This window comes from Trachinotus anak, unplaced genomic scaffold (assembly GCF_046630095.1).
Source record: "Trachinotus anak isolate AG129_WGS33_773 ecotype Australia unplaced genomic scaffold, CSIRO_AGI_Tana_v1 ptg000010l, whole genome shotgun sequence".
NCBI classification, from domain to species: domain Eukaryota; kingdom Metazoa; phylum Chordata; class Actinopteri; order Carangiformes; family Carangidae; genus Trachinotus; species Trachinotus anak.
In genome coordinates, this window is record NW_027273861.1 from 16996931 (window position 1) to 17141109 (window position 144179).

General features: G+C 39.4%; 4 protein-coding genes across 13 annotated transcripts; 2 read left to right on the forward strand and 2 right to left on the reverse strand.

The window, feature by feature from the left end:
- Nucleotides 1-3200: 3200 nt before the first annotated feature.
- Nucleotides 3201-84431, forward strand: LOC139627238 (ankyrin repeat domain-containing protein 13C). Of its 3 annotated transcripts, none has more exons than XM_071487997.1 (13): nt 3201-3310; nt 58742-58783; nt 64920-65024; nt 70595-70680; nt 72236-72281; nt 74134-74200; nt 75505-75649; nt 75875-76006; nt 77098-77259; nt 81035-81114; nt 81421-81519; nt 81907-82007; nt 82183-82460. In XM_071487997.1, the coding sequence occupies exons 2-13, from the start codon at nt 58768-58770 to the stop codon at nt 82311-82313; spliced, it is 1170 nt and encodes a 389-aa protein (XP_071344098.1). In that variant the 5' UTR covers nt 3201-3310; nt 58742-58767; the 3' UTR covers nt 82314-82460. The 3 variants fall into 3 exon arrangements, with proteins under 3 accessions (XP_071344098.1, XP_071344096.1, XP_071344097.1); XM_071487995.1 differs by lacking the exon at nt 3201-3310 and adding an exon at nt 56098-56750 and having other exon boundaries at nt 82183-84431; XM_071487996.1 differs by lacking the exons at nt 3201-3310; nt 81035-81114; nt 81421-81519; nt 81907-82007; nt 82183-82460 and adding exons at nt 56232-56750; nt 77979-78124.
- On the reverse strand, nt 42457-53772 carry LOC139627241 (cystathionine gamma-lyase-like). The gene is made up of 12 exons (XM_071488002.1): nt 53507-53772; nt 50680-50761; nt 50320-50415; nt 50016-50125; nt 49550-49684; nt 49362-49419; nt 48948-49025; nt 48288-48440; nt 46799-46920; nt 46186-46238; nt 45754-45892; nt 42457-42626 (listed from the first exon to the last, which is right to left on the reverse strand). Exons 1-12 carry the CDS (start codon nt 53690-53692, stop codon nt 42609-42611), a joined length of 1230 nt encoding a protein of 409 aa, XP_071344103.1. The 5' UTR covers nt 53693-53772; the 3' UTR covers nt 42457-42608.
- Nucleotides 84432-85530: 1099 nt separating the features above from the next.
- Nucleotides 85531-94869, reverse strand: LOC139627239 (serine/arginine-rich splicing factor 11-like). Of its 4 annotated transcripts, XM_071487999.1 has the most exons (13): nt 94531-94869; nt 92472-92605; nt 89986-90105; nt 89615-89724; nt 88853-88942; nt 88714-88760; nt 88479-88612; nt 87910-87991; nt 87688-87801; nt 87033-87122; nt 86732-86803; nt 86463-86640; nt 85531-86341 (listed from the first exon to the last, which is right to left on the reverse strand). In XM_071487999.1, exons 4-13 carry the CDS (start codon nt 89696-89698, stop codon nt 86135-86137), a joined length of 1098 nt encoding a protein of 365 aa, XP_071344100.1. In that variant the 5' UTR covers nt 89699-89724; nt 89986-90105; nt 92472-92605; nt 94531-94869; the 3' UTR covers nt 85531-86134. The 4 variants fall into 4 exon arrangements, with proteins under 4 accessions (XP_071344100.1, XP_071344099.1, XP_071344102.1 ...); XM_071487998.1 differs by lacking the exon at nt 89986-90105; XM_071488001.1 differs by lacking the exons at nt 89986-90105; nt 92472-92605; nt 94531-94869 and adding an exon at nt 91488-91506.
- A 1058-nt stretch (nt 94870-95927) lies between these two features.
- Nucleotides 95928-127328, forward strand: xxylt1 (xyloside xylosyltransferase 1). Of its 5 annotated transcripts, none has more exons than XM_071488005.1 (6): nt 95928-96267; nt 96379-96454; nt 97112-97755; nt 104898-105045; nt 113207-113339; nt 124068-127328. In XM_071488005.1, exons 3-6 carry the CDS (start codon nt 97216-97218, stop codon nt 124462-124464), a joined length of 1218 nt encoding a protein of 405 aa, XP_071344106.1. In that variant the 5' UTR covers nt 95928-96267; nt 96379-96454; nt 97112-97215; the 3' UTR covers nt 124465-127328. The 5 variants fall into 5 exon arrangements, with proteins under 5 accessions (XP_071344106.1, XP_071344108.1, XP_071344107.1 ...); XM_071488007.1 differs by having other exon boundaries at nt 95928-96118; nt 96379-96486; XM_071488006.1 differs by having other exon boundaries at nt 95928-96118.
- The last annotated feature ends 16851 nt before the right edge of the window (nt 127329-144179 follow it).

A 144179-nucleotide genomic window follows, 5' to 3' on the forward strand; every position in this document is an offset into this window, starting at 1 on the left:
TGCTTTGAGCTAAAAGGTAATGTCAGACTGCTAACATGCTAACAATGATTATAATTAAAAGCTAATGCAAAATAGGTTTAGTGTTTACCATGTTCACCAATTCATTATATCAGTATTGGAAAAATTATTATTTGTAACCTGATGATGGAATCCAGGAAAAGTCAGGGGATCACCACAGTTATTATAAGACATCCTCAAGGGGGACATGAATGTCTGAACCAAATTTCATGGCAAACCATCCAACAGCTGTTGAGACATTTTGCTCAAAACCATAAATGCTGATCTTGGTGGTCAGGGTGTTACCCAACCTATTAGGATTAATCCTCTGGGTGACAACTATGTCTGTACCTAAGTCGTACAATTATGTTGTACAAAGTTGAAATATTCCACAGCATAAGAGAATTTTTGACCCACTAGTGGCGCTACCGGTACGTGAAAATCAGGGGATTGCCAAACTTAGTAGGATTCATGCCCAGAGCATGAAGTGGTGGACTGACAAACTGACACGCCATAAACATACTGGGTATTGCAAGGTATAAACTTGACAAGGAAAATTCATGTTCATGTGCATGAGATCACGCCTTAAACATAAGTGTTGTTAACTGTTTGTGTGGATGACTACACACCCACTGTATATTAATGATCAGCCCTTCAATAACCACTCACTTATCTTTGAGTGATGCATGGATTTAACACTATTTGTGGTCAATAGCCCTCACTGAACTGTATTTGCATTTTCATGATGGTGCAGTTCTTGAATGAATACAAACACGAATGCATGCAACATGTTCAAGGATCTGTAAAAGTTGAGGCCAGTGAACACACAGTGCTGTTAACACATGGGATGAGGTGGTCATTCAAATTCAGTAACAATTCAGTAACAAAAAGAATGGAAACAACCGTGTGGTAACAGCTCCCTGTTGACTATTACACACAAATGCAGTAAAAGAAAGCAACATAATAGCCTAATCATGACTGAATTTCATTAGAGCCAAATTCTCCACGGCAACATTGTAATAAAGACAGCAAAAGAATTGTAAGACTAATATCACTCAGTGCTGCATTACAGCTTCAACTATTTTGTCTGGGTGAGATTGTTTTGCCATCTTGGACCCTACAACTCACCTCCCACAACAAAAGCACTCAATCTGTCTCCACTTTTTAATCTTCTGGCTGTACAAATTGGATCTCCAAAAGTCACAAGAATGTGTTTTTCCATGTAGCTGGGTGCAGCGATGTGCCTCGTGAATGGCTCTGCAAACAATGTGATGAGCTTTGCATCCTCTAGTCTGCTTGGCGCTGCCTGAGCACTTATGGGCCAAACCCATCTACATATATCTTTATAATGGCACTCTGCCCTGCATCCTCACTGGTTGCTACCCTGCCCCCAAGTTTCAGCTTCAGTCTCTGTCTTTTCTTACCACAGGACAAGAATAGAAATGAAGTAATGCAAAAATGACTGCTATATATTGCTTCTTTAAAGTGGCAGCTAAATGCCCTCCGTGAGTGTTACACTGTTATACATTATTTTATTAGATTATTGTTACTGATGCACTAATGTGAAAGTAGCAGTTTACTGTTGTGGCTGGTTGATATGGAACTAATGTTAGATGCTTCATATATTGTTGGGTGGTTGCATCCTTAACAAGGCATCATATGCCATGAACTGATGTTATGCTTTATATGTAAAATCTTAATCTCAACAGCAGCTGTCACACAGTAGTGAAGGGGAACTGCAAAGTTGCACAGAATGGAAGAAATCAAGTCAATTTATTTACATGTAACAAAATGTATGACAAAAAATATGAAAAGAAAAAGATGAGGAGAAAAGGGAAATAATTCAATTCAATTCAATTTTATTTTCTATAGCACCAAATCATAATATACATTATCTCAAGGCACTTTACAGGGTAAGGTCGAGACCTTACTTTGTTACAGAGAAAAACCCAACAGTTCCCACAAAGAGCAAGCGCTTGGCGACAGGGGGGAGGAAAAACTCCCTTTTAACAGGAAGAAACCTCCAACAGAACCGGGCTCAGGGTGGGCGGCCGCCTGCCTCGACCGGTTGGGTTTAGGAGGAGAAAGGGGGGGGGGGGGGGGGGGGAGACCAGGAACAGCTGTGTAGGTAATGGTGTTATCGATAATAATGACAGAGAACACTGGTTAATAGTAATGATGAGTAGTGGTGGATCTGGATCCTGCTGCTCCAGAGGCAGAGATACCTGCAGAATGAGGACAGAGAGAGAGAGAGAGAGAGAGAGAGGAGATGCACAAACTACGGGGGTCAGGAAAAAAATACAAAGTTAATGGCATAAAGTAGTTGAGGGGGGGGGCAGTGCATCATGGAAATCCCCCAGCAGTCTAGCTCTATAGCAGCATAACTAAGGGATGGGTCAGGACATACCCGAGCCAGCCCTAACTATAAGCTTTATCAAAGAGGACAGTTTTAAGCCTGATCTTAAAGGTAGAGAGGGTGTCTCCCCCCCCCCCCCCCATCCCATACTAGAAATAGAGAGCAAAGAGAAAAAACAAGCTCTTTAACATCAGGAGGAAAGCAGTTGTTGTGATGTGCAAAGTAAAAAAAAAATGGGGTTATTGTCAGGAATGACTGTAATATGTGTCTGCATGTGTCTGCTGGCATGTGTTGGTGAGAGGAGGGCAGTGATAATATGAAAGCCGAGCATGCTACCTCACCACAAGGAAGAAAAAAGCCAATGAACAAATAAAATAAAAACCTTGCACTATCATTAGTAGCCTCACCACGACCACCGTCTCTCTACGATGATATCTGATAACAGAGCTGCTACTGGAGGTGGGCAGCTATGCCAGAGATTAATGAGGGAGACAGCGCCCCCCTGGATGTCGGTGCTCAGCAGCCCGCAGCAGTCTGGGGGGGGGGGGGGGCAGGTGAGGTTACCTTGGTTGGCACCTTCATGAGCACCTGAGGCCACGACGCTGGAGAAACCGAAATAAAAAAACGACCTGATACAAATAAAAACCATGAACTGTCAGCAGCAACGTTACTCAAATGAAACCAGACAGTTGGGTCGGCTGGGTTTCGATTTCCAGCGGTTTTTTTTTTTTTTTTTTTTTTTAATGAGAACAGATTCCGTGCTTTTGTTTGCCGTGAGTCAGCTGCAGTAGTTAACGATGGTAACCAGCGACGGAGCGAGGTGAAGTACAAGAGATTTAAAAAACTGCCTGGACCTGAGCCTGGTTCCACAAGAAGAGGAGGAAGACATGTGGACACTGCCAAGGTATATCTGAACTGAGCACTTGGCCTCCGTGATAGATGAGGACTTCAGATATAGTAAGTAAACACCCCCCCCCCCCCCCCCATCTATGACTTTCCTGGTGATAGAATTGCCCTGTGCCTGTCTCCATACTGTGCAAGTGTTATGTGCTGAGTCATGTATCTCAGTGATATGTGCATTGTTTCCATCTAAATTTGAACATAATTAAAAAAATTAAAGTGCAACATGGAATTAGTCTTGTGCAAAAGTAGTAAAAAAAAAAATAAACATTGTAGTGCAGCTTTACATTTCTGAGAGCCTAAGAGCTTGGTGCTAGTGAAAAATCTATTCCTCAAAATCAGTCTTTATTCCTCTGCACTCATATCATTTCATAGCACTATTCATATCGAACTTATAAGATATCTTAAGAGGAGTTAATGTCCTCAGAAATAATGTAAATCTGGCCATTGTATATATATATTTTTTTTTTATTGTGTACTAGATAGAAAGTACAAGAGAGAAAACTTCAGTTGGTCTTCAGTTTATTTAATTTTGAGACCATATCAGATTTAATGGAAGTTTGGCCTGCAGTTGTTGCTTGGGACCAAAGCGATAGAAAAACAGACCAATGGAGAGACTGTGATCGCCACAAATCAATACATAACTGGTGATGTGGCTAAATATTTGTAGGAAAATCATCAGTCTTGGAGGACACGACACTGATGAAGTGTTAATACACCAGAAACTTATACTTAAATTGAAGCAAAATTAAGTAGTCACATCACAGAGCAGCTGATTTATCGTCTGTGGTTTGTTCATTTTTGAAATGGACTATTGAGTTGTTTTGTTTTTTTTTCTCAGTAATGACAGCTCTGTTTGTTTTACATAATATATCGATCACCCTACATCCATAATTCAGTTTTCTTCAAGATGTAATGGGTTTTTCAATATTACTAATACAGTCTCACCAGAAGAAAAAGGTCCTTACTGAGCTGGAATTGCAACAGCACCACTCTTCGTTTTCCCAATGGGGGTTGTGGTTAATAAATTTAATAGTAAATCACATTGTCTCAACAGTAAATGCAATTCTGTTCTTCCTATATATGTTTAAAGCTGGAAGTGCAACAGCATGAGGTTCATTGTTTGTGTTAAAGCAAAAAACAAACAAAAAAAAAAAAAAAACAGCTGCTGCAAGAATGAAGGTAATGTCCTTGAAAACCCTGGAGCAGTGTTTCAGTTCAGGTAATACAGTTAGAGGAACAAGGAGGAACTAAACTGTAGGAGCTAAATCAGGTTGAGACAGAAGCTAGAATGTTTCTCCAATGACCATCCTGCCTATTATGGTGCAGCAATTATTTGAAATTATGTGGGAAATTGTGTTACAGTGACTCTTACTGATTATCATTATCAGCCAGCTGCTGGTGTAAAAGGACTCGCTTTAAGAGGGAGGATTGTAGTTTGAAGACACTAAACAGACACTCACATTCAGTCACAGGATTCATCAACATCAAAACCTCATAAAAAAGTCTCTCCTGGAAAACCTCTGAGCTGAAACATAGTGTCTTATAGATCTTGCCTCTATTCAATTATCCTCCCGTTGAAAAAAATGACAAAGGGGAGGCAAGGAGCAGGGTCATGCACTCTGTGGCTCAGATGTAGGTGTTGTTGGAGGTCAGTGCTTCTTATCAATATCCAGTGATGTGACTGGTCAGGTCTGACTCTGTGTGTGTGTACGTGTGAGGTCCGCACGTGAGTAGATAGATGCTTGTGTTTAGTTTGGTCTGGTTAGTGTCCAAGTGTCATGTCGAATGTGCCATAAGGATTGACTTATGGGCCTCTGAAGGCCGTAACCATTCTTTGTACTGTAAAGTATGAGCCTCATGACATTGCACATTTTTCTTCCCTTTTTTTTTCTTTTGAAGTACAATCTTTTATTACTAGTGTGCCAATATTTGAGGCCCACTAATGGACATGACGATATTATGAATAAAACATGGTGTGGTACTCTAGCATATTTTGGTCCCTTTCATAGCACCCAAATGACATGTTGGGTAGCCAGTGGGAAAATAAAAAATGTACATGGATGTAGAATTTAGTGTACAATGTGCTAATGTCCTTGGCACTAGGGTTAGGGATATAATATGAAGGGATGGAAAATTATGAAAAGCTAGGATTTGAACAGAAATATATTACAGGCCTTGGTTTTGCGATTCATTCATGATATAGACAAGGTCTGACAAAATCTGAGATAGTGCTGCTACAACCTAATCTGATTTGTAATGGAATCACCCTTCTGTCAATTAATCCCATTGAAAGACTAAAACCAAGAATGAATTGATCCTACTAATAAGTATTGTCTGTGTAACCAAAGGCTGACACATTTTATCCCTTTGTGCCATAGAGCTTAATTTATTCTCGTGAAGTATTTGAAAAACGCATAAGTGAGCCACGCTGTTGTACAGGCTGACAAACTTGTTAGCACACAGTTTCTTATTTACATATCCAGAAGATACAGAGCAACATTATTGCTCATTTGGAGTTTGTATCCACCTGATGAATATAAATGCAGTATTCACAGGTTGTTTTCTGTGTGTGTACAGTGGGTTTCTCGAGCATTTTTTGCTGAAAACAGATGCCCGGCTCAGTCAAAAGCAATGCTATGAGAGCAATGAGAGTGAGCCAAGCAGTAAAGTTGTTGGCCGGACAGCTGAACAGTGATCGCTACAAAGCCCCATAAAGCAGTGAGGCGCGATCACTATGAGCGACGGCTTGCATTACTATTACAGTATCATGAAAATTTAAAGATTTACATCTTTTGTAAGATCAAATGTTCTTGGGGGGCAGAGCTTGATTTCTGGTTGTGCATGAAGGAGTTAGGGCGCAGATATGGAGCCTACACATGTAGCCACTGAAGATACAGCGTGTGCCATGGCAGCTACACAGATACCACATGGGGACCCCAAGAACTGTGCTTGGTCCACATGAGTTGCTAGTGTTTTTGGTTGAGATTGTTGATGATGAAGAAACATGAAGTGAGTTGAAACAGGCTCTGTTTCTAAGAGCAGTTTTCATGTATAGAGATGCAAACAAAACACCAGGGAGAAAGTCATTTAAAAGGTCTCGTTTCACCTGCACGGAGCGTCACCTGGACCTGTGCAGATGTCTCTTAGACTTAATGTACACAGAGGGCATCTGGCAGTTTCTTGAGCTGCCATCACACATGCTTGTGGTAACCATATTACCAACGTCGTTAGTGGAATAGACATATTGCAAATTACTATTATACAATCTCATGGGAGGCGGCGGTCCAATTATGGGGAAATCCAGGAGACAGAAAATATGTGTAATGAGTTTCAGTTTAATATAGTTTAAATGAATAATCATTTGTATCGTAAAGCAAATGAAAGAATGCAAACATATAATGTAGAACATATAAAAACATATAAAACCTATAATTAACACATGATATGGCCCAGATCACATACAGCTCACTTGTAGTTGTAGTGGTACAATAAACAGGAGAAATCTCACACTATAAATTGAAACCTACACCAGAGGTTTCTAACCCTTTTTTGTCAATGATAAATCCAGCTTGAGAAGCACAGACCAGTTGAGGAGGTCTAAGTGTTGTGAGATAGACAAACAAATTGTTTGAAGTTTGTTATACATAGACTATTTTTTTGCCTTTATTGTGTGACTGAAATTCCTCTTTGGGAACATAATAACACAATTTCTCTTCTTAAATCCACAATCATTCATTTGTTTTACTATTTGTAGATCTGTATGATCCAGTGTGTGTTTAATGGTAGGGGAACTTCGGGGGGGGGGGGGGGGGGGGGTAAAACTTTAAGCATTTTAATTAACATAACAATTTACTGAACAACCGGAGGAATAAATCCAAAGTGCAAAAAAAAAAATGTCTCTGACGGCTTTGCAGAGTTTATGCAGCTTTATGTAGAGTGAAACCTCATTAAAGGCCACTATAAGCAAATTAAGTTACAAGCCGTGTGTGTATGTGTCAGTCCATAGATATAGATGCAAATACCAGGATTCTTTTTTTCTTTTCGCCTGTTGTTGAGCTCATTCCTTTCGCTTTATTTGTATTGTTAATTAAGACACTCCAGAATGAGACACTCCAGTGTAATTTAGCTAAAGCCTCCCTAACCTCACCCTAATTCACTCCTTACTGAAAAGCAGTGTCAATGAAAACTGAGAGAGAATGGCAGAGTGGAACAGGAAATTAATAGCTGGCAGCATGAGGCGAGTCGTCATTATGGCTTTGTCAGATCAATCACTAAATGTGGCTCAGAAGTATTTTGCTTCACATATCACATCTACATTTTTTTTTACATTTCTAACCTGTGTATATCTAAAGTGTGTTGGCCATTTTTACACTGCTCTACTTAACACGTTCCAGGTGTTGGCCAGTGAGAAGCTTGATTAGCAGGGCGTAAATTAAGTAGCATCTGTAAATTAAACAGTTGATGCTAATGCAATTCTCTTGAGATACTCAGTTAATAGGAGAGGGAAGCATAAGATGAGCCATCTCGCAGCGATACACAGTTTGTGTCATAAGACCTGGAATATCCTGTAAATAGAGCCTTCAATTTCGCTATAGCTGGGATGGTTTGTGGTTTATGGATTAATGGCTCTTGTCTTTGTGTATTTTTAGGCAGTTCATCTAAAGCTTTTTCTATACATTTTCTTCTATTGCCAAGCACTAAAATCGCTCTTACTCTTACAAACTTAGCTAACGATTAGATGCATGGAGCATGAAGATCTATTTATGTTCTTTGAAATGGTGAACTGAAAAAGTCCAGGGGTAAACATGGCAGGGTGTCATCTGGAAGTTTTCAATTTTCTCTAGCACCTCAAATGAAGAAATATGAAAATGTTTTTCTTTTTTATATCAGATCTAGAGATGCAACAATAGCAGTATGATCAGCAATTATTTTCAGTCATTTCTCAACACGCACACACTCATATTTCAGATTACTGTTGCAACCTTTTTCACCACTTCCTAATGACTATCAGTCTTTTTTAATCTTCCCCACAGTGAATGTGATGTGAAGCCTGATGTCTACCCACTGTGACTTACTGGCAGGACGCTCTCTCTTTGTTCTGATGAAATAATGTAGCTAATTAAGCCAATATCAAGAATCACATAATCATCAATCTGAGCTCCTTCAGGGGGGGAACAGTCTGTTTAGTGTGGGACAGCAAATGACAAGACTCCAGAGTGAAATATAGTAACTTTATTGGAAAGCAGGAGTAATTAGAGCAGACTTTACTCTGTTAACATAAGTTTCAACAGATGAATACTTGTGCTTACAGTACATAAATACAGTGTACATCTAAAACATTTATTAGCAGTTTTTAAGAAGGATTAACTCAACATTAATACCAACCAGAGTCACTCCTGTGCCTTTCTCTGTGTGTTTATGCAATTGAGACAGTAAGCCGCCAGGGATGCTGTTTTTTCAGGTCAAGACTCAAGGGAAAGGACACCTCTATTTTATTCTACCGTCACAAGGTTTTTTGCTGAAGCAGCCTAAATATAAGTTAAATTGGACAGCCACAGCTAAATCTATGTTTGGCATTGATCCATCTGACCCATTGAAAGTATCCTACAAAAAACTTAAAAAGTTACAAAAACTGTGGGACACAGCCTCTGTGATTCCACTGTCAGAAAGAGGGTTTCAGACGTTGTTAAGTAACCCAACAAGCACTTTGTTTAAAGCCTAATGAGGCCTTTACTCTGGCCAGAAGCGGGCACGCAGCCAAGGGCTCATTGCAAAGGAGGTGAAGACCTGTGGTGGGCCCTCATACAGCCTAGATGCAAGACAGAGCCAAGGGGAAACTTACAGAGATGGAAGGGTGGAACAGAGAGAAATACACGATTGATTACGATGAGGTGTGCTATTTCAGCACCATGGACAGTGCTATGGATTTATCAATAACCAGCAACCTTCTGATATTTACACAGCACAACGGCTGATAGACCAGTTTAGAACCATGGTCAGCGCCATGGATTTTCCCAATAATTTGCTCAAACCTCAGTCAGATAAAGCATAAAAAAGTAAGGCAGACGAAACTAGTGGGGCAGGCAACCAAGAAAAGAACACGCAGTTTGACATTCAAGTTGGATGCCCGATACACCCACACTCACTTCAATACAACTTGCTAGTTTTTTTTTCTATACCCTTTTTAAACTTTGAGACCCTGAGGGCACGATTCACCCACTGCCTCCATGCGCTTTTATTTTGTTTACCAAACATCCAGCAACAAAAACAACAGGGGTGAACAATAGGAGAGTAAATCATCCATTTTCTGTCCACTGTGCATGACTGGGATGAGTTGAGAAGTAGTTTGTGAGTGGAACACATGAGGCCACAAGATTGTTCCCCTGCTTTTGCTCCTTATGTGTAAATGCGCCCAACTTGTGCTTTTTCCGCATTTTAGCCGACACAGAAATGATAGCCGGCTTACACACTACACAAGTCATAGAGACAACAAGTCAGAGATCACGTTCTATCAATGATGCGCATACACATACATGCACAGGGAGAGATTGACAATAGTGATGTCACCTCACCCTCCTGATTTTAAACAGATTTCAGAGACACTCTGATCATGATTCTTTTGCTTTTGTCACGAAAAACAGTGAGAGAAACAGAAATATAGCAGCAGGTTGTCACAACAACAGCAGCCAGAACAACTCAGAGCGGTGCAGGCCCTATTAAGGACAATAAAAACAGGCCACAGTGCCCCCGCAAGATAGGAACCCTTTGCCTTGGCAGTGGGGCTTTAATTTTTAATTTTTTTTGCTGAAGTCAAGACACACAAACACAAACTTTATTCAAAATATTCAACGAAACAACAAAATGCATCTCAAGTCAGGCAGATTGGGTAAGAGGTGGGTCCCTGTGTAACTGGAGGAACCATGGGCAAATACGTTGAAATGTAGTGGTTATACAGGTTATACAGAGTTTGTGTAACACTATGTGCGTGGGGCTGGTTTGCTTTGACCACGAGCACAGTGACCGTTCACTGAAAAAAAAACAGACATGTAAAGCGTCCCCTTGCATGGACATCATGCCTTTAAAGGGGAGCCTGAAGATGTTCAAGGCCATAACAGAGCCTCATTTGCATTTTTAGTAACATGTGAATTCCAAGCACATGTGGGTTCCTGTGTAGTTTTGGTCAGCCGACATTTCTCTGTTGACATTCCCTTGTAAATGAACGGATTGCATATTTTAAGGAGGATTTGTTGAGAAGTCAGGGTCAGGACTTTTTATTCCATGGCATGAATGTGACTGTGAGTTGGTCACAGAGCAAGGACCTTAGAAAAGAGGTGTTTTCATCTGATGAATTGTACTAAAAGTTAATGTCCAGTTTAAAGCAAATTCTAAATACTGAACATGAGTGAGTGAGCAGTGTCTGAATGTGGACAGGTTAATATTGTCTCCAGGTCCTTGTTAGTTTTATGACTTAGCTTTATGTCAAACCATTCACTCTTAATTTCTTTCACAGTCATGTCGTTGGAAGCTGTACAATTAAAAATTTAAAAATATTACATTATTTCAGGTCCCTTAATTTCACTACAGACATTGCTGAATGTCTTTTGTTTTTTTGTCTGACAGCGGGATTTAAGGCTTTGTCATGTTAAATTCTTCTTCTTACTCTTAGGTAAAATGTGTGTAAATTAAACTTGACCACACAGAGAGCAGAGCACATAACATTATACCACAGTTTAGGGGCACTGATTGTGGTAATGATCTGGAACGTGCACCTCTTTATGAACATCTAACGGTCATCAGGTTGAAACGAGCGAGCTAAGAGAGTTTGGTTAATCTGACTTGGAGCACTTTAGAGAGGTATAGATTAAGAGTACAAAAATGTTGTTGCATGAGGCCCATTGTCTCTAAATTATAGTCTGTGACACTAATCATTCAAGGACTTGAAGTGATGCTCCACCCAATGAAAGTTTGTGGTTGTCCTTCACAAAGAACTAGCTGTTCTCAGCATATATTGTGTTGCTTAAAATGGATACCAATGGTACAAAACTATCTAAAGTATCAAAATTTCTACAGAGACTTAAACCGTTCCTCTCCTTCTTGTCTCTAAATTCTGATCCATCTGTTTTTCTGTCTCTATGTCTAGTTTTGCTGTTCACATTCTCCTCACTCATCAGCTTTTGATGGGTGCAAAATAACACCTGAGTCTGATTTCAAGGTGAAATCAAAAACACATGTTTGTTTAACAGTGAGACTATTTATATTCTTGTATTATCAAGAGGGGGAAATGCAACGATTGATAAAAATTTTCCGAGACTCACAAGCCAGGTCCAAAGAAGTAAGGTCAAGTTAAGGTCACGTATTTCCCAAAAACCCTTGAGGTTATGAAGTGGGAGGTGTACAAGCAAACTGAGACCTCATTCTTTAGGACTATAAATGCTTCAGAGTGGGAGGATAAGAAAGAGCACTGTTGTTTTGGAAAAATTACAGTTGTGTCTATTCACAGTAATTTGACTTTGGAATCTGGAGCACTGTTGTTTTCTCAGACATCATTAACCTCACACATCATCTCATAAAATGTACTGTTGTTTGTTGTTCTTCAGTGGAAAGATGTGTGTCCCAGAAACATGAGCTCAACTTTGTGTAGGAGGTTTTGGTGAGGAGAGCTTTGCATGCATCGTGTACAGTTCATAGTATTCAAATAATAACTGAATAACAGATTGCTGTCGCTGCACCAACCTGCATCCATTTAATAATGGCCATTTCACTCCCTCCAGCGGAAGAATCTAATGTAATATTTTGGGAAACAAGGTATGAATCAAAATGAACCATTAACTAATCAGCTCTATAACGTAATTTCCATTTGGCTCTCTGAGCCATTGCTGAGAAATGAAAGTAGTGAGTAATGATGCTATATTAACAAGTAATGCTAAGGTTCCCTTGAGCAAGGCAGCTAATCCTCTCTATCTAAGATCTATATATCTTATTTGGTGAAGAACTTACCTTTGGCTTCAGAAATTACTTTTTGCAAATGTGTAATAAAAATCTGAGTAATATTCTCTTGAGTGAAAATGTTGCTTTTCTCCCTTTTCACTAAGCCCTGTTCCTTAACAGCTGTGTTTGTGTGTTAATTTCATTAATTGTAGTCGGTTTCTTCAGTTAATCTGTTTTTATTTTTATTCATCTGTCAGGTTATGTGACTAATAGAACACAAGTTTTAAGTTTGTTTAATTTGTGTGGCTTTATTTTTGTTCCATAGGGTTATGATCTGGTAAAAGGGGTCAGCTCGACCGTGGTGTGTTTGGTGTGGCCTGATGCCTCTGATTGTGGTGTAGATCAGCAGTTTGCTGTAAATGGCACTCTGTTTATATGTGTGCCCAAAGGCAAACTGTGATATTAGCAGTGAATAATTAATATTAAATTCATGCTTTGTCAATTATGAATTTGTATTGTCTTATGACTTGTTTATCTTATCCAGTGCTGACCTGAGCAGGTGGCAGGTTCCAGTTCAGAGAGACTGAAAGGGTAAAATGCCTGCCATTGGACAATAGTGAGAGACAGTGTGTGGCAGCTTGCTATGACATTGCAGACTTCAGCAATTAATTTTGTTAATCACTTCAGTTTAAGCTGTTTTGTCGATTTTCCTTGGATTTGTTTTCGCCCGTGAGTATCTATATTAATAAATGCTGCTTTTCGCACAGGCTCCTGCATAGAATTCAGTTTCCAGTGCCGCACAATATCTGTGCTGTTTATCTGGGGTTACATCATAGCATGGTAACTTTACAGAGAAAAATTATTTGTATCTACTGGTTATTATGATGTACAGTGTACAGATAACACTTGTGTCTTTCAGTGTACCTTAACGGAGCCAGTTAAATGAGCGAAACAAGTTAAATAAATGAGACATAGCCTGGGGGCTGGCTGGTACAAATATACTGGTGCCTTTTTAATGTATTACTTTGAAAAGCAGAAGTGCACAACTGATGCGGAGTCAAACAGATTCAACATGTCATAGTACCTTTAAACTAAGAGCAGTGCAGACATTTCAAGGCCTCAAGGCTCTTCCCTGCGTACTTCAACAAATGATAGAACATTATAACACAACTAATTAGTAATTTTTTACTTATTCTTCCCTCTCAGATTCAGAAAGGTAAACTGTGTGTCATCTTCATAAATATACTTTATCATATTCTGTACTATAAATGTGTTTATTTAAAATGTCATCACCTATACAATTTTGTCTCAAAATTTGATGTGCAAACCTCTGTTGACAGCTGCTCAGGTGGAAAACAGCTGTTGTTTTGGTGTTTCAGGGCAACACAAAGCCAACATCTACATATGTAACATAGTGAGACGCTGAGTTTCTGTCAGGTTTGCTCAGTTTCACAAGTGAATTATGTTGTTTTTGTGTCCCAAGTTTTCAGCTGCTGTTGCAATTGAATTTTCCTCCTGGATAAATAAATTACCCGACTATTATTTCAGAGGAGGGAAACGGAAAATGGATCACCCTTATGAATTAAACTGAATGTTTTTGGCTTACAGACATATTGAAACAAAGGCATTGGATCAAAAACAGCAGCTGTGCTCTGACAACAAACCAACCTATTCATTGTCTCTGTTTCAGCACCATTTTCTGGAGCATTAACAAAGACTTTAAACACCATCATGCTCATTAATAGGTAACATTCATCTTAGAGGATTTATTGACATTCTGACGTAAAAGGTTTGCAAATTGATTTATGCATTTCCAAGGAAAAATCTAATCACACACTTTGGAACATCTGACGTGAAAATCAGAGGAAGTTGAAGAGGTAGAGGATAGAGATCATCTTGCTTGTCTCTAAGTATGATTCTGGTCTTTTGGCTGTTGCTTTCATACGCTGACAACACCAACATTACCTCATCACAGTACAACAAATCTCCAAAAATGGAAAAGAGACATTTTTTCCTGAGTTTCTGTCCCACAGCAGCTGGGGGGGAAACTGGGATTTTCCCCTTGAGACGTGCCGGCCACGCCCTATTAATGCCAACCCATACAAAATATAACAATCTAATCTCAAGCCTCAGAGTTATCTCTCCTCTTGGCAGCCTGCAGTCTTATTACTTTTACCACTGCCAAGAGGGTATAATGGTTCCCAGGAGCATTTGTGCTTGAAATTACCTCTGCTGTTATTAAAGCAAAGGAAGCAGAGTATGCTGATCCATTTTAGTGCAGACTGTGTGATTGAATTTTAAACGTGAATTCAGTTCATTGAGCTGCCATAACTCTGCAGGTCAAAGGGGCCAGTTCAGAAACACTGAAATGTCAAAGGAAGTGTTCTGGTCAAATCGCCTCTGATCACTTGGTATTGGCTGGTATCAGCCGCCAGACTGAAGAACAGTGGAAGCATGTTGACATTTGAAGGGTAAACTGAGGCAAGAAGCCAGGTATGATGACTCAGTTCCCATTTACTGTCACTTTCAATAATCTTCAATCAAAATAATGTGTAATACCTGATGATGTGAGAGTAGAAGGCTGTAAGAAATAAGAGACAGTGTCCAGCAAAGGATTAAATACATTATGCAAGATGCTTATTTAACACTTGTGACTATAAGGAAAACTTTTATTGCCACGTAGCAAATAAGGCTTAGTATATCTGTTGAGGAAGGGTGAGGTTAATACAGAGTAATTAAGTCATCCTATCGTAAGAATGTGAGTGTGTAATATATGAATATACTGTAAAATCATTCAATTTATGTTGTATAATGGCCACAAGCTATGGCGTGAGAAAAAAATGTCACATTATAGTGTTACATTACAAGGCCTTGTGCTTAATGGGTTGTCGGCCACTGAATGAAATTAACTTTCTTTTAAATCCTTATCAAACAGTCAGTTAAAGCTATTATCGGTCATGTGTGCAGAGGTTTATTCACTCATCTACTTCCATCACTTTTCATGTTTACAAAGGAGTGCAACACATGAAGCAAAGGATTAATCCTACTGACTCTAGCCTTGGACCTTGACCTTTTCACCATGACAGAAAAATAATCTAACTATTTCGATGATTGGTTAGTTGTTTGGGTCATTTTTAAGCAAGAATAGTAAAAAAAAAAAAAAAAAAAAAAAAATGCCAAATATGCTTGAGTTTCAGCTTCTCAGATGAGAGGATTTCCCTATAAACTGAAAACCTTTAGGTTAGGCTGTAAGAAGTTGTGATAGGTATTTTTTTCACTATTTATGACATTTCATAGACTATGATTAATCAATTAATTGTAAAAATAATCTGCAAATTAATCAATTAAATAGCCCTTTATTCCTGATATTATTCCACTTATACTCCATATGAATGCATGACGGCATGTAATAACCATTGGAAGAAATAAATGTAATATTCCATGATTAAAATGGCTCAATTTAAAGTCTGCCATTAATTAATATCCTAACAAAAAATGTCTCAGGCAGATTATATGAGTAGATCAAGCCTAATAGACTGCCAATATCAAATAAGATACAATATGCAGCCACTTTAATTGAATTCTGTACCCTGAAAAAGTTTTTCCTTCACTGGTTTCATGACGTTTTACTGTTTAAGTTAAGTTTACCTTGCAGTTACACTGTGATCACTTGTTTGTGTATGCAAGTTATTTACAAAACTAGTGGTTTCCAGAAGCTGTCATTAATGCCTGAATCTGAATTATACTAATTCAGCCAGCAGTCAAGCCAGATGCCAGATTGTGGCTCCATTATGTGAAGATGACTTGTGAAAGTGAAATCAAGCGACACCAATACACTACATCAAAAACAATTGCTTGGCAATTTACACACGTGTATGTTTTCCTTCTGTACTGATTTGTAGGTTGTCACTTGCTGATATGTTACAAAGTTATTGGGCAGTGCAGTTAAAACTCAGGTCACATTGATGTTTGCTGGGAAAATTCTTCTTGTGTGTCGAGCCTCATATCTCAGCTAGCAGCCACAATAACTAGAGGAAGAAAATGATTGTTAGCATTATCTTAATGCACATTAATACACAGAACAAGCACTAAAACAAAGCATATTTTATTCTGCTCTATGTTGTACTATTATACATCCTTGTTCCTCTTTTTTCTGGAAACTGTTTGCAGTTTATCACAGTCGGACTGCAGTTGCTTAGGTTCAGTTCATATAAAAGAATCATATCACAAACTTAATCCCCTTTTAGTTTAAAGAGTCGATGCAGTGATCTGATACAAGAGATGGATTCCAGGAGCTTTTCACAGCTGAACTGAAATAATTGTGCACATCGTTTTCAGCAGTGGAGCATTTTGTGTGCCTCTCAGAGGTGCATTACTGCTGGGAAATTCATCAAAGGAAAGAGAGAATGAAACTCCGCTGGCTCACCTCTTGCATTGTCTTGTTACAGACAAAAGACAACCGTCTGGTGGAGGAGTATTATTTTATTGTGTTCACCTGGTTAAAAAAAAGCTTCTCTCCCTCAGTGTTTATCTGCTTTCCTACCAGAGTAAATGAGACAGGATACAGTGAGATTCTTTCACTACAGTCCTGCGCTGCAGGGACATTCCCGTTTAAAGGGATTCAAATGTTCTATAGATTTCCAACCGTTATCCAGTTTACAGTGATTGATGTAGTCAGACCATATGAGCAGATTGTAGCATTCAGGACGTCCAGCTCAAGGCTATATACTGTAGGTCAAGCCTCTGAAAGGATGCAGCTGCTGCTTTCTGTGGTACCATGAAATAAAGAGAACAACCTGTCTTGGCTCGTGACTGGAATTTTTAATTACACTGTTTTTCTGCGTCATCTCTGAAGGAATATTTTGTTTGTGACGTCTGAACAACAAGCTTTGCTAATATCTGAATTCTCTTTAACAGTAGATTTACTTGCTCTGAATGCTAAATGGGAATAATTGTCTTTAGTATTTATGGATAAAAAGTAAAGTCCAAAAAGGTTAAGGAGTCGTCCATCAAGGGCAACCCCACCTGAAGGGTTTCTGGATTGCAAAATAAACTGTATAGACTGGAAATCAGCACTGGTCGTAAAATCTCTGGGTTAATGTTCAGTATTCACGGAATTGCAGCAGACTATAGTCATCTAATTTAGATTTCACCAGTGTATTCAGGAAAAAGTACTAAATTTTTTTAATTTAATCCACCACAACACTGTTCTGAGCTGGTCTACACTGTGACTCAGAGAAAAAATAAAACCTCATCCCAATGCTTCCTTTAATTGTAATGCTCTAAAACACATATTGAATAGTGTCTGACTGTCTCTGTGGGGCCCTGTGGTATATTTCAGGATGATCAGATGGCTTGGAACCCATTAGCTAGATGTTATAGTGAAGTAGATGAGAATCCATTTTCTGTCTGCAATAACTCTGAGGATGATGGGCCTAGATGGCACAGGGCCATCTTAGCTCCTGTCTCCTTGGAATTTCCTGTTCCTCAAAACCATCTGGATGTGCCATAATTATATCTGTAGAAAGTACAGATTTGTTATAAGTGCGATGGGGTTGACAGACTGATCAATCAATTGATCAGTCAGTCAATTTTGTATGACCCAGGAGAATAACACGCATTCTTTCCTCTTATCCCTTATGATTTCAATGTGTGTTGCCACAGTTGGTCTCTTTAAAGTATTTTTCTGAATGTAGTTTCCTTTTAAAAGTAATTTCACTCCCTTTGGTCAGAAATGTAAAAACTCTGATCACTTCATCTTTCATTTAGTTCCATCATGAGGTAAGATTTTTTTTGTATCCAGTACTTTGGTTTATGAACAGATACCTGCAAAGCTAATGGCATTCCTACCAGCCTCAGCTGTACTTTGTGTTTAGTGTTAATTATTAAATATTAGCATGCTGATACGCTAAACTAAAATGTTTATGTTTGCATGGTAGCATTAATATTGTAATTTATCTCAAAGCACTGCTGTTCTAAAGTACAACCTCTCAAAACTGAGTCTTGTTTTTAGTTTTAATTACCAACCATAACCAAATTACCAGTTTAGGAGATTTTGCTGTTGATCTTGATCTGGGTTTTCTGCAGTTGAACTGAGATACACGAAACAGCTGCTTTCAAAGTCTAAGAATTGTTGACAGTTGGCAGAGGTTTGCACTCTAGCAAAAGCTTTTCTTTTTTTTTTTTAATGCACCAATTTTTAAGGTCTGAAAAAGGAAAGGAAAATTCCTTCACTCATCATCAAGGTTGGCTGGCTGCGTAAATTCCTTTAATCCTTTCACGAATGTCTCACCCCAGAGCAGGTGAGATATTCGGAAAGAAATGAAGTAGAAAAGCCTCTGTCACAGTCCACCATGTTGTCAGGTCAATGACCCTTTGAGAAGTACAGACTACTGAAGTGCCCTGCAGCTTGTTATCTCTTCATGCTCCGCATGTGCTGGTGGTCAATGAGTGAAGCCAAATGGCCAAGAAGCTGTCAGTGAGGGTGAGCAGTGACACGAACCAGACTCAACAATTCCTCCCTGTGGCTCAGCTGTGAGGCAGTTTTTAAGCTTTTGGGAAATGGAGTGCCACACAATCGCCACAGCATTTATTGTAGATTTGTACTGAAACATTACAGCAGATATCAGTGCTTTGTTGTTTTCTGACAGAAATAAAAAGGTTTCCTAGAAAAATGGTGAATCACAACTACAGTTACTTCTTTAAATCCATTCATATGTTTTATTCCTGTTGTCCAGGCTCAGTTAAGCGGTGGGAGGTCAAGCAAAACAGCACTGACATCCCAGCAGTGTTTTCCAGCTCCTCCAGGGGGATCCCAGGGCCCTCTAAGGCTGGGCCCAGCCACCGTGCAGAGGAAACTCATTTCAGCTGCTTGTCCCTGTGATCTTGTTCTTTTGGTCACTATCCAAGGCTCATGACCAAAGATGAGGGTCTAAAAGAAGACGGACTGGTAAATTGAGAGCTTTGCCTTCCGGCTCTGCTCCTTTCACCACAATGGTCCGGTACAGCACCTGCTTTACTGCTGACACCACACTGATCCACCTGTCAATCTCCCACTCCATTCTACCCTCACTCACTTGGGGCAGAAACACTGTCCCTACCCGAAGAGAGCAACCCATCGTTTTTCGGGCAAAGACCTTAAGTGACCTTGTGTAGGACTCAGTATGTATCCAACTGAATATTTTTACACTTCAATTTGAGGATAAGACCTTGGGCTTTAGGAAATATTTGTTGTGCATTATTTGTGGTCTGACAGGTTTTTTTTTAGTTTTTTGCCTTTGCCTTTGCCAGGAAATACAGACAGACAAAAGAATATGAGCTGCAACACTGGTCCCCAGCCAGAATTGATATATTGTGATTGTATTGTATGCGTCATAACTTGGCCAGTGGACACTCATATTTTTTGCCATTTCATATACAAAACAATTTATTGACAAAATAATCAGCAAGTAAATCATTACTTGTAATCCTATTCCAATCTGTGCAACACATTTTAGGATCCACATATCACTGCAGAAGCTGTTGATGCAGAATTGATGAATATGGCTACAAAGTGTTTTACACACAAAAGGTTCCAGTACGGGCCTTATATTCCCTTATTTTATATACATGAAAAATTGTATTTCTACTGTGTTTGTTTGTCTGTAGCTTTGGTTCATCAAAAGGGTTGAAGAACAGTAACCATTATATTTAGGGTACATTATTTTCAAGCTTGTGCACAAAATGGGGGTGTCTGTTAAAGGCGTTAATAAACTCTTAGCTGTCACTCTACCAGTGATCGGGAAGATCACATGGTTTAAAAGATTTAAAGAGCGGCGAGAGCACAGGGTATATGTGGTATAAACACACAAATAGAACAGACACACTCCACTGTTGGCCTAAAACTCCCCAGTAATGCTGGCTCACTGCTTGAGTGAACCAGGGTCAGTACCTTGGACAGCTCCCTCTCCACTGACAGCAGCAGAGTCAGGTCCATGGGGAGTGCCTGACACAAATACAGTTAAATTCAATGTTGGTCTCGTAACAAAGACATTTATATAAAGTTACTGTAGGTTATAGATATCCTGTTTGTTGCAGCATCAGCACAAGGTTCTGTAGCTCAAAAATAGATTACATAGCTGGGTAAATAAAACAATTACACAGAATCTGATCTCAGTTTCTCTCCGTGTTGCTCAGCAGCTGGGATTATTTAGATCAGATGCTTAATTTAGCCTTCATTGACTAATTAATTATCAATGCTTCCCACTTCCTTGCACAAAGGTCTCATCAAGAAAATGTCACACTGTCCTTTACAAGTGAAATAATAAGTCCAATAAAGATAATTATACTCCATACATTTTCCTGGAACAATAAGCTATATCATTTTTCAGAAAGCCACTCTTGCTTCTCCCACTCTTTCATGATTTCATCAGTTTGTCTACAGGTCACACACAATGAACAACACGCGTTGATTATACACACACATTAACATTTATCATGAAGGCCTTTTTGATTACCAATATTCACTTACAGAATAAAATCCTGTACTCCTTGAGGTAGTAGGATAAGTTTTGTTTCTTGCTGAAGGAGCTCACTTGAAGAGGGCGGATGTTTGCCAGCACGGGGGCTTGCACCCTACTCATCTTGTTGAAGGATTGTTGAACTGCTTTCCTCCCCACCCTGCTGTCATGCAAGAACGTTGGCAGTTGTTCAAACAATGAATTACTTGTCCTTTCCTGACAGCACTAGTATGAAAGTGAGTATGAAAACTGGAAAGAAAAATCTGAAATCTAATCTTCCCTGAACCTGGACGCAATAACAACAGCCCGAAGGAAGAACAACATGAGGGAACAGTCTGTCTGAACCTGTCTGACAGGTCAGAGAAAACAGCTGTATAAATATGATAACTCATGCAAACAAATGCGGGAGCAAATGGTTGCTCATCGATTTGAAAAAAGTCTCATGTTTAACAACAAAAGCTATTGCTTTAATCTCTATTTTTGGTCACCAGCAGAGTGACGATCATTGGCTTTAAAACATCCAAGTGTCCATTTCCTCCTGGACTGGGTAGTAGCCTATCAGCTGTTTGTCTTTCTTAAGTTCTTAGTAAGTGTAAAGTTGTTTAAAACAGATGATTTTCTAAATTTGGGTGCCTCCTTAAAACATAAAAAATGTCTTGGCTTATAAAGAACGGAAAATAGCATTGGTTCAGGGAGAGTGACGTCATGCTGTATTTATTTGTATTGTTTCAGGCTTAGCTTTATTCATGCAGTGTAGAGTGATGAGAAAAGATTTGTTTATGCTTGCCTAACAAATTATATTTGGTGATTTATGCTTTCTAAAATCTGTCCAAGTGTTTTTTAACCAAGTCCATCGAAGTCTTTGGGCTTCTGTTGCTAAAAAGTCCAATCACAAAAATGCTGTTTAAACATTAGGGCTGAAGGCAAATTTGTGGTTGTATTTCTGATTTCAAAACTATGAAAACAAAATCAAAGCCAGTAGCAGCTGTAGCAGGAACGAGGGGGTACGTTAGTAATGCACATTATTTACTTACCTACTATTTCTTTCGATGTTTGTCTAGACTTTTAGTCACGTCAAATACAATTTAAAACATTTTCTCTCTGAGAATCTCATTCATAGCCAGGAAAAACTGGTATTGTAACTTAATGGCAATACAACTGAGTGGCAATACCAATGATTAATGATTAAAATATATACGTTATATAAGTTGGGAGAATGCAACTCATTTAATTGATTTGATTCGATCCACTAGAGAGAAGACGTATCACTCTGTTGGATTTGTTGGAGCTACAAAAACACACTGTCTTCTTGCTGTTGTACATTGGTGTTATAGAGTGGCGATTGCCTCATAAATCATCACAGATGATCTCAGCACAGACACAGGCTTGCAGAGAGCACTTTAACCAGACATGCTCAATTTTGGCCTGTTATCAAATTACTCATGGAATTAATTAGAGACAGCTAATACGACCTGCTACAAGCATCATGTGCCACATTCACTAGTGAAAGTGAAAGTCAGCACTGGCTAGAAATAAGAAACCCGCCACCTGAATTTTTCTATACTACCTAACCTATTTTCCCAACCTCAGTGTCTGAACAAGAATCACTCATTCCTGTGCTAAATAATTTTTCAAATTCACACATACGCTGCAAACAAGCAGACTACAGTGGACATAACACAGCCCACAGAGTAAAGAGAGAATTAGATTTTGATTAACTTTATTTTAGTCGAATAGCAGAGACTGACTGCAGTCTATTAGCGGCTCTAGTAACACTAATTAACACTAATCTCTAGTTAATAGCTAATTTGTGTGCCACAGGCGGTCTTAATTTAGTGTTAATCTCAAATTTATTAAACAAGACTGTCCTCCTGTAAAGAAAGACCACATAGATTGTCTGTGCAAGCAGCTTATTATGACTCATAGTTACATTTTATTGTTAGGCGACCTCGAGTGGCCACAGAAATTATGATAGGAGCACAGGAGGAAGTCATGAAAGTAAAGTTATAGAGCAGTAAAGTCTGAATTATAAGGATGTTGGGGTGGATGGATGGGTCGACAAACAGGACTTTTACACAGGAGATTGTTGCCTATTTAAAACTAATAGTCATCATTTTGAACCATGACCATTCCACAAAATTAACCGTGCGTTTATTATTGTAGCCATGACGATGAAGGTCTTCTGACCTTAAAGAGGTACTTAGTTTGACCCAAAACATAATGGTTTCTTAAATCTAGCCAAGTAGGTTTCATGCCTTAACCTAACCAAACCATGACTGTTCCATAAGCTTAACCATATGTTCATTTTTGCAACCATGATGACAAAGGTTTGGTGGGGCTGCTGCAGTAGGGAGAGGAATAAAGAGAATATCTGTTCCTGGGATCATATAATCACAATTTTTCCATGAGGCAAAATGTGCAGGCCTTACATGCTCTTTCTCCGAAAAGTACCACGTCATATTTAAACAGCTCCCCACCAGTCAGAGCTGCCTAGAACAAGCCTGCTTCAGCCTGACATGAATCCCTGACTGAGTGGAAAATGAGCCAAAGTTGTTTAACAGTAAGGAAGTGTTACTCATTCACTTTTTAAACTTGCGTGGGGATTGAACTCATTAATCGTCCAGGAACTGCCACACTTCTCTAGCAAGTTGGACCAGGTTAAAGAATAAAACAAAACAACTGTCAAATCTGTGTATCTAATACTCCGACACAGAAGAACCTTGATCTTTCTGGGCAGATGGTTCAATGCAGTAATTAAACAGTTTTACATGAGTCCAAACCTTTTACGGGACTTGAAAATGCCTGAATTCCACTAATGCCCCAATGTCAAAAAGTGACACATTGCTTTCTAATTGCCACACAGGGGGAGAAGTCACAGTCCACATTCGGCAGGGCCCTGGCTGAGGTTCAGTTCTTGTTAACTAATTGGTTTGGGTAAATGACTAAATGTACTTTGTCATGCTTTGGTTTCTATGGAAATCCTCCCAGAGAATTATCTTCTCTGCACACAGGGGGTGCTTCTGACAAAACAGCTGCAACCCAGAGTTAATGCTATTTTCCTTCATTTGCAGCATGTTCTTTTCACAATGGCAAAGAATGGATCATTGTTTGTGAAAAGGGATTCCTTATCTCCAGATTAAGCATCAGGCTCTGCGGCTCTTTTCAGCAGTCTGTAAAAGTCTGGCAACAGGGAACATTTGACAGTTTCAAGATTGCTGAGATCTGACAGTGAAAGTTCCCATTTTACTGCAGTAAGATAAGCAGTTTATTCACAGTACCATTTACTGACATTCATCTACACAGTCAATAGATACCATTCTAACTTTACCTGACTGTCTTAATGGAGGATGTTTGTACTTTGCTGCACTTGAGCCCTGCGTAGCAACTCTGTTTGCCCTGGCAACAGGTGTTATGAGGACAAAGTTCAGCTTTCGAGACGCTAAACACTTTGCAGCTTGTCCAAGCACACAGGGATGTGTGCTGGCTTTTCAGATGAGATTTAATGTAGACGCTGCATCGATAAATCACTGAATAATAAAAATACAAGATTGGTATAGAAACTATACGCCCTAATTGAGATGAAATGGCTTTTGCACAACTGTGCTGAACGGAGGGCAGGGTTTTGATTACGGAGTGTAAGGTATAAGGCTGTTAGTGTCTCTTGTGTTTCAGTAAATCATAAACCAATTATGTTAAAACAGACGGCTGGCTTGGTGCATGAAGGCCATTGACTTTGGTTATTGTGTTACCATTAGTGGTGGACCACTGCTGCTGCAGCCCCAGCAGTCTCATCATGTTTGTCACTATAGTTACATGAAAGCTAAAATCATTACTAAGCAAGTCTATAGAGCATTAATAAATAAATAGGGAAAATAAATAACTTAGCAGCGCAAGAATTACATCTTGTACAATAGATTTTATATAATGGGATTTTGATGGTAACAGAACAGAAGATTGAATATACAGTACATCTACTGTATAACCAGTCCAACACCACAACAATCCAAAATAAGCCTCAAAGAAGCTTCTCTTCCCTTTGGTTGTGAGTAGCTCTTACTATTTCCAGGCATCTCGTTTTCTAACTCAGTTTTCAGTAACTCAGTAAAAGGTCTCATGCTCCAGACCGAAGACTGAACTGAATTGCAATGACCCTATACTGGACGAAATGGAAGCTAATTGCCTCAGCTTACATGGGCCAGCCGAATCAGATAATTGCAGAATGTGTGTTGTATGATAAAAGGCTGCTTTGATTGGTAAATATGGATTGAATCACCTCCATCAGAAGGGAAATGTCCACGCTGTAGGCTACGAGGGCTGCATTGATCTGTAACTGCAGTTGGGAGTGCTTGTAGACAGTTTTTTTTTCTCCAGGCTTACTGAGACATTGTACAATATTGTACTCAAGTTCTGGTTAATGCCATTAACAAAGCTGTTTATTCTCCAGCTATGTTCTAGCTCAGAACTGTTCCAAACCTCAGACATGGTGACAAACTCCTTTAATTTTATACTCAAAAATTGATGATATTTGGGGTCCAATAATCCCGCCTGCAGATGGCCTGCCTTTCTGTGCTATCTGTAATTTGAATGCATGTGCAGTTTCTCTCAAATGAACTCCTTCCTGTCGCCTAAACATTTTCCCCACAAAACAAGTCAAACAGCTCATGCTTTAATGCAGGTTTTATGCAGAGACATGTCAATAGACGTGCCACAGACCTTTTTTCCGACCAGTTTCTTATGGGGAAATAAAACTAAAGTGATTTCTTTATCAAGTGAAATTCAAAGGAAAAGCAAACCTTGTTTCCTTTCAGGTCTTTAATGCAGTTTTCCCTGATGTCTTTTCACATGTAGAGCTGCAACAAGTGGTTTAATTAAGGTATGGCCACATTACAGTTTTGTTCTGGAAATATTGGTTCCATTTTCATTCACTTCTATTGAAGCCTGTTCAAGCGTGCATTTCCTGTGTTAGTGCGATCTCCACCTGGCTCCAGTGGACTTGCAGGTCAGAATTCCCTTTTGTTCATTTCTGACTGGGCAGATGTTCAGTCAATAGAAACAATCAGGCACAGATTTTAGTCTGTTGCATTACTTCATAATTTTAGTGTATTTTTACACACTACTGAAACAGTAGTGTCACTTTCATACAAATGACTAATTTGAAAATTGATGAAATAACATTTTGTGGTACCTGCGTCAGTTTTACAGTACTCAGTAAAATAGACAATAAAAAACAGGGCAGGTAATAAATGTAATGTGCAAAGATAAAAGATGAGCAGTTTGTGTTTAGTTGCTATTTTCAAAAATGGTATTATTTACATTTTCATATTATAATACTTTAATCAGTGTCTGTACTTTTATTTAAGTGGCAGTGTGCATGTGCCTGATTATAAGGTGCCTGTATGTGTGGAGGCAGTGTGTGGTTGTGTGTGTGGTAGAAATGTCAGTCCATGCATGATGTGTGGGAGTGTGTTTTATGTTGAGTGTGTTTAATGTTTTATGTTTATGTAGCAGTTCTTAGTAGAAGGGAGGGGTGATAGTGAATCAGTGATGAAAATAACCATCAGTGCATCCTTAATCACATATTTATGTGTGTGTGTGTGTGTGTGTGTGTGTGTGTATACATATATATATATATATATACATATACTGTATACACAAATTTATTTATGGGTTTATAGCGTATGAGGAGTACTAGTAATAGTAGTAGTCGTATAGGAGACATATTAGTATTAAATTAAGTGTTCTGCGTCCACCATCAGATACTTATTAAACGTATTCAAGTTTACACTTGACTGATGAGTCCATGAATTTAAATTGAAAGCTGAGTGCTGAATCTTTTCCAAATGATGGATGGCATTAAGATGCTGGGAAGTGTCATTCCTGATGTAAATGACAACAAAGAGCTCACCAGAGACGACTGAAGAACCACAGACCACAAATAAACTAATAGAGGCTTTGTTTCTAGGCTTTTGTGTTTTTTTTTCTTGGTGTCTTTTTAAGTTGAGCAGGTTAGTCTGGCTAGATTGACTTTCTTCTTCTTCTTCTTCTTGGTTTACTTGCTTTCCTCTTCACTGTTACCAAGTGCTTGCTCATGGTTGGAACTATTGGGTTTTTTCTCTATAATATTATAAGGTCTTGACCTTGCTTTTGAAAGTGCCTCGAGATAATGTATGTAATGATTTGGTAAATAGAATAAAACTAGATTATATTTCAGGTTCACCTGATGGTGAGCATTTCTGACTAAATATTCTGAAAACACAACAATTGTGGGAATGAAAACAGTTTCACAGGGACTTTAACCTCCAGTTGTGTTCCTGTTGTCATGCATCTTTAAGTAACCAATGCTGCATATGTTTGCATCGCCCCCGCTCTGTGTTAACTGTAGCATAAACCTCTATGGCAAGGTTTACTAACTGCTCAGTTAAAGTCATGCTGCTTAGGAGGACATGCTGTAGATCCATAATCAATCCTGACTCTAATGACTGTGAATGTTGTGGTGATTAGTGCTTTGTCCCCAGACAAAACCTCCCCCCACAACAGATGGAGTTACTGCAGCCCAGGGAAGCTTGAGCTCCTGTTTAAACAAATTAGCCAACGGCGAAACCTTGAATATTTTACTGTTCACTGCACAGACGTGTTCATAAAATCATCCATATCAATGTTCTTGAGTCTGAGCTGGTCCACTGTTTCAGCCAGATGGCTACAGTCAGTCAAGGCAGGACCAGATGAATGCGGCTGGGGTTTTATTGGTGTAACTGATGGGGGTAATGAGTGTTTTTTTGCTTGGTAAAAGGTCCCCGCTAACATTTTAGTTATTTATAAGGGACAGATTTCTATAAAAGTCAGTGAGCAAACAAGTTTTTATACGGCATCACTCTTCATGGATCCTAACAGTGTGCATAACAGCTGTTTGCACAAACTGAGTAGCTGATAAGTTTACACTGGAAATGGCTTTGTTTGTCATTTGGCTTGAGAATGTCATATGCTGCAGATGACAGCTTCAGGCCTGATTGTGTAGGACACCTAAACAAGTTTCTGTTTTTCCAAGATCATTTGTATTGAAATAGATGTGTTTTGTAGAGCACAATTGTTGAAAATGTCAGTAGGAGCTGCAACCCATGTCGTCTGTGCCGAATGAGACATACTTCTGGCACAAAACCAAGAATGGTCCAAAAACATTTTTTAAAGGAGGATAAAATCTAAAGTGCTCAAAGAAATTTCAAGATTTTTAATTGGAAAAAAAACTGTTTACTGACAAGTAGCTGACAAAGACTGTGTCTAACAGTATATACACACCAACAAGGTAAAAACTAGGATGGCACTAGATAGAATACATACCTCTGCTAAGGCAAAACAGTGGCAAAAATGTTGAAAAGTGCCCCTTCTCGCAATGTTGACGAAAGTGAAGAAAAAAATTCCTGGATCTGCCCCTTTCACTGAATATGTGAAAAAATATGTAAAAAAGTTAGATGCAAATTGTTCAGTACTTTTTGCATAATCCTGCTGACAAACCAACATACACACAAACCGACAGACAATGGTGAAGACATTACCTCTTACCATTTTGCCAGAATGCCGGGCTGACTGATCGCTCAAGACCCTTTTGATGCTGCTGGGCCTCTGCCATGTATGACGAGACAAGCTCGCTCATCCTCTCTAGTTGGTCTTGCATCTGGACAACATAGGACATTATGTTACCTTGGTGGAGGTCTTCTGGCAACTTTTGCTGAACAGAAACATTTGTAGAATGAAATGTACTACATTTCAAAAGCAATCCATCCAATATCTGAAGAGACATTTAAAACCACACCTTACTCTGGCACCACTGTCTGTAGAAAATTGAAAGGCAATCCATCAAGTGGTGGACCAGATGACCGACTTTGAGCCATGCTGCCAGTGTTGCTAAAGAATTCTGAATTAATGAGAACAGTGAGAGTGAACCAAAGCAGTAAAGTTGTGGGTCATAAAACCAAAACAATGAGCTGAGAGATATTAGCTGAGGGGAACAGCAGCCAGGGTATAATTCTCTGTGGGTTTGTCACTACAAGCAATCCTTTTCACACACAAGTAGTTATGAGATCCATTGTACATATTAAAATATTGTTAGGTATATTAGATTTTAACAGATTTGAAGACCCAATATTTCTTGGAAAGACGTGTGGGTTCTCTTGGAAGTTCTTTATTGGCTTAGCTAGTAACCAAAGAAGGTGAAAAACCTAATAACAGGTGTAACAAATACATAGTTCGTGAAGCACATCAGTAGCAGCAGCATGTAAGAAAACATCAGTCATAATCATCAGTCAGTTCTCATATTTCATCAGCAGCGTAAACAAGTACCAAGATGTTAGATTTTCATCTAACTGTGTGTGCATCTGGGTAAATTCAGCCATGTAACTCAGACCAAAAATGAATGATTGGACATAATGGGAGTTCCTTCAAAGAGAGGTCTTTCTGACTTTCTTGTCTTCTGATTCCTTTCCATCCTGCACATCACAGTGAATATTTTTATCAGCCTCTTCAAAAGATGAATTTGATGGGAAATAAATCAGCCCACGTCTTAATCCATAGCTGTGGTTAGCTGAGTGCCTTGTTATATTCCCTGCACATCAAAAGCTGATAAAGGAGCCCGGCAGCAGTAATCTTCGCCTGTGAAACAGCAGGGTCAGACATGTTTGCTCCCATCTGTGCAAAGTGAAAGAGCTGCTCAGGGAACGTGTTATTACTGACCAAGTTCAAGAAGACATAAGAATAATGGAGAGGTGCAGAGGGCTATTCTGTGCGGCTCAGACATCTGCTGCAGCCGCGAGCTGTTGATGATTTGAAAGAGCGGATTTCTAGCACGGTCTGAGTGGCCACAGGCCTTCTCAAGCAAAAATTGGCTCCGTGAAGTGAAATAATTTTCTAGTTTCATCTGAACTGCAGACATGGTGGAGGACCGAGTCAGAGCAAATTGATTTTCTGCCAAAAGACAAAAGTGCAATGCCTACTTTCATGCACAGCTGGCTGATATTTCACCTCAGAACGATGGTCTCTTTAGGCTTTACATTTTCATGAATGGATTCCACTAAATATCGAGAAATGCTACACATCTCCTGCAGTCAGTCAAGACAGTGAAACAGAAAAAGGATGGCTGCTACAAAAGGACAAGAATCCAAAGCACATGTCAAAATACACCATGAGCTACTTCGCTGAAGCTGGAAAAGCCCTCAAAGTCTCCTTACCTGAGAAACTGTGGGTAGATCTTAAACATGCTGTATGTGCACGACAGCCTAGAAATATCTCTGAACACGAAATGATCTACAGGAAGAGTAGGAGAAAATCCCTAAGTCATGTCTATTGTGTCTATAGTTTGCAGTTTTGCTGTAGTGAAAGCAACATACTTGTGTTTTTGGTGAAACTCTTGTCTGTCCTCAAACCCCTTGCCTGTAAACAAGAGATAACTTATTTATTCATTTGATTCACCTCTGTACATGTACAAACAGGCTGTTTGTTCCAGGAACATGAAAAGTGTTTATTACAGCCTGCAGTATGCTGTGTCCACTCTTGGCTCAGAAAACTCTTAGTAAAGTTCTAATGCGGTCAGTGACTCTGGGAGCACATGAAATTATTTCACCTGGAAAAGGTCACAAAATATAAACTATAATGGAGAACAAGTGGCCTGTGGGCCAAATATGAATGTGATTTATTGCACATTTAGACTTGAAGCTTTATCTTGTGGTAAAGGGAGCCACACACAGTTGTCCTTAACAAGAATTTACAACACAATTTGACTTAATGAGCCTTGTGTTTTATGATCTATTACAACATAAAGAGTATTATTTTGACCTATAGGAGGATGTAAAGGGAAAACCAGGATGAGTCTCTAATTTTTTACGGTTTCACACTGCAGTGGAAGGATTTGTGAGACAAAACATCTATAAATATGTTTCCTCTGGCCCACAACAAACTCTCCTCTCTGCTCCTCTCATGCATGGTCCCAGAGAATGAGTAGCTCTCTTAATGGCATAATAAATCAGTGTTGTCAAATATTATCTAGAATGCAAATTCAGCATTAATGGGGTGTGTCTTCTGTCTTTGTAAAGTGGCTCTTTCTCATCATTATGCTCACACAGTGAATAGCTCTTTAAGAAACAGAAATCGATGGAGAGCTTAAAAGAGTCACCAGGTTAATGTGGAGAATACATCACATAAAATATTTGTCATTCTGGTCAGGTGAGATCATTCAAAAGTCCCATTGTAATAATAACACAATCAACTTACCCAGTTTTAATGTAGTCACCATTTTGATGACAAAACATTGAGTTACATGCTTACTTCTGTGTCCATAAACATCTCATTATTATATCAGACATCAAACGGTATTAAGCAATGGACCAAAATTACATTAATCCAGTTGTTAAATTGAAATGATTTGTTATTCACTTCATGTAAAAGAGTCTCTGTTTTTTTTCTAGTTCCTCTTCAATCAGATTATTGTGTTTACAGCTCTGTAGCATCGCAGGATATTTCTGCTTGCATTTCGTCATGATGCAAATCAGCCAGTCGTTGTCAATCGATTTCACAGCCATTGATCTCGGGGGGGAGGGTCCACCTTGTAATCAAATTAACATAATCAATTATGGCCTGTTCATTCATTATCTTAGGTTGGCTTTCTTCCAATCGATATGACTTTGAGAAAATGTGAGACCATCAGTCACCTCTGCGGCTTTTTTAAAAAACTGGTTGATGAAATATTGAAATGATAGAGATATTCCACAGTCTCAGATCAGAGAGTGTCCTCTGGTGTGCAAACTTACCTCGACTTCTGTCAGAATTATTTCAGCATATTTCAGTGCAGTGCTGTGTTTCTTTGCCTGAATATGATAAAAATTATTTATCATTCTAGAAAAACCAAAGTGGAATATGCCTTTGTCTGATTTTAGAGTATTTTCGTGGAGCCACACCCTCTCAAGCAACAAATTCTACACCACTGCAGATCTGTCTGTTCTAGTAAAAGACCTTATAACTCAGATTTGCCCTCATGGTCCAGGTATTCAGGTCTATGTTGCTGACTCAATCCTCACAAGCCCAAGCCAGTGGCCTGACACCTTCACACCTCTGCCAACATTTACCCCACTTTGCATTATAAATGAAGATTTCAAATTTGAGTCCAAAGCTGCACCAACACCAGCAACCCTATCACCAGACCATGAAGTCAGTATAAGACAAAACAATAATCACATTTAATAATTGTTTGTTTGTTTTTTTTATGTCCCATGCCAGTGCCATGCCAGTCAGGGAACATGAACTTTAATCTCCTGTACAGAAGTCAGACACAATACAGACTTCACTACATAAAGTGCATGTGACGTCCTGCATTGGTACGTGGTGTTGGCACTGGATGTAAGTGTTGGCAGTTTTGCAGGGCAAATTCTCTGCCTCTGAAGAGCAGCTGTGAACAGCACAGAAGCAACAGGGAGGGTTGTGGAGGGGAAAAGAGCCATGCCTGTGTCAGCCCCTGCATCATCCGTTACAATCATGAAACATACAACTTGTCTAGTTTCTCTTACATAATTTAAAACTAGGCTATTATTAATGAACACAACATCCGATCACTGTAAGAGTAATCGTAACGCAAATTTTCCCTTTTTTTTTTTTTTTTTTTTAAACAACATTTATGTGTGTGTTTGGCTGCATTTACCTCAGTTTTACCTTAGTAATCTCACTTCCACTTGGAGCTGCTGGGCCAGCCGCTCCGTTTCTCTCTCAGTGATCTCATAGAAATCCCACCACTGAACTGCACCTATGAGTTCTCCATCATTCGTAGTGTGCGTCCTGGAGGGCTTCCCCAGGATCAGTTCAGATTGTGGCTGCACAGGTTATATTTTAAACTTAATGTTTGCAACATAACATTATTTCTGTACAGAAATAATGTGCGCACAAAATTTTCAGTACAACCTTTCTATTGGGAGCTGAACTCTCAACAGAGGTACTAGAAATTTTTGACGGAGGAATAAAATTTTCTGGCATAAGCCAACATATCCACTGTTGTCAGTATATTTGTTAGGAACAGCAGCTGCAGCCAGTCAGTGTCCACTGTGTTTCATTATTTGTCACCTGTGTTGTGTTTGTTGGGATGTGCACTCACATGTCCAAACTCTGCTTATTCTTTGACTCATGAGGCTTGGTTGTCTCCACATTGTACTGAGGCCTATTTTTCTTTTTTCTGGCAGTGACTGTTTCTCACTCAAAACACCCAGCGTTTTGATTTGCTTGGGCTTAAATTGTGTTGATGTGCGTCTGGTCTTAACACATATAAGTTTTATGGAGTACTAACTCATCAACAGAGACCAGAGGGGACATCGGGCCACATTAAATCTGCAGCATCATTCACTCGCTGATGGAAATGTGACAGGCCTGAGAGTGTGAGAGCAGGTTTGTGTCTGATGTTATTGAGTACACAGTTCATGTGACAGCGCAGATGTTTCACTTAATAAGGACCATACTGTTTTATTCAATGCAAAACATAAATCCAATTTTAAACTGTAAACAAATTTTAAAAATCAGTGGCGTAGAAAAAAGAGACAGAAGATAAATTTTGAGCTGCTGCTGTAGCCAGTGAAGTGCTTAGTCAAAACTATGATTTCATTGGCTGTGAGTCAGTTTCATTACTCTAAGTCGGCAAAGTCGAGTTAAAATATGTTCTGCTTGTATCAGTTCAAGACTAAAAAGCGGTGTCATTGTTTCAATCATTTAGGGACGCTTTTGTCTCGGCCCTTTTTTATTGTCAGAGCTGCAGCAGGCGTTGTTTGTCAAAACAACAGCAGCATGAAAGGTCTGAATCAGCAAAAGCCCCAATGGTCTGCTGTACACAGTTAAAAGTGAAATGTGTGGAAAGTCATTTGACCAAACAGGTGGAGACTGAGGCAGAAGACGCAGAAGCTATAAAGAGTGTGATTGCATTTATTGGTTTTACTTTACAAAGTTTTCATCACTTTCTTCCAAAATGTTCATTAACTTTAAAATGGAAATATCAAGGTAATACCTCAGGTAAATATCACCATACACTGTAACATATAGTTCAATCCAATCTTGGTCTACTGCAATGCCTTGTACTATTATTTAAAAAAAAGTCCTTAATGCTGGAAAACAGTGTTGTTCCCTTAAGAAAAGTGTACCACTGAAATGTCAGAAATCAAATATATTATTAGACCTGGCCTTTTCACATCGAAGCCTTGAATACCAAAGTAGAATTCTGCACAGCTTAAAAATTTAATAAACAACAAGTCATCTGGGGCAGAAGCATCGATCAATAACTGTCCTGTGTGCTGAGGATCTGCCTCATTAGACATGTGATGCAAGCACACAAATATCAAACTAAGCCATTCAGTGACCTCATAAGGCCACAACATGTGATTCACTTTATTTCAATACTCAAATCAAATCTTTCACTGACCTCTTGTGCTCAATGCAGAAGCATCTTCATTCTTTTACATGTACATTTTGAAGTGTTTATAAATGTATTGTCTTTGTCAACAATCAGAACTTCTGCTATTAATGTGATTTTATATTATTGTTACTTTTACTACATTGTCATTCATTGTCTGTTTATACAGCAGCCTCCACTTATGGGTGTTCACAGGAGGAGTTGTAGTTGTTGACAAATACATGAATGAACTCGTAGCTTTTAACTACACTACAGTGTTTTATAAACCCTTTATGAAATATTTATATACTGCTTATAAATGCTGAATCAGTTGTTTACCATTTGTTTACTTTTCTTACTTACATACACCTCGTATAAGCTCGTTTAAATAAACATAGAAACATTAAGTGAAACCTCCATAATCTATTTGTAGCATTTGTTATAACTGATGAACTCTTAATCACTTAAATGTTTAGTCTGTAAGATCTCAGAAAATTTACACGAATACAACTTGGCATCATCAAATTTCTAGTTTTGTCATAGCAACAGTTCAAAACACAAACAAAAGCATTTGGCAGTGATGTAAAACTGAGGGAAAAAAAACAGCAAATCCTGACACAAGAGAAGCAGAGAATGTTTGGTATTTCTGTCTGACTTCAAGGATTAATAGCTGTTTAATAAACTGAAGTGCTGTCAATTAATCCCTGGGTGAATATTTGAATATCACATAAGTGAACAAGAATTCCGACATCAATGAGTGAAAACATTTTTATCAACAGTATCTCCTGATTTATAATAGAATATATAGCTGATTGAACACTTTTGACCTTGGGTGACAAAATAATCTAAACCCATAGGTTCCTTTACTGTACTAGCTTTTTCCAGAGCATTCAACCACAACACGGTGCTACTACTAACCAAAAGAAAATGTTACATTCAGTCATTTGTGCGTCGCTTTTGTCTAAAGTGACGTACAAATACACTCCACAGACCTGTGTTGTAGAGCACAATATAAATAACAAAATTTCAGGCTGCTCTTGTTTTCCAATAACAGTGATTGTCAGGACACTATCCCTGCACTCTAAATTGCTGGTTTCAAGTTACTGTTTCTTGGCATGAATTTCTAAAATATAATTATATATTTCAGGAATGGAAAGTTGAGTGAAGAAGCCTATTTTTGAATCATACTTTAGTTTGTCTTCACACATTAGAGAGAAGCCTCAGGGCCTCTGGTGTTAATCCCTGAGCCAGTGGTGGGAAATTCAGTGCCTTGCTCAAAGGCACCTTGATGGAAGCGTAAGAGTTAACCTTGTTTGAAATGCAGTCACCACAGATACAGAGATATTCCATGTAAAGTTCATAAGTACACGTCATTTATAATTGATTATATTTGCTGCGCTCCGAGTGTTTCGTTGTAATTCCGATGTGACTCACACGACACTGACTTTATGTTATTTCATGACGTACTTGTATCAGACCTCTCGTGTTATGAAAAACAAAACTTAATACATTTTTCTTGAGCTAAATTGTCATTCGTTTCCAAGAATGATCTACAGTGTTAAACAGTCATCCATGTTTGCAAACTGTCCCTTTTCAAAGACACTTAAAGTTGTCATCTTGCTCTACAACGTATTAATCATAATGTTTGTGTTAGTGGTCTCAGTATCTGGTAATACGCAGCTTTGCTGGCTGTGAGTCACAACAGTTTGAGCGACCGAGGGTCAGACTCATCTTTGAGGACAGAGTAGGGGGTGGTCTACTCTGTGATGTTTTTACTCACAGGATGATGAATTTATAACGGAAAAGATAAGGACTTCTGGGAAACAAATGAAACATCAGATTGAGGCAGATCCAGACTGTGGGAGAAGAGAAGATGCTCTGTCTGTTCTCCCAACAACACGACACACCTCAAGAGAGTGAATAATTGATACGATACCTCACCTCGACAGGGTCAGGAGCAGGGGAAACATTCCCTCCAGCTCAACTTGCCGACAAATCCATCTCCTCCATGTTAACACTGACAAGTTGTTTCCTCAATGAGGAGCTACTTTACTCCACTCTCTGATCTGGTGGACTCGTGTTGAATCATGTCCTCTCTCGGGGAGGCAGCACAAACGTGGCATATTGATGAGTCTTTCGAAACATGCATAGATCCTACGTACCCAGCAGACGGAGTGTAATAATGAGAAACGAGGCAATTTTCTGCTTCATCTATCACCATGGATCTAAGCAGAGGACAGCGCATCATGCTGTGCTGCTACAGATTTTAGCCCCAAGTAAAAAAAACAAAAAAAAAACACCATGTATATGTGCCAGCCTTTGCTTGACATGTTGAGAGTTGCGAAGGCCTCCACATCATGTATGACACAGTGCACCCTCAATTAAGTGGTCCACAAGTACAGCATACAACACTAATAAATTAGAGCACGTACGTGGCAGTCACGCACACAAAAAATAAAAATGCATCTCTCTTGTCTTACATTAGATTTTCAGCTCTTCTTAAGTAGTTTACAAAGTCTTTTATGGCCCCATGTTGTGCAGTTTATTAACTGTTTGCCTTTTAAGTGGAAATGAGGTAATTGTAGGGTGATTTCTTATTCCTATGGTGTTGCTGCACTACATTTCTGAGAGATTGTACAGTCTGTCCAGAACAGCACGGTGCCTTCAAGTGGGGGTTTGTTCGCTGTGTCCATGGACTGAATCCATTTGAACAACCTACGTATGTGGAAATTTTCTCAAAGTGCATCAGATATTCATGACATACACCGATGATTTTAAAATCCATGAGTCCATTTAAATTTTGTTGTTTTTTTTTCGTGGTTGGTCACTCTTCTATGTTTCACTATATTGTACCATGCCAGTACACTTGTTGGATGGTCCAATTAGATTAGATCACAGCGATCTGAGTCTGAACCCCAGTAGCATCTATATAATATCCTTTCATTATCCCTTGTAAGTCTACACACAGATATGCTATACATATGTTCTCAATACATGCACATAAAACAACCCTGTATAGAGTAACATACCAGCCATATATTATTTATTCCTGAATTCTGTGCACTACTGTATAGTAACAAACTGTCTGTCAAGCTCTTACCTGTATGTAATAGATACAATTTTAAGTTTGCTTATGTTAGTTAAGCTTGTTATAAAATTAAAGAAGTCTGAGCTCGATATGAACAGAAGTTTCCACCAAATGGTGCGTAATCGTAATCACAGTTTTATTGGATGCAGATCTGTTGTCTGTCAGCGTCACTCATGACCTTTTGGATTCAGAGACACCACTCCATGCTGCTGACCTGCTCAATATCCACTGTAGTAAGGATGCTGACAATTCTCATATGGTTAAAGCAGATGCTCTACCAAGATTAACATATCAAAACTTATTGCTGGAGCTCATGTTGTCTGAGCTAGCTTCATCCTCATCTCATGGTCAAGGTCTGCTTTTTATTTATTTACAAATGGTACAAAAACAAATTCCTCATTATCAGTAGCCACGGATACATTTTCATTTCCATCAGAATCCCTTCAGTCAGAACCCCTTCAGCATTGTGTTACTTTGAGAGTAAGCACGTATAAACAAAACACTTCATCATTATGTCTGTATTTATTAATTGTAACAGTGACACAACAGCAAATCATGAAGTCAAATACCAAGGAGCTGAATGCTTCTTTGAAGTGAATGAACTGGACAGGATGTTATATAGTCCCGGGTTGCTAAAGCTCCTAGGTGTGTATTTAAGGGTTAAATGCACCTCTGCTAGCAATAGTACATGTTCAGTAAATCTTTCAGTGACCATCTCATATTTGATTATATGTTCTGCCCTGCAGGTGCTTTAATGGTTTTCCCCTTCTGGCCTTAACATCATTACACTTAATGGCAGTAATGTTTCAGCAGACATAATCCACTGAGTCATATTACGGAAAATCAAAATTATAGAAATTACTATTTTCAGATCACAGACCCTGGTTGCAGTTCAGCTCTGGGTATAAATGAGTTAAAATAACTAACGGCTTACAAAATCAACAACTGCTGCCGTTTCTTGTTTTCCCAGAGCAGAATCAAAAATGACACTATTCAAAATCAATACAGGACTAATTATGTTCTTTCCCTTTTAAGTGCACAGTGGTTAAGAGTAGAATCATGATTGAACCCTTAAGACATGTAATTATCGTTTTCTTTACCTGGCATAGTCAATAGGAGCTCAGCAAGGCTCTTTGATGTTTCAGACCTAAAAATAGATCCGCTCTGAGCAAAGTGTAATGATCTTCACTTTTTATTTTCCTTTAAAACTTGGACTCTCAAAAAAGAAATGAAGGGCTGAGTCACCCTTCACAAAGAGGATAATTTTTCCGTCAACCACTTAAAAGTAATCGGTGAAGATTATGGCCCGTTTCCTGTCCTACTGCTTTTTCAAAAATAAAATTAAAATTAAACTCAGTGTTCACAGTCTCTCGGTGTGAGAATTGGCAGGGCTGACATTCAGAGCTCAGAACCATGTGTAACGTGGCGAACATGCTATAAAAATGAACATCGACGTGGTCCATTACAACTGACCTATATGACATGACACTGTATATGAAATGTAATACTCAGAAGCTCAGTTTTTGTTTGGTTCATTTGGTTGTCTGATTCAATCTACTCCCCCTGTATTCTTTAACATTAAGAACCAATACATCATTTAAATTAAAATTAAAGAAGAATATGCTTATATATTAATTCATACACAACACAACACAACACAACATATAACCGTGCCTGTGCCGCGACTATGACTCTTGCTCTTCACTGTGGCTCTTCACTGGTCCTAGACACAGATGGAGCTTTAATTGACCACGGAACAGGTTTATTTATTGCCCTCTCATTTACCCACTGTAATTTAAATGGTCAATAAAAAGCAGAAGGTACATGTTATATTGTTACACGTTATATAAATCTTAAGTAACTGGTTAAAGTAGCAGAGAGAGTTAATGGGTTCAGGGATCATTCATTTTCTCATCAGGAAAAATGCTCTGCTTGAACGGATACAGATCCTCTTCATCAAAGCAGCAACTCCCACAATATTGATGTTTTATTGTTCAGGTTGAGCAAATGGTCCAAAAATTCAAAAATTACATTTTTTGAGAATCCAAAGCACCAGCAAGGTTAGTTCACCTTGTGAGGATTAATTTTGTGATTTGCATGTCAAAAAGCAATTAAACGTTTAGGTTAGGGAGCTTTTGATCATATCACATGACCTTCATCAGCAGATGGAGTTTGGCCAGTTGTTGTCAGTTGTCACAAATGTGACCTGATGAAATTGGATCGACAAGTTTTTTAAAGATATTTTGGTTACATATAATCATTGTTTCGATAGTATTTTAATTACTATATTTTAATGTGTAATTCCAACCTGCTTGACACTGAAATATAGTCAAATAAATGCTATTGAGACGAAACAAACCATCTTCTCAACCAAATTTAGTCCAATTTTTACCTAGATAACTAGACATCTTTTGACCTGTAACTGACCAACCAGGGCTAACTTGGCTGTGCAGCAAAATACATTTTATGGCAATTTTTTTTGCACGTTAAAATGACAACAGGACAGATATCAAAATATCAATTAAAGTTAAATTATTTGGTTTAGATAAATAGAAACAATATTAATGAAAATGCACCTAGCTTTAATAAATTACAAAGCGAGCCCGTAACAGACCTCTCTATTAGTTGAGATGCTGCGTATTCATGTTAAACTTTAGTTTAACATTTTGGGAAACATGCTCAATCGCTCAATTGGTACCACTCGTTCATATGAAGCTGCAGCCAGAAGCCAGTTAGCTTAGCATGAGGACTGGAAACAGGGAAACAGTCAGCCTGGTTAAGTTTACAGTTTAAAACCCAGTTATTACCACGGTATACAACAGTTTGTGTGTGTTTTTTTTTTTTTTTTTTTAACGGGGACTTATGTTACCACGTGTCATTCATTTAATTATCCTAATGTGATTGAGATATAGCCATCATAGGTTTGATGTGCAAACTCAAATTGAAAGGACAATGTGCACTGTCTCATAAAAAGCAGTAGATAACAATTCATCCAGAGCTGAACTTAGCCACTCTTTTATCTTCCGGTAATACAGTGCTCACAGACTGACAAACATGACTGTGCTGTTTGCAGTTGATGTCACTTCACAGGGTTTCTGGGAACTCATCACAATACTTCAAACTGCTGCCTCTTGCTGCCATTTTTGGGGCCTCAGTCACTGACGCAACATGTTGTCCTCTGACCTCCAAACTCTTATCTACAGATTTGTGCACATGAATGTCATCTTTGACTTTAGACGTGATGGAGTGCAGATGTGCAAGTGGGTGGTTTTTCTTTTTTAATATGATGCAACACATTGGGAGTCACAACAGCCACTTTATGTTTATTTTTGAAGACTTTTGCCTAACATTTTTTTTTTTAAACTGATGATAATAGCACAAGTTATTTAGCAGAGAATGTACATTTGTAGTCATATCTGTAAAATTAAAACAACAGATCCCACATAGCCACTAGATAACTACTCATGCTTCCACTCAGTTGTGTCATACGGGATTTTTATCCACTTTCAAGACTCATGTGATAGAGATGTGCTCTCCGAAAACGTCTTCCGATGACTCAAAGGAAGCAACAATCACTATAAACCTGAGATGAATGTTTTCTAGGAAAGTAACCGCACTCTCTCTCTGAAGAGGTCCCACTGCATGAATCAAGGCAGGCAGCTGAATTTCAGACACCTCAGTAGCACCACTGCTTTTAATGCAGAGCCTCTGTTTCCACTTAAATCCACCCCTTCCCTTGAATTTATACAATCTAAGTGGACATGCCAGGTTTCATAAAAGTCCTTTGAGACAGTGTGGTGGTCGCTAAATTTACACATCAGCAAAATTCAGACTTCTTTCAGAGAGATTTCAGAGGTAGTAGGGCTCAGACAAAACCTGAATGGCCGAGGCAGATGCTCCTCAGAGATGTAAAATCCATTACATGGTCGCAGGAAACAAGAAATTAAAATTCCAGTGAACCAAATAATTTAAAAGATGATAATGACCTCAGTCTCCTTATGGAAATGTTGTTGATGGTTTGGTCATGAGGGCGGTAACTAGCTCATTTGATCCATCAGCTCAAACCCCAGTGTGCAACCCACAACTACCCAGGCTAAATTGAATGTGACGTACCGACACTGAACTCACAATTAGACCCCCATGTTTGTCCAGCGGGATGGTTGAGAGGAAGTGAGAAATGCACAGACTTCTACTGCAAACTAATTTTATTGGATATGTCGGTTACATAAATGACATTGATCATGAAGCGTATACTTGAGCAGCGATGTGATGTGCGGGGGAAAAGCAGGAGGAGGGAGCGCCTGAGTACCGATAAAAACCATGTGAAACCTGACATAGGAGAAATTTAGCTTTTGTCATTGGCCCAAATGCTTTGACTTGAGTTCAAACACACAAAGTTTTTCATCAAACATTGTTCTGAGAAACACTCTTGTAACAGCCCTCTGTTGTTACTAGAAAAATCTTTCAACCGTCTCATTGTTGGGAAAGTCTGCTCCAAATAAGGCATGTCTGTACTAAACACTCCATTATTTGTTGGCAAACATCCTGATTAGTCTCAAACTTGAGGAATGAGGTTGCTCTCCTCCTCTTCACAAGGCAACACATACACTTGAAGCATAATGTCAAGTTCTAGTCAAACAAAACTGGCATCCCGTTTATGCTTTTGCTTCTGCAACAAAATGAAGACAGTTCTATTCACGCTTTTTATGTGAATGTTATCTGCTCTTCGTGTTGTTATAATGGTTATAAAGCCTTTGAAGTGACGTATTTGAAGCCCTTGAAGAGGCTTTGAAGAGCCTTTAAGAACTTTGAGCAGATGCTGACAGCCAATTAGAAAATATTGCTGACTTTGGACAGTAGGTGCCGGCAGTCTCTGAAAGTGGTTAGTTCAACTAATGAAAACACATCTACAAGTTTTACGAAGCAAAGTATGCCAGTTAGAAAAAAGAATATGCCAAACCGTTAATGCAGATTACAGTTGCAGATGCACTCAGGACAGTGATATAAAACTTTCCATTTGGAGACTGCGTCTAAACTAGGAAGCAGTCCGAAGAACACAGCTTTTATAGCCAGATTAAATGTTGCGTTTGGTCTTTTCCTGCAAAAAGTCATACTGTGTCAGTCTTGACTGAATAGGACTTTACCTCTTTACATCAAATTCTTCCAAATTAAAACAAAACACATACAAACATAAAAACAAGCAAAACCAGCTGAAGATAAATAATATTACAACTGATGTTCTAGTAAAATTGGCAGTTGTGTCAATTATTCAGAGATAGTATGATTTGTTGTTTTTGTTTTTTTTTTTAAAAGAATAGTTTGTTCCCTGGTGCTGATTGTGCGCTGAACTGAGGTACCATGTGTTGATGATTTAAATCTTCCGGTACCTCCGGTCTGCATCCTCACCCTCAGCTTCGAGGACGCCCTGAAGGCAATTCATTTCTTCTTTGGATGCTATTAAAAGAAAACAGGAAAAGAAAAAAAAATCGACCAGTGAAATCAATGCTCAGTACAGTCCACATCCAGGAAGCATCAGGCAGACGTGAGGCTGAAGTTAATAACATGCAACAATTTTCTTGAAATGGCACGTTTTCATGGAGTGTGGAAAAAGAAGCACAATCCAAACACTCATTCCTCCTCTTTTTGCTTGATGAGCTCAGGTGGGAAGCCAAAATGTCTGCCGTAAAGGCGAGTGAGGAGAAGATGAGCACACAGCCCACCACAGAGCAAACTGGTCAATAAGAAGACCACCGCAGAGCAAACATTCTGCAGACTACATCTTATAAAGAAGAGATCCAAATGATTAACCACCTGCCTCGATTGTGACTCGAAACTAACCCCAGGATGAGGAAACATGACCGGAAATTTAACCGCCTGCCCCAATCTGACCTGACATCCCATCCAATTAAATGCTTCACCCATCAGAGGTGCCTTTTCCCAGGACCACAGACAGTCATTAGAGATATTTGTCTCCATTTCATTTCCATTTGCTACAGATGGGCAGCAGAGGGATTCAGAGATGGCATCTGAATCCTGAGGAGAGGGGGTGCAGACCAACATGCAGGATATGTTTTCAAGAGGTGGCAGAGAGGGTTTTAAGAAATTCAAATTCTCTACTCATAGCAATAGAGTCAGTAGGTGGGAATTTGTGATAATTCATGCTAAACCAGCACTCAGAGTTCAGTTAATACAGTTTTAATCTCAACCAAATCTGGTCTTCATGTGTCAAATTGATTCTAAATGAGCCGTTGCATCGTTGCGGCATTAGTGTCATTAGTTCCTTTTTTTCCTCCTCTTCACACATCTGTGCATAATATAAAATACACAGGGACTCCCATCCATAGACCCTCCACACAGGACAGAAGAGCAAAGATTTGATCAAAGCCCTCTGTGTTCAGTAAAACCTCAGCTGCTATGCCAGAACACAGAGAAACACAAAGGTGTAATAAGACCTCAGATGCCAACACTAGCCGTTTGAGCAGAGAGAGATGTGATAAAAATGCAGATGTCTGGACGAGCCATGCCAGATCTGAGGGGGCACAGCACAGCACTGCACAGAGGTGAGAAAAACTAAAGCTGAGAAAGGAATATGAAAGTGGATTGTGGGAGCTCTGCAGTACTTCTGTTGAGCCATGTGATGGTCTCATAAGCAGAAATACTCTGAATTTTTTCCACAGCAAAAATACTGAGAAAAAACATGAAGCAGATAAATCAACTTCAAGTATTTTTAACTGAAGATATGTGTTTGTGTGAATCTATAAATATCTTTTGAACTTTAATAGCCTGTCAAAATTTTAACAAATGAGAAGGGGGAATTGGGAGATTACATATAAAGAGTCCAGACTCTCAGGGATTTGCTGAGCAAATGGAGGAATATTCCTGATGGACTGCACTGAGAGGGGGCATGCCCCAGACTGCAGCACAGATACAAAACCTCAAAGTGCATGATGGATCTGGTCGTGCAACAGAAAGAGAATCGGGTTTATGAGATGAGTGGGTACACCAAAGCTTCATGCTAAATGCACAACATGAAACCAATGCAAATCATAACTCAATCCTGGTCTGCAACCCTTCCCGGCCTGGCTCTCCCTAAATGTTCCCAAGATAATCACCATGTCTTCTCTTGGCCCGATTTGTCTTCATTTTAAATGGTGTGCTTTATTTGGGGCTATACAGGTCAAACACATAGTTTGTGGTCTGCACAAAAAAAAATGTTAAAATAAAAATAAATAACATGCAACTTGCTCAACTCCAAATGGCAACAGTCTTTTGGATGCTATACATTACATCAAAATATGCATGTATGTTAAAAGATTTAAAAATGCTGCCATGATATGCCATTAAGCACTAAGATTAGATATAACCTCGTAACTGTGAAGTACACAGAGCCTTAAACACCCTTACAACTTTGTGAAATGACCACAGCTTTTAAATGTACTGTCAACAACAAAGAAACTTCCATGTTAAATTACAGCCCATCAAGAAACAGAAATCCTGCAGGTGTCCCCATAAGGTCACAATGCTAAGTGACACTATGTGAAATGAAGAGACTGTATGTAATGATCATTATCCGTTATCCAAAAGTAAAGCCTCAATTATACTCCTGTGTGTATGGAGTGACTCCAAAAAAAAAAAAAAGCAAAATGTGCAGCAATGATTAACACATGAGCATCCTCACCTTCAATATTTAAAGCCTTTACAAATTCCTGCCTTTTGCCAGCAAAATGTGCCAGTAAACTAGATGGCAAAAGAAAACCAAAAAGCAGCAGGATTTTCTGAATTTTGTTAGCCGTGATATTAAGTGAAGATGATCATACTCAATAAAATTTTTTTTTTTTTTTAATAACTAAAACTAAATCAGCAGGTAAAGGTAGTCTTTTTCTCAGCAGCAGTAAGAGATGAAAAGAGACCCAGTGTCTGTTTGCATCTGTCAATCACTGACTACCCAACATCTGTTTTTTAGTTTCTTCTCAGAAAAATCGTGACCAAGTGATACTTTTTCAGTCCAAAACTGTCAGCCTTTCTTCTGTATCAAACCTGAATAACAAGTCGCCTGCAGCTGTCACTGAGTCACACAATTAAACCCCACACAGCCTGACAAACGCTTAATGATCAGTACAGCAGAGATCTCACAAGCTTTTGCTTTAAAAACAGCCATAAACAAGACGTTACGGAGTGACCTGTCTCACCTTAAAGAATGTATTTTTTTTCCTCACCAGGTTATGGGAAAAACACATCAGCACACAGATACAATCCAAGGCTCTGTTAACTGCTACAGAAAACAGGACCTAAGACACCTCTGAGTCATCAGGGTTGTTCTGTAGGTTATTGTGTATAGTTAACAACATGGAAAATAGGTGTTCCCCCAGACAATCTGTGAACGGATTGTTAGTGTGGAGTACAGTTGCCTAACCCTCTCATGCCAGTTGTTGCTTTCTTTGAAGACAGGAGAGGACAATTTGTTTGTCATAACCTTTTGAAAAAGCTGAACAAAATTCCAGTCTCCCACAGACTTTCATTGATAAACTATATTGGTTTCAAGAACTTTCAAATACTCCTTTGATGGATGCCTGATACTTACAGCAGCAGCTAGCGCTTGCTCCAGATCTTCAATGATGTCGGCCTCATCCTCCAGTCCCACAGAGAGTCGGATCAGTGTGTCACTGATCCCCAGCACACTCCTCTCTTTTTCTGGCACTGATGCATGGGTCATAATTGCCCTAAATTATGATAGAGGACAGAGACACCTATATATGAGCCCAATACAGAAAAACATCCTGGTGCTTTAATAGAGATTAGAGCAGAGACTTCTTAATGTAAATAAAGTGACTCAATTAAAGTCAATTTGTGAGCGTCTGATAGGGATTTTTTTTTCTTGATCTTTGCTGCCCCCCTGTGGTGCTATGAGTTACTATGACAATACAGCTTGGAGTAGAGAAAATAAACATGTCTGATGTTCAGTACTGTTAAATACCCCAAACAAACACTGTACTGAAAGGATTTATTTACTTACGGATGTTCTGCTAAACTTTCATAGCCACCAAGACTCTCAGCTATGGCAAACATCTGAAATAAGAAAAGAGAGGACATGAAGAAAAGCATAGAGCAGGACATCAATAATGTGTACAACATGAAAAATAGCAGAGGCCACAAATAGAAGACAAGTAACCAACTACAAAAACTGTACCTGTGACTTGCTGTCACTTTGTGGATTGGATCCATATCAAAACACACCAGCAGCCATGATACGAGTGTTTGTCATTTATAGTAAAATACTGGCCTTATCAATACTGAGGCATGTATACATTAAATAAATCTATTCAAAATCGACAAGAAACTAGTGTTAACTGAGGCAACAGTTTCCATGGTGAACAAATTTAATGATTTTGGGAATCACTTTCACCGACTTCAGTCACTATATCCTCAGTACTTTTTCATGAGTAAAATATTTGAATTATTGTTTCATGTCTGCCTTTTTTAACGGAAAGATTAAAATGTCCAAACTCCACCAAGAAACGTGTGCAGGTGCGACTTTGCTTTGCTAAAGCAGCCTTTGAAGATGCAGTATTGAAGTGTTTTAAATACAAATCCAAACAGTCTAATAAAAAAATGTAGTGTCAAATTACTTTGAGGCTACTGAGGAAGGTGGTGGCGTGCTCCAGCTTGCCCTTTATGTAGAAGGTGATCATCCCTGGGCACCCAGTGCATTGCCTCTTCATCACTTCATGCTGGGGGTGAGAGGGCAGGCCTGTGGCAAGGAAGGAAAACATGAAAAACCGGTTGAGTGTAGGGGATAGATCCTGTAATTACAGCCAGTGTTGGCAGAACTACTTTGAAAGCATATTTGCCAATTACTTCACACTTTAAAAAGTTGAAGCACAGCATAGCTGCCCTAGAGAGAAACCTAGTTTAGTTAACTAAAGCTAACTGGAAAAAGTAGTTTAAACTACTTTGTAAAAAAAATCATCAAACTGACAATCAACATGTGATATGAAATTTTAACAAAATGTGATTCAGTTGTGATGTCAGTTTATGGCAAAAAGTGCCTACTTGTTCACAGGTCATACATAAACCAAATAAATAAAATCCCCTAATGTTCACAGGAAAGTGCTGGAATGTCAGCTCTGGTTTTGTATATAAGAACTGCTTAAGTGGCCATGGAGATTCTTGGTTCTGCATGTTTATCCGTGATGATGTTGCTGCATAAGTACTGAGTGTGTATGTGGTGGTTGCTGCCTGACAAATGCATGGCCCGGGCTGCCTTTACAGCAGTCAGGATGAAAGAAAAATGGGGTGGGGCTGGTCAAAAGGGGGTTCGGTTACAGGACAGAAACAATGGCAAAATAAAAATCTTTTATGATCCAAAACACTTTGTAGTTTCAGTAGTTAACTGAAACTAGAAATGGCAAAAATGAATTTAAGTATTTGAAACACTATACACATATGAATGTAGTTACACAACCAGTTCATTGCTCTCCAACAGTGATTACAACATTAAGCATGGACAAGTGGAGGTATGTCCTATAGACAGTTAATTCATATGACTTACGGTTCATTTTCAATGAATATGTATGAACTAGGGTGCATCTTTGAAAGTGTGCACAAGGGAACATTTACTCCAAACATGCCAGGAGTGGTTTATTCTAACTGTGCAGTGTGTACTGCGTTGGTTCAGTGCTATTCAAATAGCTGCAGGCGCTGGAGATAATGACAATCCAAAATACAAGGCTTAACAGGTATAATTTATAAGAGCCTGCACTTGTGAATGATTAACAAATCCAGCATAGCAAAATGAAAGATGGGATCAGTTACAGTCGGTTCATATGTTTTTTGTGGGTATGACCATAAGAGAGTGAATTAGGGGGGAGAGTGCTGGTGAATATACTATGTTTAGTTAGAGTGTTTTTTTAAGGTAAAGAGGGACACGTTTGCATCAAATAATAAGGCACCGAATTATCCTGTGACATGAGACCTTGTAATAAATCAGTGAGAGAGGTCTCTCTTAGGCAACGTGAACTCGCAGTTTGGCACCTGAGAAATAATAGACGAGTCTCAACACTGAGGTGGTGTAATTTGAGTGGTGAATGACAAGGGTTTTAAACCAACTGTATTAACCTGGGAAGATGACACGCTCCACCCTGGGATCAGCTTCGAGAAACTTGGCAGCAGCCATTGCATTCGTGAAGTGCCGCTCCATTCGCAGGTGTAGGGTCTTCAGTCCACGGTTACACAGGAAGCAGTCAAAGGGAGATGGTACACCACCCAGTGCTGAATCATGGCAACAGCACGCGTAAGAAAAATAAAAAAGAGGTTACAAACAAAGCCTCCCGAAACCAGATCAGATCAGGCAAACAACAAAAGCATAAACAAACACTTCTTACTGAAAAGGTTTTAAATTGGTTCAGAACTTTGGCCTCGGGAGCATGTTTTGCTTTTTTAATCAGTGAATGTGGGTCAGGTTGGAATAATCACTCCACCAAAAAACTGAGAGTGGCAGAGCAGGACATTAAATAAGACTCAACAACTGTTCACTGTTGAGATCTGCTGTGTGTCCATAAATTACACATTTCTGATAAAACTGGAGCAAACATATGCCTTCTTGCTTGATAAACGACTTTGACCATTAAGCAATTATCAAGACATTTAGTGATTAGTTTCATGGACTTAATCTGATGAATGGCATCTTGCAAAAATGTGTTGTGTAGCTAACAAACAAATTTTTAGTGCAAAGACCGCAAGAGTGGTTGAATTTGTTTCTGCTTTGTTTCTACTTACCATTTTGCAGAAACTTCAGACGCTCATACAGATCATCCCGGTTCATTGAAACCAGACCCATTACCACATCACTGTGACCTGCAAAATAATGTCAGGAATAAAAGAAGGGGGACATTTTAGGAAGTGCAAAGTGCTATGGTGCTATATTTGGAGAACAGCAAAAATGCATTATAATTTGATTGGGTATTGGTAATTACTATTTATCCTTTAAAAAGACTGATGAGTAGTGAAGAATAGTGAATAATGATAGTGAATAGAAAGTATAGTGAGGGTGATTAAGCCATTTTGTTTCATGTCTTTATTAAATTATTTATTTATCAAATTAAAGTAAATTTGCTGACTTTTTGGTTTAGATCGTATGAAATTTTAATGAAAATATCACGTCAGTAAAATGGGAGAATGTACATAACTTACCGTTCATGTATTTGGTGGCTGAGTACATGCAAATATCAGCTCCCAAAGCCAAGGGGCGCTACAAGTGTACAAGTCAAACATCAGTTAATCATTCAGCCATTTGTTTCCACATGAACTGGAATTAGATTGCAGGAAATGATTCAATAGCTTCTTCAAAATCAAAAGAGCATGAAGTGCACATCTGTCACCTGGAAATAGGCAGACATGAAGGTGTTGTCCACGACCACTACTATGTCCTTGTTGTGCTCATGGATCAAATGAGCACAGGCCTTGATGTCAACAACTTTCATCGTGGGGTTGGTGGGCGTCTCAATCCACACCAGCTACAAGCAATCAAAGAGAGGGCGTCATTCCTCTGTAGCATCATGTTCAGGAGCGTAACTACAGTGGAAGAAACTAAGAGACAGCACTTCTGCTGCAAATAACAGTCATCGCACAAAGCGCTGATTCACAATGACAAACTAAAAGTTTGCACATACTGAAAAGACACACCCAGTTACGCAACATGTTAGTAAAACTGGAATCGGAGAAGCAGCAGCAACGACTTGTTGTTTTAGTTTAATACCTTGTGTGCTTAATTAAATAAAATCTATTGGAAGAGAGCCCAAACTAAAAAAGTAACAGCTATAGACTGACACAAATTATTTGACTTACTTTAGTGTTGGCCTTCAGTGCAGCCTTAAGCAACTCTGGTTTTGTGCAGTCAGCAAAAGACACCTCCAGACCAACTTCAGACGCAATTCTTTGGAAGTAGCGATTTGTGCCTTGCAATTGAGAAAGTGCAACTCAGTCAACACTTCCAAAAATAACCCCACTTACGGCTCACAACCAACTCATAGCATGGTTTTGCTTTCAACTATTTTGCACAAGGGAGCAGTAAAATAAAAATGGTTTAAGGAAACATCTCATAGCTGCATGGTTTTGTTCTACACAAGTGCCCAAGCCGCTGGCGTCTCACCTCCGTACACATCATCCATGCAGACGATCCCATCACCTGCTTTGAGCATGTGAGTGATGGTCACTGTGGCCGCCAGCCCCGATGCAAGAGCAAGGCCTACACGGAAAAAAATACAAAGAGTTTAAAAAAAAAAAAAAAAAAAAAAAACAACAACAACAACAAAAAGGGACAAAAGCCAACAAGTACAAAAATCCATTCATGTGATCTTGTTTCTTTACACTGAAATGCTTAGCTGCAGTTTGAATAGTTTTCTTCAATTTTTGAAGCATCACACATGAATCAGTTTTTATGCTCAGATATATATAGATAAATATTTCCTGTCTGTGGATTATACAATGATTAACAGACACTCTCACTTACAGTACTTTGCTCCATCCAAAGCTGCCACAGCCTTCTCAAGACAGTTTCTTGTAGGATTTCCACTGCGACTGTATTCAAACCCCTACATAAAAAAAAAACATTAATAGAACATTTCAGTCACCAAATCCAACACTTATAATAATATATTGTATTCAAATAACAAGAGGAAGCAATATTTTCATAGACAGGTTGCCCTTACACAAGTGTGTGTTAACACATTTTAGGTTTAGAAAAACTTAAATGCATTGATGCATCACAATTTCTTTATCACTGTAAAAACCATAGTTGCGTAGCAGGCAGCAGGGCATAACAACACGCCACCCTCACCTGTACTGGCTTGCCACCAGCACACACCTCAAAAATATGTGTGCACAAAGGACTGAACACTGCAAGAGTCATCAGTAACAAATCTGTGAGTGAGACATAAGAGACTACATGGTCGGTTAAAAATGACAGTGTAAGCTGAGGAAGGTTCACCTCGCCCTGCAATTTCCCTGCTCAGTGCTGAATAAAGTGACTTGTTACATGAGTGCACTGGTGAGAGAAAAGTGAAAAAAAGTTGTTCTGGTTTAATGAACATGACGTTTTTGCTGTTAACATGAGAAACCAATAGAGGACGATTCATAGCTTAAACAAAATGATTATGATATGAAAAAGGAAGACTTCCAATGGATGTTCATCAGTGAGCTTATTAAATCTTCGTAGTTAAAGTGGGCTCCTCTGCTCCACACTATCCCAGACACATAATCATTAACACAACACGTTTGGATTAATGACTACGGTAATAAATGGAGCTTAAATGGCCTTGACTAGGGTTATCATAGCTTGTCTCCCTGTGAACAAGGCCACCTGTAAACGTGCAGTTGTAAAGCAGGTTGCAGATAAGCTTTATGTTATTGTTCTAGTTTGACAAGTTAACTCATTTCAGTATTGAACATCTGGACAAACGGCTTCGTCTTCTGAAAGGTAAAATAAGTACTCCAAACTTTCTACTGCATGTGAGTCACTGAGAGCTCGGTCAGAATATTGTGCCACTAGTGGGGCTGAGCATACCAGGATCTGCAAAACAAGGTTAAGAGGTCATGAGATGAGTGTGAGCTGTGGGATGGGATATTTGTGACCGGTGCAATTACAATGACGCTACCAGACTTGTAATCTGTAACAAAGAGTATAATCATTGATAGAGACAAATGGCAGTTGGACAAGTTATCATTGCCTGCAGCAAAAATACCCACTGTATCTACAGAGAGGATATGATAGTGAGGAAAGAAAAAATGGATATTCATCCAACACAGACTGGATTCCCAGACAGGGCCTCTGGGTCATTTCGAGACCAAGAGAGAAAACAATAAATTTCCTGTGTCACTCTTGAAATAGATTCACTTGTGACAGAAGTAGTCAAGGATTACTCATGGTGGTGTTGATTTAACAGGTATTAGAGGTTTCTGACACATGTACTCAGTGACTAACACAGGATAGATAAAAAAGGACACTCTGTTTATTATAAATCTATAAATGCATGTATACACTCCATTATTTCACATACTTCTGTGTATATTTGTAGATTGTCTGTATCTCTGTACTCATCTATGCAATTCAAATAGAGGACCTTGCTCTACTGATAGTACATTATATACTTAGCCTGCTCTACCGGTGTATAATATCACCAGGGACTATAGATGTATATAGTATCAGTATCGTCCTTGTATTTAGTTTAGGTTCTTCTTTTGTTATTTTTTTTATTGTGTTGTTTCAATGTATTAAGTTTAGGTTCATTAGTTAAGAAGGTTTTCAAGTTAGTTTTTTTTTTTCCTTGCAGGTGACACAAGCTGACCTTTCTTGTTCCTTTTTTGTGTGCCCTTGTGCTATTTAATTTGTTAATGTGTGGTTTGGTTGCTTTAATGTTTGACTTGGCTACTTAAATGTGACAATTTCCCTACTGGCATTAAAAAAGTGCTCATTAAGTATGTCTGGCTGTGTATTTACAGTGGCAGAATGTAACCAAGTATATTTAATCAAGTACTGCACTTAATTCAGTTTTGAAGTACCTGCACTTTACTTGAGTATTTCAATTTACTGCAACTTTATACAGAGGGAAATGTATTTTTTTTTTAATCTTACTACATTCGTCTAATAGCTGCAATTAGTAACTTTTCAAATTCAAATTTTACATTTAAAAGCATGTTGAGGTTATAAAATACAACACAAAGCCCCTTACAAGAAAGCAGTGTCTCCATGTTTCAGAAGTCTTGAATCTAGCGTTTCCACCAGAGACAACTTCTCACGTGGTTTCGTTTCAACAGCTTGAAGCTCAAACAGGTTATTTTAACATTTCACTGTTTTGGAAAAGAAACGAGCATACAGATTTGTGTGGCGGGGTCCTTGTTGATTCTCTGTTTCCCATTAATCATCTCACAACCGCTCGGCCATGAGAGTACTACTGCGTTAATAGTAATAATGTACTGATGTAATATATGATAATTATTCAGTCACATGTACCGAATACTTTTATTTTAATTACTTACATGAAGTATTAACAATTGCTGACGTGTACTTATACTAAAGTGCATGACTTTAACTTGTAAAATTGTATTTTTTCATTATTTTTTTTGCATTATTTCCACCATTGTATGTCCACACTGTCTATCAAATGATCTATCCTCTGCTGGCTGACTCAGACAGTACTGACTGATCTAGTCGAAAGATGTGATTGAAGACGTGTCGATGGGGCTTTATCTTAGCTTTACTGACAACATTAACACAAATCCGGAAAGCCCCCTCCCCTCCCCCTAGATCTTAAATAACCAAGTCATATCAGGTTACTTACAGCGTGGTTTCCTGGTCCGTGCTGCTTGAATGTGGTAGAAAGGGAAATCGGCGGCACCACAGCCATTGATTTCCATTGCTCCGGCTCCTGACCGACGTGAATAGCCTCTGTGGCGAACGATTTAAAGGCCGTGTGGAAACCGGCGAACACGTCGCTCGCATCGTCCTGTCCTCGCTTCGGATCCATGGCAGAGGTGAACCGCAATGAACCCGGGATGAGTATGCATTACCGCTATATGGTACCGGGTGAAACCATTTAACAGAGCTGCGGCCTGCGCTTGTCCCTCTCAACCAATCAGCGCTCATCAACAAAAAGCGGCGGGCGCTGATTGGCGGTTCAGCGGGGGCGTAGAGCCCATGTGACGCAGCGCGTTTGCGTTCTTTGCGTGTGCGCTGTTTGTGAGTGTGCTGCGTGTCCCGCACTGATGCAACATTTCCTGCTGTTTGAGGGGAAGGAGGGCCGCCTTTTTTTTTTTTTTTTTTTTTTTTTTTTTAACTCTTTTGTCTCAAGATTTAGTTTGCTACAAGCAAATATTCACATTTAACAAGCCGGTACATGACTGTTGAGTTTTTTTGTTTGTTTGTTTTCATTTTTGCTTAAAATGACTTAATTGTTAAAAATGCTGTTAATTGATTTTGATTTTAAGGGGGGTTATTTCAACCATGTACAAAATACAGTACTGAAGTTTTTCCCTACCACCGCCATAATTGTTAAATTTTACATTGAATTAAGGTGTATTTTCTGTCCCCGGTGGCACAGAGAGGTTTAAGCTGTTGTTTCCATCATTGAGCCATAGGGGGAGGAAGTGCTCCGTAACGACTCAGTGATAACACTGGAGCTCTGCTCTGCTGCAACCTGCCTAAACCTGGCAAGTTCAATACCCTAGTAAAACTTGTCAAACACATTTGATCGCTGCAAGTGCCAGCTATCAGTCTGTTCTCAAAAAGTCAACAGCATTTACCAATAATAAGAGGGACATATTGATTTTTTATAATGGTGTACTGCACGAAATGTAAAAAAAAAATTGTAACAAAAAAGTAAAAAAAAAAAAAAAAAAACCCATGAAGACTTCCCACACACCAAGGTGACATCTTCAAATGTCTTGTTTTCTTTTAGCAAAGTCCAAAACACAAGAAATGTCAGTTTACAGTTATTTATGACAAAGAAAAGCAGAAGCTTTTTTTTGTTGAATTTCAAAAATGGCAGATGATTAATAAATTATCAAAATAGATGTAGATTATTTTTCTGTTGATCAACTAACCTGATTAATCAACTGATTGTTTCAGCTTTAAATAAAATACAATCTGAGACATGAAAGTAAAAACAAGGACTATACTAACATCTAACAGTATGTAGACTCCTCAGCATGTCTACTGTGTATTTACAACGTGTATTACAGTAATTGTAGTCATGCACACAAAACTGATGCTTCTTTCTAAAACAAACTGTTTTAGAAAAGTGAACAAATAAACAAAATAAACAACAGATGAATTAGTTACATAATCATTGTCATGAATTTTACATATTCAAAAGTTCAATTGAGCACCGTTCTCTAGTTATTGGAAAAAAATAATAACAGTTTTCACAGAAATCCTGATTAATTTTGCAAGATATTATGTAGCTTTTTCTTGTGATGAAAAAAAACACATTTCAAGCATCGCTGTGGACTTTTTAATTTAATATATAATGTTTAAGCAGAGCAAAATCATAAAGAGATTAAACTCTTAAATGCTTATTTATCTTGTCAAACAATACCCTAAAGTCAACTAGAGGACTGGAAATAATTATCCATCTGTGCATCTGGGGCCGCTGCTGGTGCCATCTTTGATATATTTTTATAATCAAACTGTAAATTGAACTCTTATTCTTCCTTTCCATATTTTCCCCAGGCACTGTATTTGCTGCTCTTACAAATGAATGTCTCAGAGCATCCACATTCACATCAGGGGTGGTAGTTGTAGCAGACAAAGCAGTTTACAGTGGTGGAAAAATAATTAAGTTCATTTACTCAAGAACTGTACTTAATTGATGTTTTGAAGTGCTTATGTGATACTTGAGAATTTTCTTTTTCTTTTTTTTTTTTTTTTGCACCGTTTTTATTTTCACTGTATTTCCATCCACAACTAACACAATGACAAAGTGTATGATTATTTTTGTTATGGGTTTGAAACACTTTCTGTAATAAAACATCTAAAAGCAAAAAATCTTATCAGATGGGGGACCCTGGGACAAAATGGGAGTCAGTTCAGGGGTCCACGATGTGAAAAAGTTTGAGAACCAGTAGGCACCAGGCTCCAGTAGCTGCTTTCACCAATACAATCGATTGATGTCTGTATTGATACCGATGATCCTTGGTATAACTTCAACCTTCAAACAGTAGATCCCAATGCTCTGGTGCAGGCAGACATGGCAGTCAGGGTTAGAGGGAAAAATAATTTACTTTCTACTGCCGATCCCCTTGGGATGTAATGCTGACCCACCCATCTACCCAGCCAGAGAAGCAGCGTTATCAGCAAGTGACCGTTAGTAACCTCTCCTGAACCATCGCGATACTACGGGGCGGAAGACATCAGCCGAATATTCCGTACTAGTCAACTACGTTGAGCAGCCAGCAGCGACAGATTTGAAAGGCAGGAGGAGAGCGGATTGTTTGTTTTCATTATAAGCCGGTGCTAAACGGGAGCTTCCGCTTGTAGGTTTTTTAGTTCTGCCTATCCAGTGTTAGGATTAAGTGTTTTCATGTTGTGCAGTTTTCGGTGTTTGCGTGAAGACTTCCAACTGGCGGATCGCATCAGTTGGCTCGGAGGGTCATCGTCCGCGACGACACCCTCTGCTCCGTTAGCGCCAACTGGTTAGAAAATGACCGGAGAGAAGATCCGCTCCTTGCGGAAAGACCACAGGCCGAGCAAGGACGAGGACTTACTGGAGCCGGACGAGGAGGCTGCGACCGGGACCTTCACCGCCTCCAAGACGAACAACAAGAGCAGAGCGAGTAAAATCTTCAGCAACCACAAGTTAATCAAGTCGTCGTCCACACAGCAGCAGCAGCAGAACCAGCAGCAGTCGCAGATTAATGCTAACACCAACACGCTGTCAACATCGGATGTTATCGATGACAACAACAAGAACCCCATCATCCGAACCGGTCAGGACTTTCCGGTGCACGAATGTGTGTTTAAGGGAGATGTCCGGCGCCTGTCTTCGCTCATACGGACGCAGAATATCGCTCAGAAAGACATCCACGGTGAGTCTACCAGCCGCCTACCACCCTGACCAAAAAGCCCATCGTGATCTATCACATTTCAAGGTGCAGTGAAGCTTAGTTTTAGCTAATAGGCCACCGGTCTCCATCAGCAATGAAAGTAGGCGAGGCTTCTGCCTGCCAAGGCCTGGAAAACTGAACTCAAGGAGGAATAGTTCAGGTCCCCGATCCCGAAACTATCACATCTGGGTTCCTCAAGTCAGCATGATTGTTCCTCAGAAGCGTCAGCGTATCCTTCCACCAACAGCAGTGAAAGTTGTGATTATCCACAACCATGGCTGCAACTACGATTGTTTTTATGATTGATTAATCTGTCAGTTGTTTCCTCTATTAATTGTTTGGTCAAAAAAAGTTAGAAATTAAAAAATATATATATATCAACCCCATTTTGCCAAAACCCAAAGGTCTTCAGATGTCTTCTTTTGTATGAAAAACAGTCAAAAGCAAAGATATTGACAAAATAGTTGCTGCTTATTTTCCTGTAGATCAATTAATTGACTAATCGTTGTTGCTGAAAGATAAGTCATCCTGGGGTTGGGGTTAGGGTTAACACTCATCATAAGTTGGACTGCAGCTTATAGTTAATGCATTAGGAGTCCCAGGCTGATAGCCCCTATTCCGCAGAGCAAAGTCTGCTCAGATAACACAATTTCCAGAGAAACCCTCCCGGAATTGTTGAAAAAGCAAGATTGTTCTGTTTCACTTTACGTGCCAAGACAAAAAAATGGCCCACACTTGTGCTCAGTGCCAGGACTGGAATCTGGTCTGTCTTCAAACGAAGCTGTGACATGGTGTCATGCAACAAAGGTTTCAGACATTTGCCTCTGGTGTTGTTGTGGAACTTGAACCTGTATTTTTCAACGGGTTTGCCCGCCTTGTTGTGGATTGGTGTGGCTCATTGGCAGCAGTTTGTGTGTTTACTCACACATTAGTTCCAGTTAAACTGACACATTAAGTCGCTGAAATTTATTTGGTTGTTTCCATTTCGACAAACAGCCAGTACTATAGGAGCAAAGAAATCATCCTTTACTTTGGCCCAACATTTGCCACGTATATGGCCAGTATAATGTAAAATTGATGGTTATAAAAGTGATATAGGTGGTTACTGATTCAACCACATCATAAAAACATTTTTTCTCGCTTACTGTACCTGTATCTGAATCAGACCATGAAGATAATATTATCATTGTATTCCAATGTTTTGAGTTACAATACGACTGCAACTAACAATTATTATTACTGGTTAAGCTCAGATTTTTAAATCAGTGACATTATCATTGCTACAGGTAAATATCAAGTGTCAGGCTCAAGGACACTTAAACAGGAGAGGTGTCTCCCACACCACATACCCACCACATCTTTGTGCCTCTGTTGTTCCACTGCCCCATCTGTCCAGTTTATCACAACATCCACTGGGACTTATATCTTATCCCCAGCTTGTATTTTGACCCACATCAGAGCTTCTACAACGCCGGCCCTCTTTACTCTGGATGCTTGCCCACCACTCTTCCCCTGGAAGGGGAGCCTGAAGGAGCTGACCGGGCAGTTTGGCTTCCTCTTGAGGGATTCTCCAATGCTTATGAGGCACATTTCACATCCTGGGAAGAAAAGTGCTTCTCCACACCTAATCCAAATGTTATTTTCCCTGAATGCATTTCTAGTGTGCAACCTTACAGTTCAGTTTTTACTTTGTGTCCGTTAACAAGCCTTGGCCCCTGCCTGTTAAATGCAGCTTATTTTGGGGGCGCAGGAAGTTGATGGACTGTAATATTGCTTGTCATGGTAGGAGAACATACAATACGCATACACTTTCCATATCATTTTGAATTTAGTGCACCATGCCTTACAATTTAAATATCTAATGCACCTTAAATGTGACAGTCCTAGTGCCGTAGTGCCTGTCACACATGTCTCTTACTGAGCTTATCAAAGACAGTAAACAAATTCTGTCCCCCCCCCCCCCTCTTCTTCAGGAAACACGCCGCTGCATCTGGCTGTCATGATGGGGCACAAAGGTAAGAAATGTTGAAAGATTCACCTCCATGTGGTTTATTTTTGTCTCTCTGGGGCTGTGTCTGTGGCCCACTAAATGAATCTCTCTGCAGCGCTGTATGTGTTTTGTTTCTGTTTCTCTTTATGCGTGTGTTCGTGTTTGTGTGTGTCTTTGTATATGCATTTGTCCGGCTAAGCTAAGCACCACCAGACATTTGTCACAGATCACTACCCAAGTCCCAGAAGGCAAGAGGCTCATGCATGAGTAAAGAGGCTGTGTCTATGGATTTTTGCCTGAACAAAAACGGGATTGAGCAAGAAAACAATTTTCTTCTTCTCTTCTATTCAGTACATTCACAAAGAATATTAGAGCGTATTTAATCAGTGGGGATTAGATAATGATGACACTGCAAGAAATAGGATCCTCTCTGTGGCTTCAGTGTCTTGTTCAGATCGATGTTCCACCTCTGGCTTAAAGACTAATAGTTTGAAGCCTTTGCAGGGGATAAGTAGCTGAGATAATAGATGTCATTTTCAACATTCGCGTAGTGTGCTATTAATAGTTTTCTACTGGCATCTCTCATGCGGAAGAGGTTCCTTAGTTGTTAGTTTGAATAAGTTGTGAAGAAGAGCACAAAATGATGCAGATTTTATCATGTGTCATGCAGAGCTCTGTGTAGTTTAAAGTATATGATGACTCTGTCATGCTTCTAGGCTTTCTAAAAATCATAACATGATGTTGTTTTCAGCTGAGTTGCACTGGACTGAAAGCATGTGCGTAAAACATTAATGTACTCCCCCCTTTGTGAGTCGACGCTAACCTTTAATTTGACAATGAGACTTCGGAACATGCTTTTGAAAAATTAATTCCCTTTTTTTTGCAGAAGGCTCTCGGTGAACGGTTCAAGCATCGAGTTGCTGTTACTGCACAGTCCCATTTGTTTAGTGTCTTCCACTGGAGCATGGGTTTCAATTGATTTCACATTCACAAAGTTCAATTCCTGTCGCCAGAGTGAAGGCCCTGCCACTGCCTACTGGCAATTCAGACAGCGGCGTGCCAAAGAACAGTGTCGGATGGAATGCTATGGAATTGATTGTGCTAATGAGGTTGCCTATCTCTTGCCTGTGTGGCTGCCCTGTCCTCCAGGGATGCTCAGGCCAGACAGGCTGAAGGCTTCAGCATGAGATCATAGTCTGGGTGTGGCTGCCTTGTTGGGATGGAGAGGACAAGGCTCTCTTTGTATATGGGTTTGTGTGTGCATTTAATATTTACCAGGCTAGTAATGACTGATTCTTGTTGAAAGTCCCTTTAATTTTGAGCTTACACAGTTGACAAAAAATCCCATGTGGAGGAAGAAGAGAGATAATTTCTGTCACCAACAGTTAAAAACAGAGCATAATATATCCATTTTTGTAGTTCTGCTGTTAGTAGCAGTGAAATACTGAGAAAGGGTCGTTGGTATAACTACAGGTGCAAGGCTAAATTAACATTTGACCACAAAAAATCATCTGCACAACATAGCGCACATGTACCTTTCTTTAAAAAAAGAAATGTCACCAGCTTATAGTAATAACAACCTTGCACAGCACACCTATATTGTCCTGAATTTAAAAAATGTGTTATGCTACTTGTGTTGCTGTTGTTGCTTTTTATCTGGCAAAAGTCTTTTGAGGAGATGCATACGGCTGCAGCTAATGACCAGCTGATGGCCAAATATTTTCTCAGTGAATTGTTTGGTGTCAGCAAATAATGAAAATACCCTTTAGAGTTTCTCACAGCAGATGTTGTTTGGTCTGACAGAACACTCCAAAACCCAAACGTATACAGTTTAAAAATATATCAAACTGGGAAAAGCAGCAAATGTTCATGCTTGAGAAATTGTTAACAGAAATTACAAATGACCCAGTAATGATAATCTCAATAGTTGCCAGTTCCTTTTCTGTCAAGTGACTGATTGTTTGAGGAAATACTGGTTAAACAAATGAGTAGCTATTAAAACAACATCCAAATCAATGCTGGATTAATTGTGGATTTTTCCTAGAAATGAAGTTAGACTTCCTCTGTAATGGCAAATGAGCACATTTTACCAGGTCATCAGTTAAAAAAAGATAGAGAGAGGGTGTGAGCTTTATTATGTACATTAATGTACATGAAGCTAAATGTTTCAGGGGTTTGGGTCAATCTGCAAAGCAATAACAAGTGAGGTTTAAGAGTTTTCTGTATTGCATTAGAAACAGTGACAATGTGATCAACTCCCGTTTGATTTGCTCACTGAGCGTGGGATCGATGGTGAGGACGTGGGTGAAAAGAGCAATTTTATAGACGTACTCAGCCTGGATCGGAATGGATGGTGACGGCCTACAGAGCCTCTTGACAAGCGTCCCATCTGTAGCCAGTGAACGCAGTGTAGCATTAGATGAGCACTTCATTTCTCCACCCTGCTCTGCCTCGCTCACAGAGTTGTAAGTGACTTGAGCAGGAGTCCACAGGGAGACTTCCTTTTATCAATACTTTCACAGCTGCATATTGGATCGAGTCGCACAGCAAACCATGGTTAATGAGTTATAGGCTAAATGATTTGAAGGCAGTTGTTTGATTATCCCTTGCCAGCATCCTACAAGAGAAAACACTAACACATAAAGGCTTTATTATATACAGATGATATCACATTATAACTGTATTACATAACAGCTCTACTGCCCAGATGGGGAATCTTTTCTGCATCAGAACTTGCATCTCACTTGTAGAATTAATAACCGATCAGCCCAGATTGAGTAATATTAACCAGTTAGTCCAAGTAAAGGTTCAAGTCTCTAATGTTTGTAATGAAGGTTCTATCACCTGCTGTATGTCATCTGGTCTGCTTAAGACACTGCATTGACATATGTAAGGAATTCAAAGCATGTGCTGCATTATCATCACTGCTTTGTTTATAAGGTTCTGCATGATAATTAGGGAGGGAATGACATTCAGCCTCTCAGGCATTTCCTTTATGTTAAGAGAGAGTACAGCACACAGCTCCACCAAGGCCAATGTCAAATAATGTATGCCAGGGAAGGTGAGGGAATAAAAATCACCCTGCCACTTCTGACTTGGACTGGCCCACCAACAGAGTAGCAGAGAGTGTGAGGTGTTCTTCAGTTTATTGTTAAAGCCAGACAAAATCTACCCATTGTACCTGAAACGCTAAACCCAGACCAGAAGCTAGCAGGTCTGTAGCTCAGGACAGATGGCCTGACTGTTCTCTCCATGGTTATGTAATGTATATCTGCTACATGTTGCCATTATTATTACACAATCATTGGATTTAGCAAGGTGATATATAGGTCAAAGGCCAGAGGGAATGCTGGCTTATATCAGAAAGCGAGCGCTCGTGCACTTGGATGCCTGTATTTACTCCACATTAACCGCTGTTATCAGCTGCTTCATCCCAGAACCCCGGCACGGATCGGACTAATGCATGAGCACAGAGGTCTGCATATTTGTTTGCTGACGCAAAGCTCTTTGTGATGCACTCTGCAGTTATATCCACCCTTTCTGGTGCCAGCACAGCTTCTTTATTTAATTAAAGCATGCAATATGGTCAGTGTTAGTCAATCTTTCTGAAGTGGTCAGCCTTTCAACATGATTCTGCACTTAACATGCAGATCATGTCACAGGAGAATTGGGCAGATATATAATAAGAAAATGAATCCAGACTAGTCACGAGCCAAGTCTTTGAACTTCAGCTGCTCCTCTGGTGTAAACACGATGACTTCTTTCTGGCCTGTCTTTGTTCGTTCTGATTTTCTTTGCTGTGCTCCCACATTAAAGTCAGCTGTACATAAGAGCAATGGTGTTGCTCATAATTGTTTTTGTAAAGAATATAGCCTAAGTGCTTTGGGTGCTGTTGCAACCTGCCTTTTTATTTTTCTACACTCTTGGGACAGCCACACTCCTCTTTGTTGTGAGGATAATATGTTTAATTAGAAAGAATTTGAAAATGTATTCCACTCTGTCATAAAGAATGTATGAGACCCTGGCCTCTCTCTTATTAATAAAACATGGCGAGTTTGTAGATTAGAGAGGTGATGTGGTTTTTTTTAGATGATGTGACAATGTTGTGTGTTACGCTGTCTTTTCAAAAGGCAAGGTCCTGGACACCAGGTTGGCTCTGTGAATACACCACTTGAGGCAGGTTTTTTAATGGCGTTCATGGAGGTGTTAAGTAGAGAAACAAGTCTGAACACGAGAGCCCTAACCAGATATGCTGAGAGCTTCTATGCGGCTTTTGTCAGACTAAATGATCATTGAAAAGGCTGGCCAAACAGCCCTACATATCCACTCAGCAGCAGACTGTTAGCAGTTAGCTGCTGCTTTGCATGCGGGCAGTTTTCTGTTCAGAGGGCTGTGACTGCTCCTGCCCAGTGCTGAGACAGAGCTGTACAGATGCCAACAGTGTAATGAATGATGTCACAACAAAACTGACAGCTGAGCCGGAACAACGGGCTTCATTTTTGGCTGGCTGTGGTTTGTTGACAGGCTGCCCAGGGAGTGGAGGGATTTTGTGCTGCACTTACCACTGATCTTGCCACAGAAAAGGGATGAGGTTCTTTGGCTGTTTTCCCCGAAGCTGGAGTACAAGCACAGCTCTGAGGGTTACTCTGCACGGCAGGAGATGTCTTTTTGTGAAGTTTGACATTTTGTTCCTGAAAATCTTTCCTCATGTTTTTTTTTTGCAGTATAGACTCTAAAGTAGGCTGCTGAGTCTTGTGTAACTGTAGGCCCCATATGGCTTCTTGGTTAATGGGTCAGCTGTCAGCTCAGTCCTACACACAATCTGTCCCTCTATAAAACCAAGAGTATTTTTAAATCACTGACGCGACAGGAAACATCTCCAGTTTTTATCACACGTTTATATCTGTCAGCTACACCTGTATTAAAATTTACCACAAAGTGATCAGGTAAGTTTGTGATAAATGCATTACATTGGCCAAAAAGTTGAAATAAACTAGAAAAATAAAGAAAAGAAACCAAACATAAAAATAAAGCCAGTAAAAGTGTCCTTGACTTTATTTCATTTTTGATTGATACCCCTATCTCAGAGAGATAGTTTGTGCTTGTGGGAGGGGTGGGAGGGGTTAACTTCAAAAGTTAACTTTTCGAAGTTAACTAAGAGATCTGTGCTGTACACGTTATTTAGATATATAGGTTACAGGCAGAGAGCACTTGCTCTGGCTCTGATTGAGGGTGAGAGGCTGTTCTCTAAGAATATTCTGGACACAGAAACAGAGATCTGATAATGAAAACAACTTACCCCCAATCTCCAAGTTCTGCACTAATTTGCCTCCAGGCCTCCTGTTTTCTGTTCAAATCAAGGTAACTGTGGTCGGTTAAGTCATACAGCTCCAGGTATCTAGCAACAGCCACCGTTAATTTCTCCTCCATTCCAAGCAAAGGCCCGCATTCAGAATGCTCCTGCAAAAACACTCTGGGCGTGTAAAAACACAAGGTGCCCAGGGCACAAATGAAGTGCGCAAAATGCTTACTGCCTTGGGAAACAAGCTGGAAAAAGATGCCTCTGCATCTTGCCACTGCAAAAACTGCATCCTGTCTGACTAGGAACTGAGTCAGTATCACCTTATTAATACTGCCAGGAAATAGTAACTTTTTGTTTGTTTGTTTGTTTGTTTGGTTTTTTTGCTTAGGTTTTTAGTTTTCAAACATAATTGTCCTGTGTGTTTTCTTTTAAGCAAAATGAATGATGTTCAATGAGAAAAACAAGCTGCCTCAGATGTTGTTTCATGGTTGCCTGGTGGTTACAGAACAACCTTTTTTGTAGACTTTCTGATTTTTGACTGTAGTTACATTCCAGGCATCTTAACTCTGAATGAACCTGTGTGCAACCCTTCAAATCTGAGCAAATCTGTGCTTATTCCAAAAAAATCGAAACTTAAGACTAAAAACAAACAGACCTTGTTATGGGAGCACCTGCAGAGTCGTGTGTGGAAGGCACATGTTTATTTGTTCCTTGTTTGTTCCTCCTGCGCTGTTGGTGTTTTTTTTTTTTGCATGTATGTTCTTTTGCATCTGATCATCTTAATTGTGATGCTGTTGATAAAACTTGTTCAAATTGTAATTCAAATAATAATGTACCTGTCTGTCTGGACCTCTTGCAGAGTGTGCCCACCTGCTGTTGGCCCACAATGCACCAGTGAAGGTGAAGAACGCTCAGGGATGGAGCCCCCTTGCAGAGGCCATTAGCTACGGAGACCGACAGATGAGTAAGTGTCTGAGCGAGTGAGTGACTGGCACTGCTTGGTAATACACTGAGGCAGACTGTTGAAATCTCCCCACCACCACCGCCACATACTGATCATCACATCAACATGTCGGTCAGTCAGCTCATTTACTGGCTTCAGTGGTGTTACAGTTTGGATTCTCCTGCGAGAAAATGGTGAAGGGGGAGAGAAAAGGTCCGATCAACAGATGCAAATCAACAAATGGCTGTGCACATTCCTCCACCCTACTGCTTCCCAGCGAGGCCATGATGCCGGCTTGCCTCCTTTGTCCCTCGGAGAGAGGGGAAATTTCTCAGGGCCCTCTGGCTTTTGTGCCTCGGTGAAAGGCAATTCATTAGATGTTTCTCTCTCTCTTTTTAGGCTGATTATACTTAGGCCTTAGTCTCACCCATTCTGCCCACAATCCAGAATCTGGGTTAAACTGTTTTTTTTCAGTTGCAGTTTGATATATCCACTATTAATCATAGCCATGGCTGTGCAAGAACAGCATTTATACATAAGCGAGACCAATCATGTTAGATTTTTTCATTGGTATTGGGTGTAATATGTAGCGTAACCCTTTATACACTGGCCAACCAGAAGAGAAATGTTAAGCGATGAACTAGTAGATAGGTGTCTATTATCTTATTTATAGATATATATATATATGTGTGTGTGAGTTTATTGTGGGAAGAGCAAGGCCTGTGGTTTTGTTCTGTGTGATGGAGGTCTGTTTTTTTTTTTTTTTTTGCAGTTTCCATTGTCTAAATCATGAATGTGAACAGGCTGGAAGAATTAATGTAAATATCTTGTAGTGTAGTGATCTTTAATAAAAGCTGTTTGCTCAGTGTACATTTTAACTCCCGAGTATTAATGTCATATCGGCTAATGCTACTAAAAATACCACTAACACTATGAAGATGGGAACTGCATTTCTCGGCCCATTTTGCTCAGTGGTGCTTTTTACTTATTCCAGTAAATAACAGTAGCTCTCGTTTTTTTCTGTCTTGGAAAAGCTGTTTTACTGCTGCTACTATCACCATTCACCAAAGCTCTGTACACGTGTACGCTCTGCATCTCTGCACATCTAAACATGCTGAATGCAGAAAGTGTGCACCTGGTTTCTGGCTGTTATCAAAACACGTGCTGGGAACTTCAGGGACTCTGATAAAAGTGAATGTACCATAAAAGTAACAGAACAGCAAACTAAAAACAAATAGTTGAAATGTACTGTATCTGCCTGCTAATCGAGGAGCTCAGTAGACAGGTACAGACTCAACCTGCAGGCAGACAGGTACAGTCAGTGAGTCTGCAGATCTGCTGAATCAGCTCACAGGTTTCAGAGTCAAGAGCGGACTGTGGCCTCTGCTGCAGTGAAGCCACTGAGAAGGGCTGTTGTTCTTTGCCACCTTGAGGTCTTTAATGTTGCTTTAAAGTGCAGGGCAGGGCCTCTGTTGATACAGTTCAGGTATAGCATTTGACTGTGAAAAGTCTGCACACTGTAAAACATTCACATTTGGCTTTCCATATATGGGATTTTACCTGGCTGCCACCATGACATCATGACGAGAAACTGACTTTTTTCCATATTCAGCGCAAAAAATGTTCAGTCCTTTTCCGGTTTAGCCTAGAGCCCTGTTATTCAGAATCAGAATCAGAATCAGAATCAGTTTTATTGCCAAGTATGTTTTCACGTTTTTTATGAAAACATACTTGTTCAATTGTTCAGTGTGAGCTGAGTCAGCGTTTCATGAGTCTGTGAGGGAAGTGGAGACCTATGAGCTTTGTTTGTTTTACAGTCTGTGTTGTACAGTAAGTCTGTACCTATCTCTTCCATTCTGGTGAAGGCGATATCTCAGTAACATCTTGAGAAAATTTCTCTCCACTTGGACTCAAGGATTAACTGATTAGAATTTGGTGGTCAAAGGTCAAAGGTCACTGTGACTGTAATCATTGGCCATAACTCACAATTTAATACACTAATTATTACACAAATGTCTAATACGATAAAATGATGAAGTGATGTCATGTTATATCCAAGAGGTCAAAGGTCAACTTCACCGTGGCATCATAACGTTTGCCTTTTATTCAATGTTGTAACTCAAGAAGGGGAGATTGGGACCATATTTCCTGCAACTTCAGGAGGAGGAGGCATACAACTGTGAGGTGATAATTCTAGTTTACTAAGCAAACAATTTCTTGAAAGTGATGATTAATAAATCCCAACTCAGTACTGCTCCTGTGTTATTTTTAGTGAACGTGTTTGACTTATTTCCACTGATGTCAACCTACATTTGCTGTGATTTGACGTATTTGTCACTTGCGTTTCAGCACTTATGATCTCCATTCGAACAAGAAGGTAAAATGTGGCTCAGAAATAGATTTTCTCATGTGTTTTTTTTTTTTTTTTTTCAGGAAGCGTTATTTCTGTCCTTACTTGCTTTCCACTCACACAGCTGCGTTGTCAGCTTCAGGAACTGGTCTGCAGGGCTGCCTCAGTCATGTTGGTGTTTATTAGACAGGGAGCTGCTTTTCCATGTGGGTGTCAGACTGCAGTGGTCTAAGTAGTTGGTTGTTGAATAAAGGACCAGACCTGACTTTGCTGCTGAAAAGCTTAGTGGGAGCAGCAGCTGGTTAGTCTGAAGCCTGGTCAAGTTCATTTTTGGATGGTTTCAGCTCATATATAAAATAGTTGTCAAGTGTAAGGTTGCTGTCATTTTCTCTCTCAAAATGTATAGGACTATTTTACTGTTGTGACCTTAAAGCCATGAAATGACTCTGATTGACATGTTTTTTGGAGAAACCCCTGGCTTATGTGGGAAGGAGGCTTTTTTCTTTGTAAAGCCATGTCAACATCAGTGTCTATATTACAGTGGATTGTCCCTCCAAAGGCCAGGAGGAAATATGGTGCTGATATGGTCTTTAAAATTTCATTTTCTCATTTATTTTTTCTTTTGGAAGAACATCAGGTTTAAACTAAAAGTGTCCTGAGTCTGTGTGAATTTTATCACCACCCACAGATTTTGTTCGAATCCAATTAGTTTTTCTTTTACAACAAATTCAGTAGAAAAACAGCCACCATTTTTGAAGATTTTTATTCTTTTAAACACACTGTATCTTGGTGCCTGGCCCGCACTGCAGTCCTTTACACCTGTCGTATTAGACCTCCAGTCAAATACTGTAGGTTTCATAGCAAAGTGAAATGGTCCATTTAAAATACAATAACACATTTGACATTTGAAAACAAAGTATTAAAACAAATAAAGGACAGTTGGATGACACCAATGCCTGTACAGGCCTAAAGTTCATCTAAACTCTTTTCCTCCCCACTACATTTATGCAGACTTTTTAAAAGCAGCTTGTAATTTTTAATCAGACATTTAGAGTCCCTCATGCCGCATGTGGACTGTTATCTTCACTTAAATTAACTGTGCCTCAGCAGGTTTAAACAGAAGGTTTGAAACTCTACTCAGGTAGGCCTGTTTGCAGCAGCCTTCCTCACAGCTTCGCTCTACCACACAGTGACTCCACAGCATATCTGTGTCAATATTGACTGTTCTCAGATTCTTGGAGAACAGCCAGCAGCAGTTGTCTTGTTAGATCCAGGAACTAATTGTTAAAGAGTAGCAGTTTGTGGTGATGTGAATGTAAAATTGTCTGGACTCTGTCTCTTTTCATTAATGCGTGGAAGTGAAGTTACTGAGACCACTCACCTAATTAATGCCAGGAAAGTGGCCTAATCAGTATCGGGGTGAATTAGTCCCAGCATGGAGAGTCAGTTTGGTTTAGTGTTGAAGTGGTCGGGATAGATTTCTGGGCCTGTGTTGGCTAGGTCGGCTGTAGGCAGATGGTGAGATTGTACTCCTTTCCTTGTCCTGCTGAGAGGCGGCGAGGATCAGGAGGAGCCCCATCCAGAGCTTGTCCACACTCATTAGGCAGCCGGGTCACAAAGACACCCCTCGTCCCGTGCTTGTGTCTGTGTCGCTTGGCGCGTGTGTGTGTTTGTGTGTGCGTGCCTGAGCTCTCATTTGGCCCAGTTTTACCATCGAGACGCCCGCCCCCTCTGCGGTGCCATGTGGGGACCACCGATCAGACAATATGAACAACATGTTTGTGGATGTTGAATCACCACGTGGACATGGAGGAGCACGGGAGCTCGTTAGGCCAATGATGGTGCCATGTGTCCGCTGTTGCTTTTAGTTCTGTTAAAATGTAGGGCGGTCTGGGTGTCACAAGCCAAACGTCTTCTTTTTTTTCCGTTTCTGTTTCCATGAGTTTTATAAGTGGCACAGTCATGTCAACATTTAATCCTCTCCTAAGCAACTGATGCTCCCACTCCCCTTGTAAACAGCAAAAACCATTTAAATTAATGCTTGATAGTTGGGTGTAGATCTCTGTTTTTTGGTTTTGTTTTTTTTTTTTTTTTTTTCCTTAACCTCATTTTCTTTTGCATAAACAAGTCTCCTGCAGCCAATAGGCTAAAGAGCTGTGAATGCTTGTTAATGTAACCCATAGTGGTTAAAAGTCTCCTGTGAGTATGTATCTCCCCCAGGTCATTAAAGAGGTTAAAGGCGCAGCTCATTAGCAGGCAGCTGCATATCTGCCAGCCTTGTTCCCTTTGAACTTCCCGGAACGTTTTGATCCCTGCAGGCGGTGCGCAGGGATTGGACGGATGCTGCTGGAAGTGTCCCATGTGGCAGCGGGAAGTTGGCATATCTCTGATCCAAAAGCCATCGTTACCGTGAACCGCGTGCACTTTGCCTTTAGCATGTGTAATTGTTGACAGGATTCACATAGAGGTAATGGTGGTGACTTAAACACCACAGGACTCTCCATTTCTTGCAGCATGTTGCAGACTTAAACATTAACCCTCATCATAAGAGAGGAGCACCTGTGTTGTGGTGAAGTGCCAAAATGTGAGCCACTTTCTTGTACAGTGCTACATTAATGCCGCAATTATTTTGACACCTTGAAAATTGGTTTTAGTCTCTGTGATGTATAATTAGTTTTAGTCACATTTGAGCTGCTTAGGTGGGTGAAGGACGGTAGAGCAATAACAGCTGTGCTGTGTTCCATCACCTTCTTAACATTAAAGGAAAAATGAGAGTCTGCAAAGCAGTCACAATGACAGCCCCTAAAAAAGGTTCTTACTGAAGAGTGCAGCACCCTTTAAAGTTTAGAAAGGGTCAGTAAGAAAAATGTAAATTAGTTTTTTTTTCTCGGCCAACTAATCTTGATTTTAGGAAAGGCTGGCTTTCATCCCATGGAGAGAGGGATGCTGAACGTTTGCCAAAGCAACAACAACATGGTGTTTTTGAATAAAGTAACTGAAATTTCTACTTGAAGCACGTTAACTCGTGGGATCAGATTCAACATAACAAAAGGTTACTGGAAAAAATTAACAGTCAGCTCTGATGGGAACAGATGCTGTCATCCAATCCACTCTTGAACTGTTTTTTCTACCAGAGGCTCTTCAGCCAGACAATAAAAAGCTTCCTCACTGTTGATGTTTTTGGTCTCATTTGTACCTTTCTTCATCTCTCTTTGTCTTTTTGTTTCTCTGTGTCCTTCAGTCACAGCACTGCTGAGGAAACTGAAACAACAGTCCAGGGAGAGCGTGGAGGACAAGAGGCCCAAGCTGCTAAAAGCCCTGAAAGAGGTATGTAGTTCCTACTCAGCTGTCTGCTCTGTTCTCTCTGATGCCACTCTCCTGATGTCTTCATGTTGTTTTTTTTGTTTTTTCTGGCCATTGGATCTTTTTGCATTTCATCCTGCTCCCTTCTTGTCATATCTTATTCCTTTTCTTCCAACCTCCTCTCCCTTACCGTCTCTCTGACATCTTCTCATAAGTTAGAGACACCACTGACTGAACTGAAAATAATGTTTCTGTGTCCCTGTCAAAACAACTACACGCACACAGGGTAACAATACACACCCACAAATACACAAACGTCCCTTTCAGACCCCAGTTAAGTTTGTCATGCACAAATCACTGTCATCACAACGAAGCAAAGCCAGGAGGGACACACACTCACATTATCAACTAGTCAGAGTCAGTGACGTGGTTGTTAAGGCTTAATGAAGCCTCACTGTGCTTTTGTGTGACATCTCATGTGTACATACACTGTAAACATGTAACAACTCGCAGACATGCTGCTCAGAGCCACTGGTTTGTTGTGACCGTCTGCCTGACGTGATGTCACACACAGACACTGTAAACATTTAGTCACGTACAGGCTGACATATGTGCTTTTTAGAGCTACTGCATATGGGGCCTCTTTGTATGGTTGTAGCTGCCTAACATGAAGTTATGGACTCCAAACTGTTGGTGCAATCATCTGGTGATTGTAGCTTCCAGGTCAGCTGTGCTGCAACACCACCCCCACAAGAGAGTCGGGGAGGAAGTGAGCAGATGGGCAAACACAAGACTAAAGGCTGCAAATGGTCTAAAACCATGTGTGTTTTTTGCTGCGGTTGTATCATAGGACTGCTCCAGTGGTTTTCTCACCTTCAGTCTTAATGTGAACAGAAGATTTTGACATCTTCACAAGATGCTTGGCAGTCAGCTGGGCCTGTGTTTGATGTGACATGATGTAAGCCTTCTGGGATGATGAGGCAGATTCGATTTTTCTGCGTCATCGTCCCTCAGAGTTAATAAAGCTCTGGGCACTGATGATCCCCTGCCAGCCTGACGTCACCAGTCAAGGTTGGATTGAGACCACCAGTAGGGGTGATTGGATCAGTGCATCCCAGCCTCATACTTCACAGGATGATTAAGCTATACTGAGTCGTGTCAGTCAGATTGATTTGTTGTAGACAGACCTAGAAGTTCATGTTTACTCATGTTTGTCTAAACTAAAAGGCTTTGGTGCAGCATTTTGATTTCTGTTCTGCAAAGATGTCTTGTTTAAAGTTTGTAAAATGGATCTAGTTTCTAATTTTCACTGTTTTTGTTGCATACACATAAAAACTGTCAGTCTGTATTTTTCTTGTCAGTAAATCCCATCAAAAGCCCAAAAACAGCAATGAACTGAAGCTAATATGGTCAGTGTCTCTAAAGGCTATAATAGCGTATTCCTCTTTACCATAGACCTCCAGTATTGTTCAAAACTATTAAAACATCAGTGAGCCACACTGCAATAAGTAAAACTCTATTGGGGGGAAAGGTGGAAATACAGAGCTTTTGATTGACTTCACTCTTTCTTCTTTTGCAGCTTGGAGACTTTTACTTGGAGCTTCACTGGGACTTCCAGAGTTGGGGTGAGTCAGGTTACACCTTCTGCTGTCTCATGACTGACAGAAAACATTAGTTTCACAAACATTATCCACTCTGGAAAATAACCATGTGTTAGGGTGTAGTCTAAAACACAAAAAGAAGAGTCTGTTGCAGACAGGAAAATATGATGGAATCAGAGTGTTTACCTTGTTCTAGGAGGGAACTCCACTGCTGGACTCCTCCTGCTGTATTTGAACTGACATTGCATCCTCGAATGTGGACGTCCTTCCATTTATGATTATGTCAGTGATATCTGACAACACCAGAAGTAGAATTTGTTCCCCAGCTGCACTTGAATGTACACACAGTTTTATAAAAGACAGGGGCTCACTTACAATACAAATGAGGGCTATTGTGTGACAGTAGATTAAATGTATCTGCTGGCACTGATGTAGCAGCATTTGCCTAGTCTGCACAAGTCTGCTCCCAGAGTGTGAGCCAGGACTGAATTCTGTGCACTCACTGTGCACTTTGTGAATTATTGACAAGGTGGCAGGATTATGTAATGAACGCATGATAGTAACTAAATGTACACTGGTTGTATAACAGTATATTTGTAATGGGTACATTTTGTAAGAAAGCAAAGGCTTTGATGTAGGAACAAACATCTAGAAATGGCATTTGTAGGCTAGAGAGCTTCAGATTTACAGTGCATTCAGAAAGTATCAGACCCCTTCACCTTTTTCACATTTTGTTATGTTGCAGCCTTATGCAAAATTGTTTAAAATTATTTTTCTACACTCAGTACCCCAGAACGACAAAGCCAAAACAGAATTTTGGAAATTTAGAAAAAACTAAATATCCCATTGATAAAAGTATTCGGACCGTTTATTTAGGACTTAGTTGAAACACCTTTTGCAACGATTACAACCTCAAGTCTTCATGGGTATGATGTGACAAGCTTTGCAACCTGGATTTGGATATTTTCTGCCACTCTTCTGTGCAGATTCTCTCTAGGTCTGTCAGGTTAGCTGTGGACCGTCAGTGGACAGCCATTTTCAGGTCTCTCCAGAGATGTTCGTTTAGGTTCAGGTCAGGTTACTAACTGAAGCACTCAAGGACATTCACAGAGTTGTCCCTGAGCAAGTCCCGTGTTGTCTTGGCTGTGTGCTTAGGGTCATTGTCCCTTTAGAGGGTGGATCTTTGGCCCAGTCTGAGCTTCTGAGCCCTCTGGACCAGGTTTTCATTAAGGATATCTCTGCACTTTGCTCCATTCAGCTTTCCCTCAACCCTGACCCGTCTCCCTGTCCATACCGCTGAAAACACCCACACTGCTGCCACCGCCATGATGGGATGGTATTGGGCAGGTGATGAGGGAACGGTTTTAGCACATGACTGCAACATAACAAAATGTGGAAAAAGGTGAAGGGGTCTGAACACTTTCTGAAAGCACTGTATGTGTTCACAGAAGAATCTGGTTTAAACCAAAACAGACTCGTGGATCTGTGCCCGCGTCAGAGGGATTTCTGGCTTGGTGCCTTCAGCTCTGTTTAGACTACATGTGGTGCTCTGCTGGGTTGGAGGAGCCACCTTATTTTCTAACAGATTTTTTTCTAGTGCAGTCTTTTACAGAATTATTCTGGACTGTTAAAATCCCTCTTAAGTTTTGTGCAATGATGGAACAGCAAATGAAGCTTCTTGCTTTATCTTGGTGAAGGCAGTGAGTTATTAAATATTTAGCTACAGAACTACACGTTATATGGCCCTCTTGTCTGCAGTGCTATATGGTACTGAAGCTTTAAAGTGGATGGTTGTCTTCGTTATTGAGTGAGGTTTCTAAATTTAGTCACTGCCATGATGTTTTATATGTCCTTACTGTATCTTTTCATGTTGCAGTGCCTTTACTCTCCAGAATCCTGCCTTCAGATGCGTGTAAGATCTACAAGCAGGGCATCAACATCAGGCAAGTCATGTCAAAAAAATGTATTTGTAATTGCAGTTATGTAAAATATTTGCTGATTAAAGTGCCACTAACAACATTATATTTTATGGTTTTGTGTCAAAGTAAAAAAAACAAACAAAAAAACGCATCAAATAAACAGCAATTCCTCGAGAAAACCCTGAATCAAGTTACTTTAAAGGCGTACTAATTTATAGTCATTTTTAGTCACACACCACACAACATCACTCATTTCTCTTCTCTCTCTCCCTCTCATTTTCTCTCCTCAAGCTTGTCTGGTTAACTAGAGTGTGAAATCAGTCCCTGGCAGCATGGGGAAGCTGAACGGCAGTGCCTCTGTGCACAGATCTTTTACTTCTGTGTTACAGTTTAAATCAGAGCTTTGTAGATGGAAAGTTACTGTAGACTCTTAAGGTGCTGCTTAGCTCACTTACAAAGGACGTCAGCAGAAATTGGTCACACCCTGACGCAGGCTGACACACAGATAACAATGAATCATCAGCAGGAATTTATGTTGCTGTGTTTCATAGCCACAACTATGGTATATGCAGACGTAATAACACATGGTTCAGTGTATTCTTTTCAATTTTTACACAGTTTCATGTTTGACAAACCAGGGAGGGCCTTTATCTAGCACGTAGACTGATGCTTCTATATTTAGTTTTCATAACATATCCACTAAATCTATTTGAAGAATGAATTCACTTCATAAAAGTGTGTGCTTGTGACTCTGTGTGTGGTTTGTGCGTGAGATCGAGCTTGTCATTATTCTGTGAAACTGCTCCTGGCTGTCTAATTTGGTATTCAAAATGCCCTCTTATTATCCCAGAGTTGCAGGAAGTGACAGTGTGAAAGAAAAAAACTGTCACAGCAAGTTCATTTACATTCTAGTGTTACAGCGCGTCAGGCCTGTCATACTTTCTCACTTCACCTTCCACTTTGTTTGTGGTCTTCACAAGTGATCAGTTATTCTTTTTGCTGTCATGCTTCACTCTAGGACTACCCACTTTGACAAAGTGAAAACAAAAACAAAAAATGTGTTGTTAGTCTCCCATGGCAACCATTACCATACACATAGTCTCTTAACCTACACAGCAAAGGTGTGACATCCATCACAGTTTTTTTTTTTTTAGCTTACAGTATTTTGACGCTGTTGCTTGGATGTGGCCAAATGTAAACTCAGTCCAGCTCTTTTTCTGTCATCCTCTGTTTCCTTTTCCTGCTGTTTCCTTCCATTTATCTGAAGTTCCCATCCTCAACTTAATTTTTGTCTCCTCTATGCATGTGGATTTGTGTGTTGTGTACAGATTGGACACTACACTGATAGACTTCACGGACATGAAGTGCCAGCGCGGTGACCTCAGCTTCATCTTCAATGGCAATGCCATCCCCTCCGAGTCTTTTGTTGTGCTGGACAACGAACAGAAAGTCTACCAGCGGATTCACCACGAGGTGTGTGAGACAAGTACAGACAGGAGTCTGAAAGGCTGAAGCCTCAATTATGGCCCTTGAAGGTTGCACTTTTCATTGCAACCCACATTTAAGGCTGCAATTGATCACAAAAATCCTCTGTGTTGGTTAATAATGTAAGCATGCTCTGCAGCTTGTTCTAACTGCTTGCTATCATTGTTTCCTTACACCTTTCATCGGGTTCATGGCTGTGTCCTGTAATTTCAGGAGTCGGAGATGGAGACAGAAGAGGAAGTGGACATTCTGATGAGCAGCGACGTTTACTCCGCCACACTCTCCACCAAGTCCATCACTTTCTCCAGGGCACAGACTGGCTGGCTGTTCAGAGAAGACAAGACGGTTGGTGTCAGCTGTTGCAGCACGTTCATATCATGATATTATTATTCCCACCGCCACAGCTTTTTCACAGCAACACCGCTCTGGATCACAGGGCTCCATCTGGTTGTGGAATTTCTGGAGTTTTTAGTAGTTTATCCCAGACAGAGTTGGGAATTTGATTAATTCTTTGGGGGCAGAAAGGCAGGAAATGGAAGGGCAGTGATACACAGGGGGTCAGTATACAGATGTATATCTGCATGTTCTGTTCCCTTTTGGTTGTAACATACCATCAATTGCAATATATTTTCAGCTTGTTTTCTCAAAAGTAAACCAGACTGTTGACCCCTGTTTAACTTCACAGACCTGAAAAACATCACTGACAAACCAAGAGTGGTAGAATATTTCAAGGTCATGAAAGGAAAACCAAAGAACACCTGACTGATCTGTGTACTAAAGGAAGTGTAAAGGATATTTTTATCCTTTTTCTTTCCACCTTTTTTGGGAAATAAATTCTGTGACCATTATGTTTTACTTGCTGGACATGTAAATGCGGGTTCTCTGTGTCTTTGTGCTGTTTCACTCCTGAAGTCTTCCTGTCAGGGTATTACTTTTGAGGTCAAAACTCCAGCAATACTTGCAGAAAACAAAAGAACTTTATTAGATTGTTGTTATTAGAACTTGTTGCTATTAGTTCTTCCATTTACTGCAAGGATTGCTGGAGTTTTTGACCTCTTTGGACTTTTTTCTTTCTCCATGCACCTTGGAAGTAGTTGAAGTTGTTCCAGAAATGTTACTTTGTTCCCAGGGTATTACTTTTGTTTAGGAACTACTTGTGCTGTTCAGTGTTATAGACTCCTTCCACCTTCCCAGTCACATTTCCTGTGCTATATCACCCACACCAGGCAAGAAAAGAATAAATAAAGCAGCAGCAGAGATAACCCAGGAAGGAAACCCAAGGTGATAGGCTCAGGGTTAAAAACAGCACAGACAAGGTGGAGGCAGTGAATGAATTATGTGGGTATTGCTTTCTCTCCTGTCGCTTTGACATGTGTTGAAAAGGGAAATTGGTGACTCAGCGAGGGGATTTATCTAACTGTTTCTTCTATCTCCAGGAGCGCGTGGGAAACTTCCTTGCAGATTTCTACTCTGTGAACGGCCTGGTGCTCGAGTCCAGGAAGAGACGGGAGCATCTGAGCGAGGAGGACATCTTGAGGAACAAAGCCATCATGGAGAGCCTGAGTAAAGGAGGAAACCTCATAGAGCAGAACTTTGAGGTGAGTTGGGCATCAAGTCTAGATTTATCAAATCACTTGTCATCTCAGAAGGGTGATGGAGTAAGCAGAGAGACGGCTATTCCACCAGAGAATCATGTTTACAGCCTCAGTCCACAATTGGTGTGTGGTACATGACAAGCAGGCTTTATACTCCTGAACCGCTTGTCGGATGTTTGTATAGCTTCAGAAACTCCCTCCCCCCACACCTTTCCAACATCGGATATGGGGATTTCTGTCCGATCATTTCTGTCACTTTCCAAAACTGACAGTCTGACATTCACACAAATGTCACTGAGTGACTGGTCAGCATTTCTCCCACTCTCTATGACAGCTGGGTTTTTACTCTGCCTTTCTAACGTGGCGGGTCAAAATGGGTAAGGTAACACTTGATGTCCGACGTGGTTGGAGAACACATCTTACACACAAGTTCTGAGAGACCATAGATTAGGCTCTCCTGACTTTCACAATGCTGCTATGTAGCTGACTTTACATACGATTTGCAGTTCAAGGAAGTGTCCATGACAGCAAACTTCAGATCAGGACACTATAGAATTATGGATTTCTGATCGCTCTGACTTATTTTATTGTAGAATTTTTTTGACCACTTCGGGCTGTGGACTTTTTCAACCAAAAAGTTGCAGCAACAATAGAAGGAGAGGAACTAAACTCAGCTGAAAGTCTAAAAGACTAAAAGTGTCTTTTGTGCATTCCTGTTTCAGTTCGCACCACGTGATGTGTAATGAATGAAAAGGAGATGCTGAGAAGTGAAAGGAGACTGAGATATCCAGGATACCACAGTGGTGATCGGAGCCAAAAAGCCTAATTTTGTTTTTTATGTTGATAACAGTAATAAGACAACAATAAACGTCTGTCCTTCAATCTAATTTTAATGCCGCTGGCTCCTAGTACTTTCTTGTTTTCTGAATGAAGCAGCGCTCAAACTGCAGTTGCCATGGCCTCTGATCATAAAGTTGCCATTGACGTTCAGCCCTGCAAATTCCTCCCCAATAAGTCCTGAACCAACAGAAGGTACTAGAGGCTTTCTAAACCTGAAAGTATTGTACAGAACTAAATGTAGTTTCTGGTTCCACTGGTTGAAATGCAGGTTTAGTTCCTCAAAAGGTATTTGGTGCCCTTGATGTGCCCACCTGCATTAAAACTTCTGTTGGGACAATAACTGCGACACATCTTCAAAGACATTAAAAAGAAATCAGTCTTGGAGGGTTTCTCAGGATAAAATGTTGGATGCCCTGTGGAGTGCAGCTGTACACTTGGAGCCAAGGTGCATATTTAATGTCACTTTGTGACTCACTGTTCAGAACTTTAAAATTGTACCTAAAATAAGAACCATTTGGAGCACAATCTCCTCTGTCGATAAACATCCTGTTTACTTATACCTCCTGCAGCGTAACCACCAGTCCAGTCCTGAAACTGTCCTGTCCCGCTGGAACCTTGGGGTAGGACATGAGTCTCAGAAAAAATAAACCTCACACTACTTCCCTGCTGTATCTGTACAAAGATCAATCCTGTAGGAACAGCATGGACTTCCTGCCAGACTCTGTCAATCAACTTTGCATGGTCTATTGAAAAATTCCTGTCTGACTCCCTGCTGTTGTGTCTTTGATGTTTTATTTGTTTCCAAGTTGAAAAGCTGCTCCAATTACTTTTGTTATGAGGCAGGTTTACTCCCCTCCTCGTCCACTTTGCATGGATTTGAATCCCGGCACTGCCACCTACTGGTGAAAGCTGCAAAGCAGCACCTTGTTCACAGGGACCACCCTCCCACCCACCATCCCCTCACTACAGTATGTTCCAGAGTTTGCTTAGCAAGCCCTTGTCTAAACACTGAGCATAAAGCCAGTCACACAGTGACGACAAAGCCTCTCAACACTCAATAGATGCCCTTAACTGCTCACTTGTTTTTGTTGACTCCCCCTTGTTCTGTGCTGGGCTTTGTCTCGTCACAGTGTCCCCTGTTGTTTGTCAGTCTATTTATGAGGATTTAAATCAGAGCCCACTCATGTTTAAAGTAAACGATGTGTTTTAAGGTTTTTAAGCGTCAGTGTGGAAATAATTTCCACCTCCACACTGGTGGAAAATGATAGGTGGAAGAGGGTGAGAGGAAAATAAGCAGCTGCTGTGACGTAGCCGTGTTTACCACAGAGAGGGCGAGCAGGTCAGCTTTGTGCCTGTGGATACAGGGAAGCGTGGGGGGCCTTTGAACGGGGCTTGACACTATTGATCACACGGATGAAGGCTAAAATCCCTGGTGCCATGGAATGATGGAGGGGTGGGAGCAGCATACCAGCAGATCAGGGCCTCGGAGCCTGTGTGTACTCTGTTCTCGTCACAACAACACGCCAGAGCTGATACACAGTGTGAGAGCGAGCACTTAACAAAGCCGCAGGAAAAAAAAGAAAACCACCAAAACATTTCTGTGATGACTGCAGCGCAGATGGGAAAGAAGGGAAGCAAAGATGTTGTCCTCATTTTTATTCACACCTCATACGGCTGACTCTTGGCACAGTCAGGTTTCTCACCATCCACCACGTCTTTCCACATTATTCTGCCCTAGTTGCCTTATTTAACCACGGCTCACAAAAGAGAGGTCAGCTGGTGTGATGCCAATTTGTTTAACCTCAACATTGGCAAGAACAGCAAGTTCATTTTTTGAGAAAGTCAATTTTAGGAGAAAGAGGATGGAGCTCATCCTAGTTCCAATTCAGGGTCAGCAAGAACAGATTGTCCAGTCTTAAAATAAACTGACATTGAAGGAGAGCTCTAACAGTTTGTTCATGGAGGCCAAGTTGAGAGAATTTTCCTCAGATTATATATTTGTTTTGGAGAGAGTTGAACATTTATTCTTGAAGCTTTTCCAGGTGATAATCATATCATGAGCAGTTTTATTTTATTGCTACATCGTTGGGTTGACTGTTTTTATTGGACACGTTCTGTCTGTCTTTCTGTCCTCCTCTCTGTTTGTCCTCCATGCCCTGAGTCCTTTCCTCTAGGCCATAGATGTAGATGTGTCGTTAGTATGTACATTACTTCTAGCAACTTCTATCTTGAGGCCACAAAGAAAGCAAATGGAAAAAAAATAAACAGCCAATGAAGATACATAGTGAAATTGTTCATTCAGAGCGATTTTAAGTTCCCATTAATGAAACAAACTGTAGCCTGAGGGGACATCTTATACTGCTTTTTTTTTCTCACTGTTGCATTTGATACTTCAGAATTTGTTGAAATGTCATCCAGTGAAGTATGATCGCACAAAACATGAAGACCAAAAACACACAGAGAGTTACAAAACAAGATTAGAGGCCACTTTAAATGGCATCATGTGTTAGGAATTTGTCTTTGCAGATGTGGTGTTAAACTGTATGTGTGAGGCTGAATGGCCCAAACTGAGGTCACTGTGGGTTTTTAGTGATGTATCAGGGCCCTCTAGTGGCCTGTGCTGTGCGTGTCTGTCATTTCCCTGTGGGAATAAACGGAGAAAGACTTATGGAATAAAGTGTTAAAATAAAAAAGAGATTCCACTTTGTCAATTATGGCCTTCCTATGACTTTTGCTAAGATTTGTAGTTAGTCAGACGCTGGCAGCTCACAGTCCATTTCAAGAACACAGACAGGTTAAGCTTAATGTCAGATTGTTCTCAGTTTAATCAAATAAATATTGTGTTTTGTCTTTTATTGGTGTGACATATCCCCCTGTGTATCCTACAGTGGTTTAGTCTGAGATCTGACATGTTTCATTCTTTCTCACCACTTATCAGCCGGCGAGGAGGCAATCTCTAACTCCCCCATCACCCAACACTATATCCTGGGAAGAATACATCACTGCTGACAATGGAAAGTAGGTGTCTAAACAGTTGAACACTTCACTTTTTAGACTTATTATCATTGTTATTGTCCTCTTTTAAAAGAACAGAAATATAGACTTAAAATTAATCACATTTCTATAGCAAATACAATACTTGGAGTGTTATTTCCATACACCTTTTATCTGTTTTGTGTATGCATAAAACAAAGAAAAAGAAAACAAATGAAAACTTTCTGCTAACAACTTCTGCAGAGCAACAGTAACTATTATCAGGTCTTCTCAGTGACCTACCGTCATCGTTGGATAATATTCTGACAGGTTGTTTCTGTCTCTCCTCAGAGCACCTCATCTAGGAAGAGAGCTGGTCTGCAAAGAGAGCAAGAAAAACTTCAAAGCCACGATAGCCATGAGTCAAGACTTCCCTCTGGGCATTGAATCGTGAGTCTTCTCTTCAACTCGGCATCCAGACAGTCACTAAAAAAAGCAGACAGCAAATATTTCCTCGTGTTATTTTCTCCTGACAGGTGCTGATAAAAAGGGACATTTCTGAAAAAATGTCACAAATGTGAAAATGTCATGTTTTTAAAAGCTTTTAAAAATTTTTTTTTGTTATAGTTCTTTCCTGTGGGGCTCAGAGAAGCTGAGTAAATTATTGAAAAACAATTGAAATAAAGAAAACATCTAAATATCAAATATAAAAATATATATAATACCTAAATCCAAGAACTTTTTTTAAATTTATAACCAGTAAAATTAGTCTGGATTTCAGCCATAAGTTAGTTTGTTTGATTCATTTCCTGAAACCATTATTTTATTCTCCATCAGGTTATTAAATGTTCTGGAGGTGATTGCACCCTTCAAGCACTTTAATAAACTCAGGGAGTTTGTCCAGATGAAGCTCCCTCCCGGCTTTCCTGTCAAACTCGGTGAGTAAACATACTTCAAAGGAACATCTGCATGGTTATTACACAGTTGTACTGTTAAATAAATAGATGTAGGACCAGCAAAATAAAGGACGTGGTAATCGAAAAGAATTTTTTGGGAAGGAATCTACCAGATGTCATAGGTATAATTTGTGATTCTGCTCATGCCTCCCTGCAGACATCCCAGTCTTTCCTACGATCACAGCCACAGTGACGTTTCAGGAGTTTCGCTACGACGAGTTCGACGAGTCCATTTTCACTATTCCCAATGATTATAAAGAAGACCCTAGTCGCTTCCCCGATCTTTAACCTCTCAACCGAAACAGGAAACACACATACAACAAGGCAACGTTATGCTACAAAGCATACTTTTTGAAATAAAAAAGGAAAAAACCAAGGGGGGAAAAACAGCTGCAGTCACCTCTTGACAGATTTCATCGCCCATCCAGACTCTGGCTACAGACAGCAACAAGAAGACCAGACTATGATAAACATGACAAAAATAGTATCATCAGACCTGATGGAAGCTCAATGTGGCAGAGACGTCGATATCTGATGCGTGTGAATGTGTCATCAGTGAAAGGGCATTGAAGTTAAAGTGAATGACAGTTGAGCAGGTGAGTTTTCTGAATATGGGGTGTTAGTAGGACACATTAAAAGACAACCTGTTCAGCTGATGCTATGTATTTAAGTATATAAGTAATGTTTTTAAAGGGACTGTCTTTAACTGACCAGTAGTAAAGCACTGACATTACTGTGTGAGATGTTGGGGAGGAATTCCACTAAAAATGAGTTTTTAGGTCATTTTTCCTACTCCAATCTCAAGGTGCAGTCATTTTGCTTTTGTGATATTAGATACAAGATCAATAAGACATGAGTGTATAGTGTATATAATCCAATGCACGTCTTAGACAGGTGTGCAGGAGAATAAAATCACAAGTTTTTACACTCTCTACTTGAACATTATCAAATTTAGAAATGTTCCCAAAGATGTACTAAACATTTAAAATATCATTTCAAATTCACCAAACTGAAAATCAGTTTTGGAAAATGTTCAGTTAAGCTGTTACTTTTGTAGGTTAAAAAACTAAAAATCTGTTTTTTGTAGAATTCCACTTTAACTCTGCACATTAAAAATTGTCTGTGTGTGTGTGTGAGAGAGAGAGTGAGAGAGAGAGAGAGAGAATGTGTGAGTGACAATGATTTTCATGGGCATGGAGTAGCATCACTGAACTTTTGGGCACTATTTAGGTCCACTACAGCTACTACTACATTCAGTTGAGTTCAGACACTCAACCCTGCATTTGAAATATTAGTTTCTTCAAGGCAACGCTAGAAAATGCTGCAGATTTTTATGGTACCACAAAGTTTTCTCTTGGTTTGTTTAAGTGGCAGCGAGTGTAAGTTCTGAAGTCCAAGCCTTTTGTTTCTTACTTCACCTTTGTAAACTATGTAACAAACTGTACAATCCTGCTGAAAGAGGACAATTGTACAGAAAGTAGATATTAGGGAATGAATGACTATGACATTCATGCCATTTTTACACATAACAAGAACCAGGCTTTTCCCCTGCACAGTATGTAAATACATGTTTTATGACTTATTGCTTTTGTCTTTTATCTTAAATTTTCTTTTTATTTGTGCCGATGAGTTTAAGATGTCCTCTACAAGAGGAAGAGTTGTGGAAATTTTTTATGTAGTGTTACGAGTAATTCAAGAGTCATTGGTTTGTAACATGGTGGCAGTTGCTATTTTTGTACATACTTGTGTTGTTTTAAAGGAAAAATGAATCTCTTAATTCTCCTGTCTTTTTTTCCCTCTCATCCCACTTTATCTGATGAACTTTATGAACCTCCTTCAGATGTGTGGAACAATGAATCATTTCCACCATGTGAAAAGCACAAAGCACCAATGTTCTTAGGAAAAGTTCATTCTGTATAAGGCCCGGGGGCGTTCCCTGCAGGCCGCAGAAGTTTAATGAGTCTTTATAGCTGCTGCTATGGTTCACGAGCTCTTAATGAAGTTGAAACATGCAAGTGGTTCAGAGGATGTTTGTTCATTGGCTGCCTTGGAGTAAGGCTGAACACTGGTCTGGTGACTCAAGGTGTTGAGGACATTAATAAAACATGCTTATTTATATCCATATTCAGTATCATATAACCAAATACAGTACATTTAATTTTTCACATCACATTCCTCAGTTCTGGCTAGTGCAGCTAATGGAAGTGTGCCTCCTCACTGACATAATGCTTTAACCTACATTTTACATTGTGCTCCTTCCTGACTTCAACTGATAGAATTTTACATGTTTTCTGTAGGAAACTATTCATCTACATGTCCATTGTACAGCAAAAACTGTTGTATAAGTCTGCGACACTATTTTCATATAAAATGTACTAAAATAAAAATTCCACATATCTAACTGAATTTGGACTCCATGTTTTTTCACACCGATCATTGTTGTTACTTATGGACGCCTTTCAACCTTTTATTTTTTAAGTTTGACACTGGGAAATATACATATATTCCCTTGATTGATAACTGATAAACATGTTCTTATATCTGTCAGTTAAAGATGAAGCTACAGCTAAAAGATTATATTAAGATATTTGTGTATATACATATATATATATGATTTGAATGTATTATCAAGTTTTTGTGTGTCGTTTATCTTTTGATTGTAATTGGTACATTTCATATCCATAAAGAAGTTATTTTCCAAATCTTTCCCCAACTAAAATACTCTTTTTTTATTAATAGTTCTTTTTAATGACAAACAAAAAGGGCATACCGTACATGTATTAACGTATTATGATTAACTGTGTGGTCATGGATTGATTACTGACTAGGCTGAGAGATCAGAGGGCCCTCTGAATGAGGTGACTTCATATTTATTTACGGGAACACATAAAGCTCAGTTAAAAGACAAAATCTCTACAAGATGCAAAATGACCACAGACCAGAAACCTTCAAATGCAAACTTTCAGTCGGGGGGGCTTATTTTGGCAGGGTGGGAAGCTTTTACGTGTCATTTTCTTATAAGGAGTACATGTATTTGGTGCATCCTGAAACGACTAAAGGTTTACAGATTCTTACTTTCGTTTACTTTTTAAAAATGTATTATTTGATGTCTTGATAACTGATTTCATTTTTATGTAGTTAGTCACTTTAATGATGTATATTTTTTTTAAGATTCATTTATTCTGTATGACCACACAAGAAGCACAACTGGAAAGAGTCATCAGCAAACACTAGCCCTGCGCTGATGGTAACAAAAGTCTGCCTACCAGCACAGCTGAAACTCACTAGTGTACAGTTAAATCTTTGTTTAAATCAATACGGAAGACTAAAATGTGAAAAATTTAATTGTGGTAAGATTTGTTAGTTATGTGCAGATGGCACATAACCAGTGAAAACCACCAAGTTACAGAATGTGAGTAACCATCTAAAAGAAAAGAAAGCTTACCTGCATTTCCCAAAATGTTGAACTTTGCCTTTAACTTTTTTTGTAAAAAAACTAAACAAGTTGACAGTTTGACCCAATTTTATTAGTTTCCTTTGGAAAACCTATTGCAGACAAAGTATTTCATTGCAACACATTTCAATCTACAGTGTACACTTACAAAGGGCTGTAAATAGGAAGGTCAGCTGAAACACGACTGGGTGCATTACAGTTGAAGCAAAAATGGTTCAGCAACCGAAAAAACAAACATGAAGCTGGTGTTGGGTGGTGAGTGACTAACAGTCTGAGGAAAGGATTCAATCCCGACTAGTAAAATATTTACATACACAGCTCTTCACTGGAAAGTGCCGTGTATTCTACTGTCAGGAAGACAAAGTTTGAACACAAAGGCAACAAAAAGAAAAAAGAACAAAACAGGATCTTAAAAAGTACAGCAATGACAATTTAAAACCATGTCTCATGTTATTCATATTTTAGTCCTTGTTTACTCGTTTTTACAAAAATTATTTGACTGCTTTCCTTCTACACCACCTCCCCAAGGCTTCTACAGTTAAGACAACAAACCTTTTTTTAACTCTGATCAGGCACAGACATGTTGTGGCCTATATTAAAAATATAAAAGGACAGTGGAAAGATAACGCGGTCTTGTTCGGTCTCAGCGATGTTCTTAATCGCTCATCTCCATGTCTTCCTGATGGTGATCGTCTCCATTTAGTTTGGACTTTTTGGGAATTTGGCCCTCGGATCTCTCCATCTCCTCCTGGCCTTTGGGGGATGAGGCAGAGTCAGAGTCGCTCTTCCTCTCGTCGTCATCCTCCTCTCCTTCCTTCTCACTGTCATACCCTTGTTCCTCCTCATCATAATCCCGGGTCACCTGCGTCACCATAATTTAAGGATGTTGAAAACATGGAACATTGGAAGCTGTCAATATTCTGGGATAAGTAGACTGCCGATAGATGCTCTATATCTATCACATGGGATGTAGTCTTTCATACCTTTACATCTCCTTTCTCACTATCAGACTTGCGGTCTCGATCTCGCTCCTTGTCCTTGCTCTTCTTCTTCTTACTGGTGGAGCGTTCTCTTTCGTCTCTGCTCCGGTCCCTGTCCTCCCTCCTGTCTCTGTCCCGGTCCTTCTCGCGATCCTTGTCCTTCTTCTTCTCTTTCTTGTGACTGCGAACATTACAAATACACCATATCACCATCTCAAGCTGCTGTACTCCAATATTTGTAAATTAAAGATGTGTTGCACTTGACAACTCACCGTCTGGGTGATGGAGACCTGGACAGCCGCCTCCTGGGAGAGCGAGACGCACTGCGGCTTCGCCTGTGCCTCCTGGGAGGCAAAATTATTACACAGAAGTCAAGTAACAAACTAAAAACAAATACCCTGTCATTGTTCTCTGGATTAAAGTTGGCACGTCTACATCTAATCCCATTGCTCTTGAAGTATGGATTGCTGCCATTTGAACTGATTTGAACATAAACCAAAAGTAACACTTGTTAGGAGTTGCACGTGTGCCTGTAAATGACCAGAGTAAGATAACACTGATCAAACCACTCACCGACTGATGCTTCGAGACCTCCTGGCACTGCTGTAGCTCTTGGGAGGCGTCTTGGACCTTTTCTTTGACTTTTCCTCCTTTCTCCTGTCCCTGTTCAAAACAATCAAAGTCAACAACATAAGCAAATAGCAGCACATTACAGGAGATGGGAGGAGCTTTGATTGCAAGTTCACTGGGTCATACAGCCAACCTGCTCTGACCTGCTTTAAAAGGCATTTTAAGTTCAACTAGCTGTTCAACACCAGCAGCACAAAACTGGACAGAGACTGATAACCGATAATAATGTTTTTGTTGTGGCTGATACAATAACCAATGATGATCTCACAAATTCAGAAATCTGCTGAGGAAAATAGATATTTTATCATAGTTTATTTTTCTAACACAAACATTCTGAGAGCATTTGCTGTCCCTAGAAACTGAAAACTTGTTCATAATAAACACAGTTTGTCTTTTTTGTAGACTGAATAATGTCAGACTTTATCTCCTAATTCATAAATATGTACTGTGGGAAGCCTTGTGCAATCAGACAGTCACACAAGGAGAGGGGAAGACCAGAGGGGCAAAACTCACTATTCAGAGCCAGGTTTTAAGTGGTGTCCCCACTGCTCAGCAGTATGGTTTATATTGGCTGAAATTCAATATTAGAGATGCTGACCTCGATCTACTGCGGCGGCTTCTATCCCGGGAGTGAGACCTCCTCCTTCGTGGGCTCTTGGACCTCCTCCTACTCCTTGAATGGGACCTCCGCCGAGACCTGCTCTTCGAACGTCTGCCAAAATTAACACGATAGATTTTAAAATATAATAACTCAACTGTACTCAGTGTTGACCTGATTTTAATAGTCTAGTGGTAGAATTTGTGATGCAGGTGTCTTTACCTGTGTCTTGAGCGAGATCTGGAACGTCTGCGCCGAGACCGCGAACGGGAGCGGGAATGTTTACGCTTGTCATCTTTCTTATCTACAAAAACAATAACAACGTTAAATATCTACCATGTAGTAGAGACCGATTGATCACATAAGAACAAGTATGAAGTAATTTGTTCTATTTTAATTATAATTCTGGAGGTCATCTCGCTTACAGAAAAGAAACAGCACAGTTTAATTGAACGGGACTTCAGTTTTCTCACTCTACTATGTACTATAAACTGCTAAATAAAGCAAGTAGGCTTCATTAAATGCAACATCTTAAAGAGTCAATATCAGGTCCCCACAGGATCTAAGGATCTTTGTGGCCAAAAACAGATGAATTTTGCAAGTTTTCTTTTTTTTTTAAAAGCATTTTATGATCTTAAAACTTGCCAGGCTGTAAGAAACAAACTGTGCATGTTAACATAAAGAAAGAAAAGACTATAGTATCTAATACACCAGCAAGATTCTCTACCAAAGCTGGTGTTTAGAGGGTTATGGTAACCCAAACCATTACATAAAAGAAACAGACTACTGACTTCCTGGTTCAATGGCTGCAGAAATGAGAGACTGGGCTTCTCGGACTCTCTTCATAGCCTCTTCAATCTCCTTATTAGAGGCATCAGTCTTGAGTCCTGGATTCAGGTTCAGTCCGGCCGCTAATGGATTCAACCTGCAAGTGTCATTGATCATTTAGTTTTTTTATCTCACAGAAATAGAAATTTAGGCACACTGGATTGGATACTCTGGATGAGACTGTGCATAGTTTCTTACTTGGGGTCCATGGACTGCATGAGCTTCAGGAAGTCTGCAGAAAGCGCCTGAGAGAGAGATGAGTAGGACATTAAAACAACACACAGAAATTGTGTTTTAATATGCTGTGACTATGAATGTGATTCATTCAGATGCTCACCTGGGGGTTCATGTTTGGCCCCGGCATTCCCATGGCAGCCATTTGCTCCATGTTGGGAGCTCCAAGACCTCCAAATGGTGTCCCTCCCATCTTAAATATTAGACAAAGACAGTTGAGATATACATCATTCAACACAGCACAGTTGACTTGCTACTGATTTGTGGTGTTTATAAAAAGGCTTCTGGATGTTACAGTGCCCGTTGTTGTGTGGAAGGAAGAATATCAGCATGGTAGACTACAATTAATAAAAGCATGGGTGCTCTAAATCAAGTACTACCTCCTGGTATAGTTCCTAACTCATGCTATACTCAGCTGACCATATTACAGCAGAAAGAAGAGTATGTTTATAATTGTGAAGTATGATGGTGGTCTCGAGCTGAAATTCAAGCTCAGAAGCAGAGACGGTAAGATAAATCTTACAAAGCTCATCATTCAGTCTTAATTACAAGCAGTATTTTTTTTTACATCAATGTTAATAGACGCCCCATTAAAACATTTTCAATCCTGACAGTAATGTGGTGAAGTCTCAGTACATCTGGCTCGAACATTATCATTAAGTATTTAGCATCATACTGTGGCATAAATCCATAGATTTTCATAATACTTTTCCTCCATTTTAGATTTCTGACTCTTTATATAGCAATAATATAACAGTTGTACACTATTGTATAATATTTGTTTTGCAAATAGCAGAATATATAAATAGCACTTAATAAATACCAAAACACAATATAAGTTTTAATGACAAGCTTGACAACTCACTGATGCCAGAGGATTGGGTGTTGGAAGAAGGCCTCCACCAGGCATCATTCCTGCCACGGCATTGGCTGGAGCCAGCAGGGACATAGCTTTAGATTCATCAGGAATGACTCCTGGAGAAAAACAGCAACATTTCAGTACATGCTCCGAGCAAACGTCGATAAACACTCAGACAAGACTTGCAGACAAGCCACCTCAGTCTAACTACTCTGTAGTGAAAAATAAAAAAAATAATAAAAAAAATCCACTTTTTGTCTTGTCTGTAAATCTTGATCCCTGACTTTTTTTTTGTCAAAGTATGATTGTAGGATTAGCAGCTATGAGTTTAAAAGTCACAATACACACTGTGGTCAACACTGCCAAGATTTTATCACCTGTACTTGTTTTTTAAGTCATGAACCAAACGTAAGCAAGCACAGCCAGTTGTCCCGTGGGATGTGCTCTCAACTTTCATTAGATGTTTTATGAACAAGCGACTCGCGCCGGCTGCTTCGCTATAAAGCACACAAAAACATTGAGATACAGAAAACAAAGTTCATGATTTGGGTGTAGACACAAGGGTACATTTCAACATCACTTACCACTACCAATACAAAAAACAGAAAAGGTTCAGTCATTTTACCTTTTCTGGGCTTTTGTTGGTGGTTACTTTGTACATTCCCACCATAAAAAAAAAAAATTACTTCGCAACCAGATAAAGTACTGCTAACAAGCTACAGTACTGCTAGGTTTTAGGCAACAGTATGTCACAAGAAAAAAAAAAAACTAAACAACAGAACAACTTAGCAATGTCCAAGATAATCTGCATTAAACAGTTATGGGCTAATGCCAGCAAAAGCCATGACAATAATCATGAAAATGTGCCCAAAGCTGAAGAAAACCAAACAGTAAAATCAAAGGGAAAATCTTAAGGAGATGATCATCCATGGTTGTGCAATCTGAAAATAGGCTATTTTTAATCTGACATTTTTACATTTTAAAAGGGGGAGGAGGGAGAGAGTGAGAGAGAGATAGAGAGAGAGAGACACACGCGCGCACGCGCACACACACACACACACACACACAAACAGAAAGGACACTTGAGAAACAGGATAAGGCTGCAGAAGACAAAACTGTTGGTGGCATTTTCAGCAGGGCCTGGTATATAGGGCTGGCTGAACCAGGAAAAAGAACTGTAAAACACAACAACAAAAGAAACACCACTGTTAAACGTGAGATTCACTCAACTCTTTCAGAGTCATGTGTGGAGAGGGTCAAAAAATAAGCATTTTTACTGCAACATCAAGCAGAGGCTTAATTCTACTTTTTACCTTGTGTGTTAGTGAAAATTTGGGAATACAAATGCACAATGTAAATAAATACTACAAGGCTTTGGCACAGGAACTAAGTAAAAGCCAAAGGAGGTTTGTGTTTGTCATAATTGATAACCAAATTATTTTCTAATTAACTTCTACAACATCTTCGGAAAATAAGTCTGTAGATGATGGTACACATTTCCAAAATCTAGTCTTGCATGCAGAGCTGATTAGTTAATCTATCTTGCATGCTTTGTGCATGGTGTAGGGAGGTCCCGAACATTTCTTTTTGTTCCCAATCTGAGCAGGTTAGCATTATGAATCTGCCAATACCAAGTCCTGATCCAGTATTTATATTTTTCTGTGTAATCGCCTCAACAGGACAAGATTACATGTTAAAAAGTCAATGCAGTTTGGATGCTTTTGCTGAACAGCTCTGCATTAAGAAACCAGCATACCTGCAGTGAACCCACACAGGTTTTTTCACTTGTTTGACTTCACTTGCTGTCTGACTGTTTGATTGACATCTCCCTCGTACTATTGCTAAGTTTTGTTGCACCTGTGAGGGTGGGACAACTTACACTTGGAGTCTGGTGACCTCAGCACACTCCCACCATAGCCCACCAAACTTGAACCTATATATAGGTCTAATCAGCCAATAACTGAAAACACCTGTGTATGCGCAGAGTCTTTTATGGTTTCCTGCAGTGTTGCATAAAATATCAACATCAATGGTTCTTAACATCAGTTATGCAGCAGGTTTAAGAACCATTTTCATTTTTAACACCTACAAAATGTAGTTGAAAAAGAGGTAATGTGACTGTTTTTTTATGTGGATTGTGAACACTGGGACATTTTGACAAGTGGTGTATCCAGAGAGAAAAAGGTTAAAATATAAACAAAGGATAAGAAATGGTTAATACTTGAGATTAGAAATCAATTAATTTAAAAAGTGCCTTGATCGGCCTGAATACAGATCTGCTCGGGGCATCCCTAGTTTGGTGCATGCCTACTAATCGATGTACATGTTATCTGAAATATATTAAAATACTTTGACTGTGAGGAATTGAGATTGCCTGCACCCTCTCCCCGCCCCCTCATTTTACTCAAGAGTTGTGTGGCTAATTTTTTTTTTTTTTTTGAAAAAAGATGCCTTGAACAGAGGAGAAAAAAAATAAAGAGTTAATGTTTTACTGCAGAACAAGAGAGAGAAGGGGGCTTGCGAGCCTGGTGCCATTATTTTTTCTAATCTCCTGATGGCAGCAGAGGACCACTTTCAGCCAGCAAGGAAGGGGCTCTCTGCAAATGACTTGTCCACTATGAAAACCACAACACAAATAACAGAGAGAGAAGTTTACAGCTAGATTGTAAGACATGGACACAAATGTACATTTCCCTTTTACATACCTAGAAATGCCAAGCACTGAAAAGCTTAGCTAATTTTGCTTGGTCAGAAAAACTCACAATGGCTCATAGTGCTTGCAATTCTATTAAATACACCTACACATTGTGATGTATGTTCAGAGATAGCCATGTGGGCGACAAGAATAAAACAAGACACCCACCTTCAGCAAATGGGACCACGATCAAGGCTCTGTCCACGAAGACGGTGTTCGTCAGGTGTTGAGAAACTCCCACCGATTCAGACTCAAGGAACTTTACAAAACAGACACGTGAAGTCACAGGCAAGGGAGAGTCACTGGAAAAAAATACAGATATGTTGTGCAAAGAATACAAACAAGAAGACCCAACATGCCCTCTTCAAACTGTGAGTTTGTGTCCCCAGGGACAACTGAGTTAATAAAGGATTATGAGCAAAACAGTCTCTCCGGGTCTGTGTGCTCTGCTTACATAATATCACCCTGAAATGAGGTCTGCTTAAATAATATTTTTAGCATGTTGTACTGTCACAACATTTATCCATAATCTGTTAAGAATTGAAGGCATACTGCCAATCACTTATCTTTTCACTAGATGCTTGTAATGTGATTGAAATAGTGGGTTACAACTGAAGTGTTACTGTGTTGTTGCATCTTTATCTTGCCTGAAAAGCAGTCTAAGACATTTCCTACCTGCACAGTAGCCAGATGTAATTCATTAGAAGAAAATACAAAGCAGAGAACAATTATTTCCTTCTATAGTCAATGTGAAAATACGTCAATCCAAGCATCCTACTGATACTGATATTTACATGAATTTCACTTGTTTGTCCATTTTATATTGCGTTATATTTACTTGTTTAGAAATACCTTTTGTCAGCTCACCACTGCTACAACTAGAGCTGCAACAAATGTTTATTAACAATTAAAATAGTTGATTAATCTGAAATTACTTTCTTTATTACTTGTGTAAGATTGTTATCATCAGAAAAAAAATACTGAATTAGTAGAAATGTAGAACCAGTTAAAAACCAAAAATACAGGCTAATGTTTGTTATTTTTCTGTGTTGAAACAATAAATAAACTAATTGAGTGATGGAGTCATGAAAAAATATTAACAATTTTGATAATCAGACACAATCAGACATTTATTTGAGCTTTAACTGTTCGGTAGGGCAGCAATTATTATTTTTATTATTAATTAATCAGGTGATTATTTTCTCAATTAACTGTTAGAAGATTCACTGTCCATTACCAAGAGGTATTCAAATTATTGTGATATAAAAATCAGAAAATCACCCACTTCAAAAGGCTGAAAACAGAATTTTTGAAAATTAATCAATTCTCAAAATAGACTGATAGACAAACCGATTCATCAATTTATCACTTCACCTTTATTTTTCAGTTCTTCAAATGGGTGAATATTCTCCATCTTACAATTTCATCTCATTGTAAAGTGAATGTTTTTCAGGTTTTGACGGTTTGTCAGACAAAGTAAGTAAATTAAAGATGTCGCCTTGGGCTCTGGGAACTTGTGATTAACACGTTTTCACCATTTTCTTAAATTCCATAGTGTTAAAAAATGAATGAAAACTTATAGGCAGAATAGCTGACAATAGAGTCAGCTCTGACTAACATTTCTGTCTGATTTTACTCAAACAGTCGAAAACAATCACCAGCACTTGGTTGTTTTCGGACACGTTACATCCTGGTGGCAGCAGAAGGGAGGGAATTTAAATCTGAGCTTATTCACTCAAACACACAACAGGAAAACGTGTTAACTGGGATCATAACGATCTATCTATGAGTGAATTTGTCCATTGGCCAAAAATATATCTAGTTTTTTTAAAAACTAAATATGTTGTAATAGAATAACCAGGTATATTTAACATCTTTTGGTTTAAGGTTGGTGAGGGAGCACAAGGCATTTACAGCCATGACGTGGAAAATTATAAATGGGCACTTTTCATCGTTTCCTGACATTTTGCAGACAAAATGATTAACTGGGAAAAATAGTCGGACGACTGACTGAAGATCGACGTGATCTTTGTCTCACAACCGTAGGGTCGGTGTGTGCAGCGGGGAGCAACTACCGCTCACCGAGGGCGCGGGCAAACGTTAGCGTTAGCATTAGCATTAGCGAGCCGCACAGCGAGGCCTACTCGATGCTGCAAGGCCGCAAGACGAGCCCCGCTTGAGCTGACATAAAGCAACGTTTTACACAGGTATAGTGGGCAATACTCACTCAGGTGGAAACAGCTTCAGCTCCTCTATGTTTCCGAGGAATCCGAACAGAGTCCTCATTTGTTCGGACGTCGTGCTCGGAGAGACATTTGTCACCTGAATGACGTGCGTGTTGGAGTTCATTTTCGCGACTGGTTAGTAAGCTAGCTAGCTTTGTGCTAGCAACGTGCCTGGGTTTAAAACAAAAAAAAAGACGAGCTAGGAAACGTCTACGATGAAAACAACATTAGGCGAATAGAAAAACGAGCATTTTTCCTGTAAAATAGACGGTGTTTGGCATTTGCTATGGACAAGAAGTCAACCGCCGAGAGCAGAGAGCAACAATGCCGCGGCCGCAACTGTCGCGATGCAGGAATGATGCTTTCAAGGGCACGTTGTAAACTCGTAATTGTGAATTTTATCATGGTGAATGCAATTGATTCCGTTTCAGTTGAACCAAATAATGTGATAATGGTAATGTTTTTTTCGGTGGCTGACCAACAGCCGAAAACCCAAAGGTGTTCAATTTACTGTTATATTTAGACAGACATATTTATTCAGTCTTTTTACTGGAAAGCACATTGTAAAGTTACAATGTGTTTTACAGTAAAAATAAAAGTAGTTCTGTGCTTTGAAAGTATGTAAATCCATTAACAAATTAGTTGCAGACAGATTTTCTGTTCATCTACTAATTTAATCATTCACTAATCATTGCAGGTCTAACTTTACCACAATGTTTGAATACTCTGTTACAAGCAAATGTCCCTTAAATAATAAAAACATTTCATAAATATTTACAATAACCACGAGCAAAAATTGTTAAAAAAAAAAAAAAAAAAAAAGTAAGAACAACTCAGAGTATGGGGGCATCAATAAAAGGTTTTGAGGTGAGATTTCAAACATCCAGAGAACCAAGTTTGCTGATATTCCAGAAGACAGGAAAGAAAAAGCAGATGACCTGATGCGGCCTGGTGGATCTGTACAGGATTAGCAACACTACTAAACTACTGGTTTTAATGTAGTGGCTGATCAGTGTATGTGGACAAAAATGCAGTATGTTGGCATATTCCACTTGTATTCACAAACAATCCCTCCTGCAACAGCTCTTGGTCTCAGATAATCTGGATTTCTGTTTAGGATATATAAAGCACCAAATCATATTCCACCAAAAATCCCTCCAGATTAATGAATCAGTGGAGGTGCACAGAATTTCCCTGGCATGTAACCACACCACACCCCTCTGTGTATTCCTATTGTCATGTCTTGAAATAAAAAATATATACATCTTTATAGATTTGGGATTGAGCAGGAAGGAATAGATACGATTTTTTTTTTTTTTTTTTTTTGAATTTTGAACGAGGGAAAAGATCCTACACGAATTGTTATTCAGAGAAGAATATCCTAAAACATGTTTGAAGAGGGTGCATATTTTTCCGATAGCACGTAAAGGCAGCATGATTTAGAATAGAGTGGGTGTGGCTACGGTCGTGTCACAGGATTGTGTTGCTACCTTGTGTTAGCTGGTATACTCTCCAGCAAACATTACTGCCTTTATGCCGCGCTAAATTACCCAGCTGTGCAAACACCGTAGTAGTTTCAGGTCTACAAAGGTATGCACATACGCGTCTTTGATTTTAAACAATCAAACAGTACTTAGTCATGCGCAAACATAGCGTTTGGAGGACGACTCAACGACACATCTGGGCGCAAAGTCGGTGCTTGCTAACTTAGCATCCTCGTACCCAGCCAGTGTCAACAGGTTGCTGCTGCAGTGTTTGTTATTGCGTTTTTTTTTTTAGATCATATGACCTTCCGTGAACGCTAACGGTGCAGTTAAATCTCGGTCTGACGTTTGCTAATTTCTTAAAAGGATCCAGTAACACGGGCAGTCTAATCTGCGGTCGAGCTGTCAAGGTGGGACAGCACAGGGCTGCAACATGAGACAGGCAAGTGGATCAACTACTCTTTCTCTGCACAGGTAAATTATATTTTCTGTGCATGGTGATAACGGGATTTAGAGGGCTGGAAGTGTCGGAGGTGATGGTGCAACGTTGGCGCGAAATGTGTGAAAACATTTGACTGCAGAGCACTGAGAAACTAGTATTTAGTATCAAGCAACAATTAAGACTATAAGTAACATAAGAAAATATTCAAAATCTTACAGTTTACTCAAAATGACATGGTTGATTGGCAAGGCTTAAAAGCAATACCCAAAATAATATTATGAGTCTATAAAACACACCACTCCAAGGAATAAAATGTTAATTTTCTGTCACACTTAAGTCTTACATAAAACAATAACTTTAAACCAAAACTAGGTAAGTGCAAATTAATCTTGTCTTCAGATGTTTTGTTTTATTCGACCAAAATTCCAAATACCCCAAATTATTCAGTCTACAACATGTGTGATAAAGAGAAGCAGGAAATCCAGTCATTTGAGAAGCTGGAATTTGCCTCTTGTTTCATTATTTTTGCTTGAAAAATGACTTGCTCAGTTTTTTTTTCTGTCAATTGACGAATTGAGTTACTGTTTCATCTCTACTGTCAAAACAGACTAAAAACAGTAAGAACTCTCTCTCTCTCTCTCTCTCTCTCTCTTACAGGAGATTGTTGGCAACTTATGAAAAATAACCACAAACTGAAAGGACACAAAATGGTGAATGTTTTCTCATTTACACCCCCATTCTCATGACACCAACAGAAGGATATGGGCATCCTAAGACTGGTAGCCAGAATCATGGGTAGGATCAGTACATTCAGATCCTATCAGTTTGTGCTTCTCCTGGCCGCTGCACTTGCTGTTGTAGCTTTTTACTACTTTGGCTCCGAGAAGCAGAACTTCTCCAGCACCACCAAGAGGATCAAGCAGACCCAGGCCAGCCACAACAGCAACAGAAATGATGCAGATCTGACTGTTGATACCAGGCTCTCACAAACAGCTGGATCTGAGGAGCAAGCAGGTGAAGGCCAAGATGTGGGGGGAGGAGAGAGCGATGGTTTCAGGTCAAAGAAAGGGGACATTGCGGCTGCTGACCAACGCTACCACGCACTCATGATGTTCACCAAGGTGGACAAGAGCCGGAGCCTGCAGGACAAGTTCAGGGTGGCCATGTTGTCAATGGTGAAGCATGGACACTTTCTGAAAGGAGAGGTGTTGGTGCTTCATTTTGTGAGCGACCAGGCCAGCCAAGAACTGGGGGAGAGGATGTTGCAGGAGTTTCTCCTCGACGCAACATTTAAGTATGAGGTAAGCAGTTCAAAAAATGTTTGTGTATTGTCAGTTATTTACTGGTTTCAAGACATAAGAAATGCCTGTGTTTCTCAACAGAATGCAGATTAATTTAGTATTATTGGTAAAACATTAAGCACTTCAGAGTCAGAGAGCTGAAACATTTAGTTGAATAATCAATTGGTCGATTGGGAAAAGATGAAGTGGCAAATATTTTTCTAATGTGTTAACTGTTTAAGTAATTTTTAAAGCAAAACTGCCAAATATTCCCTAGTTTCAGCTTCTCAATTGTGAGAATGTGCTCTTTGTCTTATATGTGATAGGACATCAATCATTTTTGGATGTCGGAGAGTTGACCGGACAAAAAAAGATATTTGAAGATGTCCACTTTGGCTTTCTGAAATTGTAATGGACTTATTAGACCAAACAATTAATTGATGCATTAAAAACAAAGACAATCATCAGATCAGCATTAGTCCCGGCCCCACTGTACATAAATACAACATTTTGACAGACTCTTAACTTCAACTTGATTTTCCTGCATATTTCAAACAGGAAGAAATAAGAAATCCCCAAAACTTTTGGGTTGACTGCTTATAATAATTTTACATTTCAGTAGTCCTGGGTTTTTCTCAATTTATTTTGGTCTGTGATCCCATTTTTAGGGGCAAATTTCACAGGTTTTATTTCTACTTTTGCATGGTATTCATGTGGTGTATTTTATTTTTGAGTGGCAGAGAATGCTCTAAATATGTTAGTGGTGATTTCATTTGTTTTTTTACACTGTTAACATTATGACAAGCACTTACTTGCAGCCTGACCCCTCGACCCCTATTAAAAAGTCCTTCTCAGAGAGAAACACATTGGCTGTAGATGTGGTTTACAGTTGAAACACATGGGGGCAGTGTTGGCCTGCCAAACAAATCCCTTCCCAACTGTGCCCTCTCTGCCAAAAGAGAAGATTATGTCCCCTCGCTGTTGCTCTTTCTGTTACGTGCAGTGTCCTGCCTTGTTTCTCCTCTTCTGTGTTCCTCACAGAGCACAAGATCATAAACTTGTTTAGAAATTACTTATCGACCTCACCGGCCAGGCCTTTTCTCTCAGGAATGTCTAATCATGTGTAACATCTGGTGTGGATGTTCCAGCTCTCTATTAGCTTAGACTGATCCCATGCCTGCTTTGGATTGGTTAGAGGTTTGCTCAGCTTGGCATCTTGGCAGTTTCACTAGTCATTTCACTCACTATACTCTTTACTGTGCTCAGAGTCTTGAAGGAGCACAGCTTCTGTAGTGTATCATGTAAAATACTGGACATCTTTGTCATCCAGATCTGATATGGGATGGTGAAATACTTTGAGTCCTGCTACACTAATATGAAATGGATCTGTTGTGTTATCAGATTGTTAGATAGGACCAGATAAGGTGTGTTTCTCAAAAAATACAGCTCAAACTGGCATGTAGAGATTATCTCCCCACCCCCACCCTTTCCTTTAATTCATTACTCAGCCAATACTAATAATCAGTGTGTGTATAACTATGGACGTTAGCCAAGATACAAAACCCATTTGTAAGACAGGGATAGCACAAAGTATTAGCTGCATTTCCAATATGTTGGTATGTTATAGAATTATACAAAAGGACAAATTTTATCAGGGATCTTAACAGCACCCCAAACAAATACCCAAACATGTTGGCAGTAAGAAGCTGTAGAGTGTAGCTGTAGAAATACAGAGTAAATTTGTGAGATATTTTAAGTTTATAAGATAAAAGTTTAAGTTTACAGACTGAGGTAAGGCTATTTAGGTGTTATTATTACTTTATTGTTATTTTTGAAATACTGAATTTTCGAGGCTGATATACATTGATACGTTGATATATGAGAGTAAACAAAATCTGACAATGATATATTGGCTAATATTTTCTTTAACATTTTCATAAGAGCTGGACAGATAAATCTGCAGGCCTGACATTGGCTGATATTAGTTTATTGCAAACTCCCAAATATCAGTATCACCCTCAATAATTCTGTGTAAACTGGGCTATCATTTTGGTAAGGTTATCAAAATTATTTTTGTTTGCTTGTTTTGTCTGTAGTGGACAAACTATGAAGAGGCCAGCACCTTTCCTCACCTCTCTCTCTCCTGGTTTCTCTGTCATCTCTCTACTCTTCACTCTTAAAACAAAGGCCCTAAATGTCCCCAAAAAACCCCAATTAAAAACACACATCTTAAAATGTTTGTATTGAGGTGATGCAATATCTTATCACTAATGTGCTGGTGTATGCTCTGATGCTGATCTGTGACAAAGATAAAAATGCTCCAAATATTTAAACTGTGGATCAAACATGGATTGTGATAATGGATCGTGAAATAATGTTCTGCCACCTCTGACAGAGGTGCAGCCACTTTCTCGATTTTCGATGTGCACACAGAGACGTCCTGCCAAAGATACAGAGGACTCCCCAGAGGCTGACTCAGGCTGTGGTTATGCACCATCTTTAGCCTCCATCACTTCACTACAGCTGTAACTTAGAGTCACGCTGCCCAGAGGCTGTGCTCATTACTGCTGACCATCTTTCATGCAACATACTTAAGCAGTGTGTGCCCTAGTGCTAATGACCTACAAGTAATTAAGCAGTGTGTTGTGACATGATTCCTAGTTTAAAAATCCTGTTCCTGTTAGCATGTGTGCAAATGCACGACATGAATCATGTAACTGATGATAAGGAAAATCTCACGTCATCATGAAGACTTTCTGAGGCCTTAAGACCCTGTATGTAGGTCCAGAATAGTTTAGGTTCAACCTGTTACCAGACACTCCCATTTATATGCACAAGCCCAAGAACAATATCCAAAATAAAACTGTTGGTGTTCTTCAACCCTTTTGATTACAGTCATAACTCTGGTCTCCTTTGAAAGGTAACTCTTTACATTTTACATCCAACAATTTAGAATGAGTGTTAGAAATACTCAACTGGAAGTTTCAGAGGCTCATTAGAGAAATCTAAGGTTTTCTTGTTGTGGGTTTTTTTTTTTTTTTTTTTTTGCATGAAAACGGAATATAATCCTTTTGTGTTGAAAACACTTTAGAGCCATAGCTATAAGTCTGATCCAATTCTGTGTAAACTGCTGTTGCAGTGATATGTGAATCCTAAAATGCTTCGCACAGAAGTAGGAGACTTAGAACCTTAAAACAATGTGTAATTTGTCACAGGTGGAACAGCGTTAGTTGATGGCTAAGGATTAATATCTTCACCTCTTTATTGAGATCCTCTGAAAATAATGTCCTGCTAACAGAGAGTCTGGTGTGTCCACTTGGTGAACTTTTATCTTCTATTGTCCTTGTTTAGATCAAAAGATACAGAGAAAACAGACAATAAATGTTACTCAAGGGGAAAGAAATGTCTGAAATGTATACAGTCATAAAGTTCTCAGTTTCCCCCTCTCATACTTTCATTCAATAGAGATTATGTTAAGCAAGCCCTTCCAGAAAAGTCAAAAAAGGAAATTTTTCTCAGTTCTGGCAGCCCTTCAAAAAGCAGCGCAATGTGCCAACGACTGCCAAACATGTCCAGTCTCTCCAGTCAGCTTTGTGCAGCTGGTTTTGTTTGTCAGCTAAAGATATTTGGCCACTTAGACTGAATACCAGAGGTATAACAAGTATAGCTAACACAACAGAACAGTATTTATTCTTTTACTGAATAAGAAATTATGTTCAGTTACTTGACATTTGTCACTGTGTCCTAAAATCTGTGATCTGTGAAAAATCTGGTTTGGAGAGGTGGGGTGTGGCAGGTCTATTGAAAAACACTGTGTTTTCATGCACTGGTATGCAGTAGCCTGTAAGCAAAGTACATTGTTCTTATAGCTCGATAACAATATTTCACCAAACATTAGATTCCTTTCCATGTTTAAAACAATAAGCCTCTGTATCTCTCATGTTGAGAATTAATTTGTATTCAACTCCTGGGGAAGGGTTGTTGCTTAACTTGTTGCTCACAAACCACATGTATAAAATACTATTAAACACTAGCACTCAGGTGCTTAGACTGTGCTGCTACTTAAAAACAACAGAGCATTACATCTGTGTTAAAGCATGTCAGTATTCAAGGCTGTTTAGTTGATAATATCCAGTGGTTCTGGTCCCTTTATTGAAGGTACTGCTGCCCAAGCAGTGGCTACATTTAATGCCTTTTATGTATTTCCAAAAAAACATCTTAAAACATCCTCTTGTGCAAGCTACAGAGCGAATGCATTGGTAGCTGCTCACATGGTAAAACAGCAGTCTGCCATCAACTTTGTCACTTGGTGGGTTGAAGACCGTGAAAGTGGTGGGTGGGTGGCCTGCCCAAATTTTTCCTTTGCATCAAAAAGCTGACAGCCAGTACACAGTCTAAACAATGAAACCGTGTGGACGGTCAATCTGTCAGGCCTTAGAAATACTTCCACAAACTCAAGGCCTTTACTACACTGTGATAAGCTTTGTCTGTACCAGTGCAGATAGGCTTTATATTTACTGATGTTCTGTTTTTTTTTTTCTAGATGAGAATGTCAAATGTTTAGTTCGTTTGGTTAACTTTGCGTAAGTAGTGTATGTTAGAAATATGTAAATAAGTTGAAGATTTATTTTATTTCTTGTGGCAGAGTTGTGGGGAAGTTATGGATTAATTATAAGTTAAGGATTTTCTGTGTTTTCTACATGAATTCTTCATGGGAAAATCTTTTTCAAAAATAAGCTTGTCATAAAAGTTTAATTTAGGATTTACTGTCCTCAACTAACTTTCTCCATCCACATTCACTGTTAGTCTTGCCTTGCCAGGTAAACATTACTTTTCCCTTGACTTTAATCACATCTATTTGGTTTGTCTGTTGAATTGAACCGGTCATGTCTTAATGAAAACACAGAGAGCAATAGCTTTTATTTATTTATTTATTTATTTATTCATTTATTTTTTGTTTTATTTTGCATATAGAATCATAGAAACCAGAGCAGCAACAAGTGGAAATGAGACGCCCCCTGCTGTTCAAACTGTTGTAGTCTATATAAGATTACTGATGCAACTCAAGTATTTTGAATGGGTTAAGAAAATATCATAAATGCATGGACTTTGAATGTGTCCATTGCAGTCCTAGAAAGTGAGCATTACTTATGATGAATTCTTACCATCTCTACCCATGACATTGATTATGTGCCATTACATCACATTATGAACAGCAGTCCGGGATAGCACTGATTTCCACTGGCTTACTTTAATCTGAGGGATCATTAAATGATATTTGCCCGTTGAGGCACATGGGTCTGATTTGTAATACAGCTGCCATATTCTCCAGGTTTTATATGAAGCCTTTATATGAAGTTTTATATGAATACACACTTACTGATGTCAAGCTTAAAACAGAGAAGCCTTGTTCTGTTTTCCCCAAATCACAATCATATTTATTTTTCTGCTGGAAAGCTTTAATGATAATCAGTGCTTACTGTATTAAAAAAAAAATCCTCTTTCAGTAATCTGAAGATATATCTACTGTACGTGATCAGAGCAGAAACTGCTGCCTCACAGCTGTTGTGAGATTTAAAGCTCACAGAGGCAGAACAGTGAGGCAGGAAACTTTGACGCAAGACAACGACATTTAATAGACTTTCAGTGGTAGACCAGTGTGACTAGTCTGACCAAAACCTTAAAAAGCCAATGTCGTACAACAAATCATTTGGTGGTTTTATTCAGCCTAATGCACGATGGTCCTTTCGTTCAACTGTGGACGGTAAAAAGTTTATTTGAATCTGGCTTAGTGGGGATTCCAGTTATGATGTCTATTCAAGGAGCAGCAAAAATCTGAGCTCTGACCAAGCTCTGAGCTCCCTTTCTTAAACACTTGTCAAACAGACATAAAAAACAGGCTGAAAAAAACGAGATTGCAAAGCTGATGTAGCTAATATTCTCACAGCCAATCAAGCCAGGAGGGCAGACTTCTCAACTCAATTCTGTGAAGATGTCTCATTTAAGAGATAAAGAAGCTTTCATCTCCAAGAGGCTCATTTAAGATAAAGACAACATTTATTTGCTCAGTCGTAGGGAAACTGCTCTTCAAAACAAAGTGCAAAGCCTTATCTTGTATCTAGAAAACAGTTGTCTGCAGAGGCTAGCCTTCCTCTGAGTCACTTTCCATGGTCAAGGTTAATTTTGCCTACTCTGATTTTCAAAGTATACACACATTAAAGTAGTAAACGGAATTACCCATTTTAGTCAGATATGTAATTAAAAATATATTCCAACGTAAGTAATTTCATTCCATACAATGGCATTATAGTCATTAGGATTTGTTCAGTATCTGAGACACTGATTCGGTTGTTTGCTACATGTTCTGCAAAAGTCCAGATGATTTTTGCTTAGAAAGACGTCCCATACGCCTCTGATTCTTATGAAATGCAGCCTCCTGCAGTAACAGGCCAGCCGATACTGACAGTCAAATATTGTGATTTCTTTTCACTAAATAGCTCAGTTTATTAGAGGTATTCACTGTTCATTTCTCTTAGTACAGTCTAATAATAATAACAATGCAAATGTTAAGACCAGGTAAACACAAATTTAAACCCTAACCAAAACCACAGACTGTATGTACTATATATTTTGCGTGGTAGGAAGCTTTTCACTTGTGGTTTGGAGGCGTGGGTGCAGGAAATAAGGACGGTGAGGCATTGTGTTTCAACTTAGATTCAGTCTTTTAAAAACAGGCCAACTTAATTCTCTTGAGCCATAAGATCAACAAAACCAGAAAAACTGGTGTGCAAATCAAAACTCTATTTCTCTGTCTTACTCATATGACAAAAGCTCTGGTCCTCTCTGCCCAACCTCGTCTCTCATATTCTGTTTCTCCTCACTTTTCTCTTCCCTCGCTACTACAGCACATATGACTCAGCCGGGCAACAACCATTGTCCTCGGCTGCCCTTCTGACTATGGGTTTTGTAGTCTTGCTGAAAGCCATGATGGGTTGTAGTCTTTGCTGCAGCCACCAGGAGGGAACGTATTTCCCCTTCATGACACCACCTCTCATGACATCACAGTACTATTAGTCTAATAAAACAATAATTCAGTTTCAAGCTCTTCTGCAGTTTGGACACTGTTGTACTGAAGGGATTTCTCTGTGTTGATCTTCCCGCAGGTGGTGTTTCATGACGTGGTGGCTCTCACACAGAAGCTCTTCCCTATTGTGGAGGCCATGCAGAAGCACTTCAGTGCTGGCTCTGGAGCTTATTACAGCGATGCCATCTTCTTCCTCTCTGTAGCCATGCATCACATCATGCCTGAAAGTAAGAAAAGCACATTTTCTGATTTTTTTTAATTGTACTTATTTACTTTAGAATAGCTTTAGCTGGCCGGAGTGTCAGATTAAATCACGTCTGAGGAGTCTAAAGGTAAATGTTAATTTCAGTGTCTAAAGGGTCACCTCACCCAGATCTTGAAGCACCATATTGTCTCTCCTAGTCCAAATGGTAACTGCTCGTGCAGATAGTTATGGTATTTATGGTATTTATTTTTTTCTTTTTGGACAAAGTTTTGAGATATGTATTCTGGGATGTTGTTGCCACACCAAAGTACAGGAGTCAAAGGACTTTCAATTATGGCGTTCAGACCACTGAAAAATGACACTGACAGCAAAATGTGTTATCAGTATCAGAAAATATTAATAACTTAGATTTACTAGTGTTCCTTGATTAAAGGACTGTCAACCTGTGTGAAAACAATCAATTATGTCAACTGGATTTTGTAATTATTCTATGTTTTGTCTATTCTATACACACAACATCTATTGTATGTCTGTCCGTCCATCCTAAAACACCGTATTCTGCTTTGATTCTCTGTCAGACTGTGTTTTAAAGTCACTTAGTGGCTTACTTCTCTACTCCGGCACTGCTATTGCACAGCTGGAAAAGGCAGTATGGGCAGGTATCTAACAGACACGTGGCATGCTGCAGAGACCCTGGGGAGTTAGGAAGGACGGATGTGTTCTGTCACTGCTGCCCACATTAGTGCCCCCTGTGCTGGTGCTGACCGATAGCAGCGATCTCCTCTGTTGTTCACGTTGGTTCACGTCAGTGGGTGTGCAGCATGGGGCGTCAACCCACAGATGAAGTAAACCATTAGGCTTTCCGGTTTGAATCAATAGACAACACAGGCACACACATGAAACCTGAGGTGTTTGTCTTGCAGACAGCAGAGCACCATCCCACTGAAGATCTTTAAACTGCAACTCTGGGTGCATAATGAGTTATGATATGGACAGTTTAGATCATAACACTTTTGTTCTTCAAAGTTATTTTAGACATATAAGTAACAGAGGTTGTAGTGATTACACTAATCATTTTGCACTCTGAGATGAATTCATTCATTCTTAAACATGGAAGAACTGAGAATCTGGTTCATTTGCATAGGCTAGATTCTGGATTTTGGATCTGGAAGAAATATAATGTATGTCCACATTTGCATCCCGATGGTCAGATCCAGGTTTTCTTTAAGGTTTTCAATAGAACATCAAAGTCTGCTATTACATTGCACAGGTCGGAGATAATTTAGGGAGCAGAAGAGGAAATTTGTGAAGAAAAAGATGAATGTGTTAAGGCAAAATGGATTTGAAACATATTGCAGAGGTGGTGCTGGGTGTTTTGTATGACAGCTGAACTGCTGTTGTGTGTCTGCTGGTGTCTCACGTTGCCGCCCTAAAATGCTTATTGATCAACCACATGTGCCACCCGTCTGCTCTGTGTGCCCAAGTGGTCACGCATTTCTATTTAAAGCATGCTTTCATGTAGAAAGGGCATAATGTGGTTGTCTTAACAGAGAGAGTGGAGGGATATGTGGTGCACAAACCTTAAGCAGTGTTTTTTTCTAACTCGTGATGTGAGAGATGTTGCGGTTTTCAGCAGGTTTAATTTTGTTGAGACTTCAGATTCAGTGTTAAGCCAGTGTTAAGTGTTTGCTCAACATAAATGGAAAATAAAAGTTGTGTGAGGTCTGTATTTTATTGTTATTAGACCTATTATGTTTTTACTGACAAATTGAACTGTCATTAAAATGGAAGAGTATACATTGTACTCAGTATTTTTTACATAGTAAGCCACACAATTTCAACACATTACCACCACAATATTTTGCTCCTAATAACAAGAGTATCACAACACAAACATTTCTTCAGAACCTGACATCATATTGTAAAACAGCCATCTACCATACATCACATCAATCATGTCTTTCTAGGTACAAAAGACATTTGAATGGTAAATTATACTTTTACAAGGTAGTACTCAATCATACTTCAAGAGACTTTTTAATGGACAAACACATACCATCATTAATTGTGATGTTGCCATAAACTAGACTAAGGCTGAACTGCCAAAACAGAAGAAAATATATATATATATATATATATATATATATATGTATGTGTGTATATATATATATATATATATATATATATATATATATATATATATGTATGTGTGTGTATATATATATATATATATATATATATATATATATATATATATATACATACATACATACATACATACATACATACATACATACATACATATACACTTGACAGTTGAGAATGAAAGTTGGACAAAAATAATCTCAGTGTTCTTTAGCTTTTTATCCAAGTCTCATGATCTTCATCAGCAAATGGACATGTGGTCTATGATGGAGACCACGAGATGCGGTTGAAAGCTAATAAGTGGACCTTGAGATAAGAGGATTTTGTTAAATGTTTGGCAGTATGTCACAACACTGACAGGCTCACAGAACACAATGAAAGCAGTCATGTAGAAAAGAGTCTATTTTCACACCATCTGTCCTTAGAGGGCAGAAAATAAAACTGCACAATGGAAACTTGTTGCAATTAATGATAAGGTTCCTAAGAAACACTGTTTTTGTCAGTGGAGAGGTGTATGTTTTGCAATCCCCTCTAGATGTCTCGGCATGCTGGGACATGAGTCTCTTCAACAAACTTGACCTGTATTTTCCACCTAAGGTAGAAGTGGCACTAATGCTAATGTGTGAATTGCGTTACTAAAATGAGAATGATGGTACCTGGAAGTGAGGCTAGCTGATCTATTTTTTTTGTCAGGCAGGCCGAAAATAACATAGCAGGTGTATGTCAAAAATGTCGATTTATTTCAGTAGTTTTAAGGTTCAATCTTTATTTGCCTCTTGACACTGAAGTTGATGAGTTAAGCAACACTTCCCATCAAAGGCTGGTGAAATTCCAAGTTGAAGCAAAGAAAACATTGTTTTTTTGGGGATATAATAATTTTATCTTTATTTTTAATCCATGTGTGTAATCCATCCATGATGTATTGCCTGTAAATAAGGTCAAACTTTAGTAAACATTGCTGCTATAATAATACCTCCCATCCTGTTTCCTCAGAGCTAATGCCATAAAGCTAATAACTCTTAACCATGGATTTATTTATATAAAACAACAGGCAAGGGATGGATCAGGCTGGAGCTGAATTTAAATGTACTGATGGCAGCCCAGTAATAGAGCTCAGGTCCACAGAGAGTCTTCTTCTAGAGAAGTGACTTGAGTACACACTGCACCTTACTTAATAGCATGACTACCCAAAACATTTGGCAAAATGGATGTTTTATACAGTACTGTGCAAAGATTTTAGGCACTTTGGATGTTGAGATTCTTATCTATCATGCAAAACCATGAAGGAGCCATCTGATTTGTCCCATGACAATGAACACAACCCCAAAAACACAGCCAGAGTCATGAGGAGGAGAAGAAGAACATGGAGTCCTGCAACAGATGGTCTGGCCCCCACAGAGCCCTGATCTCAACATCATGGAGTCAGTCTGGGATGACATGAAGAGACAGAAGACACCCAAACAGCCTGAATCCACAGAAAAACTGTGGCAAGGTCTCCAAGAAGGAGCAACCTACATGTGAAGCACCATGAAACATTGTGCACAAGTATAATTTGTGCAAATGGTGCTGTTTTAAAAACAAAGTGTGGTCAAACCAAATAGTGATTTGATTTATTTTTTTTCTACATTTTGTGTGAAGTTAACTGAACTATTTAAGGCATTATATCTGAAAGTTTCTTCACTTTTAGTAAAACATTTGCACATTACTCTGTATTATATTTCTTTTAAAAATGCAATATTATTTAAAGATTACCTCTAATGGTAATACACCTCTGCTCTGTTCTCATCCTCAAAGTGAACCGAGCTGTTTAATTTTTGCCAGACAACAAATGCTGTGCACCCTCAGAGAGTCAGTGTCCCTGACACAGAGACTACACAGGCTGTGCAGTGAACGCAGCACGTTAGCAGAGCAGCAGCAGCTTCAGTCCTCCATCTGTGGCCACACAGGAGACGTTCACATACAATACTGAGTTGTAGGTCACTCTTGTGGTTCAAGTCTAAACTTGCTTTGCGGTCCAGCAAAATTAGTACTGCTTAGTCTTGTTATTTGAAATATCTATTGTTCTGTTTTCCTGGTAAAAAGGTTAACATTAGATAAAAAATGTCAATAAGTTAAAATCTATTGTGTGAAAAATGGATTTCACAGATTTAAAAATAGCATTTGTATAATAACAGAACTGTAACTTTTGATTTTTATTTAATGATGAAGATCTGAATTGTATTTGTCTTTTTGTTTTCTCTTCACCTTCTATTTCTGGAAGAATTCTCTCACTTATGCTTGTGAAAAAAATACCCTGTTCAGCAGCAGACAGTTTTTTTCTTGCAGCAGGAAACACATCAGCTTTTGTATGATTGGGAAACTAATGATTGTGGAAAAGAATTTCAATTGATCACCTCTTTAAAAAAAAAAGAACTGGTGTGTTTTCCAGTAAACGTTGGTAAAAGCAGAAAACAATGACCCTTACATAGAGGCTTTAAGTGATCACGTCAAGCCCGATATATAAGGGCTTAATGAGGTTGACCCACTTTCTCTCTGAAAAAAATGTGATGTTAGATAACAGTGTCTGTGTTGTTTTACTCGAGGTCTAGTCAATTACAAATGTCCAATCTGACCAGAGCCTCAGGCGAGATCTAAGCCATCCTAACCACATTAGTCCTGCAATACATTTGCAACACCCACACACCTGATTTTAACCTCTGCCATTTCCATTTATTCATTTCATTCAATAGCTGTTGTTAACACGGAAAAAGAGTCATGGAGTTTAAAAAGACCATGTCTCATACATCCCTAAATATTATAGCAGCTCTAAATTATTTGAAAAATAAATATATACTGTGGCTAACACCTCTAAGTAAGTGAAATATACTTATAAAGCTGTTTGGTGTATGTGTACACTGGCTCAATTGAGGTTGTTGTACATGTGTTTATGTGTTAGAAAACTCAAACATTTCAGTTTTAAGCTTTTAACTTTAGGACAAATATACAGTACAGAGCTTAGCAATTGGCAGCGCTACAGAAGAACATTTGTCTGGATAGGAAGTTCTGTTTCACGAGAAATTGTGTTCTCTTGATTTCTCCATCCTCATGCTGACAGGAAATGATGGAGGAGGAAGAAATGCAAGTGGGGGAAGCAAGGATACAAATAAAAAATGGACCCTCATTCTCCCTTTGTTTGTCACTCCAGGCTCATCTCCAGCTTTCTATACAAAAGCTGTCGAGCCTGAAATACTAATGCGCTAACCGACAATTATCTTTCTTACATTTTTTTCAGAGCAATCACTTTCCCTTTATTCTACTGTTTATAATGAAAATAGCTTGATAATGACCATTTTACTATTTATCAAGCAATAGCTTCTGTCATGTCACAGAGTACACTGCATGTTAACCAATCAGTCTAAATGCCAGTTTTACCCCCAAAACAAACACTTTTGCTGCGAAACACTGGATAAAAAAAGAAGCTATTTGACTAACTAACAATTATCACGTCAAAACGAAACATGTTCACAAGCATGAAGACTGTGCTCTAGCTCTTACACAAGTACATGTAGCTATGGGGAGGAAATAACAACAATGCAGACATGTTGCCTCAGTCATGAACTGGTCTCTTATAATAACAAAATCCTGCAGTAGGACTTTTATACACACCATAATTACGCATCTATCATGTATGAGATGAAATATCAGATGTAAAATACTTTGTCTGAAAGGGGCTAACACAGTATATTGTGTGCTCTCATTACCATTTAATTGAAAAAAGATGCTGTGATTAAAAAGACTGCCCATACCGTCCAACCCTACTTTCACCTTTACAGGATTTTGTGTTGAGTCACTGATCTAACATCAAAACCCACCACACCACAATGTTATAACAACTTAAGACCCTCTTCCTGTCACGCTCCCACTCGTTAAGCCCCGTTAGTACAAACAAGCAGCGCTGACCACTCGGAGATTACTCCACTGTGCCCCTCTCTGTTGCCACAGTACATGAAGGCATTGTGATGGCAGCTTCCTTGTTTGGAAAGCACAGAAAACAGGTCGCTGCCATATTGCTGAGTCCTCTTTTTCCGTCATTTGTTTCAGCACGATCCTCTAGCACATACTTAATAGTCCTGCCATGATCTCCCCACCCTTTATTGTTGTGCATTTCAGTTGAGTTCAGTTGAGTTTCAGTTCATTGGTTTTCTGTGATTTCTGACTGTGCTGAGTCAGGCACTATGCTGGATTTCACCTTTCTTTTTTTCATCAGAACAGAGTAAAGCACAGACAGATGTTTGACTGTTAAGTACAGTACACACAGGGGTAAGGTTCACAATAACTGTGTCATGAGGTAGTGTTGTACCTCAATATTCAGTGTTATACTGGTTATGGTCCAAAATACTGACTTTTAAGATGTTACTACCTGTAAAAAATGTTTAATCTCAGGATCCGGTTTTCAGACGGACAAAAATTAAATTAGAGGCAATACACCATTGCATTGTTTTCTAATGACTTGAAAAACACAGATGCACATGCAAGTTTTTCAGCTTCAAGATTGTACATTAGCATTAGCAAGATTAGATAAAAACAAATGTACCAGCTTGTATGCTGCCAATTTAATGCGCATCATTGGGAAAGTCTATTTTGGGAAATTAAATTTGATATGGCTTGAACTATCCATCCATTTTCTATACTGCTTATCCGTACAGGGTCATGGGGGGCTGCTGCCAATCCCAGCTGACATTGGGCGAGGGCGGGGTACACCCTGGATAGGTTGCCAGTCTATCACATGGCTGACATATAGAGACAAACAGCCATTCACACTCACATTCACACCTATGGGCAATTTTAGAGTCACCAATTAACCTAATGTGCATCTCCGTGGACTGTGGGCGGAAGCTAGAGTACCCGGAGGGAACCCACGCAGACACAGGGAGAACATGCTGCCTTGAACTAGTAAACTAGTAAATGTATTTTGTCAAGTGTATCCTCTTTATTTTGAGCTGATTTAATGTATCTGAAGGACGCTAAATGAGGCTATGATGAACTGAAAAGAGATTTTAAATTATCTTGAGCTCTGATAAAGAGTCTTGATCTTGCACAGACAAACCATGAAGCTCAGTATTTTTAAATAGCCCCATCTCAACTCCATCAGCACCAACTGCACCTGTTTCCCAGTTCTGTTATCAAAGCAACCTTTTGCGTTGCCAATAAATGTTTACTGCCCTCAATCTACAGGCCATTATCAATTTTGACAGTACCTTTCATGCTGACATGGCAAGTGTTTTCAACAGTTCAGCAATTATGTTGTGCCCATGGTGCACCATTCCTGAGTATTTCCCATCCTTTCATCACCATGCCAACCAGCAAAACATAGGAAACTGAAACAATGAACAGATGAGGGCCTGAATATCCTGGTTACTGTTATGAGTTCATCTACAAAAGACACAGTGATACAGTGGTAATCATTGACTGTGTGTACATGCACAGCTGTCAAACACAACCTGCACTTTGTGCTTTTTATAGTATTCTCAACTTTCTACACATTTCCCCCCACAATTTATTTAGACATTTTCATGCAGTTTCCTTTTTGGTATCAATGGTAACATTACAAAAGCAAAAGTCAAATACACCGCTGCACAGCAACCATGTAATTGTGTTAAGCTTTCCAAGAGTCTGTCAGAGTCTGCCCTTATTTCCTCTAACTCTGTCTACCTGGATACTCTTGGAAGTGATTAGGCAGAGAAATTCAGACTACATTCACAGTTCACTCAGAAGTACATTTCCTGGGATCATTTTATGGAAATTGAAAAGTCATTTATTAAACTTGGTTAAAAGGAAATTATTACTTATTATTTATCCAAATGAATTACGGTTGCTTGTTCTTTATCAGCAGTCAGAAACCAGTTTTTAAGTTGTTTACATATGTTTAGAATGGGTTTTGACTGAATGAGTAAAAAGGTCACAGAGGGTGGTAGTAGTCACAGAGTGATTAGTTCAATGATATCACATCAATGTGCTGCATATTTGACGATTTTTTTAACAGATTGCTCTTCTTTCAGGTCTGCTGCGCATTGTACAGCTTGATCTGGATCTGAAATACCGGACCAACATCAGGGACCTCTTCCAAGAATTTGACCAGTTTCCTCCAGGAGCAGTAATAGGCATCACCAGAGAGATGCAGCCAGTCTACAGGTAGACAATGTGCACCCAACACACCAGCTATGACAGGGCCTCCGCTGTGTTCAGTACATTAGACTAAATGTTATATTTTTAACATCTCTTTATTACCACACAGAATGTAAATGCAAAAATGTTTTTCACATGAATAGATAAGTAGTAATTAATTAATCATTTCTTTGCCTTTATTCTGAAAGTTGCAATGAGAGAGAGAGAGAGAGAGAGAGAGAGAGAGAGAGAGAGAGAGAGAGAGAGAGAGAGAGAGAGAGAGAGAGAGAGAGAGAGAGAGAGAGAGAGAGAGAGAGAGAGAGAGAGAGAGAGAGAGAGAGAGAGAGAGAGAGAGAGAGAGAGAGAGAGAGAGAGAGAGAGAGAGAGAGAGAAAGCCTTTAGAGTATGCACTCTACCAGAAATTTATTCTGTGCACAATCCACTCTTGCATCACATGTGGTTTACAGATGTATAAAATTTCCTGACAGCCTGCTAACATTAGTGAAAATAAAGTGGCTACTGTGGCAAGAAAAGATAATAAAAAAAAACCCTTTGTAATTTAAATTTCCTTTTTTGAAGGAACTGGTGCTTTTTAAGATTTCTCAAAACAGTGATGCTAATTTGTCAGGGTCTTACAAAATAAAAAAAATCTGGCTATGCAGTCTTTCAGAGTTATCTGATACAGAGACAACACTGAACCAGTCTACTGCTTTGCCTTTGTCAATTGTTGACATGCACATGAATAACTGTGCACAGTGTATTGAGTCTCTACCTTAATTTTGATGCTGCAGCTTTTAAGTGTCCACTCAGTGTCCCCAGCTAAGATTGGATCAAGGGCCAGCATCTGTCAAGAGAAAAGCCTTGCTAGCTACTGGGCTTTGATTCTCAACTGGAAGACATCGTAAACTGTGTGATGTGTCCAGCCAGAAGTCTATGGACAACAGTTGGACTATGGTGTGAATCACTGATCCCTGGTCTTTGTTTGAGAGAAATGAAATTGACAGTTGTCACAGAAGTGAAACGTTTTGATCTTATAAATTTAGTAGCACATCCCTGGGTCGTTGTGACTAGGGTTGAGTATCGAGTACAGACTCTAATGGAGCATGAACTGTCACATACTGTCACATCCTGCAAACTGCCTGCTGTATTTCCACATATAATAATTTTGCTCGCAAGATGGTCAAACCCCGGCACTAATATATATCAGTCTGTCTTCCGTACCAGCTGGTCCTTGCCAATCTTGCTGCAAACTCTTGCTAATATAACCAAATTGTTTAGGTTGAACATTTTTTCATAATAAACGTATTTGTTGGTATCATTAATTTATTTTTCAATGCTCATTCGTCATATTTATGCACCGTTTTGTTTAGAGTACCTGCATGAGCAGGTGTCCTTATTGTTTTTCCTTTTTCTGTAATGGGTTAAAAGCCACCATGCTAATCTAACTCACTCACTGGCCCCAGATGGATTTTATTATTAGTTTCTGGGCCTCACTCAGTTATTTTCTCTCAAAGTGAGAACGACCATCAGAAGTCTCTCATACAGACTCACAAGAACTACAGCAGTGTTACCAGTCATTTCTCAACTACAAGCAAAAATTAAAAAAATTTAATGACACACCATTTAGTGGCCTTTCTAATAGTCCATGTATTTTCATGGTTAATGAAATGCCAAAATTGTGAATTCTCCCGTCAGATACCAATAACCAGTGCAGGAAAAGAAAATGCAACAAGATAACAAAATTAAAAGCACAAACCTTAACCAGTGGAACACAATTAATACACGAAACTCCATTCCATTAATATGTGAAAGAAACAGGCTTTTCTGTTTCTTTCACGTATTAATGGAATGTATCCTCGTCACTCAACACTGTTCTTTAGTTATGCTTAAAAGCTTTTTCCGATATTTCGTGTTTTGTTTCCGGCGGTCCCACTCACATTTTTGCACAAATTGAAATTAAATTAGAAATACACTTCTGATGTGTTGCTATGTGTTCCTTTTGGAGGCTTTTTCGTGTGGAGAGATTTAAAGCCTTGTTAGTAATGAACCATCAGTTTCATGGGGAGCCTTTGATTGGTGAGAGCATACAATTTTCAGCTTCTCTCTCTCTGTTATGTGTATTTGGCAGTCAATCTACAAGAAAACTACCAAAAAAACAACATTTATAATTGCAGAAATCCCACTCAGTTTAAGCAGTAACACCATATTATTAAAGCCGTACACAATAATGCTTTAGCTTTTGCATCATTTCAAGGCAGGATTTATTGAATATGCAACAGAAATTAAAACTGAATAGAAATTGAAAGGGGACAGAGTATGCTGAAGTGTTGTTGATGTGCTGCTTACAGCATGAACTGGACTTTGAATGAAACGTGAAGCTCCGATAACATCTGTTATCCATCATTAATAATCAGATAAATGTTACCATGGCACAAAAATCAGCCAAACTGCTCAGAGCCATCCTTTTACCTGCCAGCATAGAGACAGTGCTGCAATAGTAGCAAACTTCAATAGTGATCCATGATAGCAGCCATGAAGTAACATGAAGCAAGATGGTGCAACACTGTGATGTGATGTTTTCATGAATACACTGTTTTAAGTCCTTCATGGGAGATAAATAATTGAGGATTTGGCAGGATCTAAGCAGAGAGACGGCTCTTGTCAGGAAATGTTTTGTTCTCATCCTGTGAATCAGATGCGCCTCCTGTCTCTTTGTCAGACCTGTCTGAAGTAAACAATCTGCTCATCCTCTGATCTGACAAACTCTGGCAACACACTGATAGGATCCATATAACCTTCTGTAACTGGTTGTATTTGCTCTACAGGTCAGGTTCATTGGAAACTTGAAATTACATAAGTAAAGAGTTCAGGTTATGACACAACTTGGTGGCCCTGCAGAGCTCTCATCCTCATTCCCGCTCTCCACTTATAATGGCTAGCCCCTCAGACCATTGTTTATATTCTTATAAACACAACTCTTAACTTAGCAATGTGCAGAGTGGAAGGATGTGTGTGGAAGAGTCATTTCAACAATTACTGAAAGTTATAAAATACTTCAGATTCAGATTCTTAGAATTGTTTGCTTATTATTTGAATAGCAATTTCCTGATCTAAATCTGAACTTTTTAGAGTGGCATTTCTGAATTTCATAAAGGCAAAGCTCTTGTACAGCTGCTTGCGTTACGACAACATTTAACACTGATGCAAGTCGATGAAATATTACTGTATGTTAAACAGGAAAAATGGTTTGTACGATTGAGATAAACTTCTCCACCTTCTCCTTCGTCTCCTTCAGCAAGTCTTTGCACATCAGTCTGGGAAGTTGTTGAGTAAGAAGTTTTGGGAATCAGTACACAAATCAAATTTCCGTATTATCCTCCCACTTTAGCTTTCCTATCAGCAATTTTTTCCACATATTTACTTTTGATCTGATTAAGATAAAAAAGATATAAACAAACCAGATTCATTCACTAAATTGTAAACCAGCTTAAAATGTGTTAGTCATTACTGGCAATGATGTGTGTGCGTGTGCATATGTGTGGAGAATAGGGGACTCAGAGTTTCAAGCTCTTTGTTCCTCAGCTGATTTTTCCGTCCCTCTCCAAGATAGTAAAACAAACACGCCTGGTACGTTTAGACTACTGCACTGTTTTCCACTCAGGCACAGCATCAAAACAGGACATCACTGTGTCTGTGTGTGTGTGTGTGTGTGGTGGGGGGGTAGTAAGATTACGTGAGGCAAGGTCAGGTGGGAGGTTTCAAGTAGCAGCTGCTTACTGGGATAAACACACAGCCAGGTGGTTTCCTCTGGGTTTTTAGATACTGTGTGAATGAAACAATAAATCAGAACATGTTTTTTGTGAGGAGGCAAATGGAGATATAACTTGCAGGTTTGATAGTTCAAATGTTTCACTCATATGTAGCCTTCATTTATTAGTATCTCTATCTGTAAAAGTGTATGTAAGTTTTCTTTTAACAGTCCTCTTTTCTAACAGTTGTTTTCATAATCAAATAATCTGCTGATTATTCTCTCAGTCATTTCATCAAATGACCAACAGTCGAAAACCTTAATATATTCAATTGCTATAATGTTATGAAAAAGAAAAGCAGGAAATTCTCACATTCCAGATATTAAAACGTTAGATGTTATGCATTTGTGGTTGGAAAATCATTAATAATTGCAATAAATTTTCTGATTGACTATTCCATTTACATTTACTCATTTGGCAGATGCTTTTGTCCAAAGGAACTTACAAGTGAGGGTTAACACTAAAGCTTCGGTGCAGTGGGAGACCTTGGTAAAGTACTACATCTATTCAAGTGCAAGGAGAATTTATCGCCTAATCGTTGCAGGTATAAATTAAATGTTGCAGTTAAAAGTGCAGTTTTTTTGTTAGATGTGCTAACACTTCCTGTCTTAAGTGTGATACGCACGCACTTCAGTGCATTCATATCTTAGGACTGATGGTATCTGCGTTCACTTAATGGGGAATGTTATGAATGTGTAGTGGCATCACAATTTGTAGACCTTAAATGTTTTGTATATAATATGGTAACTGCCTCATGATTTTGCTGACAATGTGGTTGCCATGGTGTAACAAAGCTGATAAATGATTATGTCATTTGTATTTGTGTGAGCAGGTCTGTGTATGTGAGACAGTAATGCTTAGTCTGCTTAACTGTAAATGTTGGTAATGTCAGGTCTCTGGGAAGTGGCTTCAGAAGTGGAGCCATAGTTTTCCTGGCAGACCTCAATTGGCACCAACATCCCTAAACAGATCCCTATCTCTGCCCTGCCACAGCACTTGCTCAATGGTTTACTAACCCTGGGAGTCCCCTGCTAATGTTGTTCCTGTGTGAGCTTATTTTAAACAAACGGCGGCGTAGCAGGAGATCGTGCCTTTTAGCATGAACAGCCCTACTGGTTTAAATTTAAGGATGTCTGCAAAGCTTGGGCTCTGGCACGCTGGATGCGTCACGTGTGCATGCTGGCTGCAGAATGTCTTGTTTTTTGTTTCCTTTTTTGGCGCCCATGTTAGAGCAAACACACTGCCTACGTGAAACACATGTCTCACACCTCACAGCTATGTCGCATGATCTGGAAGTTTGCCATCTCACCTACAGAAAAGACCTGTTGATAGTCATATTGACATTATAACAGCAATATTACACAAAACAAGCTGCTTCCATTATATTTTTTATGTCTAGGCTGAATCTGAACATGTCACAGATATGAAAAAATATAAATATATATGGACAGTGGCATCATAGAAACATCCAACATTCAAGTATCCTGGAAACTCTCTGAAGAGAGACAGAGCCGGCAGTAGCAGCAACGCACACACCACAAATCCATTGTGCCACCAGTGTTTGTCTTTGGATGCCATGTTATGAAGAACAGCTCTTTGTATTGACATTTTCGAGTTTTCAAGTTCAAAGTTTTGAAGCACATTCCAGGACCAGCAATTGATTTTTCTTTTCTTTTTTTTTAAAGGAAATCCAAAAGTGTTGGCAGCTGTTTCGATTTACGTCACTGAGACTCTCAAGGATATTGCTATAGTAGTGCTCTACAGCTTTACTGTAATAATTCAAGGAGCGAGCAGGGGGTATTTTTTTCTTGAACTGTGGTGCCTTTAATGTCAGGTGTAATTCCTGGATATAAATTCAAGTGTTTCATTCAAAATGAAATACACATTGACATAAATCAGCAGGTGTTTAACAAAAACTAATTTGATTGACAAAATAATAAAAAATCATATATTAAATTTCACATTTCAACCTAAAACTTAAAACTTGGTTTAAAGTTGGGGTTAGAATTAAGTTTTGGCTAGGGATAGGCAATCATTTGTAACGGATAAGGGGCCAGGGAATACATTATGTCAACAAGTGAATCCCATAGGAATAGTGAAACAAGTTTGCGTGTGTGTGTAAAGTAGAGAGAGAAAACTTTGCAATCATTATGTGTTTGATTAATGACTTTCCTTTTTTAAATATTCTTCAGTTTGTTGAACAAAACATCAGCCTCTGTCTTCTGTTCCATGAGTGTTTTCACCGTACCTGTTGTGAGATTCACAACCCATAAGCAGATAAAGAAAGTTTGTCTGTTCTGTTGATTTTGTTATCATGTCAGAACAGGAGAATGGCAGGTCCTTCCTCTGTTTAATGTTAATCCTGACACTTTAATTTTATGGTGAGAGGTTCATTTGAAACGTCCTGAATATGTTTGAGAATTTTTATTGTGGAAGGTGAGAAGGCCACTTGGTGGGTCCAGGCAGTCTGCAAAGCTTTAAACCTACTGCTTTATTTCCAAGTGGAGGTAATAGAAAGGTGATGTGTCCTCACTACAGTGGTAACACTGTCACTGTCTTATTTTGATAATAATCCAGCGAAGCTAATTATTTAAGAAACAAATCCACTACCAGCTTGTTAGCTCAGTAGTCTGGCTTGTCAGCCATTAGCCAATGGACTTAGTTATATTCTCATTTTTGAAACTAGGTATTATCGTGGCATTGTATGCATCCTCTCCACTGGAGTGTTTTCCTGTGTTGAGTGGAGAAGGCTCTCGACTCCCACTCTGTTTTGGTGCTAATGGACAGAGCATTATGCAGGAGAACGCATCCTCCCACCAGCCACATTCAGATCACATCACCACTGAAAAGTTGATTATTGAAAAAAATGCCCTATGTCTTTTCTCTGCAGCTACATTTGTAAGGTTCTAAGGCCCGGGAGACAAGACCCTCTTACATAAGTGTCACAGTCCAGAACCACAGACACAGTGAGAGACATTAGCCGGAAACTAGTCACTTTATGCTTTGTGTATTGAGGCTCCGCTGCGTGATACATCCCACATATTCCCTGTTTTTGCTCTAAAGTGGAATCAAATGTAGAATGTGAAATATTCAATTTTCCAGTGGTTACATGTCTTAGTGTTTCCAGGCAGATGGTTGTGAGTTATGTAGCAGTCTCACTGTGACATCCTTGTCTGCCCTTACTCTGGTCTTTATGAGTTTTTTTCAACTGATAAATATAACGTTCTTGCAAAAAAAACCCCAAAAAAAACGTATAATCATAATTCCCTAACTCAATAGACATAAAGTGTTAAAGGCTTGAATGAACCTAGATTTATGCTATATGTAATAAATTAAAACATTAATGCCTTTTATGATTTGGATTTTAAATTTGCAGCAGCACCCTATGCCTTCTTTTTATTTGACAGCTCCTCTTTTCAATCAATGCTGGAATTCTATTTAATATAGTTTCATCATGTTGTCAAAATACAATGTGCTGAAAGGGACGAGACATTTGATTTGTGTAGCCCAGAACCAGATTCCCCTCTTTTAGCGACAGTGTTTATGCAGCCTTCAGAGAGCAGGCTGTTTCTTGTCCTGAACACAGTGGAGAACACATTTGGATGCGATGGCAGCACAGAATGTCCCTGTCACCTGCTAATGCTTTTCATTCTTTCATGAGTGAGATAGAGACACTTTACTTGAAAGGTTGGCAGTGAAAATTGAAGGCAGGAGACCATGGAGCTGTGAACTGGCAGAGCAGGAGAGGAGGCACTTGTAGGAGCAGTGATCTAAGCCTCAGAAAGAGGTTATGTGTCTAGTTTGACTGAGTCTAGTTTGAGTGTTCTGGTACAAAGGAACAGAAACTGAAGCCATTGTGACAGAGAACAGAGCTGCATTCTGTACTCGACACTCAAATCTCACAACTCCTCAAAGGCCAAAGTGACCGGTTTTATTGAGAACTTAGACAAAACAAACTATGTCAAAGCGTACTGTATATATTGAAGTTAACCCACATGTCCTATACTGTCACTCAGGTTATTATGTGATGTTGGCCAAACTCCAGGCTTTTTTTTTTTTGCTGCCTTGAAATGAGGATGAAAACAACACAGGTATGTAATACAGTAATTGTAAACACATGCCTTTGTGCATCAAGTCTACAGTTCTTCTTCAATTGATCCTGACGTTATGTATCTAACAACAAGACTATAAACACTTTCATGTGTATTTTATGCTACTGAGGATTTTTTTGATTGAATATGTAAAAATTACTTCCAAAGCAGTCTGAGTTAAGCAAATCAAAGTTAGTCTTTTCAGTAATAAATTCCCTCTTTATGTTATCATGGACTCTTGCTGAGCAGTAGTGGAGAGAGAGGGGTAATTTTGTACTAAAAGTGCCTAATTGCAGAAGATACCACTTAATTGACTAATGCAGTCTGCTGAGGCCTCTTGAGCTTCAGATAAACTTGGGAATATATTTTTGTACTTAACGAGGACTGTGAATTTTATCCCCATCACTGTTATTACTGCCTTATCTATCACGTCTCATTACCAGACTGGTGTCAGTCATATATCATGGCCACCATGACAGTGAAGTAAATGTGGTTTGAATCACACACATTTTTATGTCATAACAGCAGACTGGAAAAGCCTCTGTAAATGTTCCCTCACTGACCGTGCTCACCCTGAATGTGTCTGTGGGCACGTAGACCCAGTATATGTCTTAAAGATGATAAATGTTCCACAGGGGCCACAAGTCCCCAGCTATTAAATTGTATAAAGCTGCGTGGACAAGCCACAGCTGCTGAATATAGGTCAGTGATAATATCAAAGTGTGACTCAGAGAATCCACTGCTCCCACTAGATTTGATCAAACTGCACAGAGGGAGAGAAAGATCGAGAGAGAGGTATCCTCTACTTTTACAAGCATAATTATCCCATGTAATTTTCCCATGTGTTTATCTGCACCAAGAGAGCAGGCAGAGCTCAGTTGATTGTAAATTTCAAAATTTGTTTATATTTTAGTAAGTACAGATGGCCAGTACCAAGAATAATCTTGTGTACACATGCATGGGAGAGAGTGCATTCTTATTTGTCCTCGTGTTCGGAAGGAATGAAACATCACTGCACCAGCTGTTAGCCAGAATATAGAAAAGAGCACTTTGTACTTTCTTGAAGTGAATACTGAACCATTCTTAAAAATAAAAATAGCACAGGCACAACTTAGTAACCAGTGGTCCCCAAAGACTCAATAGAAGTATAAAAACCACAGCAACATGAGCATAGTAAGAAAATGACAGATGTAGACATGATTTTTTCCTGTTTCCTGTTCCTGTCCTGTACATTTGCAAACATCAGGGGTTGAATAGACAACCAACAACTCAGTGCTTAAAAGGGGGTGGGTATTTTCTGGAACTGGAACCATCCCAGCTTTGGTCAAATAAACTGGAGCTTTCCAAAATCTCCCTTCCCTCTTTGGCTTTCTCGCCAGTGTAGCTCCTCTCCTGTCACACAGCATTTTTTGAGCATCTTGTCCCAGTTTAGAAACTTCTCTGTTTTACAGACGCCTTAATGCCATTGCATCACCTCTATGCTCAGTTCTTTAGAGGTGGAAGAAGTGTGGGTTGAATACTGCAAATACTAATTGTGGAATAATGTAGTATATTTCTGTCATTTGAGAAATGATTTGCCAGGACTGCCACAGCCTAAAATTACAACAGGACTGCTTGATAGTTTTGCTGACGGCCATGTCAGTCAAGTGTGCCAAAATAGTGACCTTGCTTTACACCAAGCATAACATAATATAAAGAAAATACTATACTATACTATACTATACTATACTATACTATACTATGCTGTCTATTGCACTAGACTAAAACCTTTTCTTGCCCAGGAAACCTTGGGAAATAATATTAAGAAAACCTACAAAAGGTCTTACTTGTGTGTACATATATCAAACCTGTGCACACAAATGTTTGCTGAATGAAGCTCTTGTGTGTCATTTAGTTACTCCAGAGTTGGTATATTGGCAGAACAGGGTGCTGAGTTGGCACAAGCCTCTGACAGTCCTGGACCAACTCTCTTCCTGTTTTTGGCCACAGTGTTGTTTGTTCAGCAAACGAGTGAAACAGAGCTGCCCCTCACTTTTCTAAATGCACAGCCGCCCAAAGATACTAATAAATGAGATATTTCACCGTTGGTGTGCAGCTTCTTCACTGTACATAGATTCAGGAAAGTATTGTTTTTAATCACTCAACCAAAAAGTGACTGTGTTTTACAGAGGGAAATGTGTGTCAAACATGATTCACAACTTTCCTGCATCTTCTAGTTATGCTATAATTTTTTAATTACCTTTTTATTGCACAGGTTTTTGTGTCATTATTGGGCGTAGACAAAGGTAATCTTGCAGGCACGGAGAAGTTGCACAGTGAAATTCCTACAAAACAAGTAGTGTGGGAAGCTTAGTGAGGGCTTGGTAACATTGACTCCTGTTTCTCAACTGGCTGCCAAACATGCCTCTCATGTGGAGCAGTTACTCCAGCAGAGCAGGGTTATATAAAATGGGATGCCGCGACACAGCTAATACATTGACTTCTCTTCATCTGTTTGTTCACCTCTGAAATTTTTTTTTTTGCAATTGGTCAAATTCATCTACTAATATATTTACTTCATTTGTACAGAACTTTTAAGTCAGAATTCTAAAAATAATAAAAAAAAAATATATATATAAACATATTCACCTGTGGTCCTAATCCTCCTCTGTACATTTGAACTGATTTTGTTTGTATGTCATACATGACAAAAAATATGTTGTGGCGTCCTGGTGGCTCACCTGGTAGAGTGCATACCACTTACACTCAGTCCTTACTGCAGTGGCTCTGGTTCGTGTCCAGCCTTCCAGTCATCACATGAACTCACAGTCATGTTGAGTAAGCTTCGGCTAATACCTCTTTCCTTCTCTCTGCAGACACACCTTTTGGCAGTATCGTAAGGAGAACCCTCAGACCAGAGTGGGTGAACCTTTTCCTGATGGTCTCCCAGGCTTCAACAGTGGTGTGATGTTACTGGACCTTGGGGCAATGAGGGCCTCGGCTCTCTACAACCAGCTGTTGAAGCCCAGCAACGTGGCCAAACTGGCCGATCAGTACCGCTTCAGGGGCCACCTCGGGGACCAGGACTTCTTCACCATGATCGGCATGGAGCATCCTGAACTGTTTTACTCCCTGGCCTGTGGCTGGAACAGGCAGCTGTGCACCTGGTGGAGGGACCACGGATACGGAGATGTGTTTCAGCTATATTATCGCTGTGATGGACCTGTTTATATTTACCATGGAAACTGTAACTCACCTATACCAGATGACTGATGTATGTGCTGCACTGATGCTACAACTGAGAAGGAGTTGATGACATCTATAGTACAGTTTAAGGGAATTATTTTTGGGAGGACTGTGACTTCTATGGCAGTTTTCCTTTCTTGACCCTGCAGCCATGGTCACAGACTCAGTCTCCTGCTGGTCAGGGGGCTACTGAAGGGCCCTCCCACACTTGCTACAAGTGTGGTGTTCATCAGTGTCATTTTAGAACAACAACAGCTCTGCATTACAGCAATGCATTAGCATTTCTTAAGGTACTGAGATGATGAACTAAGATCAGTGAGCTTTAGTTTGAGTAACAGATCAATCAGATAACACTGCAGAAGAGTTTGCGACCTTACTGCCCTTGAAAACTTTCATAGTGGAAATCATTTTTTGTCACAAAGATCATGGCATGACTAAGTAATCTACCTGGAACACACATATCTGTGATTGGCCAGTGTCACACCTTGCTGGAAGACGTAGCGTTGCGTTAAGGCAAAAGTTCAACTTCTTTGCTGGGGCACTCTGCAGTAGCACCACCACTGTGTCGGTGTTGCCCTCGTTCAAATGAATGTGGGGGGGGTTATGTCAGTAGGAAAGGGAAAGCAGCCTAATGCATCATACAGTCAATGTCAAGTCATTTTTCTTTTCATTTGCTTATATTTCAATTGATTTCAATAAATTTTGGTATTTTTGTTGAGGGGAGTCGAAGAGACGTCTGTAATTCACACGGAATTTCATGTTGCCAATAGAGCTGCACAGGTGAGATCAACAGAAAAGTTAGCCAGCAACTATTTTGATTATCAAATAATCGTTTGGGAAAGATGCCACACACTTGCTGGTTGTAGCTTCTCAATTGTGAGAATATGAGGGCTTTCTGTGTCACATGACAAATTGAATACCTTTGAATTTTGAACCTGGTGATTGGACAAAACAAGACATTTGAGGATTTTACCTTGGGGTCTAATTAATCATTACAGCGTTTTTCACTCTTTTCTGACATTTTATACACAAAATGATTCATCAATAAATCAAGAATAATTACAAGATTCATTTATAATTAAAATAATTGTCAGTTCTCTCCTTATTTGCTAACAAACGTTGAAATATATGTACTAGATATATATTCAGCAAATGTGTTAATTGCCACCTATAAATAAAACACTCCTGTACTTTTTTTCCACTTCCCTCCCACTGCTTACTCTGTTTCCCTGCACTCCAAGCTTTCCAGCGGTGGCCCAAGTTCACCCTGCATTGCCTTATCTTCCTGCAACGCCACACCAGGTGAGGGCTAATCTGGTGCCATTTACTTTCCACCTCTGTGGCTTGAGGAGGAAAGGGAGGGGTATGTTTAACACCAGTAGACTCCATCTTTCCGGAGCCACGTGGGCGCAGGATACAACACAATACCACAGTTCCTTTCAAACACATCTTTCTGTAGATTGGAAGATAGGGAGGGGAAAAAAAATCACACCAAAGGGTGTTAGTGCTCAGCATTTGAAGTTTAGCTGAGGCCGAACACACAGGTTTGAGGAGGAGCGGTACGTCCAAGAGTGTGACTGCAGACACTGACCCACTTCTGAGTTGTCTTGCTGTGCTCACTGAATAAGCAGCCAGATTCAAAGACATGTCAACACTCAATATTCATTAGTCAGGGAATTGTTTGAGGAGATGCACAATTAAGCACGCACATACACATAGTGAGAGTGAAGCAGCTGAGTGCTCCACACCATCAGTGGAGTCAGAGAAAGGCTACTGATGACACCTGAGAATAAACATCACTCCAAATCAATAAACTTCCCTTGAATTCACCCTGAAGCTAGAGTATTGGAGTATTGTAGTATTGTGGAGGAAAGGAGGGGTCTTGGTGTCTTGAATACTGAAACATAGCTTCTGTTCTGAGGTCTTGACTGCACTTAATCACTTCAAAACACATGCTTTATCACCAAGAGTTATCTTGACTAGACGATTGTTTCATTGATTCTACTGGCTTTAATATTAATTGTTCATTATTTCGTACATTTTGCCCTATTAACTATAAATGTATAGTAATTTGCATAACTACAAAATTGCATGTGGAAAGTCTGATCTCAAAGGAAAGCTGTATGCAAATGGAAACATTGTGAAAAGGCAGTCCTTGCTCAAAATCGCATCACCATTTTGACAAATAAATGCAAAACAAGAAGTGCAGTAAGACGTTAAATGTGTTGATACCAGAAACATATCTATTGCATTGGTTGGCAGTCATGTTAAATGTTGGTCTTGAAGTTGATGCCCTTAAACATGCGAAACTTCTCATATCATCCTTTTGTGTTTTGTCATCCGTTTTTCCCTTCGTACTGTACACATCCATTACAAGAGCTATCCTTGTATTTACAGTATTAACCCAGGTTCACCTTTTAGTACCGGCAAACTGACTGGTTTGCATCAGTGAAATGAATGTGCAATAATATTTTTAAAGGGCTAATAAGTGTTTGCAAATAAGTGTGTAGGTAAATGGTCCACCTGTGTGCAGTGTTAAAGATGCAATGTGACGTGTTTGTTTCATGACAAACGTGAAAGTAGCTTTACAGGATTTTTTCTTTTTCATAGATGAGCTTCCTGTGACAGAAATACCTAACTATCTAATTTGTCACTTTTGTGTCAGCCTTCATAAATCAGTTATATGTAAAAAAAAAAATGTATGATGTTTTATGGAAAATAAAAATGCAGACAGAAGTTTCCATCTGTTGGCATTTCAGTTGTTAAGCAGCTCACTTGAGAGATGATCTTTTTGTTTCTGTGTGTGTGTGGGAGAGGGAGAGTGGCAGCATGCTTTCAGTCACTGAAGGGTTAGAAGGAGATGGTAAATAAATCAATGTATGTTAATAGGGCACCCTGAAGTTTCTCATTATTCAAACCTGTGGCCGTGTTCTTGTTTGTCTGCTACAAGCTAGACATGACCTATTTCTGTCACTCAAATTTGCCAGGGCAGGCAGCTGAGGCTTCATACACAGAAAAACAGCATCAATCAGACTTGACCCCTGAATATGCTGACAAAAAAACAACCCAATTTACACCTGTGCGTCTTCTATCAAAATATGCCAGAATATAATGATAATTTCTTTGTCTGCAATGAAATTAGATACACCATTCTTTTGAATGGTGTTTTCTTGTAGACAGTACTGTAGCTACGGAGAGGGCAGGTTCATGCATCTCTAGTTTTTTGGGGGTTTTTTTAATTATTATTATTATTTTTTTTTTATGAAAGAGTTTTATCACACAGCAGCAAAAATGTAAGAAGTTGTTTGTTTGGGTGAGAGTCATGCATTTGTTTCTCTCACAATTAATGTGTTGCTGTGTGAATATTTATGCATTTTAGCACAACTGACTGCACCATTAACAGCACAGCTTTTTACACTTTCTGCCTCCACTGGCTGTTTGAATTTCCAGGGCCTGGCCTTGTATTACAGCTCTCATGGAATTATATTAGGTTGAGCATAATATCCCCGGGCTATCCAGCCTATCATTGTGCTGTGATTTCTGAAATCCCTCATTCTGGGTTCATCGACAAACTCTTTGAGCACATTTACCTTGAGGGCAACCAGCAGTAACAGCAGGCTGGTATAGATTTGATATAGTAGCAGCACTGATGTCTCATCAAAGCAACACAAATTGCTCAATCCAGGGTGTAGTGAGAATCAGAGTTTTTATTTTCTACAGCTCTGTTTCCTACAGCCTGACAGTGAGGACAAAAACACTTTGACACTGTAGCTGCTAATCATAAATAACTGAATAAATCAGCACTGTATTCAAGGCGAACAGAAACATCTCATGATGACACTCCTACAGACATGCACACAAAGTGAACATAGTATGGATGTGTAGAAGCAGGAACAGTGTTTAAACAGGTGACCTGGTTTTTGTCTGTGTGCCACAGGAAAGTGCACAGTCTGCAGACGTTGGGACAGGACACAGTGCCGCGTGTCTCCACCACTGAGAAGCTGGGAATACGTTCAAATATATGTCTCGTTTTCAATTCAAGCTCAGCTTGTCTGACTGTGCCTTGCTTTTAACATACTTAAAACTCTTCATATTTTTAGCACTGCTAGCGACAGCACAGACACAACATGAACTTTCTTACACTTTCTCGTTTTTGTAATTCCAAAAAAACATTTGCCTTAAACTATCTCGTTCTTGCTGGCTGTGACTGAAGTGTCTGGCAGTTGACACTTCTGAACTTGGCTAGTCTAACCACATTTTATAGGAATGATGACAGTGGTTTTTGTAGACAAAAAACAGATGGTACACATTTTTATCAAGGCATTCAAAAATGTGTCCAATACAAAAAAAAAATGTTGGACAAAATACTTTTCAATACCACTTGAAGTTACAGACTCTTCTATCTTTTAATTTCCTTCAGGTGGTGATGGAGGGGCATTTAGAAGAACACTGGCTCATAGCTGTACTTAGAGAAAAACTGGATTACTGTACCATACACATTTTAGGACTCAAGATCCAAGCCTATTCAAGGCTATTCCCCACTTGCCTCAAATGACTTGCCTCCAGTTGGAAGGCATATTTTTTAATCTTAATGGATGCTAGCCCTGATTCAAGTCTTTGTGCTAAGCTAGGCTAAATACAACATAGACCAAACCTGTCACTTTTAATCTAATGGTGGATCTTTCACGCCAGAGTAAACTTTACTGTACCTCCTCCTGTGCTCTGTAAATATCCTCCACATGGCTTCTCCTGGCTTCTTCTTCTTCTTTTGACCTCCTTCACTGCAAAAGGACCAGATGAAAGATTTATCAATTAAGTGTTTTAGGCCAAAAGATAGGACTAACAACATACCGTAACATACACACGTGTTAAAAACGGTCCCAGACTGTGTGCAAGACAGTGTGTTGAGTTATATATCTTTTTTCAGCTTATGTGCCACTTGTAAAAATGACATCGCAATCCCAGCGTCTATTGGTTATTCATTTCATGTGCCGTATTCAGCCGTGATCTGAACCTCCTGTGGACGTCTTTTATCAATGCCTCTGACTCACCTTTTCACAGTCAATATGCAAAGTGTTTTATTAAAGAAACTGCCACAAAAGCTGCTATTATGAAGTCCTATTACTTCCTGACAGCTCAACAGTCTTCCTACAAAGGCCTATGTCAAGGTGATCAGCTTTCACGTGCCTGTTGCTCATGTGGCTCCTGTGGCTCCTGTGGCTTCAAGGATCCAGACAGTATAAACTTGCTAAAGAATCGCAAGTGATTCAGTGAAGGCTTCTTGAACGTGGTAACAGTATGACTGTGTGACAACTGCTAATCTCCATACACATGACTCCATCAGCTGGTAAAGTAGTTCTGACTTTGCCAGCCACTCTTTTAATTCCAGGAAGGGTTAATATTTGATATTCTCTCCATCTCTCTCTCTCTCTCTCTGTCTCATACACACTCTCCCTCTCTCTGTCTCTCTCTCTCTCTCTCTCTCTCTTTCTCATCATGCATCTTCACATCCTGGTGTTTGCCTATGCAAGTGAGAGACACAAATTAAGTTGCGCTCACACACTCCAACGCCATCTGTGGCCTTCAGAGATTGCTCTGTTTTCCACCTCTCAGTGTCCGAACAGCTGTAAACAAGAAACAAGAGGGGAGATTATGATGACAGCAGAGGGTCATTTCATGAATTACCAACAGATGAAACTATCAGTTGAAATGGCATTGCGCGAAATTAGGCCGCTGAATGTCAACATCATCTCTGTGGCTCATTAGTTTAAGTAAATAGCGAGTCTGATTCATGTGTGTGGTTTTAAAATGTGTCTTACACACATTGAGTGGATAATGTTATCCAAGTTGACATTCACTGACTCAAGCAGTAGAATAACCTGAAATCTGTACATGAAGAACATCACTGACAGGAACAACAAAAAGTGAAAGCCCCGGCAAGAGATGAAATAATATACTTGTAACCCGAGAGAGATCTGGTTTGACAGAGAAGATCAATAGTATATCATATTATATTTTATCATATAAATATATGTAATATTTTCATGTGATGCTTTGACAGCAAAACAAATTTTTAACCCATAATCCATATATTTTTTAATGGAGATTTGGAGGTTCGGTAAATCATTTAATAGTGCTCTTTTAGCGCTTAATGACAGTCCTGCATTGTAGAGCAAGCTTAAATTCATGATGCAACATAAAAACTTTAATAGTCTATATACAGATGTGTAAATATTTCCATTGAGCACAGAGAATGTGTTATCAAAAGCCCCAAAGGGATTATACACATCACAGCACAGTACAAGTACAACAGGAAGCACAATAACCCCTGAGACATGTAAGTGCATTTTTCTCATATGTTTGTAGCCATATGTTCAGTTTTTAACCAATGAATGACACAAGATGTGAAATCAGGTGGGCACAGAGGATGGATTTGGGAGGTGCGTCACAAACCACAGGGAATACACCATCTCAGAATGAGTGGACAGTGAGATATATGAACAGACTGTCTCAAGAGCTACACCTAGACATATTACAGCCATTTATTCACAAGATATGGAATCACAATGCCTTTTGGGAGGATGCAAACTGTGAGCACTGACTGGGAGGCTGACCCACATAATATATGGTTCCATCTAACAGAAATTAGGTCTCTGTGTCGCCCTACTTCAAAGTCCATGGGGAGAAATGTCCATGTTAACACCTAATCTTGTATTCAGCTGCAGAATCTGATTTAAACTTGGAGTTAGCTAACTATTCTTAAGATGGGGTGAGTCTGATTGAACTTGTCCTCAGTGCAGCGGAGTTCACTCTTTTATGCGTAAAATAAGTAATTTCTTGAAATATGTTAATTAATGCTACTTTCACCCAGTTTCCCAAAAGCATCTTATGGCTAAGTCAATCTTAGCCCATACACTGACAATGCAACTAAAACCATCTTTGTCTTGAAATGATTCAGACTGGTTTTACTGGTCTACTTTTCTGTAGAAGTCACAGAAACCTTAGAATCTCTGAATCACTTTAAACACAGAACAAGTTTGAATGAATGCAGTAACAGTGATGGATAGGCACGTACAAGATTGTGATATATGGAGGTTTTCATGTATAATTTGCTTACCAATCATGATAGCCTTGTGACCTAATCGCAGACATCATTCAAAAAGCAGCAGGTTTAAATGCAAAGACAAATTGCTTTTTTTCGGATGACAATATAATTGAAAATATTACAAAAAATCAGATGCCAAGATCAGAGAGCAGCTCTCCCTTTGCAACAGGGACAAGACAACAAGGCAGCTTAATGGGACTATAAGGGACACTGTTGTTTAAATAACTTCCTGTATTGTCTAGTTTGGCTTGTTAGATGGCAAATATCACAATGACAAAGGTCACCCATTTCTGAAAGATACAAAGCTGTCACTTAGACAGCTTGATGAAGCCAGCAATGCAGAGTATTCTGTGTCTGAAAAGGGCTCAAGACATTTTGATTTTGTTGTACTTTAATGCATTTATTTTTGTTTATCATCTTTTTTGTCATTAACAGATTTTATTTTTAACTGTTAAAGATTGAAAACGAGTAAAGGATGATAAAAATGGGTATTTTGTTAACCAATAATCCATTTGCTAGAGTAAAGAGTAAGAGGATGATTCCTTAATGTAAGTGCCTCTGATCCTACTTTACTCCTTGCTTGCCAGCTTCGTCTGCCAGGTTCACACATGCTGCTGTGGGTTAATGCATTTCAAAATACACAGCTTAAGTTGTTTGGTCATGGAGAATCTCAATGGACTGCTTAAGTGCTGCTTAATAATAACAGTTTTATTTAGATTTCAGACTGAGCTTCAGGATGTGGATGTACTTTGGTTTTAGCTTTTAAACATGTTGTGTAATCTTTAATGTCCCTGGGCAACAGTGATGATAAATAAATGGAATTTATTTAACATATGTAACACATTCAACAAAGTGTAAACAAAGTGTGTTTCTGAGGTTTTGCAGTTATTCATGTGCATCTGACTGCATCAATGTACAGTCTGTAGTTAACTACTGCACTTATGAATATATTAACTTTCCAAAATGTGTCATCAATAAAATAAAAACTGGATAAAGTCCCTCGATTTCAAGAGCAATTAAGAGCAGTAAAGCCTGAGGTCATAGTGGACGTGACCAAGCAGAAAGTTACGCTTCCATAGGGCTTATTGAACACTGATTAAATAAATAAGTCAATGACCAAAGAACCAAATGAGATTACAACAAACTGGGCCATCCTCTCTCCTGCAGTCAGTATCTTTGATTATATTACACCCGAGTGACTTTGTGTTTGCTGAGACTGATGTCTGGTCTGGAAAATGGCAAAAGCAACTATTTCATAGCTAAGAGCAGGAGTCAGGGAACTCCTGTTAAATACAAGTTAAGCATTCAATAATCCTGACTGACATGACCTTTCCAACTTTAATAGAACATTAAGGTGTGAATGACCCAGATGTTAAAACACCTGAGACAAATGGCTGGTTGAAGTGATGAAGTCTCATGGTGTCTGGTGTGTGGTCCATGTGTTCCATGATGGTTGTGCTAGTTTCAGTTTTCAGTGCTTTATGTGCCAGTTACCTGACAAGACATCAATGTTGACCCCATTTTGTGGCATTTGCTGGTGATATGATTATTATTGAGGCCACACAGATCGCTTCCGGCAAGATCATAAGATGGCATTTATGGGAGGAAGAAATGGCCAGCAGGTGTGTGCGTGTGTGTGTGTGTGTGTGTGTGTATGTGCTGCCAGTTTCAATCTAACGCTAAAGGACAGTGATGCTCACAAAAGAACCTCAGTGTGCCTGTACTGATTTAACAATAATGTGACTACTCATCTCTCTTACTCCTAACACATATATGATGTAACTATCACATACGTGCATTTACACTCCAGCCTCACTAATCACACACATACACACACACATGCACATACTGTGACAACCTTCTCCACCCTGTGTATCTGTTGCTTCCTGTGTGGTTGTTTCTCTCTGCAGGTACTAGAGGTGGGTGTGGCAAAGGGCTTGAGCTCATCGTGCTGGAGCTCAGTTCTTTCCTCTCCTCTCTCCCCTGAGACACCCATTTGGTTTTTGGTTGGCGTTAGGTTTGTGTTGTTTCTGTTGCTGCATCATACAACATTGCATGCATACACTGCTTCACTCGTGCACTCACTTACACTGCTGACCTCACAGATTACACATGCCATTGTTAGTTTAAGTTCTTAGTTTAAGTTAGTTTAAATTGCATTTCCCTCTTTTGTCTTGGCCATGCAGCCCCGGTTTGTGACAATACATACATATACCCACACAGCTTTCATCTTACACAAGCTGGGTAATGGAAATACTTGAGTCTGAGAGGAAAACCAGAGGGAAAGGTTATGATAATGAAGCCCTTATAGATGCAGTTGTCTGTGTGTCAGGCAAGATATCAGAGACAAACAACAGACCACATAAGTAGGTCAGTGTGCGACACTACATGCAACAGGCTACTAGAGAGACACTCCAGCGGTGATTAACAACCACTCGGGCCCTGCCCATTACAACAGGGTATAAGTACTGAGGTCAGTTAGGACACCTGTGGGCGCTTCATCAGAGATCTGCTGGGATGGCGTCCATTTCTGGTTCAATCAATGTAAAACTGCATTTTCTTCCACTTTTAAAAACTAGAAATACTTCACCATGGTCTACAGGATGGCGTATTAAGCAGATGGAGACTGTCAGTCATCCAGAGGCTTTGACATGACAGTGCACAGCTTCCCTGCTGAGGGCGCTGAACTTCCAGCAGTTCAAGCAGTGCTGACCAAAGTCAAGGCTCAAATATCCGATAAATATTTGAAAAATAAATAAAGAGAAATGACAAAGAGTTTTTGGCCATATCTCCGGTATGCTGCTATGGCAATGTTCAGGTTTGGTTTAGTTGACATAATTCACATACACATAGCTACACATGGCCATGATATCACATTGATATCCTGAGGCTGATGGTAAATTAATGAAAGACGGGCGAGTCATCTAATGAATGTAGAGCCAAGTCTGACGTCCAAAGATGGTCAATTTACGCTTGTCGATTCCCTTTTACTTATGCATCCCTTTTCTCCCCATTTCTTTCCCGGAAGAAACAAACAGCATCGTCATGGCAACAAGCACACTGTAACTTCTCAACAAATCCAGTCTGTATTGTTGAGAGCATCATTATAAGCCACCACCAAATGACTGAATGCCCCGCAGGCAGTCTGTGTCCACGGCTCTGTCCTCATTCCTTGGCCCAGATGGCCAGCGTCCACGCCCTGTGTCTCTGCCAAAGCAGCGGTGGTGACTCACTGGCATTTATGACAGAGGAGTCAAATAGGCAAAGCCTACTTCGCTGATGCACATGCTGTTCTCGGACTGACATCACTGACAGGGAGGCATCTTAATCACAAGTTTCTCATATATACACACAGGACGTGAACATGAAAGAGAACAGGGTGTTAGGGATGGGTTGACTGGGTAACTTGCCATGACTCTGACTGGCTCTGTACTTTAACTCTAAATGAGCCAGAGAATAATGCATATAGAAAAAGGAGTTGTGTTTACCAAACGCTTTATTACCAGCAGATTTCAACAGGTTTCTATCATCAGGATAAAGCACAGATGGCTCTCTATTCCAGTAATTACTTGAATAAATGCACACAAGATTTCAACAAACATCATACAAAATACTCAGAACAATTTACCTAAAATAGCATCTACATACAGTGGCAATTGTCCAAATATGGTCAGTTGTTTCTCTAAGTCACAGAAATGAAGAAACACAATCTATTTTAACTAATAACACACAAATAATTTTATTGTTCCTGTCCATACTGAATACGTCATTAAAATATTCACAGTGTAGGCTGAAAAAGGTTTGAGAATATCTCAGCAAATGACATGGACAAACGCTACTTGGAGTCAGGACTTATCAAACCTAGAGTCCAATCAAGAAACAAGATTGGATGTGTGGGTTAGAGCTGCTTTGACTTATGAAAAACACTCAATCATTTTAAATTTGCCATTCAGCTGACTCTCTTAAGACTTACAATCAAGAACTGTTGATCTGCATAAAGCTTAAAGGGTTACAAAGTTATCTCAAAGAGTTTAGATATTCATCAGTCCACAGTTAGACAAACTGTTTATAAATGGAGATGAGTTAATTCTGTGGCTGCTCTCCCTGGAAGTGGGCTTCCAGCAAAGATGACATTAATGATGCTCATTAATGTGACAAAAAACCTCAGAGTAACAGCCAAAGGCTTATAGGACTCATTAGAGCTGGTTAACATCTCTGTTAATGAGTCTACCACACATCAATCGTGCTGCATGGTTGCATGTAGCATGATGTCCTCTCATGGACACCACTTTTTCCATTTGCGCTTTAAATGTTTAATGGCTGTGTTCAATAAAGACAAAAAAGTTAATACTTGTTTGTGTGAAGTTAGCTTAGGTACACTGTGTTTGTCTACATTTGTGACTTAGATGAAGAGCAGATAACATTTTATGACCAATTAATGCAGAAAACCAAGTAATACCAAAGGGTTCCCATACATACACTTTAAGTGTTAGCTAAGGCCCTTTAGTGGTAAATATTATTTTTTTATGTTCTCGGTGATGGATACTTGCATAGTGGATTTATCCACCAGGGTGGTTGATGGACATACTGGCTTCTGAATGACTGAATACTATAGTTTCTTGTGTATTTCCACTGCCTTTAAATTCACATTCATGAACCATCTTTTGTCATCCAATAACAAGAGAAGAAGCAGGTTGGTGCAATTAGAATAAGGAATTTCTCAATTACCTAACCTAAAACTCTAAATGCAGGTCGTAATTGTTTAACCCATTCAAGCCCTATCACTAATTGTGATTCATCACAGCTGACTTTAACTGGTAACTCTGAGTTTCTGAGGTCACAGTGATGACTGCTCACCCGTCATCAATGAGAAGTACTAAAAACTGTTTTGACGCTTGCTATACGTTGCTCCCGCAAGATTTTATGACATTTATGCAATTTATTTTTTTTGTGCTCATTACCAAAAAAAGCATATTAGCACCTTATCAAGTTGTCATGAAACACATATTAGCAAACTGTTGTCTGTCTATGCATCCAGCAGACAAAGCAACATTATCATTCATCTGGGGTTGTGTCTCTGGCGACCTGATAAACAGTCCAAACTCTTCTTTTTAGCTCTCTTTTGGTCTCCTCCTGAGGGAATTATCTGGCTCTTTAGCTGCTAAATGCTCCACTATGTTCACCAGCTAGTTGCTAACTATGTCTGTCTGTGTTTGGGGTAATGAAAAAAAAAAGTACAGCTGAAGGGTATGACAAAATTATTCTCAGTGTGTTTCTGAATAACACTTCCACATTAGATGTAGTTTTATCTTTCATCTTCTGTTTCTTTCCTCCTGTCTCTCTTACATGACTGATCCTGCATAAAATTACTGATGACTAAGTATTTGTGTCATATCCAATGACCTTAATAATTTGCTGCTAATGGGCAGCAAAGGAAAACTCACTGGCATATGAATGAAAACAATATCTTGCACTCTTTACTCTCTCTTGCATTTACGCACAAACCCACACCCAAAGCATTTACGTTAGGTGTGATGAGGCACTTTAGTTGCATTTGTCGTCAGTTTCACCCGACTCTTACAGATAGCCGTCACACTGAAATCCAGTGCCATTCAATAATAAGACAATAATAAGTAAAGATCTAAGTAGGGTGACCATTTCCATAACACCAAAAAGGAGGACATTATGCGGCATATCAATAAATTGCTATGGTGTACATAGGACTCTGGTATACTCTCATTTATAGTACAATTGTGAGTGGTTTAAAGATTATGTTTGTATAGCTGAATAGGCTACACAAACATACAGCGGCCGGACAGGGCATTGAAAATCCGGACTGTCCGGCCTAAAGCCGGACGCCTGGTCACCCTAGATCTAAGTCTCACTCTTCTGTAGTTCTACATCCTCACATAAACAATCACATTATATCCTTCTGTGCTTGCTGTGTAAATACGGCACATAGAAGATCCGATCCTACATTTGACCATGTGTGTGTGCATGAAAATGCACACAGATCCAAAATGCACACTTGAGTTTTGCAGTCTGTCCTCAAGTTACCAATGTTTAATTTATACTATTACAAGAAAAAAAGCAGATGAAAAAACAATGAAATTGTTTTTTTGTTTTTTTTTTATTAGTCCTGAAAAATCCTGCTCAGCCTGGACTGTATTATTATTTTCTTCTTCTGTTTTATGGGGCAAATCTTTTCCTGACTCAGGCTTGTTTACGAAGCTGAAACACTATTTTTGGGTAAGTGCTTTTTCTTTTCTATATTGGGACATGAAGTGGGGTTGCACAATAATGCAGGTCATGTTACTCAGTTAAGATGGTTTGTGGTCTCATAAGCATAGTTTAATTTTTAAAACACTTGCCCTTTATGTGGAAAGATAATTTATGGATATCAGAGATAAAAGCTGTGAATGACGCAGAGAGAGAGAAAAAGAAGGGGGTGGGGGGGGGATTGCTCACTTGCCCTAGTAAGTGAGCAGCTGATTAAAACCTCTCCTGGTCGGGCTGAAGATGAGCAGACGCCAACACAAACACGTCTTTGTGTGAGGAATTCATGCACACAGAAACGCACACAGTCAGATGTAAAGGCTACGGAATAAATTAATTTCTCCTGGCAGGCGGAGGGGTGTTTTGTTGACTTGCCTGCTGAAAAGGGTTAGCCTCCATAAGTTTGACCCACATTCTGTATCCAAACAACAAACAGGTGCTCCTACTGTTCCAATCTCACTCCTCTTTCTCTCTTTGTGTTTATTTCTTTTCTCACAGATGAGCCCGCTGTGTGAAAAGAGTGGTGACTAATGAAAATTACTCCTCTCCCTTAGGTGAGGGCACTTTGGAAAGCAACGAGGTGCCAGGCAAAATACTGACACTGCTTTAAATGTTCAGCTATTTCATCAATGGTACATTCTGTTCAGGGGGAATAATTTGTTCCACACTGGAATTAAAGCTTTGATTAAACTCAAGTTCAGCAGTGGTGGTCCAGCAATGAATCATTTGTTCAATTTAAATTCAGCCTCACTTTCTGCTGCTTCAATTTGAATAGCAAATTACAAACCACGACATACACAAGGCTATCTGTCTGAATCCGAGTGCACCCAGAGGGGCTTTGCCGTAACCTGCTCTGACACAGGTGACCTTGTATCATAGGAAGAATTCAGACCACAGCTTGCTTGCATTTTAAGGAAACAGTGTCCTTGTGTGTGTGTGTCTACTGAAAAGCTGACCAAGTGTGTGAATTAGTGTGTGTCTCAGTCCTCGTATGAACGTAATCTGACGTGCATGTAACATCACATTTTTCCACAATCTCACACACAACACAGACTTTCTTTATACCTGTTGTACCTGCTGTCATGTTCCAGCTGTCTGTCCATCGACAACTGTTGATTTCCTTGGCAGATTTAATATTTACCACTAATGTGACTCATACTGCTGGTAATGTAAAATAACACCTGAGGCAAACTGTTGCAGAGCATTGCAGTTAGTTTGCCTGTTTCATGCCATCTCCATCTGAAACACAGTCATTTGTTGTAATTAGCTGATTTAATCTGCTTTGCAGAACAGCATGGTTTGTCTCTGTTAAGAAAGCTTGTTATGATAGTACGGTAAATTTTAGTCCCTTGACAGCAGAATAAACAGCAGAATGGTTTATTCAATTATTGTTACACTGTTCTCTATTTATCTTGATCGTGCTTTAGCCACAAAGCTGAGATAAGATCATGTGCTTAACAATCATGCAACTTGGTTTCTATCACACTCCTTTACAGAAACTGACATAAAAATGGAGAACTATGTAAAAAAAAAACAAACAAAAAAAAAAAAAAAAAACCCAAATCAAAACAAAACAAAACAAAACTCAAAACCAAGAAACATGTAGTGGATGATAGCTAGTAAACTGCAACAGCTTCCTCCATTTTGGACATTCAATTCCCTCAGAGGTCAGTAGTGCCAATACAAGTAGTTCAAGCAGGACATCTGGACAACATTATCAACAGTGCAAGTTTGCTAGGTTAAGCTAGAAAAGTTTAATTCAAAGTGAAAAACGTACACAGATTTACAGAGTCCTGGCTAGCGTATCCATTGAGGGAGGCCTCTTAATGTGCATTTAACATTTTACAGAGTTGGGATTACATTTTGCGGTTGAAATCCTCCATAATAATGTATGATTATCAATAGATGACCTGCCTTAACTACTTGTTTTGGTAAAAATCTTTAAAATATGCTGATATCATAAGCAGTTCAGTGTAATATCAACATTTTTTTCCTGCTTTTTTGTTTTTTGTAGCCTCCACAGTTGCTAAACATGTCTTCATAGTGAAGACAGCACCAGCTGTCAGTGGCAGTGAATTAAAAGGTGTGGGTGGTTATGGAGGATACTGAAAATATATTCTCTCTCATTCTGTTCTTTGTATCTCATGCTCGCTCTCTGCCTCACTGTCTCTGTGGCTTGTGCTCAATTTTAGGCTTTACAAACCAGTCATCCATCTGTACATGTCCAGCCAACACACCATGGTTCTGCATGTACTGTCTTTTTCTGCCTGTGTTTAAATCTTCTCATTTGTGACAGGTTGGCTTTTAACATGTACTATATGTGTTCTAGGGTGACAAATCAATTGTTTTGGGTTTGATATTATCTCAAAATTCAAATACCCAGTTCATCATTTAGCTCTGCAGGATATGATATTTTGGTTAGCAATGCAAATATAGGCCACACATGGACTATGCGGATTCTAATTAGTGTTTTATGAATTCTCCCAAACTGTTTACTCTCCTGGTCGTAGGGTGCTGGAAAGGGCTGTGACAATAACAGCATTACCACAATACCACGGTTGAGCTCATTACTGCCATTGCCACAGTTTTTTGTATTTTGTTTTTTCGCTGGTGAAAGTTACAGGAGTGCATGTGGTTTGTGATATGAGATTTAAAAATAATAATGAAATCTCACCCACAGAATTGCATTCCATTTGTGGCGGTGGCAGTGGTGGGGTGTGGGAGTGTGGAGGGTCAGTGAGGGTTGATTTAAGGTGGTGTAATGTTTACATGCAGCGCACTCTCATTGCGCATTGAGAGTGTGCGTTATACACTGCTTTTTCACTACGGTAAGAAAAAACCCATACTGTCCAAGCCATAGTGCTGGAACCTAGCACTACCTAGCACAATAGTTTCACAAGTGATACAAAATAATGTGTAAGTGCTCAAATCAATCATTACTGCGTATGGGTGAAGGCTGGAGTTGTGGGTTTTATGTTTTCATCTTGTAGTGGAGCAGTGGATAGACAAGGTATATAGTGAACATTTAGTGACATGTGCTGATAATCACAATTTCATTTTATGAGAACCTTCACACTTTGATGCCTCAAAACACACAAACTGGATCTAACAAGGATAACAACACAACCACCCAGCCCCCGTCCCACCCCAATGTGAGTGCCACTTCCTCCATCTGCCCCAGACAGGCTGCCAGTTCAGCCCCTGGCATGACGCCCTGTCCAGCAGCCTGGACCACCCACTAATCTCTGCTGTGACTTCTGCCGAAGTGACACCAACCACAGCAACTCTGATTTACGATGACAGATGCGCATACAGTACATACTGTGTCACTAATGCCATATGTGCTAAATACACACTCACTCGTCATAATCATAACAACTTGCCTACACTAATTCTTCCTAAGATGACTGGGATGTAAGCACTCATAGGTAGTATTGTATGTGCCCTAAATATTAAGTTGAAAGAAAGATAGCAAGTGTACATTTAAAAACATAGAGGTGGGGTGGACAGAAAACTACAATCTGCTACAATAAAATTGTAGTTAATGACATTCATTAATGATAATTTATTACTTACATCCTACTACTATTATTTTGACTTTCTTCATGCTCATGTGAATGTTTTTCCAGTTATTTATAAACCTTCCCCCATACAGAAATGAGGCTGCTGCATAAAAGTGGAATATCTCTACAAGTGAAATATTATGGAATTAACTTGATAACTGGAATATATAATCTGAAATGACTATTTGTTGTTAAAAAAATAAGTTCCTATGCTGGAAAACATTTGTGCACATACAATTTTGCATTATATTATATTATTTTATATAATATAATTTAATGAAGAAATAATATTTTATATGGAGTCACATACAGTATTGGTTGAAATCTATGAGGGAGACTGAAGAAGACAAATTCATTCATAATGAAGGAATCTCAAAACATTCCACTGTCACACCCTATTCATGAATACATGCATGCACCTGCCCTCAAATGCACACACAAAATGCACAGCTGCTCCACAAACCAACACATGCACACGTGCACACGCCTGCATGCATGCAGTATACACACATATACATGATCATCCACCACTGTGTCTCTTACATGCTGAGGCTGCAGTTAATGGGCCAGTGGTATTTGGCTTTTCTTGGAATTGCAAATGGATGCTGCTGTGCTTCCAGTTAATTGTGTTACGTAACTTTAGTCATGGCTCATTATTTATGGTTATCACTGCAGGGGAAGTTTGATTTATCAATGCTAGCTTGATTGCAGCTGCTCTCATTCCAGTCCATGCCAGCTCTGTGGTTTGGGTAACAGGCCTCAGCATCAGAAGGCAGCAGAACATGATGTCTGTTGTTGTATGTTTTGTCATTTGTCACTTGTACCACAAAGTTATCTTTGTTCACTGTCATCTGGCAAAGCTGAGTAGCTATTTGCTTGGGACATGCATCATTTCAAGTAGGCTGTACTCTGAAGATTGACAAGTGTTCCACTAAAATGAGACAAAACATTATTCCTCCCTACAGCTGATAGGACAAACATGCAAGTCTCTGGGCTATAACTGTTCTTGCTTTGAAGTTTCAAAGTTTTAGAACAACATAGACACTCCCATATCTCTGGCTTATCCTAAATTATCCACAGTGATCAGTTTCTGAACAACTAAAGTTAGCAAAAAGTAATAACTCATTACTGTGTCTACTCACTCAGAATAATTGATTTTCAACAGGAGAAACCTCACTAGATAGATAGCTAGATAAATAGACAGACAGACAGACAGAGAGAGAGAGAGAGAGAGAGAGAGAGAGAGAGAGAGAGAGAGAAAGACAGACAGACAGTATACTTTGCTGTACATTATGTTCTGTTCACACAGCGAAGAAAATAAGCTGAAGAGATCCTGTGGGCTGCCTATGGGAGGCACTGCTGTACTCTGAGGGGGAGCATTGTTGCTGCTGATCATGAAATGGGACAATCCATTTGCATGCAAATGCTCACACATACACTCTCTCCCACTCAGCCCAGCTTTTTTCAGTCCATGACATGAGGTCCGTGCAGAGGACCATGTAACTGTTGCTGAGTCCCGACATCGAGGACTGGTTATTCTAGGTTATGGAGATGACCTCAACTTTGAGTTTGCAGCACAAATGTGGTTGGATTGTTTTTCTTAGCCGGTCACCATTAGCCACTGCCTCAGGTCACATTTAGAACACCCTCCTCTTGTTTTATGCCTTAAAACAATGCAATAAATCTATGATCACAGCCTACAATTAATGTGAGTGACTGTTTTAAATACATTTAAATCTAAAATGGAAGTGAAGTACACATAGTGTTTCAGAGTGACATCACTGTGGGATAAGGGTGGAAAACAGACCAGAATGACTGAAAACTTGGGGAAAAATTTTGATATGTTTGTGCCTTGCACAAGTCACAATCGCCACGGCTGGATACTGATCAACATTCAGAGAAAGAAACCTTCATTTGAGCTCAGAGTTCATGATCATGAACTCTGCCATGCCATTTACATCTTGAGAGCTGGTCTGTGCCCTGGATTTTAATAAGGTGGTGGAATTTTTCACTGTTTTATGGTGAGAGCTCACTCTGCTACATATAATAATAAATTAACTACAGTACTTTATAGCACAATATCTACAGTGACCAGTGTTTTACACCATAGAGAAGCAGGACAATAACAGGATAAAAGCATGTTTGTCTGGAGTTGACCTCTATCCATATTTTAACGATGTCTACCTTTCTATTGTGCTTGAATGTTACTGTATTGAATAGCTGACCTACTGCAGGACTGTTAATTGCATGGTTACACACTGTGATCCCTGAGCAATCCAGGGCCATACATAATTAAAAACAGAATCAATTTGCCATAAAATATATCCCAGCCTTCTCTTTCTTTTTCATTTTCTATCTTACCCTCTTCCTCTCTTTCTACTTCTCCCCTGACTTACATTTCCCTCTCTCCTGCTCTTTTCCAATAACTCTCCCTCCTATTACTCATCTAATCATGTTTACCTTTGTTTGGTGGTCAGTACTTTTGTCTGTGTCTCACGCTCTGCTCTCTGTAGCTGTGTCCCTCGTTCCTAACACACTGACATACATTTCTGATTTGATGACCTACATTCACAACTCTGGGCTTCCATCACTCACTATAGCAACCTCCCTCTCTCCTCTGCTCCTTCATCGCTCTCCGTGTCCCTCTCTCGTCCTATTCCCACTACACAGTAATGGTTTTATGTGTGGGTCTCAGGTTTGTTTGTATCATGCACATGCAGTACATCATGTACATAAGAGGCACACATGCATATAGGTAACACAATACCACAATACACATTACTTCCAGCACTATTCCA

Coding starts and splice junctions, on each gene's coding strand:
- LOC139627241 (XM_071488002.1), bottom strand. CDS start 53,692: ATGGATCCGAAGCGAGGACAGGACGATGCGAGCGACGTGTTCGCCGGT. Junction 50,416..50,679: donor TTTGGATGGAGCAAAGTACT/GTAAGTGAGAGT, acceptor TTTTCCGTGTAG/GCCTTGCTCTTGCATCGGGG. Junction 45,893..46,185: donor GAAAGTTTAGCAGAACATCC/GTAAGTAAATAA, acceptor ATCATAATTTAG/GGCAATTATGACCCATGCAT.
- LOC139627238 (XM_071487995.1), top strand. CDS start 56,366: ATGACCGGAGAGAAGATCCGCTCCTTGCGGAAAGACCACAGGCCGAGC. Junction 77,260..81,034: donor TCATAGAGCAGAACTTTGAG/GTGAGTTGGGCA, acceptor ACCACTTATCAG/CCGGCGAGGAGGCAATCTCT. Junction 81,520..81,906: donor TTCCCTCTGGGCATTGAATC/GTGAGTCTTCTC, acceptor ATTCTCCATCAG/GTTATTAAATGTTCTGGAGG.
- LOC139627239 (XM_071487998.1), bottom strand. CDS start 94,652: ATGAACTCCAACACGCACGTCATTCAGGTGACAAATGTCTCTCCGAGC. Junction 92,606..94,530: donor CTGAAGCTGTTTCCACCTGA/GTGAGTATTGCC, acceptor ATTTTTTTCCAG/TGACTCTCCCTTGCCTGTGA. Junction 87,123..87,687: donor AGCCGCCGCAGTAGATCGAG/GTCAGCATCTCT, acceptor TGTTTTGAACAG/GGACAGGAGAAAGGAGGAAA.
- xxylt1 (XM_071488004.1), top strand. CDS start 97,216: ATGGGCATCCTAAGACTGGTAGCCAGAATCATGGGTAGGATCAGTACA. Junction 97,756..104,897: donor ACGCAACATTTAAGTATGAG/GTAAGCAGTTCA, acceptor ATCTTCCCGCAG/GTGGTGTTTCATGACGTGGT. Junction 113,340..124,067: donor GAGATGCAGCCAGTCTACAG/GTAGACAATGTG, acceptor TTCTCTCTGCAG/ACACACCTTTTGGCAGTATC.